Source organism: Dysidea avara, chromosome 3, assembly GCF_963678975.1.
Source record: "Dysidea avara chromosome 3, odDysAvar1.4, whole genome shotgun sequence".
NCBI lineage: Eukaryota > Metazoa > Porifera > Demospongiae > Dictyoceratida > Dysideidae > Dysidea > Dysidea avara.
This window is the reverse complement of record NC_089274.1, coordinates 15127154-15241432: the sequence shown is the minus strand read 5'-3', so window position 1 is coordinate 15241432 and position 114279 is coordinate 15127154. Positions and strand designations below refer to the sequence as shown.

Below are 114279 nucleotides of genomic sequence, written 5' to 3'. Positions count from 1 at the left end.
AGCCAAAGACACATAGCTATACACATAGCTATACACATAGCCATATAGCTATGTAGTCCATGCATATTGCAATAATGATGCCTTAAGATATACTATTAAACATACAGATTGTCGAGGAGGCACTACTAGCAGCTGCATCTTCAAGCATCCAGTTAGAATCAACTAGTGATACTGCAGACAGGTGAATCAGACACCCAATCAGGACTTAGTGATTCATCAGGCACCCAGCAAGAATCCACTGATTTGCAGTTGTGCAGCAGTAACAGAGGTTGAGATTGAGCCAAAATATACTAACTCATCAACACAGGTTATCCCCAAAATGATATCTATAGGTAAGTGCTACATGAGGCACTGATAGCTATAGCCATAGCTATTTAATTAGTTCAGGTATACTACATGTGCAAATACTGATTATGGTACTATACTCTACCTACACAGAGCAATGAGGTTAAAGGAGCTATCACATGGAAAAAGAAGGACTTTTGCATGAAACATTTAGGAGATAATGGTTTACAGGTGGATACACTGATCACAGATTAGGAGCAGGCACTTATAATTTCCAATCGATAAGCATAATAGGGTCTGGCTACGTGAGACTAATCACAGATCGTCATAAGCAAATAAACAAATGGCTCCTTGAAACATATCCATCTGTCACCGTTATGATGTGTGGCATGTAGCCAAAGGTAATTCACTGATGTATAGGATTAAAACATATCTGAACAAACATGCAGGTTCGTGTAAGAAGTTGGAGAAACTAGCTAAGCAGAATGGGTGTGAGCTATAGTAGGAGAGTGGTAGAAGAGCATCATTAACCACCTGTACTGGTGTGTCCCCAGATAGCAATGAAGATGTCATTAGGGCAAAGTGGTTATCATTAGATAATCATGTGCATATATGTGCATAGAAACCATGGAACCAGACATTTTCATAAATGTGATCATGGTAGATTAAGGCAGCGTGATAGAAAGAAGTGGTTTAAGAGACGTGAATTTAAAGCATTTTCCTTATAATTGCTTTGCTGTTTAATATTGTTGTAGATACCAAAGCAAGCGAGAAATTGGGTGCACTATTGACATACACTCATCTTTGTAATGACATGTGTGTGTCCCCAAACATCGTCTGTGGAATCCTTTCAAAATGTCATTATACATTTTGTACCCGAGTCTGTAGCATTTTCATATCTAGGAATGCAATGCTGGTAGGCATAAAATGTTCATCAAAGGGATTCTGTTATACCTAAAACTATGTGGTCATGGTGTCTGATTTAAGATATGTAGGATACACTGTGAGATACACAACATATAGTTGTCCAGTAACAGAATCCCTTTTATGAACCTGTTGAAGTATATGATGACTTGCACTGTTTTTACTTAACTAATTAAATGTCCTCACATACAGATTAAAACTAGCTGCACTTCATTTCAATGAAAATGCTAACAGACCTCAAGCTGTTACCAAGGAAGGTGATGAATGCTATGACATTGTATTCCCTAAAGGTGGGGTACATTGTAAGAAAAGTTTTGGATAAGCCAACATATGGTAAGGAATAGATGCATGTGTATGCAGTTACATATGCAAGCACATTTTGGCAGGTTACATTGAGGAGCTGATGGCAGAAACAGCAAGACGTTGTACAGTTGGAGAAAAATGGGACAGTTCCAATGCACCAGACTCCAGAGGCCCTTGCATCTACATACGAAAGGCCAGGCCATTCAAGAACACAAAAGTAGATTTAAATCATGATTTAAGTGTATTATATTATAGTTATTATATTATGTAATTAGATAACATTAAGAAGGTACAGTTGTAGGATACTTATGTGTTGATGAAGGAAACTTATTTCGTATCTTCGTTACAGCACAGGCAGGCAACACTACTCTCACTGATCTGCCAAGCCAACCCCAACACCATCTTGTCAGTTGTCAATGTGCTATAAATCGATATTGCCTGCAAGATAATTGTTATTACAAATACAAATTATTTTAACTTACTTATTGACTGATTTTTCTACAAAATCACCATACAGCTGATAATATTGAAAACAAGCAGCTTGCAGGACCCACACATTCAAGCAGATGGCTTCAAAGCCTTCATGTTGAGTGATACACAGTGAACCTGTCTCAGTCATTTTATCTGCTGTCTGATAAATTTCACAACAGCACACACACTCAACTGCAGTTGGAATAATTTCACAATTCTCACATTTGCACCTTGTATGAATGCATATAATACATGAATATTTAGCTGTAGCATAATAGAGTAGCTATCTAGATTTAACAATATCTATGCTGTGTAGCTAGTGGCTCCTGATTTACCAGTCTTTAATCAGTAGCCTTTCGCTGGAATCTTCTTCGCTATCTACCGAGTATGAATCTTCATCACTGTCGCTGGCTACTGGTTCGAATTGATATGGGTCAACTGTGTGCTCCATCTCTTCCTCCACATCGCTAGCTTGCTCACTGACTTCGGATGACTCGGTGATTGTATTGGTATCTGAGCTACTGATGCTTGCTGTATTGCTCAAATTGTCATTGAGGATTCTGAAGGCTATATCATTACAAAGCATGGCAGAAGATGTATGAAAACAGTCTTTAAAGTCTTACTACACACGAGACAACACTATGCAGGAAACCCTGTGATTTATTATACTCTTACACCTGTGACGTCATGAGTAACAGGACTGCAAAATGGAAGAAGCCATAAACGGGCTTGGAATCCTGTTTTTCTACTTGCTTTTTCACCAGTAAATTAGTATTATTTTCAAAAACAAATCTTACAAACAGTAAACACATTACATACACTATATATTGATGTATAAAAAAACGACATTAAAAATTTCATGCAATCCTCCCTTTAATTTAAATAAAGTGGCAAAGATTTCGAGTTGTGATTTGCAAAAGCACATGCTAAATCCATTTATGTACAATACACTGAACACATGCAGACATCATCTATGTAATATGATACAGAATTTACAGCAGAGAAATTTGGTCACGTTTTATGCTTTCATTGACACAAACTGCACAGAATACATCATAGCTTGTTAGCTGAATATTATTTGTAATACTAAATAGTTACTGGCGATGCTTTCAAGGTCATTAAATCAATGTTCAAGTTTCCGAATCTGCATTTGTCAAGATACTTAGTCAACTATTCAACACGTGATGTGCTGTCTATTATAATCGCCATATTCCAGCAGTAAAGAGTGGCAACACTGTAAAAAGAGTTCCACGATCTGTTGCAAATTAAATGAAGATATTTTTACACTAAGTTTTATCATAAACTAGTTATTGCATAAAAATATATTGAATCATAATAAGTAGGGATCAGTAAGAAATCATATGGCTTCATTTTTTTTGCACTTTAAAAAAAACACAGCTTTGCAACAAATTTTACCCAAAAATACCACCTGGAATGCGTTAGTACTGCTGTAATGATGCTGTGCCTTGGTTAAACGAAGCGAAAAGTCAGAATGATTCAATGTACAGTGAATTTTAAAAATTTCTAAATTCACCTGCATTTCGTCTGCCTGCCGTAAGACCCGGTAGCACTAGGTGTACGGCTCCAGAAATTTCAGACAACCAAGGTAATGACGGTGGATTCACGAATCTGTTGTTTCTATTACAGTTTGCCCACTGCACCATGCTATCCATCATTCAAGCCTTTCTTGTTCTTCATGAAGGATAATTGATAGCTGTGGTGCTTTATAGTTGTGGTGTGGGTCACTGCCTGAACATGTGATTTTAACAAAGTGTACCGTAAGATCAGGTTAGTAGTCAAGGAGTCATCTCTAGCATTTATTAATGCTGTATAGTCATTTTATAGTCTTACCAGCTTAGTTATTTGTAAGGTAATCATGTCTTTCAGGGGTGGATACAGTCTGGGGGGTTCCACTCTTAATGATAAACTCTCCAGTGATGTTTCATCTTACCATTTAGGCCTTTAGAAATGCAGTTGAAGCCTTTAACAGTTGTTGTGATAGCTTTAAAACCAAAGATGATAATTATTTTTAGAGGTGCTTATCGCGTACGAAAATGAGTGATATTTGTTCTATGCAGGAGTGTAATATAGCTAGCTAGCCAGCTAGCTGGACATAAAAAGTAGACAAACTAGCTATTTAAAAAATTTTAACGGAAGTAGGGATCAATATAAAAATACACACGCTACAGAAAGTAAGGAAACAAGAAATGTTATAGCTGAAATGAGAAACGATCCACGCAAAAAAAAAGTAAGGAAACAAGATTAGATGGCTACTTGCTAAAATGAGACACATTTTATTCCCTACTTTTGGCTAACATCTTGAAATGAGACTATCAAATTAGCCAAAAGTAGGGATTAAAATGTTTCTCATTTTAGCAAGTAGCCATCTAATCTTGCTTCGTTACTTTTTGTAGCATGTGTATTTTTATATTGATTCCTACTTCCTTTTAAATTTTTAAAATAGCTAGCATTGTTGTGATTCAGTCATTAAATTTCTGTATGACTGCACACATTTTGTTACATACATGCATACTATTAATGACACACTTACTAGCTTTCCTTTAAACTCAGTGGGTTCATACACTTGAACACATCTCAATAAATTCAAACAAGTATCAGCAGTGTAGACATAAGCAATGAGAATTAAAAACCAAATACCATCAACTGTTTTTCTTTTACTTAAATGAGGAAAATAGCGAGCCCTGCAATATTGATTTATATAACATAACATACAGTAAGGTATGCATTCTTACAAGAAAATATATGTTGAAACAGTCAGTATTATAAGCACTGGAGTTACAAAACCAATCACAGCAACTTCCACTGCATCCAAATTTGATGAAATACACAATGGGAGAAACAAACTAAATCCAAAAAATCTTGATAAATAGAAATGCTAGAAAGGAGTTACAAATAAAATTTATGTTTAAGATATTAATGATCATACCCATTGTAATTCTCCATTATTGGTTCCAGTGTTATAAACATAACCTACAAACTGAAATAAGGTTCAATATATACATGCACAGTATTACTAGCTACTGCAATTACACTTTCTGCATTTGGTTCGACACACTGAAAGTAATTATGCTATAGTATCTATTTTTGACATATTATTTATTGCTAGGATACAGTGAAGAGTTGATTATATGAGATCAAATGTTTCCTTGACATATTGTCTTACTTAACTGGCCTACACAGAAACAATGCTTGATCATAGTACTTTCAATTACACTAGTCCCTCGATCCTATAAAAGAAGACTATTCATTTACATTCTATTTAGTTACTTAATTAGAGCATATACACTTATTCTAATAGAATGCACACTCCTTCCTATCAAAACACTCTAATTGGACAATTCATTATCATAAAATGTTGAACCAAATTGTTTTAAAAATTGATAAGGACATCCTTTGCAAATAGCCGAAGTAGTCTTCTATAGACCTCCACGTATGAGCCGAAACTGTTTTGGTTGCTGTATCACCACTTAGTGTTGGGACAGGCTACCTGTTGACTATCAGCACAACTTTACAGCTTATAGTTCCTTCACTTTAATCACAGAAAACTGTGTGCACAAAACGCCAGCACGTTACAATTGCTAGTTCTTATGCAAACTGCTTTTACATGAAGGTTGAACAGTAGGAAGTAAACCATTGCAGCCCTGAAATTATAACTAGTTATGTGGTGTTGATTAATACACTTTGATTACAACATACGTACTTGGATGAAGAACAGAAATCCTTTCAGTGCATTTGTTAGACGGACATTCAAGTAAATAATTAACACCGAAACAGTCACAATTAAAAGACCTGGTGACAAGAAATATTACAAGCATCATTAACAACATCAGTACAGTGAAACCTGTTCTATTCTGGTCACATATGGACCTGCGGAGGTGGGTGATTTAGGCAGGTCACCTTGAACATAAATACCGAATTTGTCATTTTTACAATTGGCGGTCTATCTTTTCATAAACTGACTTGATTAGACAGATTTTACTGTATATCCATTTAACACATGTATGTTATTGCACACATCCAAGTATCTATACACTATATTAGAAACCTGAAGAATGATACAATAATCACAGATACATGCAATAACTGCTTTAGACTATGTCTCCTGTAGTGCTGAGCGATAGTAAAAATTTTACTATCATGATAGTTACTCATTAAATATCGCGATAGTGAATACTATCCCGATAGTTTATGAAACACTTTGCTCTTAACAAAGTCTCAGTTGTATAGCTATGATTTGTAGTCATATAGAAAGTTATTTTGCATGCATAGTACATTTGTTAATTAATTGCGTGGGTGGACAATGAATATGGACTTTTGGTAAAGCTTTTACAGGCCACTCCTTTGTAAGAAAGCTGGTAATACCAACTGTAAAACAGTATAGAAGAGTTGTTAATACCATTTTAATGCAGATCTGAGCTTATCATAACTATCACGATAGTGATATTCCTACTATCACGATAACGATAGTGATTTACTATCGCGATATATCGCACTATCGATACTATTGCTCAGCCCTAGTCTCCTGTGATTCTGGTTGCTCACTTAGTGCCAATGTAACTCACTGATCAGGGGCGTAGCCAGGATTTTTTGAAGGGGAGTTCTAACAGCAGTATTGAGTTACCAGAAGCAGGGGACTGGGGGCACAGCCCCCAGCCGCTGAGAGACTTTCAATATTTTAATGAATCAAAACTCTATATTTTATGCAAAAATAGTACATTAATTATAATGCACAGCTATATAAGTGCCTCTGGGATGAAGCTTGTACTATACCTAGTGGAAACAGACAGCATAACACATAGACACATATTGACATCTGTAAGTGATAGTTATCTCACTGGTATAGGAACCATGAATCCACTGATAAAATTGGAACAACTTAAAATGAAAACATCATGACTACAAAATATGCATAGCATGGATTCATTCTGCATGCCCAAGTGATAAGTACTGGCATTCTATATCCTTAAACACTGCACACCAAAGCTATAGCAGTATAAGGTCATGCTCAGTTTTGCATTTATTACATGTTAGAATGTATGAAAAACTCCACTAATGAAGTTCCTTAACATAATGGATATTTACATGCATAGAGTATATGCGACTGCTCTATTAGAGTATATACCTGACTGCTCTATTAGTGTATATTGACCTTTTTTACAAGCTTTCTAGAGGGCTCATGTTACCTCTGTAAATCCTTACCTGAGAGATGAATGCAAGCTTTATCAACGGTTGTGCTGTGCCATACACTATATTACTCACTCATTTTGTCCTGCCACACTAAATGGTGTGTTAGGGTCTTGCTGTAAACTCAGAAGTCTAAACTTTACAGGGGGGGTTCCTGAACCCCTGGGAACCCCCTCCCTACGCCCCTGCTGATGAGCTTCATAATGATTATTCTTATATAAACCAGCAATGATTTATACACTAGCAATGATTTCTAATGATTGATGTGACTACATTTAGTTAGGGAACACAAACATACGTGACAAGAAATTCACTATGGTATTTACTTTCCCTATAATCATGGGAGATGTTTATAAATAGCTAAATTTCAAAATATGCTATGCGTGACATAGTCTAAACATACTATGAAATGAACAATAATATAATTCTATATACTGTATGTATATTAGTATAGCGGCACAACCAAAAAATTGATCACTTTTTCATAAAGCCATGAAACTTTCCACATAAATAGTACTCCTCATGATATGTTATTTTAGATATAGTGCCATCGCTGAGTTGACCTTTGGTGACTTTTACGGCCATTTTTGTACAGAAAATTGATCATTTTTGTCTTTAACTCCCTGAGGCAGTAATTAACTTGTTAAAACATGGTACCAAACAAAAGATCGTGCTGATAGAAACAACTTGGTTTTTATTTGAAGTCAATAGGTGATTTCATTACAAGTTATGATCATTTTTACTAGCTGCAAAATTTGATAAATTTACCTACCTTCAAGGTGTGAATTACCTGTGGGCAGATTATTATGCATAAATTCATCAAATTTTACAACTAGTAAAAATGATCATAACTTTATAATGAAATCACCTATTGACTTCAAGTTGTTTCTATCAGCACGATCTTTTGTTTGGTACCATGTTTAAAAGTTAATTACTGCCTCAGGGAGTTAAAGACAAAAATGGCTGTAAAAGTCACCGAAGGTCAATTCAGTGATGGCACTATATCTAAAATTACATGTCATGAGGAGTACTATTTATGTGGAAAGTTTCATGGTTTTATGAAAAAGTGCACAATATATCGCCAATTTTGGGGGCTACACCGCTATACTATATGCACAATGACACTTACAAATGATGACAAAGACAACTATATCAGATATTCCACATGTTCTACACTCAATCAGGTTGAGTGCAGTGCCACGGGTAGTGTCCTTGGGACATTTTCCACACAAAAATCCTGTAATATACCACTTCAGTAAAGCTGAGAAAATATACAAGCATATCATGAGATATGGTAGTACTTATATTAATGCTAAAGTTTTCCAACAGAAAAGCAGTAGGATATTTATGATAAGGTAATGTGGTTGAGAAACATTTTCCAAATTAAATGTCTAAACCCAATTTAAATACACCATACAAGTCTGTTTGTTCTTCTTCTGGTTTTCCATGTGTACATATAAGCTGGTTACTTCCAGATGCATGCGCTTTCCAATAATATGTATGCAAACCAGTAACACTGCAGTCCTAATTTTTGAAATAGAAAGCAAGGCTTTACATGCTTTTGTTACACTACAGGTACTGCCCATACGTAGCAACAGCAGCAGCAACAGCAGCAGCAGCAGCAGTAGCAGCAGCAAGCAGCAAGCAGCAGCAACAGTAGTAGCTAGGCTTAATCCGTCGTAGTTTTACAACCAACTGTATCTTGACAAAGAAACAATTATACATCTCCTTGGTGCGTTCTCAACTTATGTACTGCTCCCAAATCTGGCGACCCAATCTTGTTCAAGATATCCAGCTTTTGGAAAGGGTTCAGCGGAGAGCCACAAAGTACATTCTTAATGATTATACTTCATCCTATAAAACTAGACTATTAAAGTTGTCGATGCTTCCCCTCATGTTTACTTACGAACTAAATGACTTGTTATTTTTTATTAAATCCATCAAGAATCCATCTTTACACTTTGACATCTCCAAGTGGGTCCATTTTAACAGCAACAGTTCTACAAGATCATCAACCCATTCCAAGCTAGTTCATAATTATACGAAATATAGCACCTCCCGCCACTTTTATTTTAACCGTTTACCACGTTTATGGAATGTACTGCCACCTTTAAATCTAGATCTATCTATAGCAACACTAAAGAGACAGTTAAACAACATCTTCTGGGCCATGTTCACTTCAAACTTTGATGACAATAATTACTGTACTTATCATGTTGTATGTCCTTGTCATAGGTGTAGTTCCACCCCAATTACCCCTTTGTTAATTAATTAGTTTACTTGTAATTTTTAGTTGCTCCCTTGTAATCTTAACTTATAATTGGGTGCTGATAGCTCTTATCAGCACACCAGCTGCTGTATTTTATAGTCTAGTTTAGTTTTATACCAACCCCCCAGTTTGTATCCATGTCTTTCAGCAGCAAAATCACAATAATAATAATAATAATAATAGTAGGTTTCTGTGTACTGAAATCTATACCCTGTTACAATTTACAGGAAAGCATTTGTATTGAATTGCATATTTACTTCACAGTATACAGTGGTAACAATGAAATATTTAAATACATCATATACTGATAGATGAGTGACTTTACCAGTTCTTCCTTGATTACATTGCTGATCAAGATCATCATCCATTACTAGACATCCTGATAACCTTCCCTCTTGTGTACAGTTTTGATAAGATGGTGGAATTCTTGCTGTTACAAAGTATCCATCAGAATCAAATCCTCCATATCTAGTTGACTGCATATATGGATAAAATACTGTAAATGTAATATCACATCAGAAACAGACAACCGAAACTTAAAACATCTTTATTGAGTATTTCTCAAAGTAGATGCAAAATTAGCTGTAAGAATATTTTTTGAGAGCAAGTGTTGATGTCACTAAGCTTGGAAAACCTCTGGCCATACAAACAGCCATTATGAGATGATACAAATAAATGATACTTGACTTTGTCATTGTGCTCATAGTCTTCAATCAAACATATTTCGTTTGCTTCTACTTTACATGCTACCCAGGCCATCACCCAAGATTAACTACTGACACAAAATGACTGACAGGAATTTGTCTACACAGAAAACACTGGTAAACATCAAGCAAATAATATTTCAAAGAAGGTAGCAATAAAGAAACGTTTGTCCATACAGATGTGCAGAGCTGTCAATGTCAACTACAGAAGCCAAAAATTGTCGGTCTTCTTGACAGCTACTGCTATACGTATGCATACCAGATGACCAGCAATTTCACTTAAATAATTAGTAAAACATTTTCATATAGCGGAAGTCAATAATAGTGACAAGTGTCAATTATCAACCAGTTCTAAGTGTATGTACTGTAGAGTATAATAGTAAGACTACCCAGTACAACGCATTATAGGGTTGTTATATAGCCTTTGAATCATTTCCCACAGTCATTGTGTTAAACACTACAATCTATGCTTGCTAAGATTTTATGAAATTATTGTTATTAACAGACTGGTATGGTTTTGTGACTCTAAGTGCTGCTGCACATTCCATAGAAATACCAATATTGCACTATGGAGTTCCAGATTTGCTAGAAACTGTTCACAATTAGTCATTGAGCAGAGTACACGTTGCTGATGTAGATATAGTTACTAATCGATGCTCAACAAGTTCCTCATTATGTATGTGATGTGTGTGTGTAGTGTGTGTGTGTGTGTGTGTGTATGTGAGTGTGTGTGTGTGTGTGTATGTGAGTGTGTGTGTGTGTGTGTGTGTGTGTGTGTGTGTGTGTGTGTGTGTGTGTGTGTGTGTGTGTGTGTGTGTGCGTGTGTGTGTGCATGTGCAGCATAGCCAAGTGGTTAGGGCATCCGCCTGGTAATCAAAAGGTTCCAGGTTCAGTTCCCAGCTGGGCAACTTTGGTGTTGTTGTTGTTTCCTTGAGCAAGAAACTTTACTCACATCTACCCAGCTATTAAAATGGGGACCTGGTGGCCTGGTGCCAACTGGGGAAGCAGCCCAGCCAGCTGTAACATCAATGGGTACCTGGTGTAAACTGGGAAGTAAATGCTCAACTGTCCATGTCTCATATAGCAGTTGAAGGTACAGGTGGGACTTTGGATGCCCACTGTGAGACATGGTACAGCCTTCTGCAGATTACTAGTCCTGCCTCAGGAGGGCATGCCTGCACTCACTCATGGCACCTGAGTAGCGCACAGGTGCCCCAGTGCTGGCCACTGGGCAGCGTGACCGCGTAGTGGCAGCTGAAGGCTGTGCTTTTACTTTTGTGTGTGTGTGCGTGTGAATAAAATTTGGCACCCAAAAAATTCCAATGGTTCATAAGTAAGCATGAAATACAATTCAAGGTGGAGGAGGCAAATTTTTATGGGTGGGGGGAACAGGGATGTAGCCCAGGTTTCTTATGATTCCAGGACCTAGCTACACAACACTACACTAGCTAATGGCATACTGTGCTAAGCACACTAGCATGTAAAGCTGTCAATTTTTGGGGATGCCCCCAGGAAATTTTGAAGATAAGACTCGAATCTGAGAATGGTTTTAGCAGTTATATTAGGGTGATCACTCTATTGGGATATCCTGATTTTGATGAATTATGAATATTGAACTACAGTTGACCTAGGGATCTGGGAACATGCTCCCTTACTCTTGGAACTAAACCCTCTGAAATTGAATCTGAAAATTATTTTAGCAGTTTATCAGAATGTAGTATGTACATGTTGAGCTGGATCCAGAAAAATAGCTAAAAATAACAAGTGGACTTTTTCTCAAGAAAAGTAACATCTCAGCCAACCAAATGATTAGTGGTGACATCAAAAGTGTCAACAACAGACACATGTGGTTTGGCTCCAATACAAGTTTGGAAAAAGTCGCAATGGATACCATACTTTAATAGGAAATGTATCTTGAAAATTTTGATTAGTCATAAATATTGTGTTGGGAATTTGAACAAAATGATTTTGAAATATTTTTAGCGGGTCAAGCAGTTCTATAAATGAGCCAAATTTCAAGATCATGTGTAATTCCGTCCATGAGTTATGAAATGTTTTTGAGGACCCAGCTCAACGCATACATACTATAGCTACTTGCTTGACTGTTGTATTAGAGTGGCTGCCCTATTACGGTATATTGATCCTGATGTGGAATTTAGTTAAGTAAGTAGCTAAGCATTTATACAGTTAGCTATTACACAACATAATATAATCACCATAATTATTGTTAGTGTTCAATGACAGCTAGAGGTAGTTTTCTATACAGTGGTGGATATAGGGGGGGACTCTTGATCCCCCTCGAAAAATCTTTAGTATACTAAGATCGAGATACTCTAATAGAGCAGTCACTCTAATAAAGCAGTCACAGTATTCAGAGCACTGTGTAGCGAGTTGTGTAAGGATGCTTATGCACCTTATTAATGATAAATGCATAGTTAGTGGCTGTGACCTTTTTTTTGGTCTCACCTTACCAAATTAGACAATGTAGTGCCATTTCATTTTGACTCCCCCTTCCCTTTCCAAAAGTCTGGATACACCCCTGGACCCATATACAGTATGCCAGGGGATAAAGCCCCCCTTGCCCCACTTTTCCACCACCCCTTAAAAGTTAGACATGAATTTTTGCCCAGCTATACCACTTTATGCTACACTGAGAGACTAATTTCATTACATGATAAATTTACGAACTGATATCTAATAATGACGAATAACAGATATACAGAGGAAAGGAATAGTAATAATACCCATTTACAAAAGCAACATGCAATACTACTCTTGAAGATGACAAGACCCATATTAATGTTGCACATGTGTACATTCAACTTGTCAGTGAGTTCATACTTACCATAATTTGCTTTTTGTTGTTGTAAAATTTATCTAATTAAAAACAGCTAAGCTGTAAAAAAAGGTGCGGCCCCAAAAAGACTATGGTGAAAAAAGATGTGAAATCCAAGGTGGCGGCCAAGAAATGGCTGTGATGGGACTTCTTCTAGCTGAACTCTATACAGAGTGATCTTTTCGTAGCTGAAACTCTCTACAGGGTGATTTGTTTGCAGCTGAACTCTCTACACGATGGATTCTTTGTAGCTGAACTCTCTACAGGGTGAATTGTTTGTAGCTGATCTCTCTACATGATAGTTTCTTTGTAGTTGAACTCTCTACAAGGTAACTTCTTCTAGCTGATCTTTCTACAGAGCAATTTGTTTGTAGCTGATTTCTCTACAGGATGATTTGTTTGCAGCTGAACTCTCTACATGGTGGTTTCTTTGTAGCTGAACTCTCTACAAGGTAACTTCTTCTAGCTGATCTTTCTACAGGGCGGTTTGTTTGTAGCTGAATTCTCTACAAGGTGATTTATTTGCAGCTGAACTCTCTATAGGGTGAATTCTTCTAGCTGAACTCTCTACAGGGTGATCTTTTCATAGCTGAACTCTCTCCAGGGTGATTTTTTTCAGCTGAACTCTCTACATGATGGTTTCTTTGTAGCTGAACTCTCTACAAGGTGACTTCTTCTAGCTGATCTCTCTACAGGGTGATTTGTTTCTAGGTGAACTCTCTACAGGGTGACTTGCCTGTAGCTGAATTGTCTATCAGATTAACTGGTTGTAGCTGAATTCCCTACAGAATAACTTGCAATGTAATATAATTCTTTGATGGAGTAAGTTATAAACGTAGCTGAATGCTCTATTAGGGTGACTGTTCTATTAGAGTATCTCGATCTCGCATTTGCAACACGTAGTTGGCTTTCGAATCATGACTCAGTGGTTTGTAATCCGATTCTTCTGTACTACTGCTAGGACTTTCTATGATGATTATTCCAGCTACACATCAATTTTCAGCTCATTGCTCTAAGCGTTTTGTCTGGTAGGCGTGAAAACTAATAGTTTTTTTTATTCATAAAAATCGATTGCGTAATTGTGACAAAGGTTGGGTTTTGTGTCATATCTCCATGGTCTCTATCTCGATTCTCTTCAAACCACAAAAAGGCACTCCTACGATGGTTACTCCATCTACATATCAATTTTCAACTCATTCCTCCAAGTGGTTTACCCTGTAGGCGTGACAGACCTTTGACCTTATTTTACGCACATAATCGGTCATAACTCCGTGAATGTTCATCGGATTCCTACCAAGGTTGGTACTGAGATCTGCCTTAATGAGCCCTTCAAGTGTGCCAAATTTCAGCCCCATTGGAGCACGCATTCATGTTTTATGGCGGATTTTGCGAAGTGTGCGAAATGAAGAAGTAGAAGAAAAAAACGAAGAAATTAAAATGAAATTTTGTTCGCTTGTATCTCGGAAATGGCTGGACCGATTTTCTTCAAATTTGGTATGTAGACTCCCATAACTGGCCAGCACGTCTGTAGCAAATTTGGTTCCAATCGGATAAGGGATCACAGAGCTACATAGGTGTGAAAATTGCGTTTTCTTACCTCCTGTTAATATGCCCACGGTGTGGTGCGCCGGCTTCTTGGGCCGCGTGTGTCTTGATTTATAATTTTCATATGCAAAACTCGAATGAAACTTTCTTGCATGAAAATTTTTACACAAGATCGAACTACTCTAATAGAGCAGTCATTCATGTAAATCATACAAAAACTAGACATATTAAAATTTTAAAATAAGAAATAGGGATTGCTAAAAAAGCCCCGAAACAAGAAGGGATCGCTGGGGTGGTAATGTAAACCACAAATCCCTATTTTGACTCTTTATACTCAAATGGAGCATTTATAGGTAGTCAAAATAGGGATTTGTGGTTTACATTACCACCCCAGCAATCCTTTCTTGTTTTGTGGCTTTTTTTAGCGATCCCTATTTCTTATTTTAAATTTTAAATTTTTAATATGTCTAGTTTGTGTACTTTTTTTCCAAATCCATTTATGGATTATAAGTTAATTGGCACATTATAATTTATAGTGTAGCCTAAGCTAACAGAGATTCCTAAGTTTAAAAGGTTAACTCATTAACTAGATATCTTAATGCAACATTTATTTGTAACCTATGATAAAGACTGTATTTTCATTCTGATTTGTACACGCACAAAATAATAAGGTAGGATATATTAATTCCTAGTCTACTCAGTGTTTCAGCCACCATCATCACACTTTGTGCCATTGCTGAAAACACACTGCTATACGAGCTAGCTACCTGTCAGAAGAATTACTGATTGTGCACCTATCATACAGGAGACAGTGTTGATGACAGCACAGGAGACTTGAAGAAGAACAAGATGTCTTAGGTGTTTATTCTAAAAGAAGGAAAAGAATGAAACTCTATGATACAAGTTATAAGAATGGTAACTGTTAGTGTTATAATTCCTGTAGAGTCCATTTAAAAAAAAAAGTGAAGAACGATGCATACATCAAGCATGTGCATTACAGGTGTAGAGTTGTCTAGCAGAATAGGTAGTGAAGAGATAGCTATACATTGTAGCTGTAGTGCTATTATTGTAGTGATGATACTTACAACACCTTTGTATAAATGTACGAGTTGCATGTATGAACATACAAGGCTGTATGCAGCAGCAACCGTGTGAGTTGGTGTTAATCAAGCTAAATAGGACGAGATGGCTAGGCTTGGCCGAAGTCTTCCTATGCCAGTGTCTGCATGTACAAATCACAATGTCACTATACTAGTGCCAGTGCAGGGCGTAGCCAGTCTTACACGATTACCAGGGATTTGGCAGTCATACCCATGCAAGACTACTTTAAACTGGCATATTGAGTTCCAATTGCCAGGACTTAGACTGGGCTCTAGCGCTGGAAAGCCTAGGTGTAGCCGGCTAGCAGCAGTGTGTCATAAAGTGGAACACCATAGGTATAGTCAGCAAATTTAAGTCTGGTTAGCATGTGTTCATAAATGCTTGCAACTGTTAATGTCACTAGCTGATCAGAGAATGTGCTAAAGTACACAGTAGCTATAGTATGTTCGCGTTGAGCTGAATCCTAAAAAACATTTAATAAATCATGGATGCAATTACACACGATCTTGAAATTTGGCTCATTTGCAGTACTGCTTGATCCGCTAAAAATATTTCAAAATCTTGTTGTTCAAATGTTTGACATAATGTTTACGGCCAATCAAAATTTTCACAATACATTTCCTATGAAGAAGCCATATAAATACAGTGTCCATTAGAGCCCTTTCCCGAACTTGTAATGGAGCCAAACCATACGTGTCTGTTGTTGACACCTTTGCTGTTAACAATAATCATCTGGTTGGCAGGAATGTTAACTTTGTTGAGAAAAAATCCACTTTTAATTTTTAGCTGTTTTTCAGGGTTCAGCTCAACGTGAACATACTATAGTTATAGTGACATAAGCACAGTAGCACACAATCCTCCCATATAAGACTGTCAGGCTTCACACCCTTAAGGTGTTTATGACATGGATACCATATGGGAGGGTTGTTGACGATATGTGGTTAGACCACAAAATATTTTTAAATGGTAGGGTTGTAATAAACACCCCACCCAAAATTTTTTTTTTTTTGTGAAAAGCAGCCATGATATTAGCGCTACCATTTATCTTCCACCTATAATGGACAAACAAAGCACTCACTGTGATGGCTAGGAAGAAGAATAAACGGATGCCTTGCATGCGCGCTTGAACGGCTTCTCGTAGCGAACACGGGAAGCTTACTAGAGACTCTATTAGGCCAATGAAACTTGATTAGCAGTTTCGCGTCATCGCCCGCATGCTTTTGATACACCCGCATGGAATTTCATTATTGGTATTTCAGATCGAAATACTCTAATAGAACGGTCACTTTTACTCTAATAGAGCAATCAGCTATACTCTAATGGAAAAATCACTTGTTATAGATTAGTAACGTACCTTAGCTATTTAATGCAAGAGTAATCAGTGTAGATCTCACTGTTTTTTGGCAGAAATCTTCATGTTTGGATGTGTGTTGTGCTTTTGGAAAAATAATGAATAATGAATAATAACCGCCCGCCCGCATCAAATTTTCAAAAATCTGAGCGAGAAACTGGTAATCAAGTTTCATTGGCCTTATGGCGATCTTGTAAGGTAAAGAGTGCTGCACAACTTCAATCTGCCATCTATTAACGTTATAAATATATACTATAGTCGAACAACACGCATCCCTGTGCACACAAGATCCCGTAATTTTGTTCTTCTACGGCTTCTTCCGTATACGGAACAACAGGCAATGGCGAAGAAGAACTTAGAAATTTATCGAGGTGGAGGCCGGTTAGCGATCTGTGGAGTACGGGTTAATTAATGGGTCATGGACACGCGGAAGGACTCAGTGAGTAAGGCTGTGTAGTTTTTATTGCAAAAAAATGGAAGCCTTGGGCTGTACACGAGTGAAACAAAATAATAATCAAGAAGAATATAAATAATAATATTATTATGAATAATAATATGAACAATTCGTATAAAATTCGCAATTTTTGAATGTTTTCAAATTTCGTCTAGACCATTTTTGTTGCTATATCACAATTTTTCTGAGTTCAGTGTTTGATAATAAGCCTTCTGAGGGTTGTTTTATGCGTGAGTCTGCTTTCTAAGGCTGGTTTTAGGTGACTGCTCTATTAGGATTTTCAAAAATTCCACTGCGATCCCTATTATGAACCCACTATCGTGGTTCATGATATTTTTTATATACGAAATTTTTAATGCGAAATTTTTTGCATGAAAATAAAGCAAATTATGGTATGCAGTTATTATAATGGAATTTACCTGTATATAAATATATGTGTGTTTAACGCTGTCTTGTCTTAGTATGACATCATTTTGCTCACTGTATGTGAATAGACACTGTCCAGTATCATTGTTGTACTCATAACCAACATGACAACACTGCACATTAACATTCACTGTAGCTGTATTAACCTGTGTAGTACAGAGAACATATAAGCATGTATACTATATATGTAGGTAGTTACCATTTGTCCTCTTGATGAGTCAATAAGGTTCAGTGTAAAACTGGAGAGAAATTTATTAGAGTTTCTAAAATTTACATCGCATCTTTGTAGCTGTCTATCACGTGTTACAATAAGTGTCCTTTGTAATGTAACATTTGTTCTGCTCACAGAAGCAAAACTAGAAAATTCTTCACCATTAGAATCCAGATCAACCTCTATGATAGAGGAAGGGCTGGCTGTGGGGTTGCTCTGATAAGAGTAGACTGCATTTTTAATGTTGTTGTTTTCATCCTTGGCAAATAAAAGCAAGTCGAAAATTTCTCCAGGAGAAGCTGTTATATTATTATTTTGCTAAACAACATGATGAAAATTACATAGTAAATTTTACCTTTTATGAGTAATTCATCATACACTACGATAGTAGTGTATAGTAGGGACCGCAAAGGAGTAATAGGCGTAGACCACAAAATAAAATCACCCAAAAACAGCCTCAATTTTCCCTGACGATGATGAGGCAGTATTGGTTAGGTAAAACTAAGCCCAAACAAGCTTTCAGATCGACCCATAACGCTTTCAACAAGTTGTTACGGAATTTAAAAAAAAAAATCATTTAACGGAATTTTCTACTGACTGACTGAGTAAGTATCTAAGTGACTGACTGACTGATGCCTTCAGACAAGCGTAACTCGATAACGGCTAAGGCTACGGGCTTGATTTTTTCACTGTTCGACGTCGCTTCAGCCTGAGAGGTGCCTTTTGGCATACCGCAGTACGTACAATGCATTCTTCATGGACTTACCAGTGTCCTCCTTTGTGTCCCATTCATCTTTACTGACAGCGAAAAGTGTCAATTTGGTGGTAGCATGTGATGGCTTCCCTTCGTAACGGAAATTGTCAATACTTTTCATAATGGCTGTTTTGATTGCGGAGGTGCTTTTCGAACAGTTATTGATTCGTACTGCTGTGTAACGGGTTGAACATAGCCGACAACGAAGAGTAATGGATATTCACTTTTCAGATGATAACTGATATAACTGGGGTATGCAGCACCATTTCTTCTTTCGGTATGTATGGATTGCAGAGGTGCTTTTTGAACAATTCTTGATCAAAAATGCTGTGTAACGGGTTGAACATAGTCATAGCTGACAATGAAGCATAATGGATACTTCACTTTTCAGACGATAATTTATATAGCTGGGATGTGCGGCATCATTTCAGATGCGGTATGCGTGGGTTCACCAGTCATAATAATTATTTACAAAAAAGTTAACAAACAAGTATGCAGAAAAATTTAGAATTTTCAACTAGAGTAGGGACCATAGCACATCGATAAAAAGTACTGAAACAAGCTGGAGTAGTGCACGATATTAAATCACAGTAAAACAATAAGTTATAGTTATATCCCGGTACGAGGGTGATATCATTGTTATTACACGAGTCCGAGGCGGAGCCGAGGACGAGTGTAATAACAATGATATCATCCGAGTATACGGGATATAACTGTTTTATACCCCAGTGCGCGGGAGTGCGCAGAAGTTTACGGATAGTAAATTAAGTTCCGGTTTGAGTTCCTGTCACTGTGCTCAAGATTTCGTCCGAATTGTGTGGAGATTCTACTTCGTAGCTACAAGAGAGACCTTACATACTGCCTACAAACTGTAGCGAAGGGCGGTGTTATGAAGCAGCGGTTCCAGGTACGATTCGCCTTCGTCAGAAATTGGTATGGTGGTGTCACGTGGTGTGCAAGAGAAAAATAAAGACCAACAAGTGGCTATCATAGTCCAAGATAGAACGATGAAGCTAGAGGAAGTTAGTTCTTCACCATACTGACCGTTGGGGGTGATTGCTGGAGCGAAAATCGTCATGGACTATTCTTGACATTTGTTAAACTAGCTATCACGGTATTGGTATTACTTGTAGTGTTATTGTGTAAAGGATTAACAGTTTTCTTGTAAGATTTAGGTAGTTTTAAGTGCTGTATTGGTGTGTTTTGTATCAATATTTCCTTATTTGGCTCTTTGTTCCATTGGTAAACAATGCCATTTGCGGTTATTATGATGTCACGAAAGAGACTGAGTGGCTCCGCAACAGGGTGATAAGTTAGTTATCATTGGGTGATAACTAATATATCGTACAGTAGCAGCGCCGCTCTGTCTAGCTGTATGGTAGTTATAACCCAGCGCGGCGCTTTGATACTCCCACGCACTGGGGTTTAAGAAGTGTTATATCCCTACTGTGCTCAAGATACCATTATGCAAATGCACAGTAGGGATATTACACTTCTTATTGTTTTACTGTGATTTAATATCATGCACTACTCCAGCTTGTTTCAGTACTTTTATCGATGCGCTATGGTCCCTACTATAGTTGAAAATTCCAAATTTTTCTGTGTACTTGTATAGAATGGCAGCATCATCATCATGCATCAAATTAAAGAAAATGCATGGCATAGTTTACTTCAAGGCAAGAAAAGGTGTATAAATGCCATATACAGTAGCATTGAAATGCAGTGTAAAACCTTTTGAATACGCTATAGCACTAGTTATCACTTTACACTAACATTAGTTATCTCAACTCATAGGGTATGTGGCAATTACCTCTGTCTGCGTGGTTGTTGTAGGATGCAAAATTGGATTCATTTTCATCATGTGAGCAATAATAAACTCCCACAGTTGATTTTTGGCCAGAATTAGAATAAGACATACAAAGGACTACGTGTATTAAATTTGCAAAGTACTTCTAGAAGGCCAAACGTGATGTTGCTACTGAAAATAGCACCTGGGGATATTTTACATAAAAATCTCTTTCTCTTTTCTGTTAACATCAAGGATATATCCTACCAAGTAATTTAATTTTCAATTAGCTAGTAGCTAATTTTACTTTAATGATACAAAAACTCTGTAAGTGAAAGTTTAATTCTTTGAGATATGGAAGCAATTTTGATTACCTTGTTAATACATAACATGCATGATCACTGCATGACATGCATATGAATCATTGGAACTTTTGAAAGTAATTTGAAGATGCTTAGACCAAGCAGTGTACTACTACAGATGCTAAACTGCATGCTCTATTAGAGTATTGCAAAGACTGTTCTATTGGGGTATATTGCGATGACTGCTCTGTTAGAGTATCTTGATCTTTTTCAAATTTGAGTAGCTGAGATACGGTCTGGATCAGCATTAGCATCATTGTGGCCATTTCCTTTAATTTCAAAAAATTTCACCCCAAAGAGCTGCACCCTTTTTCACAGCTTGGCTGTTTGTATCACTTCTTTTTGTAATTGCAGCCCCCCAAAGTCAGCCAGCTGGCTTTGGGGCTTCTATTTTTATCTTTATTACTATACAATTACTTAATTGTTTTTATACAATTGTTTTTTCTATCTTTTATACCACTTTGCTACTACACAGGAATCATTGAAGACTGCTATTTGTGTAAATTGGCTATGTATTTATTGTAAACTTCAAAATGATTATCATGCAGCTATTAGGGTGACTTGTTAAGCAGCTGAATCCTATACAGGGTGTTATGTAATAGCTAAACTATCTACAGCAAGATCTACAGATGGTGATTTTACAAGGCTGTACAATCTACTGGGTGATTTGTTTGTAGTTGAATTGATTCTCTACATGGTGACTTGATTGAAAAGAATTAGAAGAAGATTAAAAAGCAAAACGTGAAGAAAATATGTGACTGGATCTGCGAAAACCTGACACAGTAGCGCAAGCCTAAATTCCCAGTATTTTTTTTTTTTTTTAAATTTATTATTAGCACTTTACAGTGACCAGCACTGAAGGTCTGACAGCAACATGTGCTGCAGCCTTAGGATTACCTACCCTACAAGGACTTAGATCTAGTGACTTAACTTACTGACTGAATAAGGTGTAACAGAAAAGGGGCCAAAGTAAGGAAAAAAATCCCTCCAGCCCCAGGATTCGAACTGCAGGTCACCCAATGTCTAGTCGGGGCCACACTCAGTCTTCCTCCAGGAGGGGATGGATTTTCTTCCTTAAAGCATTGAAAACAATTGGTGAAATATTTGCATATTAATGAAAAAATTCCGTAATTTTTTTGAATGCCTCTTTCTTAGTGGAGGAAGCGACTAACAATAAAAACCTGGATACCATCTTATTCGCCTACTCAAGAGGAGTTAGAAAATCTTTGTTTCGTTGCAGTAGACCCAGGATAAGCAAGTAATGAATGTTTGTTTTTGTCATGTCGAAGCGATCGTACGTGATCGATTTTTCTTCACGGATATTGCCTTTGTATCCAGTGAAGAAAGGTGATAAAAGGACAAACTTACCCAGTAAATGATTTCCCTATCCATGGTGAACACGATGGTGAAAATGTCAGCCCAGTAAGTCCATCCTTTCATAAGTTACAACCATTTTAGTAAGTGCCAGTAATTTATTCTCCCAATACTTGCTGTACAAATCGATTTTTGTGTTGTTGCTACTTTGTAGGGCTGTAACTCCGAAAGTTATCGGCATATGAGGCTGAAACTTTACTAGAGAATACACTTGGCTAAGTAGATTATAAATATTTAATAAACAGGAATTCAAAAAATGCACTATTGTGTTGGGTTTTCGCAGATCCGGTCACATATGAAGGCACGCATCTCAGTGATGACTGGTGGACTGGATGTAAATATGGAATGGGAAGTTTCCGCACAGAAAAATTGTTAATTAGCCTTCTATAGGCACTATTGAGCCTAGGATGTGTGAAAAAAACATTTTCTTGGTTCCGTTGTAGTACTCTAAAAAAGCACACATTTTTCTGAGCACTTCTAATACAACACACATAGAATGTTCTAGAATCATTAAGTACGCTAGTACTTAATGGTAGGGATCGTCAAGGTTCACGATTTCCCGCCAAAAAATTACGCACCAAAAGCAGACTTGCAAAACCATCTCGGCGATTCAGCAGTATTGTATTACAAAAGTGAAGCACGATTTCGCCTTCAAAATGGCACGAAATGCATCCTATGAGTTTCCACGAATTTAAAAAAAAATTCTATCTGATTGAATTTTCTACTGACTGACTCCCTAACTGATGCCTTCAGCCAGGCCTAGCGGGAAGATGGCAACAGCTACAGTCCTACTTCTTGCATGAAAACGGCTCGCTTTGCCTATAGATTAAACCTTTCCTACACCGATAGAAATACAATCCTTGCGCTAGGGTCTTACCTTTCATCGTTCTTTAATGTCGCCATCGTCCTGGATTCACTACAGGTAGTGTTAATAATTCCACAAATGGCTTCAATGTACGGCGTCCGTTTCAATAAGAGTGCTCGCTAAATAGAGTAATCATAATCTTCGTGGTAAAATATTCGAATACACGTGGTTGAAAGTTCGAAGTTGATTTTGAGCAGGAAGAGCGAGCTGTTCACAACCGGGAAGCTTTGTACGTGTAAGTGAATATATTTAGCAACTTATATCTTTTGTTTCTGGCAAAGTTAACCGGCAAAATTAATATTGCTTGCGTTTGTAAACGCATTTCTTTGCTGTAAACAACGTATCTACCTCAAGTATTTGAGCGATATTAGAAATAATTCGTAGCAAAATAGCGTTAGCTAAGGGTATTGTGGTTATTATTGCTTTGTGTGTTTTCTCTGAGGCAGTATTGGGTGTGGCAATGCCTTCGAAGGAAGCGGCGCGGAAGAGTAGAAAGAAGGAGAATAACAGGGCGTACTATGAAGCTCATAGAGAGTCTATACTCTCAGAGAGAAAGGACAAGTACAGCAGTGAATGCCGATCACAGCGTCTGCTAATGAGTACTACAAAAATGTAACAGCGTCGCGTGAGAAATCAGCTGAAGCCACCAAAACATCATTTAACAAAGATTTGGCAAAGTCTCGCATTGAGTCAGCGGAAAGGCAAAGGGAATACTACCATCAAGACTTGGAAAAGTCTCGCACTGAAGTTGCAAAAAAGAAAAGGGAACACTACCATCAAGACTTGGAAAAGTCTCGTGTGGATTCTGCAGAGAGCACTAAAGAACATTACCGCAAGGATGTTGCCAAATCCTGTGCTGCTACTAGATCCTCAACCAGCAAGTACTACTTTTCTATTATTGAGAAAGTGTGCAAAGAATCTAAACACAGGTAAAGTTGTTTCACTTAATTCCTTAATTAATTTTATTTTCTCATCACTTTTATGTATTCTTTCTGTTGCTATAGGTACTTGCTTAAGCTGCCAACTGAATCTCAAATGCATTCATGTGTGGATAGCATGATCGAGGGTCTCTTGCAGCAGAAGGAAACATGCTCTGCAATTGTCAATAGATTTACAGAACTGTTTTACTCCATTGTAGATGAAATGTCACTTACCACCAGGAAAAAGACTGCTTGTAGAATAGTATCCAGAAAGCTCATGCATGAAGCACTGTCAACTAGGAAAACCAGTGTTGGGGTACTTTTAAGAAGTCTTAGGAAAATTTCAGGTATCCAACTAGTCAGTGAAGATGACTTGGAAATACAATTACACTCTTCAGCTTCTGAGCCATACTACTATGAGACTGCCTACAAGTTCTCAGGTCCTGAAGAGGTTACAATTGTTGACCATGATAACAGATGTCAGTGGTAAAAGTGTGGAACTGGCCGTACCAGTACTTGACCAGTGGTAAAAGTGTGGAACTGGCCATACCAGTACTTGGCCAGTGGTAAAAGTGTGGAACTGGCCGTGCTGGTACTTGGCCAGTGGTAAAAGTGTGGAACTGGCCGTGCTGGTACTTGGCCAGTGGTAAAAGTGTGGAACTAGTCTGTGTTGGTACATATACTTGGCTAGTAATAAAAGTGAAATTGACAGTAACCATTCAATTGCTGCATGCTTCACTGAAGTGTGATGTGGCTACTAAATGGACAGTTAGTGTACACTTTAATGTGTGTGTGTGGGTAAAGCGGGAGTATGGTGGAAGTACACTAACTGGCCATTTATGCATTGCCACATGCATTTGTTTGCTTTCTTACTTTGCATGTTGTAAGCTGTTCTGTAGTGATAACAGTTCCTTACTGATAAGATGAGTAAGGCGATGTTTAGTCTCGGCAGCAACCAAGGAACAGGATAATGCAGCTGTACAGACTTATACCAGACGACTCCATGAACAAAAGTTAGTACTGATGCCTCCTACGGCATGTGATAACATTTCATTTTGTAATTGACATCAAGAAACTGATTAAGAGAGGAATAGTCTGTAAGTAAATAAAGTAAGTCAGTGATACATGAAATGCCAGCACTCTGTTTCTAACATTGTGTTATAGAAAAACCAAGTGGAGCCAAGCAGTGGATGTAGGGTTGAAGAGCAATGAGACAGAACTGCACGGAGTTGAAGAGGCAGGGGCAAGCAAGGAACACGAGATAGGAAGAAGATGGGGACAAAAATGCACGTGGACGAGAACGAATTAACAATAGACCAGACCAATAAGGAGATCACAACACAGCAGAATATGAACACTATGCATACACAAACACAGCATTGTATGTGTCCAATTGTCATTAATGGCATCTTTAAATCACTAGGCTTCGAGATTCCAAATCTTTGCATGGCGTAGCTACTCCTTGGCCGAAAGTTGTTGATGCTGCTCTTGGTTCCATTCCCTTGGCGCAATCTGGTGCTGGAGGGTAGTATGCAGTCTAAACCCAGGGAAAAAATTTCCTTAACAAGTAGCCTACTAAGCCATCAGTGTAGCCGGATGGAAAAGTGCTCAACCCAGATTTAGCTAGCACCCTCTTGCTTGGACGCTTATTTCATAGTCCCTTATATTAGCGTCTGCCCTATCTGTGCATTTTGACATTAAAATTTTGACACACAACCGACTCACGTGCACATGGGTGCGGTACACGGGCGGGCAGCCAGTCTAGCCTCATGCGCAGCCAGGCCCGCGCTAATAGCGTTTGGCGCATGAGACTAGACTGGTCTTCTGTCACGTGCATACCGTATTTTTGCGCGAAGTTTCAACACGTGTGAAGAGAAAGTTGTGCAGCAGACATGTCGGGTACGTTTTGTACAAAATTTTACATTTATCCCTTTACAGCCTTCCTTATTTTCTAGCAAGTAACTACAGCCTTGATAGCGCCAATGGCAAAGAAGGGGAGGATGAAGGGGAAGGTACGCGAATAGCTCAGAAATTTTGCCAGTATCTTAACTAACGATTATTGTTTTCAGAGGCACTTAAAGAGAAGCACGGTCAGGATCACGAGAACACCAAAAGTTTGTGTTAATGCATGCATGTGCATGCAGGCTAGGCGTATATTGTGCCTTTTACAACACCATGGCTGCATTCTGTAGTTGACATCGAGAAGCTCATCGCTGAGAGGAACGCCTTAACAAGGCAGATTGACAAGCTAAGTAAGGAAAATTTCGATGCATGGATATGATGCATGCATGTGATTGATTTAATGATCTCACAGAAAGGCAGAGCCGGGATGATAGAGGAAGAGGAGATGGAAGAGGCAAGCCTGAGAGACTAGGACAGAGCCAGGTTAATGGGAAAAGGGATGGAGGAAGAGGAGGCAGGGGACGAAGACAGGGCAGAGGAAGGGGACGTGGACAACAAACACTGCAACAGGAACAGCAACCAGCAGCAGATCACAATGGACAGCAATACACAGGACCATTTGTTGTCAATAATTATTATCAGCACTGCTAATAGTATTATTTTGTAAGGGACGGAGACTCATCAATCTGTACTATCACACCTTAAGTTCAGCTTGATCGAATCAAGTTAACACCTCTACTGGTTACAGAAAATTGTTGATAGGCGTTGAATATGGTCTAGCCTCTGCATGCATGGTGCTTCTTGGCTTGGCCACAGTGTTTACACCCATATTTCACTTATTGCTGTTCTGAATTGCTGCTGATACCTAATTTCATACTGCTATACCAGAATTTTACTTATTCATGCACTTTCTCATACACTACAATCAAAGTCATGTACAATTATCATGAACATCAAAAAAATATTATCATAATAACTGTATGATACTGCATAGCCTAAATATTTTGAGGAGGGAATATTTTTGATCTCAATTGTAATGTAGCTATAGGGCAATAAATATTTCAAGGATAAAGTTTTCATTGATAACCCTCCAAAACCTCAAAATCAGCAAAAATTGAAATTTCCCCCTTGAAATATTTAGGCTATGTGGTATGAAAGCAATGACTATAACATAGCTAGCAAACCATGGACATTGAAGAAATAGTAACTTTAGTGTCCTGTGTAATAGAAACTGCATGCACATAAAAGATAAGATTCATGCAATGTTTGTAAAAAGTACACAAACAAGTGGAACAAAAAATTAGGAATTTTCAATATGAGTAGGGATCAGAGTAATAAAAAGTACTGAAACAAGAGAGATTATCTACCACCTGAAGTCATGCTAGTACACACGTAATCCCTACTTCAGTGCCATTATATCTTAAATCTTGGCAACTGAAGTAGCGATTACGTGTGTACTAGCATGACTTCAGGTGGTAGATAATCTCTCTTGTTTCAGTACTTTTTATTACTTTGATCCCTACTCATATTGAAAATTCCTAATTTTTTGTTCCACTTGTTTTCACTGACAGTTCCACGAGATTATAAAAATTTTATCATTCTAGTAGTTAAAACTTTATAATTTGTAAGGTAGAAATTAAACGAGGGAGCAATTAACAGAGGTAAAGGGTTTGAGCATATAGGTGTGGAGGTCTCCTGGAAATTTTTTCTGGTGTTTTGTGCACAATTTTTACTTCTCGATGACTGTTCTATTAGAGTATCTCAATAGAACTTGCTTCATATGTTTGGTTTTTGCTTTACATCTCCTTAATTAATACTCTCAGTACTTTCAAACCACAAAAGTCTAGTGCTATGATAGTTACTTTATGTACAGACCCTGTAGGAGTGACAACAAATCACTGTTGCAATTTTCAAAATCATGCACGACTCCCTTGTTCTTAGTACAAAAACTGTACTGTCATTATGCTCATATACTGCCCTACAAATTTGAAGTAAATTTACTAAAGCATGTGTGACTTATTGCTTAAAATGTTTCTAAAGTGTAAGAAGAGAAAGAATTAAGAAGATTAAGCATAAAAATGAGATGAACTTTGAAGGTGCATATCTCAGTGATGGCCAAGCGGATTCGACTCAAATTTGAAATAGGAGATTCCCTACCCAGAGGAAGTTTCCACAGCAAAACTGGTTAATTACATTCAGACACTATTGAGCTATGGATGTGTGGAAATGGCAATTTCTTGGTTCCTGCAAAATACACACTTGTCTGTCACTCATCCGCCCTAGCCGCACGACACACTATTGTGTGTCCTGATATTCAGTATAGACTAATTGACATGACCATCCACAAAACTAATCAACTGTATTAAAAGTGTGACACCATCACTATACAAAATTATTAGCCATCTACCCAGTTAAAAACTCTAGCATGTGAGACGAATAAAACACATTACTGACCACAATGATTCAACTTACCACAACTAGCTCATGTGGCTCTGTTTCAAAGTGTGATCTGTCTGAAGAATTTTGCACATCATGGCTACACAAAACGTAATCAAAAAAATGTGTTATAGTACTCAATACTTAAGATATACAAGATAATGTCAAATGTTTGTAAGTTGAATATGTAACTTCAGTATACAGCAAACAACAGCAATGTAATGGTAATTAAGGTCTGTGGAGTTCTACTGACAAGCTACTCACTGTATAGTATTTTATACTTTCCATACTCTATTCTTTAACATAACTCAAAACCATGTGCTTCTGTTCTTTATACTCATGATATAAAATCCATGTAGCACACCTTAGCTGTTGAAGGCTTATTTGACATGATCAAGGCAGTATATACATACTCATCACAGTCTCATCTTATCTCTTCTTGTGCAAAAGGTAATAAAGTTAACGGAATCACCACTGTTTCATAATAGGGTAGTTAACAATGCCTTCGTAGTGGATAGTGCATAAAGATATGTTTAATTAATTTGTAGACAATCAGAAAACCAAGGGAAATGGCTACTTTACGTACTCAAAATTGTACTACAGAGTTGTGTTATCTGACTGGATCTAAATCACACGTGCAGTGGTTTTGAGATAAACAGTTCAAGGCATTATAAATTACCAAGAATAGTAAAAAAGCATATAAAAATGTACAGAAAAGATGCATCAATTTATTACCTTTAAGAGCATCCCCAGTACTTGTAGCTGGTTGTCATTTTCCTACCAAATAAAGTGATTTATGTTGTAGGACCACGAGTGCTTTCAAAAGGGTGGAAGAGTGGGCATCAGGTAGGCTTCAAAATGGATGGGGGCTACAACTGAAGTACTGACATGAGTTACAATGCTGTATTGGCTCCTTAGTGGCGGACATGCCATAGCATCAATACAAAAATGTTTGACCAACAGTAACAGGCCATGCATGCACCAGTGCTCATCAAACCAGGGCCACAAAAATGGAGCCAGGCCATGCATGTAAGGGCCACAAAAATTGCCATTCTAGCTTGCCACACCACCCAAAATACAGCTCTTAAAACCAACCTCAGGTATAATGACCAATAGTATGGAAGAGTAGCTACCCACTGGTGGTGTTACTTTGATTTTGCTTGATATGTGATTTGGATTGCACATATGCATTGTGTTTGCCTATAAAGGATAATAACTTAAAAGGTGTATAACAGCAGTATCATTTGAGGGTAAATCTGACCACTGCATGGCTACTTCACTCCTATAGCTGACACAAGTCACGCAACACACTACAGCTACATCTGGTCCAGTATGCTTTTTCTTTCATCAAAGTCATTACAACACACAATAAAATTATTTTAAGGCCATGTAGCTAGTATTATATACAAGTTGATATCTGGAATTTTGATTAGTTGATGGCTGTTTATGTCTACCAGACAATGCTGTAACTATTATACTAATGGCACTTAAGTCTTCTTAAATTTTATTGCACTTTTTGGAATGTAAAAGGCTAAATATATACAAGAGAATAACAAGGATAGATTTTAGTCATCACAGAAATAAGAAACACTGGAACCATACAATAGCACCCCCTTTGTTGTACCTTATTAGTTTGATAATAAAAAGTTTCTTACTTTCCCAGTTAGCATTCACACACTGTACATTCCACAGCACATTAAGTTATGGACTTCCTTTCGATAGTTGGCTTCACTCCTTACTAGGCAAACGTTCTATAAACATTCATGACAGATTTAGGCATGCAAATCATGAACCTCTTACTATGGCTGCTAAGGTCAAAGTAAATATGGGTTGAGTCAAGGGCCATACTTACCTTTCAAAACAAATTAGAATAAATTCCTTTTATTATTTATATTGTGTACACTAAAGAAAAGCAATCTCCCAATCCAACAAAATTTATGGTCTAATGATTATATCATTTGTATATGCATCACTTACAAGTTAAAAATGAAGGGGTTTGAAAATACTGATTCACTGAAAATATTCCTATTATTATTCATTAATGCTTCCTGACTGAGAACACATCTTACTACATTATCAGCAAAGAAAGCATCCCCCTGTCCATCTCTGTGTGACACCATGTTATCAGAAAATGTGAAGTTTGCCTAACGTGTGAAATGACAAAAAAATGGATTGAATTATAAGTTAGACTATTATATATAAAAGTTCTTACCATCCAGTGTTTAGGATCATACTCATTTTCACCACCAATGTTGTATTGGATGAAACAGAAGTTACTCAATATTACTGTAACATCACTACCCCTAACATTTTCCACACCAATAGCTCCTCCCAACTGTGAAGCACTGTTGTTGATGAAAGTCAAGTGTGCATCTGGCATAACATGAAGCTGAACAAATATAAAACAAGCAATTTATGAGTAGCACCATAGTCATGTTATTGTTACTGACCAAAGTAACTTCTCCTATTCTCATTGCACCACCAATAGTTGCTCCATAATTTTCTTGAAACAGCATGGTACCATTTATGGTAATTCTAGCATGATTCATATTTATTCCTCCTCCAGTATTAGATCGAAATATATTTGTACCACTGAAAACTACTGGAAAACGAATTCCAACAACAGTACCTGTCACTGCAAATGTCGGGGATGCATTTTGTATCCACCTCACATTATTATCATTGTATTCAAATGTGCTATAACAATTACTAACATTCAGTTATACATTACGAAAGATCCTTACCAGTTTACTATATTGATAGGTAAACTAGCTGTGTCCACACGAGCATATGATGCTACTCCAATTGCTGATCCAGTAAGAAATGCTCTGTTACCCACAAATGTACAGCTACAAAAAGAGTAAACATTCCAATACAAGGCTTTTCCATTAAAATAATAGTACAGAACTTAACATACTTATCAATAGTGGCTTGGTTAGAATCCACTCCGTCTTGAACATCAGACAGTGAGTCACGAACAATAAGGCCAACAGCTCCACATGCAAATACAGCAATATTACTAGAAAAGTGTGAGTCTTTCACAAGCAACTTGTTACGCATTGATGTACCATATACACCCATAGCAATGGCACCTCCAAATCCACCTGATAATGGCAGGTCAGTAATGGTAGTGCCATTCAATGATTTAGTAATAAAATCTGTCATAGAAAAGTTTGTATTGATGTCATTAACAAAATCATCAACATCTGTTCCATTAACAGTCTCATTACGTGATCTGAGTGGACCCCCAAGTGCTTTATTTCCAATAAATTCACACCCTGATATGTCCAGTGTGTTATTGGTTGAATTGACAGGTAACATTACTATAGCTCCTCCTTGATGTATTGCTGTGTTGTTGTGAAATCGACAGTTAGAGACACTCACATTCGAGTTTTTAACATTATTCATTCTCAGATAAATTGCTCCCCCATTTCCAAATGGAATAAACCCATAAGGTCTTGAATCACTAGATGGATCATAATCTGTAGTCTTGTAGGCAATGTTGCTACTAAAAGTACAGTTGGTAATTGCAATCTTGACATTACACTGGTCTTCAACAAATACGCCCAGTCCCACACCTCTGGTAAATGTATATGAAAACCTGTCTATAATCAAATCAGATGTATTATCAGGTTGTAAGCCAATGTTCAGATAGAAGCAACAATTTACAATTGTAAAATTACTACCAGATAAAATTTGAATTCCATTATCAGTATTATGATGGAAAGAACAATCAGATATGTGCACATTGTTTGTGCGAAAGAAAAATAATCCAGATGTAACAATGCCACATCTGCTAAAACTCATCCCTGAAAGTGTAATGTTAGTGGAATGCTCAAAACCAATTCCATTAAATATAGTATCTGTGACTTCTCGACACATTATGTTAACAACTCCATCATCTGTGTATCTTTTGATAAGTACATTTTCAAAGTTAACAAAATTCATAATGCTAGTGTTAGCCTTAATAGCATTGTAGTCTCCAGGATATGCCAATATAGTGAAAGAGCTGTTGGACTTGTTTAAAGCAACTTCAATGACTTGTTCAGCAAATGATTTCTCTCCAGGTCTAACAATGCACTCTAAATCCGTGATACATTCTGGAGCAGATGAAACACCCAGAAGAGTGGATATGACAAAAATTAAACTTCTTGAGAGCATTTTATTGCACCTGAAAAATATGCATAGCTAGCTACTTCAAATTCCGAAAAATCTAATGAAACTAGTATAGGCCCAAATGACTAGACTGCTGTCTTTTCTTCTTGGGTGGAGGTTGGTAAGAATATAATATTGCTTTCAGCAGTCCGGCCACATGTAACTGTAACAAGTTTTACAGATCTCTAACCTCATTCCTGTCTCCAAACAAGGGACAGCTGCAGCAACAATTAGATGGTTTTTACTAATATTACACAACTACATAGTGGATGTGGCAACCTTACTGTCATAAACCAATAGAGGTTATGCGCATATTATTATTATTTGAATGAAAAATGATCAATATAATGAGATTAGCGGCGTGCCCAAGAATTTTTGACGGTGAACGACTATCATGAATCCCATACAAAAGTATGGGTAGCAAATGCAGCTCGGGCTATAACTCGCTACATGAACTACGGATGGGGATCCTCCTTCCAGGTACTTTGTTATGCACGTAAAGGAATCTATCGTTCTGGAGAAACTCTCATAACTGGTGTACTTTTAGTGATCCGCACTTTCTATGCATACCAACAATACATTTGTTCACCGTCGTGGCATAAGAAAACATCATGTTTTTATTAAAATGTTTTCGGTCATAAAGTTGTGCATAATTTTACTCTCTATACACTTGTCTGAGCCATGTTTTTACTCATGTCTGATAAGAATCTGGACTAAAACAATCATGTGATACTTAGAATACTTCAGTTTTTATGAAATAATGGTTTTTAGGCTACATGTGTTTGGCATAGCCATTCTCCCACGTACACTGAGACACATACAAATACACAAGTACAAAACTGAAAAACATACAAGACATGACAAATACAAAGCAACACAATTACATAATACACACAATTAAATAATACACATAATTAAATAATACACAAATAACTACTATTATTTGTCATATAGTGAGTCTTCGTTAAAGTAACAAATTCTCCATGCTTGCATGCGGGGCACTTCAAATGGTAACAACTTATCTATCTATTAACTACGTCATATGGCTTCATTGTGGAATGCATAATATGAAATTGTGAAGTCAGAGAAGACATCATTGTATCTGATGTAAAACAGAACCTACCCGCACAAATAACGATGACAAAGAACACGTACAGTATAAACTATAATCGAGCCGGTAACTCCCTCAGGCATGGTGTTTACCGGATCTATGTGTTTACGATAGGAAGGCATTGGAAATTAAGTTAACTGTGACGACCACCTGAATGTAGGTACATGTGTGCGTAAACTCACCGCTTTCTAGATGATCTCCCTTAAAATGATCTCCTGGTATAGCTAACCACATTCATTTGCACGTGATTCGTAAAGCCACTCGATCAAGATTCACGAAGGGACTTTTAATACAAGGGATTTACGAAATATCTTGCATGGCACCAGCCAGTCTGGCACCACAAGCCATTTTTGTGAAAAGATAACCGAGGTAGTATATTAGCTAGCAGCAAACTATACAAGCACTCTTACTGGTCTGAGTCATCATAAATGATTAATCGTCATCATTAGAAACACAGTAGAGCATAATGATAATGAGAAGACCTCCAATGGTAGCTATACTGTAAACGTATGGCATCCTTGTGGTTCTTGAGTTTTTTTCTTGCTGTGTAGTTATTGTTATTATTATCTACTTTACCAGTTAGGCACTGGAGGGTGTACACAGAAGGCAGAGCCTGTTCGAGGTGTTTACCCATAGCCTAGGAGCCTAAGCGAAAATCTTTGAGCTAAATATCCTAAAGTGAAACGGGGCAAATACCTAGAAGGGCTGAAAAAAAAAGGCAACCCCATCGTGACTTGATCCGCAGGCCACCCAGATTCCGGCCAAGCGCCACGCTCGGAGCCAACCTTGGGGAGGCCACCTAAGTAGGGAAATGTTGTTGATATTATCTACTTTACCAGTGTAATGTGTATATAGCTAGTTATTTGTATAGCTATCCCATAGCCCATGCAACATTGAAGGCTGGACCCATTATATGCAAGCCAATCCAGTGAAGTCAGTGTCCGAGCTAGTTGTGTGTGTGTGTTGTGTGAGTGTGTGTCTCCCTAAATAAACAAATTGGCTAGCTGTAATAGATACCACATAGGTTTTACATGTAGGGATGGGAGGGAGTGTGTCAAAATAATACATGCATCAGCTGGTCCCAAAATGTTACACGGGCTTCACTTTTTAAAAAAAGCCCATCCAGTCTTCTTATGCATGGTATACTTCATGCTCCTTATAAAGCTGGTGATTGATCTAAAAGCCAATGTTCTCAATCTATTAATCTTCCCCTTAAAAGCATATGCAAATAGCTATAGTTCCTCCCAGATAGCTATCACCAAAGAAAACTGATGGTTGCCTGATTTTGTCATATGACGATAAACATCACTATAATTAAAAGTCATGCAGTTTGTCTTAAGGAAATGCTATCAACTAGGTAAGGAGTAACTCAGGGGAGTGTCCTTGGTCCAATATTTTAATTTAATCAAAGAGTTAACCTTCTGCCCTTTCTAATAATATTGTCATAATGTCTAATATATAAAGCTCAAAATCAAAGTAAAGATCAATTATCATACAGAACTGAATATGTTATATGTGAATAGATCTAGCTATAAAATTACATGTACGTTAATACTTACTACATATTTCTGATCCAGACAACTCATGATATTCATCTATAGACTTTGTAATTGTCTATATAGCAAATATGCTTTTAGCTGTATAGCAAAAACTTTAATGACTCATGAATAGATCAACCACTATTGTCAATACACATGACCACACCCAAGACCTATAAATTCAAAATGTCAAAAATGACTATGTATAATTATTTATAAATGTCAACATCATAATTTTAATTTGGCCATGGTCCAACTCATTCACAAACTTTGATGACAGTAACAATCCTTATAAGTTGTGTCTTTATCAACTACCACATCCTTTTGGTGCTCATAACATGCATATGTCACTAGATATTGATAGATTATTATGTAGCCATATTTGATTTCACAATAGGCCTAAGTCAAATATGCTCAAAATTTTGTCCAAAATGCTTTCAGGAATTTCCTAAATTTTTCACCCATTATGCTCTTTCAGTGTTCCTATCATGCTTGCATTATGCTCCTAAGCTAACAACATTTGTTACAATTATCTTGGAACATTTTAATCAGTGAATGCTCTATTAGAGTATTTCACTATAAAATGACTGTTGAGTGTTCTATTGTACAATGCATTTGAGTGCTCTATTACAGTTTGCAGTTTCCACTGATTGCTCCATTAGGGAGTATCGATCTATTTTCAAGGAATTAAGCTCCATAGTTTGAAATATCCACTTAATATTCCAGCATTATAATGCTGGCATAGTACTCCAGCCTATTATGCTGACATATTTGATGCAGGCCTATTACAGAGCTTTCAACACAGATAGCACTTTTGTTTATAATGAAAGGAAGCATCCTTTTTGTAACAGCTGGATCAGCACTGTGAACTTTGATTTTAGTTAATAACTTCCCAAGGGTAAACCATTTCTCCACTTTAAAAAAAGAGGATTCCAACAGAACAGTCAAGTATGAAAGTTGCAAAACTATTGAAAAAAAATCATCTTTTAACACAGACTACAATTTGACACATTAATTAGGATACATTCTCTATAGGACTTTAACCAAACACAACTGCATGCATAGTGCAGGATCTTGCTCATAGCAACAACATAGCTACTGAGCTATATAGCTAGACTGCTATAGAGAACTAAATTTGAGGGAGATCTGCCTCTGATTTTTGATGTCCCCACATACACCAGTTGTATTTAATCACCTAGATCTGTGCTTGCATTCAGAAAAAAACAAAATAACAAAATTTGACGTGTATATATTGAGCATTATATAAATTTGGCTATAGGATGCACCTTCAGACATCATGCAGTGTCTTGCATCTACTACTTAGGTGTGCAGCTCTATGCCATGGCCACTTGCAATTGCTGGATTGTAATATATATGCACTGTCTACATATTGACAAAGATTTAGACCATTATAACTATGAGGGTATTACCTATAGATGCTGAAAAAAATTTTATGTGAGCATGATGATTTCCTTCAGGGTGTTGCAAAAATGTCAAAACCTCGTGTGAGCTTTTGTCTCTTTGCTCAGTTATTACGTTAATTATATAAGTACAATTAGCTATATATGGGTGGGAATATCAAAGAGTTGACTCAGATCAGTTTGGAAGAAGTTGTACAATTGCAACTGATAACATTTACAATGATCTTCTGTTTTCTTGAGATAATGATTGAATTAAGGGTAGACTTGAGTCTATGTTGTGCAGCATAACTGATATCTAGCATAATAAGTATGCTAAATGTACCAAGCATAATGCTGGCCCAATGGACAAATTAATAATATAATATATATTAACTTCAAAAGTTACAGTGCAGAGACCAATTATTATGCTCGTAATAAAATTCAGTATTAATGCTTTAAACAGATCATCCATTATGATAATGCCACCAGTATGTAGCAAACTATACATAAGTTGTTAGCTGGTTATTATATTAGAGTATTATTTATATTGTACTTTGTCATTCCACTAGGGACCCGTCGATTTCGCCGGCAAAATTTTTGGCATAATGGGTGGGTAAAAGCAATGAGCAAAATGCTGGAATAATAGGTGCAATTTTTTTGAAGTGGACATAAAAATTGCACAAAAGATCGAGATACTCTAATAGAACAGTCAGACGCGCTAAAAAATCGACAATGCACAGCTAATTGTTACAGTAACAACAAGTGACAATCGAGATGCTCTAATAAAACAGTCACACATGTTAAGCAATATTAGCTAGCTTCTTGCTTTACATGTTAGAAGTAATTGCTGATCGAGATACTCTAATAGAACAGTCACTTTAAGGCGAAACTGTAGCTTTGCAATTGGAAATATTCAATTAACAAAGATCAGTGTTGAGCAAAATTTATAATTCTTGAGCAAAATATGGAGCATAATAGGTGAAAAATAAAAGAATTGCTGGAAAGAAAAATAGGTGGGAAAAAAAGCAAAATAGACTGGTCCCTACATTCCACCTGATAGCTTTATGAGAGTGGTATATCTCCTTAAGCTTAGTGTGACTGAACATTCTATTATGGCTGATCTATCAGAGTATTTTTAATGGAATTATACAAATGCAGTGTTATAATTATATATTTTGCTTTTCAATTACCTAAACTATTCAACACACCTGGTGACCATGCATTACTGTAGGAATTACAGTACATGTACGATGTGATGATTTGCAAATTGATTCTTGGTAAATAAGTTGGCATATATATGACACTGTGAAAAAAGAGGGATATAAGATGGTATTTCCAGTGGTTTATTGAATACAAAAAAGCTTGATATAACCTGTATTATACTAACAATCTCATGTAAGGCTTTAGTTAATGCGTTAAACATACTGAAACCATATATGTGATGGTATAGTGTGGGTATTATATTCGATATAAGCTATTTCAGGTATTGTGGTAAATAAACTGAAACCATATATGTAATAGTATAGTATGCATTATACTAAACTATAACATGAGTATAATACAGGATTTATATTAAGGCTTATTTGTATTCAATAAGCCACTGGAAATACCATATTATATCCCACCTTTTTCACAGTGTGAATCATCAAAAGTAATGTTGACTGACAGAGAAATTGAATAGTAAAGTATGTGCAACTAAACACTTCATGTAACAATTGACAATTGTAGTAAATTAAAAAGCTGTAGCATAATTGGAAAATGCTATAAAGAACTAGCATTTGATGTTTTAGACTTCGTGGCCAAAATACACAATGGGTAAACTTTAAACTAATTATGGAATAGCTAGTGTGTAATTGCAAGGTAGATATATTGGGTGTAACTAATCGCTAAACTGGACTACTAGATATACTGCTATTATGAACACATCTGTCAAGCTAATAACATTACTAATGCTCTACGTTTGTGTGTAAGCTGTTGTACATTAATTGTTACTACAGATATTCCAAACCTATTAAAATATTGACCTAAATACAATGATATGTGTAACATTATTCATGCATGTAGTATATTCACTGTACATGGCTAGTTAGCTACATTACCTTCTATTTGTTGGCTAGACTGTATTATTCACTATTAGTGTCAAATCATCCCGACATACATGATTCACATGAAGCTACGTACAAGGCATGTACATGCATATATATATATATGTTGGACCATCCACACTATTCGTTGAAGCATTACATAATTTATTGTCTGTGCATACGTATTTAAATGCCCTATCAGTTATTTAACAGTGTCAAATTGAGCATAAAAATGAAAAGAAAAACAAACAAGTAATGATCTGTGCTACACACAATTTATTAATCATTAACAGTAACATAGTCATCTAATTCATCACGGTATTCTGCATAATAATTTGCAACTGGTATTGACAGTGACAATTCTTCTAGGTTAGCATCTGTTGTTGAGGTGAGTGTAGTTTTCAAATGTTGAAATGCATGTCTTGGCTTTAATACAACTTTCTTGAACATTCTAGTTGTTTTATGGTCAGTTTCTTTTTCTTTGACATTCCTTATGTATTTTTTCCTGCACACAAAATACAATTTTATATTTTATTGCATACCTTGATGATAAACTTACTGGAGAAAGCTAAGTATCTTAATCACTGAGAAAATTAAAAAGTAGATGAATGGAAGAACAAGAAGAATAACAGCAAAATCTTCATTTTTAAATTGTTTATTGTCAATGGAAATAATAATAAGATCCAACAGTATCAATGCTTCAATCACTCCCACCCACTTATGAGTATATGGCTGCACTCTTGAAGTAATCACTAGCATCAACACAGCCATGAATATCAAGGCAAACTATAGAAAAAGAATCATGCATGTACATTAGCACAAAGTGTGTGTCTGGTAGGACCACCGAATATGTTGGCATAATAATGAGCATAATAGGTACCTGAAATCATTGAGCATAATTCTAGCATAATAGGCAGAAGTTGCAGAACACTTGTGCAATACCATAAATTCTTATCAAAATACATTATCACAGAAAAAGATCTATATACTCTAATAGAAAAGTCAGCAACTCTAATAGAACAATCAGATAGCTGGCTGTTCTATTAAAGTATATCAATCTTTTCTGTGACATGCATTTTGACAAGCAAGGATTACAGTCTGTGCTTCAGCCACTTACTATTTTTCCTATGAAGTGCAATTTTATTAGAAAAAAAACATGGGAACTGAGGAATAAATAATGAGCATAATTAGGCAAAATTTTTGAGCAGTACAGCATATCATAATAGGTAAAATAATGAGCATAATTGGTGGGTCCCTAGTGGTTAAAAAGTGACATAGATGGATTCTGGGGGTACAATGAACGAGGAAGGTGCACTTGGTCGCCTGTAGACCAGCTACTAAGAACAGCCAGTTACTTTTTAACAAGATCATATATGCAATTACTAATTATCAAAGTCATCTATACTTAATTACAGCTATATAGGTAGCTGGATACCTGTGTACAATCACTGTAGAAAGCTTCCAGCAATATATATACTATAAAAAATGATAATCTTCTGACCAAGTCATACCCACTCCACCAGGGGCATTTATTGTCAACTCCAGAACTTATTACATCTTTTAGAGGACCAGCTTTCTGCCAAATGATACGGTACACCAATAATGATGGCTACAGTTTGATTATACTCACGTTGATTAAGTTGAAATTTATTGCAAGCACAAACGAAGTAAACGGTATCAGTATCAGTATTGATACAAGTATTGCTATTACTCCATATAGAAGATGTTGTCCAGTAAAACATTTCAGTGTTCCATCATAGTAGTACACCTATATGGTTAAATTATAACACGGGTGACACTTATCACAGAAACTACAATAAACAGGCCTTTTAGTCCAAGAACTGCTGCATGGTGCAGAACAGTGGGCAGGCTAATGGTGTGCAGCTGAGATATAACCAGATCAATACTGGATAAACCAGCTGCAATCTTCAAGCACAACCAAGCTCAATTTATTCAACATTACACATGAATTGGTCCAGTTGGACCCAGGTAAAGCATATGAGATTTACCGCCTGATTAAAATGTGACCTGGATGACCTGACCCCATTTCAGCCTACAATTTAAAAAAAATTATATATATAGTGGAATTTTTTAGCAACTGACTGACTAATACCTTTAGACAAGCATAACTCAAGGGCTACTAGCTATTTTCACTGTTAGATGTTGCTTCAGCCTGGCAAGTGCCTTATGGCATACCGAAGTATGTACAATGTATGCATCAGACTTCCTTTGTCCTCTATTGTGTCCTATTTCCCTTTGGTAACAGCTCTAGGTATTAATTTGTGGTAGTATGTGATGGCTTCCTATGGAATTGTCTGTATTTTGGGTAAGTGACTGGCCATGGATTGATAGCAGAGGCACTTCTCATACTTTGTAATGCTGTGTAATGGGTTGAACATACATAGCTAAAAGTATTAATGGCCATTTTACATTAACACAGGTTCAGATGAAAACAATAAGTCTGGCACCATTCTTTCTTTTGATGCAGTATGTGTGGGTTTACCAATCATAATTATGTTACAAAAAAGTAAACAAACAAGCGTAAGGAAATATTAAGAACCTAAAGCTCGACTAGAGATCATAGAAATGAAAGTAGTTGAACAAGGGAAGTCACCTACACCTGTAGATATGCTAGTGGACATTTAATACCTAATTCAGTTATAGGTATAGACTGAAGTAGGGATTAAATATACACTTTCAGGTGTAGGTGACCTCCTTTGTTTCACTGCTTTCTATTTCTGTGATCCCTGGTCAAACTTAAAACTCCTAATTTTTCCTTGCCCTTGTTCATTAATTATTTTGTAAATTCACTTTTAAACAGCCTGGCTGCTTTAGTGCAGATCTACATTTACTGGTAATTGGTACAAATTTAATGGATAGTTATCTAGCTTGAAAACAATGAAATTAGCTATTAACATCATTGCAGCCATTTGTTGTGGAAAATATGAAGAACTAAAATAAGACGAATTTTGAAGGCGTATACCTCAATGATGCTGGGCAGATTCGACTCAAATTAGGAATGGGAGTGCCCTACCCTGAGGATGCTTCTACAGCAGAAATGGTTATTTATACCGTTTAAGCACTATGGAGCTATGAATACATGAAAACTTCTTTTTAAATTTTATTCCCGGGGTTACCAGCACCCCTTGCCACCACCCCTAACACTAAAGGTGTTAAAAGTGTTAGACAAATACTAAGATCAAATTTCAATCAATGAGCTGGAGCCACCTGACTCTCAGCTAGTGTAAGGTCAAGTGCTCCTAGTGAAAGTGGACGGCCCTGGCTCCTCTCAAACACAAAATAGCAGAGCATAACCATGACACCACAGAACTATACGACAACTCCTTCTGAAGAGAGACAAGGAAAACATGTCTTCTGTAAAATACAGCAGCAGCATGACATCTACCACCCCTTAATGTTAAAAATACAAGTGGGGCCATCTCAATTTCCCTAATATATTGTCTATACTTTTGTAGTTTCTCATGCTCAAAACATCAATAAAGTGAGGATAGCTACTTGGGTACCACAATATGAAGGTGCATTTGGATTAAACACTTTGACATCAAAAAATGCCTTCTGATGTTTATCTCCCCTGAATCCTAAAGCATAAACGTCTACACGAGCTCCATCCTCATAATTAGCTGTTGCATATTGAAGGGTCTCACTTGTAAGAGGCTGCAATGGATACATGAAAATGGTGTTTTCTGGTTCCGTAAAACAAGTATGTCGCCCACCCACACTGGCTGTACTTGGCCGCATGACAGGCTATTTTCATAATGCTTGTAGTACTCTAATAGAACACACATTTTTTTCTGAGTACCTCAATACAATGCATATAGAATGTTCTAGAATTTTCCTGATAGGTCTACGAGTTATCATTCTAGTATATCTAAACATTTTTACAAAAAGGTAGAAATTGAGTGAAATGAGCAACTAACAGCAGTGGCAGAGTGGTAAGGGCTTGGGTATATAGGTGTGGAGGTCCCTGATTTGAACCCTGGAGAATTTTTTCTGACAATTTTTGCACACTTTTTTCTACTTCTCAGTGACTGTTCTATTAGAGTATCTCAATCACACTTTTTTCACATGTTTAGTTTGCTTGATATCTCCTTAGCTAATACTCTCAGTACTTTCAAACCACAAAATGTTTGTACTATGTTAGACCCTTTTTGTGGTGGATTTTGGAGGTGTCTAAGTTACTTAGACCCTTACTTAGACCCTTTTCATGTTTATTATGCGCACCTGCACTGGTAGCATTGGCAATGCATCGCCACCTGATAATTAATTTTAAACCTGTAAGTGTTGTTATGGGTGGAGTAATGGCTTGTTTCTACTAATGAATGCTACATTTCTCTGTTGTCAACAGTGATAAGGTACAACTACATAAGGGATCTAAATAACTGAGACTTCAGACCACAGGGGTCTAAGTAATTTAGTACTTGATGGCCCTGTAGTAGCACCTTTGCTTCACTCAGGTGCCACAACACAGGGCCATCGGGTTACTAAATTACTTAGACCCCTGTGGTCTGAAGTCTAACTTTTACATAGTAGCTTCATGTACAGACCAATTTTCAAGTTGTTCCATCAAGCGGATTACCCTGAACAAATCGCTTTAGAAATTTTCAAAATTGCGCATATTCTGTTTTTCATAGTTTGATCTGTATGAAAATCGAGCTGTAAATGTGCTGCATTATGCTTGTACTGCCCTCCAAATTTGAAGTCAATTGATAAAGTATGCACAAGTTATTGCAATTTTTCTAAAGTGTGTGAAAAAAATTTACATAAGAAGATTAAGAAGAAAATACGACGAAAATACGAAAAACTTTGAAAGGTAAGTTCCCGCCAGATAAAACCGTGGTTTGGCCAAATGCATGCCATTTATTTAATATTGGACAATCAGTGAATCACTACTGCTATGGCCGTGAAGGTACATATCTCAGTGATGGCTGGGCAGATTCAGCTCAAATTTGGAATAGGAGGTGTCCTACACAGAGGGAATTTCTGCAGCAAAGCTGGATAATTTCCGTTCAGGCACTATTGAGCTACAAGTGCATGAAAACAGCGTTTTCTTGGTTCCTGTAAAATACACACTTGTCTGTCGTACATCAAAACAAGCTGTACTTGGCCACATGACACACTATCGTGTGTCCTGATTAAAGCATTAATATATAAGATAGCAAGTCCATTGATGCATGTACGTATTGACAATACTGCATTGAAATATTTCTATATGGGAGATAATAAAGAGCACATTTTAATTTGCTACCAGGTTGTAAAACATACATACATGTATATAGCAAATAGTTATACAACTACTGTAGTACTGGCACTCATCCCTGTAACCAGTTAGACAAAGCAAATTGCATATCATATCAGCTGACTTAAACAAGAAACTATATTGCATTGCATGTGAAAAGAGCACTGTGCATCAATAAGTCATTAGTTATGAAAGAGTGAGCAGTTGATTTGGAAGATAACTTACTAGAGTTCCTTTAAACTCAGTGGGTTCATACACTTGTGCACACCTCAATATATTCAAACAAGTATCCGCAGTGTAGACATAAGCAATGAGAATTAAAAACCAAATGCCATCAACTGTTTTCCTTTTGCTTAAGTGAGGAAAATAGGGAGCCCTGTAACGATGCTTTACAAAGTAACTATAATACAGTGGTTCACTTACAGAGTGACATATGTAGCTACAGTTGCTATGATAAGTATTGGTGATACAAATCCAATTGTAGCAACTTCTAATGCATCCAAATTTGATGAAATACACAATGGGAGAAACAAACTAAATCCAAAAACCCTTGATAAGTAAAAGTGCTAAAAAGAGACATGACACTACATTAAGTCATGTAATGTAGCCATCATACATACCCACTGTAGCTCCCCATTCCTAGTTCCAATGTTATAAACGTAGCCTACAACCTGAATAAAACAATGCAAAACCACATACAACTCACCACACAGTTAACATAAAATTACACACTTAACTGTTTAGCAACAACTGCAACAATTCCACTTTAAAATATGCTTTACGGCTATCACTTATGAGCATGCATGGTGGTGTCACTAGTGTGAAGGTTATTAGATAGGTATATGCGCGGCATCTTAGGTGTTTATATACTAACATATCGCTAGTTAGTTAGTTAGTGAAATAATGAAACATATATAAAGAACCTTGCATGGGAAGATTATAGCAAATACTGTTCTAGCCATACAGAACACAACAGTTCTTGGGCAGTATAGAACACTTTGATAGACCCACAGTTCTATATCCGGTAGGTATAGAGCTACACATGACACACTAACATGTGTCAGGCCTATTTGCAGGCTAATAGCCTGCTTGAGTGAACAATCACCAGTGCAACCAATCAACCAAGCCAGTCTAGGCGCCCACGCTGCACTGGCTGACCAGTCAACCCAACCAATAAAACTAGAACCACTGGAGTCAATTTATAGACATGCTTTGAAGATTTCAATGATGGTTATTTTACTACATTTTATTGATATAAACGTACAGTAGGAATATCACGGAAATATGTTTATTAAGTACCATAATCAAAAACGTTTAGTCATTAAGAAGACAGACTAGACTAATCCAAGTCCAGAATAAGAATAATGCATATGCTATACATCAAATATTATAGCACTCAAAGAGTAGTCTTGAGATGAAATATAACATTTGGCTTTACCTCATGCTGTTTTCGTGCTATATTTGATGTATTGCACTTCCAGCAGTGCTTTAACTTTTACCTTTAACTCTTATGTATATATCACTGTCACACTGAAGATCAAAGGAGCCACCTGGGCTACATTTGCAGTGTAGCTCAGTTGGCGACTTGCCCGGGCTATATCTGAATGTAGCCTAGGCTACAACTGGGCAGTAATTATATAAACATTAAGGCCAAAATTGGCTGTGGGGATTGATTAATACTCAAGTGGTCAGCATGCACGACTTGGAGGTGACCATGAAAACCACTCAGATGAAAAGCATTTTGTTATCCTTGCTAACCTATGAGTTGATAACATTGGGCTAAGGTGAGAACTAGTGCTACATGTAGCAAGCATTTGCATGTTTTTGAATACAGACCACACACGCATTACTGATAACATGAAATTACCACTCTACACAAGATAATCACTCTACAAACAAGCGTATCCATCTATAGGCCTTTAGTAAACACTCTGTTATTATGCTTCAACAGCACTGATTAACTCGCATAATTGAAATTCTGTGTGATATATCTCTAGGATTTGTCCATTCATCATAGCCAAACATAGCCGGCTGCTGACCCATAACAAAACCTTTCAGGCATGTATATTATATAGTACATTCAGTAGTTGCATTTGTATTGGTTTGAGTGATTGATCACCTGGCATGGACTATTATTAGCCTGTTATAGATCAGAAGTGCTATACATTAGCTGTAACATGGGACATTTGGACTTTTGCCTGATATGTATGCCTTCAGCCCTCAAGCCTGTAGAGCCCTTGGGCTGTTGGGCATACACATATCAGGAAAATCCTCATGCCTGTGTTACAACTAATACATACAAAAATCATTAGTTCTTTTTCATCCATGCTTTTGCAATTCAGTACATAATACATACTTGAATATAGAAAAGAAATCCTTTCAGTGCATTTGGTAGACGAACATTGCATAGAATAATCAGTAATGAAGTTACCACAATCAAAATACCTATAGCAAAAATGTTAATTATGGAATATTTGGACATCACAACACATGAGTGGTTTATGATCAATACATACGTATGTTGTTACACATAGCTACTGTGTGGAAGTATTATCGACATCAATGACATAGATTACAGAATAGAATGTACTTACAAACAATGACAAAAACTATCACATCCCATGCTCCACATGATCTGCATTCAATTAAGTTGAGAGCAGTTCCATGGTTATCACTTTTTGGACACTTCCCACATAAAAATCCTAGAAAATTAATGACCACCAAAGCACAAGGTAAAATACACCAAAATAAGTACAATTATAGCTCAGAGTATGGTTTTTTGGCATGTGGTTCACACAGAACAACACTGTAAAGTTGAGACTTTATGACTATTAAGTACATATGTACTATGAAAGGGATTACATTTTTAGGCAAGGCGAATTTGACTACTTGTTTCTCTTCATTACTTATTTCACACAAATAGGGGGAATTTATGTACCAAGTTTGCTAAAAGCTCATACACATTTGCTGAGTTCTAGATGTTCATTTGCATAAAAGATGGCTTCTTTGTCATGGCTACAAGGTAAACTATCTATGGGAATAACCTGAAAATTGGTCTGTAATTAAGCTAACCATTGCAAAAAAATAAATTGGAGCAGAACTACAAGGCAAACAGAACAAATCACAGGGTTAAAATACTTTAATAGAACAGTCATCAGACACAACAGTATGCACCAGAAAATATTGAAAACAAATCACCCAAGATTCACATTAAAGTCCTCTATACCTAAACATCCAATCCCTGGGCCACTGAGCCACTGCCACCATGCAGTTACTACTTACTTTCCATAATCTCTTGCCTATAATATGAATGCAATTTCTACTTAAAGCTTTTAGTAGTGAAATTTTTGAATTAATTTTAACAGATCTACCAATGAAAGGTTAGACAATATTCTACGTTTGCTGTAGTAGAAGTCCTAAAAAAATGTGCACTATATTTTAATCCAAGCTGTGAAAAAAGGGTGTGGCCTCCAAAAAGGCCAGGGTGGAAAAGATGTGAAATCAAAGGTGGCAGCCAAGAAATGACTGTGATGGTAGGTTAATGGCAAAATTTTAATAACGACAATTCGGGTGAATTTGTGAGAAGGGATCGTAGGAAAATTTTATTAACGACAATTCAGGTGAATTTATGTTGCCTTCTCACTAAATTCACTTGAATTCTCGTTATTAAAATTTTTTCCATTAACTTACCATCACAGTCATTTCTTGGCTGCTGCCTTTGATTTCACATCCTTTTTCACCCTGGATTTTTTGGGGTCACACCCTGTTTTCACAGTTTGGCTGTTTTTTGTTTTGTTGTATAGATATCACTTCTTTTTGTATTTATATGTTCCAAAGCTGGCGTGTGGCTAGCTTTGGAGTTTCTTTTACTTGTCTTCTTTTTCTTTACTGCAGAAAAGAGGAAGACATCAAGAGCTGAATTCTCTGGATACTTTTTATAATGATGCTTTTTTTTTTTGCAAAAAATTAAAATTATCACAAGCTCTCTACAGGGTGACTTGTTTGTAACTGAACTCTCTACAGAGTGATTTATTTGTAGCTGAACTCTCTACAGGGTGAATTGTTCGTAGTTGAACTCTCTGCATGGTTTGTAGCTGAATGTTCTAACAGAGTAACTTATTACTACGTATCAGAATGTTCTATTAGGGTGACTGCACTATTAGAGTATCTCAATTGCGCACTTGATACACCTAATTGACTTTCGCAATGTAACTCAGTGATTTTTAATCTGAACCCTGATTCCTTGTAGTAAACTACTGAAAGATCGTTCTAAAATAATTAATCTACCTCTCTACCTATTTTTCTGCTGATTCCATTAGCTAGTTTGCCTGGTAGGTGTGGCAACTAATACTTTTTATAAACACAAGTTGATTGTGCACATTTTACACATGGTTGACATTTTGTTATATGTCCATGACTGTTAGTGCGATTTCTTTCAAACTACAAAAGGTTTGTACTACAATAATTACTCCATGTACAGACCGATTGTCAAGTTATTCTGTCAAGCAGTTTACCCTGGAGGCGTGACAACAAATTGTCTTTGGACTTTTTAAAAAAGAGACATGATTGTGTAGAATAGCTATAAGTGGGTGTGTTGACAACTAACATGGTCACTCAAAAGTGATGGTTGAGTAACCCACTTTCAAAAGCAATCATCAGATGATGGTATTTATTGAGTGATAATTGTCTTCTAAACCACTTTATGTATTCACCAAAAAACCGCAACTCGCTTTAACTTTGCAAACCTGAGATCAACCTGGGTTGAACCCTACTGCTTTGTAGGGTTGAATTCACTTATGATATTTTATGACTTTGAGGTTCAACGGTTAAGAAGCTCATATTATGAACATGTTGAATGTGAACATGACCATATGAAAAGGGTGTATGTATAGTAGTACTAGCTATTAAAAAAATTAAAATTTTAAAAGGAAGTAGGGATTGATTATACATGCTACAAAAAGTAAGGAAACAAGCTCAAAAATGTTACAGCTGAAATGAGAAATGATCCAGCATTATTATAAAGTAAGGAAACAAGTTTGTTTAGACAACTACTTGCTAAAATGAGATATATTTTAATGCCTACTTTTGGCTAACATCTTGAAATGAGACCATCAAATTAGCCAAAAGTAGGGATTAAAGTGAGTCTCATTTTAGCAAGTAGTCGTCCAATCTTGTTTCCTTACTTTTTAATGCTGGATTGTTTCTCATTTCAGCTGTAACATTTTTGAGCTTGTTTCCTTACTTTTTGTAGCATGTATAATTAATCCCTACTTCCTTTTAAAATTTATATTTTAATAGCTAGTTTGTTTACTTTTTATGTTTAGCTAGCTAGCTATATTATACTCTTTGCTTTCCACATAGTATAAATATCACTTGAAGCAACTATCTTTTACCTTTGTACGCAATAAGTACCTCTAAAATAATTATTGTTTTGTCTTTTAAAGCTATTACAACAGGCTTCAGCTGCATTTCTAATGGCAGTCTGGATCCTGAGGTGGATCTGCCCCTCAAAGGCATTATTAGCTAGCTACCTCGCAAAAAAAGCTAAACTAGTATGACTATAAAACGACTACCCAGAGTTAATAAATGCTATAGACAACTCCTTGGGTACTACACCCGTTCATCCTCATCTTACACACACGTACTCACGCTTTGTTAAAATCACGTGTTTGGGTTGTGGCACCTGCCGCAACTATTAATTATCCTTCAAGAAAAACAAAGAAGCTAATGAATGATGAAAGCAAACAGCATGGTTCAGTGGACGGAACAACAGATTCGTGAATCCGCCATCATTACTTTGGCTGTCTGAAATTTCTGGAGCAGTACACCTAGTGCACTGGGTCTTACAGCAGGCAGGCAGGCAGGCAGGCAGGCAGGCAGGCAGGCAGGCAGGCAGGCAGGCAGGCAGGCAGGCAGGCAGGCAGGCAGGCAGGCAGGCAGGCAGGCAGGCAGGCAGGCAGGCAGGCAGGCAGGCAGGCAGGCAGGCAGGCAGGCAGGCAGGCAGGCAGGCAGGCAGGCAGGCAGGCAGGCAGGCAGGCAGGCAGGCAGGCAGGCAGGCAGGCAGGCAGGCAGGCAGGCAGGCAGGCAGGCAGGCAGGCAGGCAGGCAGGCAGGCAGGCAGGCAGGCAGGCAGGCAGGCAGGCAGGCAGGCAGGCAGGCAAGCAGATGAAATTGGCTGGCAGGCAGGCAGGCAGGCAAACAGACGAAATCCAGGTGAATTTCAAAATTTTAAAATTCACTGTACATCGAAACATTCGACTTTTGCTTGGTACAGCATCATTACAGCAGTACTAATGTATTCCAGGTAGTTTTTTCGGCTAAAACTTATTGTAAGGCTGTTTTGTAAAGTGTGATAAATTATGAAGCCATATGATTTCTTATCAATCCCTACCTATTAAGTACTACTGTACTTAATGATAAGCATTTCAAAGAATTTGAAATGTATGCATATACGCTGTAAAATTGCCAGTAAAAAATAGCTACCTTGCATGAAGAAGGGTGGATATTTGTTGGAACTGCAAAAGGCACATACCAGCCTTGAATTGTAAAATTGTTGCATAAAATGAAGGGTATGTAATGCACTATAATATAGCCTTTCTCAGGATAGCAGACGAAAAAACAACATTATTTTTAGCATTTAAATAAATATTGGCAATCTATCAGAATATCTTATTTCTAGACTAAATTTGAATCAGATGCACTAAAACACTTTCATGATGAAATTTTATGCCACAGAAATATTTTGATGATTGAATTAATGGCAGCACTTTGAGACAACATTCATTTTGGGGATGTACAGCTATTGCATTTACCAGTTCTTCGTTGGTTACACTGCTGATCAAGATCATCATCCTCTACTAAACACCCTGGCAATCTTCCTTCTTGTGTACAGTTCTGATAAGATGGTGGCATTCTTGCAGTTATAAAATATCCATCAGAATCAAATCCTCCATATCTATCAGACTGTGTACATGTATTAGCATAATATGTAATGCATATCTGAAAACTCATAAATGCAACCAAATGGAAACTCACTAGACAAGTATAAGTAAAAATTTGAATTTTAAGCTTGATTAGAGATCATAGAAATAGAAGTAGTGAAACAAGGGAGGTCGCCTACACCTGAAGATATACTAGTGGACATTAAATCCCTACTTCAGTCTATACCCACGACTGAATTAGGGATTAAATGTCCACTAGTATATCTTTAGGTGTAGGCAACCTCCCTTGTTTCACTACTTCTATTCCTATGATCTCTAATCAAACTGAATATTCTTATACTTGTTTGCTTACTTTTTGTAATATAATTATGACTGGTGAATAGTGCTGTGAACTTGCAGAGTTTACTAAAACCGGTTATTGGAAGGTGAATAATTGAATATTGACCAGTTATTGTCTGATTGTAAATTAGCAGACATTATGGCACTAAACATGCCTGTTGGAAGCCTTAGGGTGGTACCAAAGTGACCATCAACACAATAACAGCTATACAAGTACATATTTACACATGCTTTGAAGTTATGTTACGATGTTAAGGCTTCTTAGCCAATAATTGGCTTGACCTAGACAATACTGGTTCGCAACACTACCGGTGAACCCAAGCATATCGCATTAGAATGGAAAGAATGGCACCCAGACTTGTTTTCACCTGAATGTGGCAGTGCGCCCCAAATATCACTTACTGAAATAGCAAAGTGGCCATTGTGCTTTGTTTTCAGCCATGTTCAGCTCGTTACAGTGTTACAAATGAAGAAACACTTGGAGAAGGACCTCTGCAATCAAACAGTCATAATGGAAAACTCCAATGATTCTGTAGGAAAGCCATCATGAGGCACTACTGCAAATTGACACCTTGCACTGTCAGCAAAGATAAATGGGACACACAGGAGGACACACAGGAGGACACAAATAAGTCCATGAAGTATGCATTGTAGATACTGTGGTATGACCAGTTGGGCTGAAGCTGTAATATTTATTAGAATACACGCATGCGCATATATAACACGTGACATATATTATTGTATTCGAAGTCTTTTGTGTAGCAACTATCACATGGTGTCAGAAGTGGGATAACCTCACTCCTCCAGATCCGTTAGACTTAGACAGTAGCAATGTTTCTGATGCGTGGAGAAAGTGGAGACAACGTTTCGAACTCTTTTCACTGGCAAGCGGCCTCAGCTCAAAAGGCGAAGGAATCCAAGCAGCGACACTATTACACGTAGTCGGGCCGGACGCAGTAGAAGTCTACAACACATTCTCATGGGAAGATGCAGATGACAAAAGTAAAGTAGCAAAAATCCTGGAGAAGTTCGAAGCATATTGTGTGCCACGGAAAAATATCACGTGGGAAAGACACGTGTTCAATACTCACAACCAATGTAACGGCGAAACCATTGACCAGTATGTCACAGACCTAAAGACCAAAGCTCAAACATGTGAGTTCAAAGACCTGAAGGACAGCTTAATAAGAGACAGAATAGTGTGTGACATACACTGTGAAAAAACACGCAGTAGGCTCCTCAGAGAACCCGATCTAACACTACAGAAGGCTATTGCCATATGCAGGGCAATCGAAATAACATCGTCCCAAATGAAGTCATTTACCAATGATCAAGCCAACGACCTACCAGCCATCCATGGAATACGCTCACAGAACAAACAAGTTCAGAAGCTGTACTGTGACCGATGTGGCAATTGGCACACCAAGCAACAAGTCTGTCCTGCACTTGGAGCCGAATGTCGAAAATTTGGCCGTAGAAACCACTTTGCCAAAGTGTGTCGCACAAGAGCAACCCAATCGCAACCACTATTCCACTACAGTATCCAAAAAGAGGCACCAGACAATGATGACTTGTTCATTGGGACACTTGGACAAACTCACAAAGTAAAGGACTGGTCAGTCACTATCCTAATGAACCACCAGAGGACCACCTTCAAGATTGACACTGGCGCTCAATGCAATGTGATACCTCAGTGGTAATACCACCAAGTGTGCAAAGATCCACTAGCAAGCAAATTGTTACACATTGCAAATTGCAGTTCTCCAGACATGGAGTCCCAGACAAATTGATAACAGACAATGGTCCACAATTTTCTAGTACAATTTTCAAACAGCTCTCACGAGAATATGGATTCGAGCACCAAACAGCAAGTCCACATTACCCACAGTCCAATGGCATGGCAGAGAAAGCAGTCCAAACAGCAAAAAACCTAATTAAGAAAGTCATTCTAGACAATCAGGACCCATACTTAGCTCTACTTGAATATCGAAATACCCCCATCTCAGACACATTAGGATCACCTGCACAAAGGCTCATGGACCGAAGGACAAAGACCCTGCTTCCAACCACAACCAAACTATTGCAACCAAAACTCATCAACCCACAGACGGTACATAAGGAACTCAGACAAAGGAAAACACGGCAAAAATATTACTACAACCGCCACACGGCAACTCTATGACCACTAGCGGTGGGAGACAGAGTGATGATGAAAGCAAAAGGGAAATGGGAACCAGCAACAGTTATTGCCATCAGCCAAGATGGGCCTCGCTCATACATAGTTAATATTCCAGTAGGACAAAGTTACTGACGAAACCGACGGCATCTAAAACCAACACCTAGTAGCCTGAATGCAAAACGGCACTACCAAGCTGATCACAGCTGCGATCACTGGCTAGAGGATGCCAGTATTAGTGATGAAGCTGACACCGCTGAGACTGAAATGCCAGCAGGACAAAACAGTACACCTTCACCCCCTTTACAACGCTGCAGATCACAGAGAACAATTTGGAAGCCAGCAAGGTACACCGACACAAACTATAGAACTCTGACACGCACACACGTTTTAAATGCACATATTTATTGTAACTGTATGATTGCATACTCAAACAACAAAGGAGATGTAACATATATTAGAATACACGCATGCGCATATGTAACACGTGACATATATTATTGTATTTGAAGCCTTTCGTGTAGCAACTATCACAGAAGCAACATTGAAAATGAAAAAAAATCAAGCTCATAGTCTTGCTATGAGCATTCATGTACACTACATAATTATGTAGACTATTTTGTAAACACACTTCAAAATACAACAAAGGTGGTTGGGACCTCAGGCTCATTACAATGGTAATAGCTGGTGTACTCCCCCCCCCCAAAAAAAGCAAGCAGCTGGTATAAGCGTGTTCAAAAGCGGTTACTGTGATTCTCCAAGTGCACAAGTATACATACATAACCAATAATGTGACAACTATGCAGCTAAGCAAATTGGTAAACGATAGTCCTAGTATATCGATATCCCTATAAAGCAGGTGATTTACATTCATGCATTAAATTCTAGTGCATGGTGTTCAACAATACAAGGGGTTAGCATCATCTAACCATAACAGGGTGAGGCCGTTTGGAATGGAAATACCAACACTTACATTACGTTCACCATACAACACTTAACCTAAGCATTTTCATGCTTAGGGAACCACTTAACACCAAACAGTGAAGCATACAATAAATAGAATACTTAAAAACAACACTGTGGTGAATTTTTTAACTGAGATGATAAACTAGTTTCAATATAGTCACATATACATACATACACATACACTGGTCAACTAAAATACATATCGTACCCGAATATAAATGTGTGCTTGGCTAGCATCTGGTCTCAGAATATCATTACTACGTTGATCATACATGAACATACATTTACCAGTATCATTGTTGTACTCATAACCAACATGACAACACTGCACATTTACAGTCACTGTAGCCTTATTAACCTGTAAGTACATAATAAGCATTATAGGTGTAGTATATGACACAATAAAATACATACTATTCCTCCCCTTGATGAGTCAATAAGGTTAAGTGTAAAACTGGAGACAAAACTGTTAGAATTTCTATAGTTTACATCACATTTCTGCAGCTGCTTTTCATGAGTCACAAACAAGCTCCTTTGTAGCTTTAAATTCGTTCTGCTGACAGAGGCAAAACTTATCAAATTTTCATCAGTAGAATCCAAATGTACTTCTATAACTGATGATGGATTTTCCAAAGGATTTTTTTGGTAGGAATATATTGCATCTTTAGTGTTCCTATTTTCATCCTCAGCATACAGATACAAATTAAAAATTTCTCCAGGAGAAGCTGTTATATTGTCACTTTTCTAAAAATTAACAACCATGCACATGTTTAATAGATCTGATGAGAGCTAGCATATGTATACTATACCATGCAAAAACAGCTAAACTGTATAGAAGGGCGCAGCCTTCAAAAAGTCCGGGTGAAAAAAGTTGTGAAATCAAAAGGTGGTGGTCATGAAATGGCTGCAATGATGTAGATAATACAAAATGACAATGATGTAAGACAAAGTAGTGCTCTACCAATACAGAAAAATACCAAAGGATCTATGTTAATATTGATAATTGCTCACGTAATTTTGTGCTTGCTTGTTCATGGCTATAATAGTTGTATTATAGTGTCAGTATTTATTATAATAGTAAATTCAAGTTAGGTATGCATGATTGTACTATTTGTCTATCAGTGACTGTTCTATTAGAGTATCCCAATTTTTCATACAAAACGTGATAAGTTGCAGTTGATCGACTTTTTAACAAAGCAAATCCTGCACGGCACCTTATATGTTAGAATACGATTTCCAGCCTGTTGTCACAAGTTTTTACTAGCATAGCAATTATTATGATGATTATGATTCCGACGATTGGCACAAGTAGGCCTTAGTGGTTGTGTACTACCCTACCAAAATCGGTATTGATTGGATGGAATACTAGAGAAGTTACAATGGTATTGTATTGCAGAGTTTTTATTTAATTACTTTTGTAATGCTCTAATAGAACTTTTTGCGGATTTCTAATAGATCACACATAGAATGTTCTAGATTTTCCATTGGTAGTAATGGTAGATCTGTGAAAGAGTAGATTTTAGCTAGAGTTTTCATTTATAAAGTAAAATACAGTGAGGGGCTCAGTGGTTAAGGATTTGGGTGTTCAGTATGGAGGTTCCTGGTTCGAACAGTGGTAAATTTTTTCAGCATTTTTCATGCACTTTTTATCCCGTGGTGACTGTTCTATTAGAGTATTTCGACCCCGTAATTTACAGTTGTTTGGTTTTTTCCTAGTAACTCTCTGCTGTCAATGCGATTTCTTTTAAAGTACAAAAGGTTTGAGCTATGATGGTTAACCTATACACATACTGATTCTTAAGTTATTCCCATACGCAGTTTACCCTGTAGGCGTGACAACAAGTTGGCCTGTTTTAATGCGTCCATAGCTCTATGACTATTTATCAGAGTTGCAATTTTGCACCAAACTTGGTACATGGTTGTGCCGCAATACGTTCATAAAATGTACTAAAGCTTAAGAAAATTGAACTATGCACTGCATTTTATAATGTAAAGTGTGTGAAAAGAATAATCTAAGCCTCTGAGTCCTCTAAATGGAAAAAAAAAAGAATTAAAGTTAAATTTTGAAGGCTCATATTTCATGATTGTGTTAGGTAATCTTGCTCATTTGTTGATATGTGCATGGGGTGCTGAAGATGGAGGGCGTTTGCGGTATACCGTAAGTTCTCTAAAAATTTGGCCCCTTTATTTATTCGGCACCCGTATTCTAGCAGTGAAATAATTTCCTCTAATAAAAACTGCGGCACGTTTGCTATTTTGTGATGGATGCTGATAGTGATGAGAATGTCAGAGTTGTCTAGCCTTAATATCGACGATACCAATTATACTGTGACGAGTGGTCGATCAACTAAAATTAGTGGTGATTACTATCTAATTATAGGCCGAAATTTGGCGAGACGAAAATTATTGATTTAAAAATATGCCGAATTTTTAGAGGACTTATGGTAAAAATGATTTAAATTTGAGAAGGGAGCACAGAGCTGTATATGCATGAAAATTGTGTTTTGTTTCTTCCTGTAAATATACTCACAGTGTGGTGCACTGGCTTTCTTGGCCGCACAACACACTACCATGCGTCTTGATACTGGTCTCTTTATATTTAGTAGTTATCTCAGTTTACTACCGATATCTACTATCAAACAACTATGCATTTTCAATAATGTAAATGTGATAAAACCCACACCCTACATAGTACATATTTGGAATGCAGCAGAACAGAATGAATTTGAGGTTGAATGTGCAACTTAACTGTAGTGAATTTGACCATGCAGCCACATTCTCACTATACCATACACTCTAACAAATGTACAGGATAATCTACTTAAGCCACAACAGATCCATGACAATTTTGTTAGTTTGTAGTCAAAGCACTTCTGCACCAGGTGCTTGTTTATTTCCAGAATTTAAGCAAACACTTTAAAAACTGGCAGTTATGACCTGAAAAATTAGTATGTATCTGCATGGCACACAAAAATTATAACTATGTTATAACTAGGTAATCACCAACACAACAGAGCCTCTTGATTAATGATGCACAATCAATGAAGACCAGCTAATCATAATGTACGTGTGTATTTAATTTTTTCTTGGGGCTGGTCCCCCTGGACGCATCAGTAATTACTAGCTGTCCAGTACAATAAAAAAGAAAAGAAAAAAGACTGTATCATCAACTTACTATTATCAATAGAGATGGAGCTGTTTCAAATTGGCGTCCATTCAAAAATGTACCATTGCTATCCCCACTGTAATATGCACATAATATAATAAGATTTTCACATGGAAGGACTAAAGTACCAAAGAGCGTTCTATTTTCCCTACAAAACAAAGGTTCAGTATGAAAAATACATTGCAGTTACGTGGAAGATATAGTATGGTTGTGAAATAATGCAAATTAGCTCACTGACAATGCTGTTGATCATGTGTGTGACATTTTAAGTACTATAACTAGTTTAACTAATCCTAGCTGTTGGACACTTACCGATGGGTAAACACTAAAGTGATTGGGTACACTCAACGAACACTCTGAAGCATGGATGACAAGCAAAAAGTATAAAGTATTGTTCACTTAGTTGTATGAATACAAAGAATTTGTGGCAAGATCTTGAGAATATTATTACACACTCAACTTTGCCTTGTGTTGTATTAGTATGACCACTAATGTTTTATAGTCCATACAACTTCATTATAACAATTATGTGTATAGGCAATGGAAACAGGGAGGCGGCACAGGGAGCATGGCTTCCCACTTATTGGACAATGTTTGCAAGAAAAATTAAGATACTCTAATAGAGCACTCAACTACTCTAATAGAACAGTTACTTTACCTTTCTATAAAAGCTGTAAGTCCATAGCTTACTTAATTTATTTGCAAAAAATATATATGATTCCAATTAAAATGCTCTGTCAGAGCCTCTAAAATGTAAATTTTTTTCTGGGGCCAGACTTCCACGAATTATTATCCATATCTGTTGTATATTTGCTTCAAGCTCCACCGTATAAATTTCATTATCAAAGCTGCCCCCCCCCCCTCCTTGGCCTGCTCCACCACCTTTGATGTGCATCTAAAGTAACACATATGTATGCAGTAAACATTGGATTTATCTAATCCAGCATACATCAAGGACTGCTGAAACATTCATATAATAGATTAATAATCTCATTCTACCACTGTTAAATGCAGTCATAATAGTACAGTAATAAAGTATTTACTTACAGATTAAATAAGGAAGGAAGGGAAAATATTGTTGTACTGAAAATACTTCTATTACTGTTCAATGATTCACTCTGACCAGCAACACATCTCACAACATTATTAGCGAAGAAAGTGTGTCCCTGACCATCTTTGTATGACAATATGTTATCAGTAAACGTAAAGTTTACCTGTGTGGAACAGTGAGTATAATAGTGCTATACTTATAAGACTGTTTCAATGATAGCTCTTACTTTCCATTCACTAGGGTTGTACTCATTTTCACCACCAATATTGTACTGGATGAAACAGAAGTTATTTAAAATCAAAGTAGCATCATCACCCCTGATGTTTTCTGCACCAATGGCTCCCCCCAACTGTAAAGCGCTGTTGTTGATGAAGGTTAAGTGTGTATGGGGCATAAGATGAAGCTAAACAAAACACCATAAAATTACTTCATATATCAGGGTGATATAACACACCAAGGCAACTTCTCCTAATCTCATCGCACCACCAATAGCACCTTTATTATTATCATAAAATAACATCTTGCCATCAATGGTAACTCTAGCATGATTCATGTTTATTCCCCCTCCATAGTTAGATCGAAATATATTTGTGCCACAAAAAGCCACTAGAAAACGAATTCCAACAACAATACCTGTAATCAATGATGTTGGGAAAGTGTTTCCTAACCACGTTACATTATTCTTATTGTACTCAAATGTGCTAGAATAAAACAACATTAATAAATTATTTACACAACATTTATACACACACTCTTACCAATTTACTATACTGATAGGAAAACTAGCTATGTCCACACGAGCATACGATGCTACTCCAATTGCAGATCCAGCAACAAATACTGTGTTACCAACAAATGTGCAACTGCAAAATAGTTGTTAGCAAATATGTATTATAGTACAGTATGAGTAACATGAAAATGTGAACTGACTTCACAAAACCATCCTTTGGGGGACAATTAACGCATGTATGCTTTTGCAGATAATGATATTTTTATAAAGCAACAATTTATCAGTTTTGCAGTGTTGTGAGTGAATTTTTACTAAAAATGGAATTTCCTACAGATGACCATTTAGATTATTACATGTACGTACAAGAACCTGACTCAATTTCCTACTAGTTTTTCAAGAAGTGTAACTATATCACAAGTGCTCACACTGGGGTTGGGGTGGTAGGATGGGAACCAGCTAGGATTCAACTACTTGTCTGATGCTTGATAGACTCTAATAGAGCAGTCATGTTAATCAAGTGTGTAAATAAACTTCGTGCACTGTAAAGATAGTTTTCACAAAAAAATGTTACAACAATTTTTTTTGCACAAAAATAAAGCAAAATTATGGTTAATCAGTCACCATTAACATATAGCGCAGAATGGATTATACATGTGGTCTAAAATTGAGGGCTAATTGATATATATATATATATAACCTGGATGGACGCATTTACGTTTACAAGTTTTAGTCAGTTCATTACTTGTTTAATATTTCATGATATACATACTTATTGATGGTGGCTTGATTGGAATCTGCCCCTCCTTGTGTGCCAGTTAATGAGTCAGGGACAATAATGCCTATAGCTCCACTTGATAAAATGGCAACATTGTTAGAAAAATTTGAGTCTTTTACAGATAGCATGTTTTTATCAGATGTACCATAAATAGTCATAGCAATGGCACCTCCATAACCTCCTGATGAGTGCAGATCATCACCATTTAATAACTTGATAATAAAATCTGTCATAGAAAAGTCTGTATTGATGCTTTCAACAAAACCATCTAGATCTGTTCCTTTAATAGTCTCATTACGTTTCCTCAAAGGACCACCAAGTGCTTTATTACCAAAAAATTCACACCCAGCTATGTCAACAGTATTATTAACTGAATTAACAGGTAGTAACACTATAGCGCCTCCTTGATGTATTGCTGTGTTGTTGTAAAACCGACAGTTGGTAATACTAACATATGAGTCATTAACTCTATTCATCTTTAAATAAATTGCTCCTCCATTTCCAAAAGGGGTAAAAGTATAAGGCCTTGAGTCATTTGATGGGTCGTAATCTGTAGTCTTATATGCAATGTTACTTGTAAAGGTACAATTTGTAATTATGACTTTAAGGTTAGCTTGATGGCCAGCAAATATTCCTAAACCTACACCTCTATTAGAACCAGTTCCATTTGTAATCACATTAGATGGATCATCAGGCTGTAAACCAACATTAAAGTAGAAGAGGCAGTTTATAATTGTAATATTGTCACTAAACAATAGTTGAACTCCATTATCGTTATTGTGATGGAAGGAACAATCAGAAATATGTATACCAGTAGTGTTGAAGAAGAATAAACCTGATGTTATCGTTCCACATCTACTAAAGCTCAGGCCTGAAATTGTGATATCAGCAGAATGATCAAAACCAATCCCATTGAATGCTGTATTTGTAATCTCTCGGCACTTTACATCAACAGCTGCACCATCTCTTTGCCTTTTAATAATTACATTTTTAAAATTAACAAAATTCATGTTGCTAGTGTTAGCCTTAGTGGCATAGTAGTCTCCTGGGTGCACCAATATAGTAAAAGAACTAAATGACTTGTTTAAGGCAACTTCAATGACCTGTTCAGCAAATGACTTTTCTCCAGGTCTAACGAAGCACTCTGAATCTGTGATACACTCCAGTGCAAATGAGACACTTAGTATAGTACATATGACACTTGGTATAAACATGTTCATCATACAATTGCAATACCTGTAGAATTCACAAAGTGTGAACACCTACACATAAATATTAAACTATTGTATAGGACAAACTAAAACAAATATAGAATAAATATGATATCCAAGAAAAACACCAAGTAACTACCCAATTTTAGCAAAGCTTGATAACACAATCAGATTACAGTGGCATCTTGGCACAGAGAAACTGATTCAAGATCATAAGATCATAAGCACACCAGCTGAGCAAAGTGAAAAAAAATTAAGCTTACATACGTATAATAAGTTGGAAAGAAAAATTGATGGAACTAAAGACACAGCGAGTAAGTGGAAGAATCATAACACCATGGCAACTAAGAATTACAGTGATACATTCAATTATCCATTATTTTGTGTGAAAATCAATGTTTACATCTTAGATATAGTAAATTACCATTCTATGCATACTTACACTATTGCACTTCTGGTAACCAACTATATTCATTTTATACTTGCATGTGAAAGGTCATGGGATGTCTAGTTATTCATAATCAGCAAGCCATATTAGCTCACACTGAAGATGTGATTCACTGTCATACACACTAACTATTAGCCTTCATAACAAAGAACTTGTGGGTATGAAAAAGCCATACTTATGACCGTGGGCAGTTCAACTGTATATAGACTGTTAATTGCAGGCACGCATCTAAAGTGTAGGAAAAAGACAGTTCCACACAACTAATTATATTCATGGACAGCTATGTACATTGATGAAATACAAACACAGACTTCTATACACATATATATATACACCATATAGCTGTTTATTTTGTTACTTCATAGTTCAAGTAGAATATGTCATAGTATGGATGCAAAGAAATAGTGGTGAACAAAACAAAGGTAACAATGCTGCTACAAATGTACGATGACATTAGCAGTAATTTCTTGGCAACACCCCATACACCTTTAAAGCTGGGCTGTTTAGATGGTATTCATGGCTTGCATTGCATGTATTAGTTCTATTGCCAAGATATTCAATTCTCCTCTTTAGCCAGAATTGAAGAATGTCTATTACAGCGGCTTTTTGCTACATCTCCTTAGTCTGATAAAAAGGATTGTACCTTGCTAACTGGTAGGGTGTACCATACAACATACATACCTTGTTGCTGTAAGCAGTAAGTGTTCCAACGAATCATACTCGTGTTTTGACTGCATGCAATACACCAGTTTTCAAAAAACATACATAAAAATTAGTTATAAAAATGCTTAAGAGTACTGCAAAACAAAAAAAAGAAAGAAAATTGAAAATATGATGAAATCAAGGTAAACATTGGAGTCATTCACTGAGCTCAAACTTTTGAAAGCAAACTTTCACTACAATAATAGTACATCTCCATCTGGGAATGTATGGTTATAGGTGTGTACAACTAAACTATGCAATATTCAAGTCTTATAAAACACACACACACACACTTAATTATCTGTCATGCAGTAGCACTGGCTTCATGACACATTACTGTGCAATGGCCTACAGTATTTTACATAGCATGTCCATGCATAACAAAGGAGAAAGCTGAACCAGTTTCTCTGCTGCAGTATATACAACTGGCATAGGTAGATATGAACACTGGAAAGTTAAAAACAACAACATGGATTTATAGATTATCTATAACTGATCATGCTGCTATAGCTGCTGCTTCTTTCTGTAGCTACTTATGTTGCAGCGCACAGTTGCTGTGACTATTACTCTTCTTCCTGTAGCTGCATGTTGGTTGCAATAATCAGAGCTGGTAACAGAGATAGGAGATAAAAGAAGAAAAAGTCATCAGAAAACAAAAATTAATAGACAGAGAAATGCATAGACCAATTTTGATTACCAATGTAGTCCAACCAAACTATATTTTGTTTGACTCTTCTAAACTAATTTGATCTTGACCATTTTCCTGTGATATACCAATATCTGTATCTTTAATACTACTTCACAAGTTTCAGTGGTCGTTACTACAATGAAGTTCATGGGCTTGCTAAGAATTCAATAATGAAAGCAGAAATATATATTTAATCCAAAATGCTCAAGATTTCACGTACGATTAGTATCAACATGTTTTGCATTCAATTTGTAACTCTGAATGCTCTATTAGAATGCATGACCACCCTAGTAGATTATGATTATCACAGACAAGACCCACAAGAAGGCTAACTTAATACCAAGTCTTGTGTAGCCAGACTGTTTTCTCCATACAGCCCTTATCGATTAGAAAATATAAGTGCCTTTTCTAATTGATAATCACCATGCAAAGAAAAGAGTTTGGCTACACGAGACTAGAAAAAAGAGCATCTATATGTGTTGAACATTTTGATCATCAGCTTTTACATGGGGTTTGATTTTTGAATTATAATTTCTTGATAATTTCCATTCTGTTACAGAATGTTTGCATCACTTCAATGGCGGATCCAGGATGGGGCATTTGGGGCAAATCCTCCCCCCTCCACTGACCTTGTGGAGGAGCCAGCCATAGTTCTAGTAAAATACTAAGGCCAAGATCGGTTTATGAAAGTCATGAAAATATGCATATTTTAATAGTATTTATTACAAATTCATCTGAACCAAAGCAAACCAAAGTCAAACTAGCTGTGAAAATGTCAACCAGTACCTTCGTGCGTACTAAGCGCCTCTAAAAATAATCATCGTGTTGCTGTTATTTAAGACATTCAGAGCCTTTTAAACAGCTTTTAAGACTTCACAACCATCTGCAAAGGCCGAAATGGTAAAAATCAACAGTGAGACACTACTAAGAGGTCAGATTATTTGCTGCTTCAAAAATGCAGCACTAACAAGAGAACCTGCTATCCCCAACCACCTACAAAATTAGCTTGTTTGTGCCCCTCCCCTTGCCAGCTCCTGGATCCGCCCCTGCACTTGATAGTCTAATCTCTTAATGTTTGTATCACTTGATAGTCTAATCTAATAAAATTCAGCTAAGCAGTTTGTCTGATAGGTGTAACAACAAACTGTATAATATAAAATTTCACAAATATTTGTTATTCTCCAGTTCTTTATCCAATTTGTATGAATATATTATAACACACATGCTTATTATAACTTTCTAAATTTGAAATAAAGCAAGTAAGAGTTATTCACATGTCATGAAAGCAAGAAAACTATAACTGAACAAGTTTTGAAGGTGCATATTCTGGAGATGGCTAGACAAATTTGGCTGTGCTAGAAAATTTCTACTGCAAGAAGGTCTATTTATATGCTAGTCTGTAACCAACAGTTTGTAAATGTAGGCGACCTACTTATTTCTAATTTTTCCTTGCATTTGTTTGTTTACTTTTTTGAATTACGTATTATTATGTGAATCTGCACACATCACATCAAAAGAAAGAATTGTGCCGGACTTATTGTTTTTGACTGAACATCATCAATTACTGAAAAGCTGAGGTATCCACTACACTTCGTCTTCAGCTATATATCAGTCAGTCAGTAGAAAATTCCACTGAATAATTTTTCTAAAACGTAGTATCATTGTATCGACCTATTGGAAGGCACTTAGCTATGGGCTTGGTTATGCCTGAGGCTGGTTTCTGGTAAATATATATTTTTGAGAGAAAATGCAAACTTGCATGTACAGCACAATCTCTAATATAAGGTTTGGTAGCCATGATGGGGGAAAAGGAACATTTGGAGCAGCATAAAGGTATCAACTCAACGTTGAAACCGGGTCACTACTGCTGACCCGGATGACCCACTGACCCGGATGTGACCCAGATTAATTAAAGCCGAGACGTGTTTCGGCTAGTCTCGAGCGAGCGAACGAGTCTACATTTTCAGCGTTCGATTCGTGTTGAGTAAATATTGCAACTTCAGCCTAGCTGTAGGTTGAAGACCAAAAAAAAAAAAAAAAAGGTCTTCACCTACTGACAATAGCTACCCCTCACCATAGATACCCTCAATTTCGTGCTACATACTACACTTACTAACAAATGAGCGTGGCTGAGCGTATGTTGGTAATGCGATAAGTGGGCGTGGCTCACGAAAGAGCTACGCGATAGCGTTTATAAGTTTCCACGTCGTCAAACGAACAATTTCGTTTCTCACGTGATCCAATCCGGGTCAGACCCGGATAAATTGTAAACCGGGTCAGACCCAGATGACCTGGAGAAAATGTGACCCGGATGACCCGACCCGGTTTCAACGCTGAAAGGTATACAAGGGATATGACAACACCTGTTATTGTGCAGCCCTGCAAGCCTACATATACCTTTGAGAAAAGCCATATAGATAATCAGTACTGAATCTACTGATAGATTTTATTTTATCCTCACACTATTCAACAATTATTATAGCTGTTCTTCCGTAGTCCTTACAACAGAATCAAACAAAAACATTAACATACACATACAATTCAACGTCAAGGACAAATAATCGAAATTTGATATCTTTAAAAAATTCTGTGATACACAGATATTACACGATAATCGAGTCTTGAAATCTTCACCAGAATCTTGAAATTTTGGGTGATTTTCAAATCTCGACTTGTAGGCAATTTTGCTTGGTTTCGGACCCCTTGAATTAAACATTGAATTACAAACCATGATTCAGGAGATGGTCCATTACCAAGTTTGGATGGACATAAGGTTATGATAAAAAAGAAAAAAAAAGAATGTATTACAGACATATGGGAATGCAAATTTAAAGCAACATAGTGCAGCAGTGAAAATACTGCTGTTAGGTAGCATCAAAAGTTATCAACAATCTATTACTATATGATTTAGTATCAGAAAACCAGGAAAATATTGGTGTTATCATCTGGCAATTTCAGTATTTTATAATATTGCATTTACTAATGCAAATTTGATACTAAATCATATAGTAATAGATGGTTGATGTTACCTAACAGCAGCAGTATTTTCACTGCTGCACTACGTTGCCTGAAATCTGTTTGCATTCCCATGTCTGTAATACATTCTCTTTTTATCATAACCTTATGTCCATCCAAAGTTGTTAATGCATGAATAGCATTGATGGAAAAAAAAGTGTGATTCTGAACTGGACTAGAAAGTAAGTGTTTCACCACACTGACGCACTATAACGAAACATAGTATATAATCTATGCACGAAAGAACTTCACTGCAGTGTGTGAAGGACAGTAATGCATGTGCAGAACAACAAGGTCTGGCTGTAGTTATTATATGAATGTTCAGTGAAGTCCAAGATAGGAGGATCCAGTGAGATGCTATGAGGCTGATCAATTCAAGGATCAACTTGATTACGTGGCCGAAGATGATCGCTACCCGAAGATCATTGCCGCGGTGTTTTTGCTGTTTGGCACATCACTAAGTGTGTGTTGCATGACTCACCCACAATAATGTTATATACAGAGAGCTTTAAAACCTCGCACAATTAACCTGGTACAGTACATCGCCTGGCACCGTGCTGTCCTTAGGCAATACCGGAATGCACGTGACGAATGCGGTAAATAATATATCCGTATACCATCCGGACCATCACCCGACACACGCAGCAAAGTCCAGGGTTCTGATACGTAGCTATTAAAGTACTGCATGCAGAATGGTAATCAAATAAGTTATCAAGAAGGCGACGAGATGCCTGTTTGAGCAAGCTGCTTGTATTGCTGTCTCCTGCTCAAACAGGATTTTTAATTCTAGAGCCTCCCCGGAGTGGGATTCATTTGCTTTTTAATGGGATCTATGGTTTGCCTAAACTGAACTTTTCTGCATGCTATAATTATTTTTGTATCGTAATTTAAAAGTGTAAGTCTTGCCAGGGCTTCTGTACTGTCCGCCCAGTACATGGTACCCCTGAGTCTATACTGAGTCCCTTGTACTTAAGTTATATTTTGTCTTAACAAATCAAGGCGTCTCTCTCTCTCTCTGTGTAGCTACTGTACTTTATAAAGTATAAAGTTTGTGCAAATATTCACACCTATTATATACACACTAAGTATGTCTACCAGTCATTGGCAGTAACAAACTCTTCCAATTCATCACGATATTCTACATACATACTGCTAGATGTAGTTGACTTCATTTTCAATTTAAATGGTGTAGTGGTTGACATGCTGTTGACTTGACTAGCTGAGTTCATATACTTCAAAGCATTCTTTGGTTTCAGAAGGACTGTCTTGAGGCTATTCATTGTAGCATTATCATTGTTCTTCACTACCAAGCTAAGCCTTCTCCTATGGTGTACAACTACAAAATAAAGTTTACTCACTCTTTTTTAACATGTACCTGCATAGCTGAACTACTGTGACCAGTAAGTGCAACAGGAAGTATGCAAAGGGAAGAATAAGGAGGAAAGCAGCAAGGTTATTATTAGGTTGACTGGTATCCAAGAAGTACGCAGAGATGACAACAAGATCCAGCAGTATTAACACTTCAATAAAATTCACCCATTTGTTAGTGTAAGGACGTACTCTTGCAGTTATCACCAGTATCAGTAGTGAGGTAACCATTAGAGCAAACTAAACAAGAAATACCATAAATGTGAAGCTATAGTATAATGTACATTAACACTTGACAATCAACACACAATGTGCAGAAAGGTAATGTTTAGTTACCTTCTTTTGTGCTCAGGTGTCACAATTACAGCTGCTGATGTATAGGTATATGCATGGTTTTACTAAATACATAATAGAAGTTGGGCAGCAACTATAGACTACTACAAACTGATGATCTCTTACAATACAGATGAAAGAGCAGTTTGATGAATTTGGTGAATGAGCAGTACTGCAGCAAATGATAATCCCCCTAAGCTATTTCTCCCAATACAAGTTGAAATCTATAGGTAGATCTGTCTTTCGAGCATATTACATTTTCTCATTAAACACTGTTGCAGCTATCCAACCAAAGTATTATACTGTACATATGTTGGTATGGTAAATTAACAAGCTTTTGCTCTATAGAGCTATATATAAAATTACAAACCTTGTCAGAATGACAGGGCAAATACTTCTATATGGGTATATACACTGTAATAAGATTCATCCTTTATTCACCTGTGTGTAATCACTGAGGAACATCTCAAACAAAAGAACCACAATAAAAAACAATAGTCTTCTAAGTAGATCATAGCCACTCCACCATCGACACTTATCATCAATTCCAGAGTTTATCACATCTAGGATTGGACCGCGCTTCTACAATAAATGTAAAATTCACAATCTTTGTAGGTACGTAAGCAATGAATGTATCACTCACTCGCACATTGATTAAATTAAGAGTCATTGCAAGCACATACAATGGAAACAGTATCAAAAATACTATTATGATTATTGCAATCATTCCATATGGAAGATGCCCTCCAGTAAAACAATGTAGTGTTCCATCATAGTAGTACACCTGTTAGTGTCAAGACCCAGTATAACAATTGCCAACAAATACTATAGACTGACTTGTTTCCCTTTAAACTTTGTAGGCTCATAGAGTTGCACACATCTTAATAAGTCCAAACAGGTAACAGCAGTGTAGACATAAACGATAAGAACTAAAAACCAAATACCATCTGCTGTTCTCTGTTTGCTCAGATATTGCTTACGTCTTGCACTACATTAACAGTGATATTTCTGTATATAATCATTAATGTGTTTCACTTACAAATATATATATGTAGCAACTGTCAGTGCTACCAGTATCGGTGCTAAAAATCTGATTGTAGCAACTTCTATTGCATCCAGACTTGATGAAACACACAGTGGGAGAAAGAAGGCAATCTCAAAAAACCTTGACAGGTAGATATCCTTAAAACAAAGGGATTGAAAATTAGACTCATTATGACAACTACAAACATATACCATACCCATCTTCGTTCACCACTCCCAGCTCCAACATTGTAAACGTATCCCAATACCTAAAATTTGCAAAAAAGAATCATAAATAAGTCACTCTCTAGGGTTCCTATGGATACAAATAGATGATCAGTTGGCTGTAGGATTGAGGCTTCCCAGGCTTATAGTCATGGATTTTTTCTTCTTTCTGCAACTTTTCAAACATACTTAATATAACATCATTAACCAGGCTGTAGGACCAGGCTGTAGGACCATGTGTCCTATAGACCTTCAGCATTTGTGTTATAAAGCCTTAATAAATAAGATAAATAAATATTGTAGCAGCTAAAGAATAAAATAAGTTCATAGAATCTCTTGTGCATCCACATGCATGCATGCATACATGTGAATATTTCCTATATCAAAACACATACATTTATGGATACATTAAATACTCTGCTATTCACCTGTACATAAAAGAGAAACCCTTTCTGTGCATTTGGTAGACAGACATTATAATAAATGATAAAGAATGAGACTACCACAATTATCATACCTAATGAGTAGACAAAATTTAAACTTCACAGTTATTATGCAAAACTCACAAGAGATAACAAATAAAGTTATGTCCAATGGTCCACATGACTTGCACTCAATAAGGTTGAGAGCGACACCATGATCTTTGGGGCATTTTCCACACAAAAAACCTATGAAAACGAATTTAAAAATGTACAAACTGTAGCTACATGCATTTAGTTATACAATGGTGCTGCATATAGTCAATAGTACTAACAATGCTGAGATGTTCAGTGATTAGGAATTACAGAGATGCATAATTGTCTGAGAGGATCAAAGTGCCAAACTGTGTTATCTCCATGTAGTAGCAGAGTTCTCATGAAAAGTTGAAAGTATGCTATCTAATATAAGACAGGAAAACAAAACGGCTACAAAATTTTATTTATGGTAAATAGCTTGTTTGATTACGCATGCAACATTTTAAATTCCAAAACTTAGCTAACTATTTTTACTATGACTATAACCTGATTCTATGAACACATATTAATAGTCTGATGGCTGAAAACCAATTGACAGTAGTTTGAGTGCTTGAGACAAAAGCTACGAAGATGACGATCAGAAAGTACAATATGAGAGTTAAATACAGTTTAACCGGCCAATCTTGGGCCTGGTTTAGTTACGTGTCATGGAGATTGAAGACAGAAAGGGGCAACAGGTTAATTGGCATCACATACATGGCTAAATTCATGCATGCATGGTATAGTAACTGTACACAAGGCGGAGGTGAGAACTAGTTTTTGAACTTTCTTTGTAAGCAAGACAGCAAAGTAGTGAAATAGTAGAGTGATGCAACGGCAGGACAGGAGGAGGATTTATCAGGTGGATAGTCAGGGTGGATAGTCAGTCTACCACAGCAGATAACCAGGAACTGAGGACAGAGAACCACCAGCAAAGATGCTGCATAGGGATGAATTGGAGTCTTTGGTTGAGAGAAACCTATAGAAGGGCAGAAAGCAAGAACTCCCTATCACAACCATTACAAGAGGTAGGTAGAAACTCCTGCTTCAAAGGATTCTCCACGCAACCATATGGCTCAGGGATGACGAACACGTTTGTGCTCAGTTGTTGAAAGAGCAATCCATAAAGGTGGGGCTGTGAAAAGGTATGAATGGCACATGTTGGTGGTACTGGAAACCACAATAGCATCGGTCAAAATGGGTGTCATGTGAGAAGCCAGGGTTTGAGTCAGAGGACACTCAATTAAACGCCAAACTAAAGTGCCAGCATCCAAGGGACTTCCAGCTGAACTTGAAAGCAGGAAAGATAGACTCAGGCGACCGTTTCAACCATAGTCTTGACTGCCTTCAGGTCATATATGCTATACTTTCAGCTATGTTCAACCTGTTTCACAGTATTACAAATTAATGAAGAACAGTAGTAGAAGTGCCTCTGCAATCAATCCAGTCACCATGGAAAATATGGATGATTTCATTTACAAATTTAGGGAAGCCATTAAACTACTGTGAATTGAGACCTTGGGCTATCAGCAAAAAGAAACGGGACACAAAGGAGGACAAAGGTAAGTCCATCGGTATGTCAAAGGGCACCTGTTGGGCTGAAGTGACATTGAACAGTAAAAGATCAAGCCCATAGCCTTAGCTGTTATCAAGTTACACTTGTCTGAAGGCATCAGGCAGGCAGACAGTTAATTCACTGAATGGTGGTATTGTGAAGCTGGTTTTTGGGTGACATTTTTGGCCAGATAAAACCAAATCTCATAATATACAGCACTACCATACTGTACACATGGTAATCACTTTGATTAATAAAGTATACTTAGCAAAGAACTTAAGTATAAGTACAAGTACATTGAGAATAAGTACTCATGTACTTTGGCCCATGCCCGGGCTTTTTAAACATTGTGTACTTGTTCTAGCTTATTATTATTCAACACACACAATCCTTAGCTCGTGTGTTCAGCAGTAGTATGAACAAGGGCTAACTCAAGTTTGATAAACTTAACCAGGGGTAGTGTGAATGTGGTGTTAGAGAGGGGTATCTGATCTGGGTGAGTGCTGCATAACTAGTTGAAACTGGTACTGCATAGAAAAGGCCAATGCAGTACCATTCTCCGAATGGTGAAGTCTTCAAGTGTATGACTAAGTTGATCTCATCATCTTTCAATTTGCAGTATAATATTATATGATCCTGGCTAGATTAAATAAAGCAATGTACGAAGCCATATAACAACCTTTAAAGGGACCTTATACAATCAGATGCCTGTCAACCACAGGGACAATGCAATATGATTGAATGGAGTAGTAACACCCTTGAAGTGGAACTAACATTAGCAACTCGGCTGGTTTACATACTTTCTTAAAAACTATTGCAAGTGTTTACTTCTGTACCGCTGTACCATAGGTTTGGGTTGTTAAGTGCATGCCGCATGTGTCTATTAAGTGCATATTATTTGTTAAGCATATACACATTTCGTGTGATCAACCATGGTTGATAATAAATACTTTAAGTTTAGGGAAGAAAATCCATCCCTCCTGGAGGAAGACTGAGTGTGGCCCAGACTAGACATTGGGTGACCTGCAGTTTGAATCCTGGGGTTGGAGGGATTTTTTTCCTTACTTTGGCCCCCTTTCTGTTACACCTTATTCAGTCAGTAAGTCAAGTCACTAAGTCAAGTCACTAGGTCTAAGTCCTTGTAGGTTAGGTAATCCCAAGGCTGCAGCACATGTTGCTGTTAGACCTTCAGTGCTGGTCACTGTAAAGCACTAATAATAATAATAATAATAATAATAAGTGTACATGGCCTAATGCGTGGGCTCAACATACGACGCATCTACATAATTTTTTTATTATGAGAAGAAAAGCTGAAAGTACTGGAAAATTAATGTCTCCTCAAATGCTTACATCTCCCTAGAGGTCTCCCTTCACTACGTATACAGCAAATCAGTCTTCTGAATTGTGATATTCCTGGAATTCACCCAGAAATGGAGTCAAATATCCTTATACACTGGCATGGTGATCAGGAACTACTCTATTACAGCATAGTGATTTCCGTGTTAAACACACCACAAATTATTTATTAGGTGTATGCACCTAACACCCAGATAGTTTGATTTTTACAAAAGTTTTCTCTGAAAATTATAAGTGCATGCGATTAAATACCTGAATCTACGGTATGATAAATTCAAATTTGTGGGAGTCAGGATCAACAAATTTTGACCACATGGCAACATGTATCTTTCAACAAACCATGATCACTGTTAACAATACAAAAGCCATTCACAAAAAATAATACAGTAAAGCACATCATGTGTGATATTCATTACCAGTTCTTCCTTGACTGCACTGATGATCAAGATCATCATCCTTGACTAGACATCCTGATAAATTTCCTTCCTGTGCACAGTCTTGATAAGATGGAGGAATTCTTGCCGTTACAAAGTATCCATCAGAGTCAAATCCTCCATATCTATTATGCTATAGTAAAATTGCAAGCATGTAAATAACAATACTCCACAATAAGTGCTAACTTGCTAATTTTTTCACAAAATACATATACAAACGAACAAAAGACAATTTATTGCTCACCAACAGGTTAACAAGAGTATTAAAATACACAACCAATATAGTGGGTTTTTAAGTTCATATGTTGTCTCTCGTGAGCCACCTTGCCATTACAGTGCAATGGTTTTAAAACAGCATCACAACATATTTCATTGGACTCGTAACTTACTCAGGGTACTTCACCAACATTGTTGATAGTTTGATTCATTGTTTGTTTGCTGTTCAATCGGTCATCAGTTTTAGTGTGCCAAAAGAAACCTCAAAACATTCACAGTAAAGCTGTCAACTTTTATACCACTGTATTCGTCACCATCATACACATCTATTTGTTTATGTTCTAAGTAATTGAGCTATTCATTTGTTAACTATCTTGTAGTGATTACCACCATTCCTGCAGCTTGGTGCACTGTGCCCGAGGAAACTTGCTTTACCATGCCTTACAGCCTTGCAGGTAAATTAATTGCCTCACTACGGTAGTCCTGAGATCAAACACTTCAAATACAAACTAAGTATGCTTCAGTTGATCATTAATATTCCCATCTTCAATATTAACAATCAAACCAACAGAACTAACTGCTTGACCTCAAGGAAAAGACACTTCTACAGCACACTCTTGTCAACTATCCTTCAACAAGCTTGGAATCCCTCAGCCTACAGCCTCTGGTGATACAAGAATTAACAGTAAGGGTGCTAGAGAGGAAGACTGCCATGTATGGGTCAATTATGACGTTCAGTTTTAGCACTGATGGTGCCAATGAACAATCCCTGAGGTGGGATATCAGAACTGTGGTAGACCCCACTCAACCAGGAGCAGGCCTACACATGGAAAACCCTGCCCTCAATTATCCTCCCTATTAGGACTGTTCTCTCTTGAACATGAACTACACAACTACCCTGATAAAGACTATGTTAGATGACTCATTGTAAACTGTAGAACACCATGGTAAATCCAGCCCACAGCATGGATAGTGTAAAGTGATTGATGTAGCTATTCTTTTGGGGTACTCATGATGTTGAGTGTTGACAACAACAGGCAAGTGGGTATGCTGGCTGTTGACAAATAGCCCTCCACTCTAGTTGCAGAGGCTATCTATAGCGGACTCCAGCATACCATACCCTATGTAGTGTGATGCAGACTTTGATAGTAGACAAGTTGATATTTGGCATAACCCATGCACAGGCACTTAGCAGGCAAGCCATTCAGCCATGCAACACACATATAGTATCATGTGATAGCTTCACACAGTTGTCAACCTATACAAACAAAAAAGCGAAATGCTGACTAAAACAGTATATACTTTATACTGTTTGAACTATCACTAAGCAGTATCCACCACAGTATCCAAACAGTCAGATTGGTGTCCACATCTCAAACTCTTCTAAACTGGCTTGTATGGTTCATCTCTATCGTATCACCTGAGTTTTCACAACACAATGTTAATTCAAATGCGCATTATATTAATGGATGGTTCACTACCAATCCTCTGCACATGTCATGATGATGTGGTTTATAATCACATGATCTCACTTCTATTTATTACCTTACATTTTAGCAATAACAACCAAGTTTTACTGATAAGGAAAACCTAATTATGAGTTACTCACTGAGCTACTCATGTGCTACCTACTCCTGTATAATTGTGAATGTTATAACTTACTTTTCATCAGCAGATTAACCCCAGATAGTAGGGCCTGGAAGTTGATAGTAGGGCACAGGCCTGGGTCTGGCTACCCCACTAGCAGAAGTACTGAAATACTAATAATTAGAGATGATGGAGAGAATTGTGTTGACCACAAAATGAGTGGAATTTACTGATTGGTAAGTTTTCTAGCGGACTGTACAATGTCATGATATTCAGATTGCAGGAGACAGTTGTGAAGGCTTCAGTTGGCCATGCAAATCTAAATTATGGAGTGGGTTGACATTGGAGGCTAGCTTCCAGAATCTCTTTACATGGAAATGACAGTGAGAGTCAGCTATACTATTGCAAACACCAGGAACATGAATTACGTACACATTGATGTTACAACTGATGGCAACAAGAGGACTAGTATGAGTTGGGCAAGTAAATTGTCCCAAATATCAATGATATCACAAACAAAATAGGACTTTCTGGAAGGACCAGGAGGAACTCCATGTGTGGACTGCCAGTACTATTGCAAATAATTATTTCCAAGTGATGTTCATTTTGCTTTTAGAAAGTGACTAAGAAGATACCTACTGTTCTAGTATCCCGTAGTCCAGAAACATCAGTGTAGAGGTGCAGGGCTGGTGAAAGGGTCCACCTGTTGTTCAAGACAAGATTCTTGCCTGGATGGTCATAGGCGTAGCCAAGGGTGGGAATGGGCAGGCATTTGCCCAACCATCACAAGTAGCTTAAGGTTCACGTGAGGATTCACAGCAGCACACAAAACAATCCTACTTTAATAGTGTAAACGTGTACCTCATTTGTTGAACCATGACTTCGAACAAGGGATCGAGAGATAGAGGGTGTATCACGTGATCCAACAGGAGGAAAATCCCTTGGGAAGTCCCTAGAATTGCACTTCATGCAATTCTAGGTGTGGTTCAAATTCAAAATTTAAAATGGAGTTGAAGCGTAGTGCTGTATCTCTATGTCACAGTGAGTGATAAGCATCAGTGTGGATGGTGCTGGAAACAAAAGATTTGCATTTCAGTGGACTTGTCAAGCATATTTTTTTGATAAGGAAGTGCTGTATAGCCTATTATACTGCTGATAAAAGGAAATGGGAAAATGTACCTGTTAGGCTGATGTGGTGGTGTGAGACATGGCATTGCTTATTCTGCATAAAAAGATCCATCCAGTTGGGAACTTTTTGCAGCAAAATAACAACTTTCCAATCAGGAAAAGCAGAACACACTTTGTGTACTAATCATCCACTGTAATAAGCCATGCTTCCTGTCATCACAAATACTGCATGGTCTCCATTGCAATACTATTCAGATGAATCCCAAGGACAGTTTAGGACCCTCCACTTTTGAGAGTTAGATTTGGGTGCAATTAATGCTGGCTACATACTGATGACATAGCTCATTACGTGTGAAGTTCTATGCTTATTCAGGCTTCTGTACACAGTTTTACTTGGGTGTGCACACATAAGTCTGCTATCTCAGATAATTGTTGGTAGTGGCTAAGTGGTAACAGCACAGTCCTGGTATTCACAGACAAACCAGGATGTAGATACTACATACCAGTATTGTATAAAAAATGGTGGTGGGAATACATGCGTCTATGCAACCATGCTGGGGAAGCAAGTGTGAGACTGGCTTATCTTTGTACTGATTTGTGGTAAACGAGGAGCTCAGCACTTGCATACCAGGGTGGATCAGAATGCAAGCTAATCAAGATGTATGGTAGTGTGTCATGTGAGAAAGACCATTACTCTATATAAAGTATGCATATATACTAGGAATTTTAAGTTTGGTTAGAGATTATAGAAAAAAAAGAGGGAGGTAGCCTACACCTGCAGACATACTAGTAAAAATTTAATTCCTAATTCAATCTATACCCATGACTGCATTATAGATTAAATGTTCACTAATGTATCTGCAGGTGTAGGTGACCTCCCTTGTTTACCAACCTTATTTTATGATCTCTAATCGAACTTAAAATTCCAAATTTTTTCTTATACTTGTTTGTTTACCTTTTGTAATATTATTATGACTGGTTAACCCATGCATACCGCATCAAAAAAAAGGGTGGCACCAGATATAATTTTCGTCTGAATGTGCACCCCAGTTATCAATCACTAACTCGAAAGTAGAGTGTCCATTACGCTTCTCTTTCATTCGCTATGTTCAGCCTGTTATATAGCACTACAAGCAAAGAACAGTATGAGAAGCGCTTCTTCAGTTGCCATGAATAATACGGGCGATTTACAAGTCTTAACTATCAATTACTGCCTCACAAGTAAAGCGGTCAATACGGTTCGCTTTCACCTATTTTCAGCTTGTTACACAGTGTTACAAATGAAGAACAGTATTAGAAGCGCCTCTGCAATCAATCCAGTCACCACAGAAAATACGGATGATTCCTGTTTACAAACATAGGGAAGCCATACAGCTACCATGAATTGACCCCTTGGACTGTCAGCAAAAAGAAATGGGGCACAAGGAGGACAAAGGTAAGTCCATGATGTGCGCATTGTACGTACTGCGGTATGCCAAAAAGCACATCTTCAGATGAAGCAATGTCGAACAGTGAAAAATCAAGCCCGTAGCCTTAGCCGTTATTGAGTTATGCTTGCCTGAAGGCATCACGGCAGGCAGGCAGGCAGGCAGGCAGGCAGGCAGGCAGGCAGGCAGGCAGGCAGGCAGGCAGGCAGGCAGGCAGGCAGGCAGGCAGGCAGGCAGGCAGGCAGGCAGGCAGGCAGGCAGGCAGGCAGGCAGGCAGGCAGGCAGGCAGGCAGGCAGGCAGGCAGGCAGGCAGGCAGGCAGGCAGGCAGGCAGGCAGGCAGGCAGGCAGGCAGGCAGGCAGGCAGGCAGGCAGGCAGGCAGTAGAAAATTCCATTGAATAATTTTTTAAATTTCATAACAATCTAATAGAGTCAATTAGGATCGTACTGAAGGCGCTTTGGGGCTTGGTTATACCTAACCAACACCAGGATGATATTCTGAAGTTAGTTTTTGGGTTTTTGGGTGATATTTTTGGCCAGAAAAACCCAAATCTTCATGATTCCTAATATACAGTACTACCGTACTGTATGATACAGTAAGTGACATATAAAGCAAAAAGCCATCTGTCTGACCACCTGCATTCCTTTGACATTCAAAGATTTTTTTTTCTAGGTATTTATTGAAGTGGCTTGCATCAAGCAAAATGCTGGGAATAAAATTGCAGCTGTCTTTGGCTCCTTCAGTGTAGGGGTATAGAACAAAGCTAACTAGATTTTTTCCAAACCGCAAGTCATACAACACTTTTTTCATTTAGTTGACCAATGCCTTTAACCTATGTTACTGTTCAAGCAAGTGACTGGTAATCATGATACACCTGGTTTGATTCCCACTAAAGGTGAATTATATTTTCTCCTACATTATTTTATGCAATCTTTGTCTCTCTTACGTACTCTTTTTGTGTGACACTTTATCAATGTAACCCATTTTTCTCCTTACCATATTTCCTGTGTCACTAAAACAATTCATACACATGGAGCATACATCATGTACCTAGTAACGTAATAGACCTTACCTGAATATAGATGTATTTATTAATGTTATCTTGTCGCAAAATAGCAACATCATTTTTATCTTGATAAATAAACATACACTTTCCATTTGTACTGTTATATTCATAGCCAATATGACAACACTCTACATTTACAGTGATGGAAGTTGTATGGACCTATATACAGAATATGTACCACCGCAAAATAATACCAAAGCTTGACAATTAAACATTCATGCATACCTGAGTTCCATAAGAAGAATCAATAAGAGTTAAAGTTAAGCTGGATGTGAAAAGGGCAGACTTTTCTTCAGGTTTAAAGTTAGTTGTGCAATTGGTAATTAAGTAGTGATTATTGTGCACCACATAGAGTGTCTCTTGCAAGTTACAACCTCTTCTATGTACAGTGGCAAAACTTGTAAGATGTCTTTCATTGGTATCCAAATCCACCTCTATAGCAGATAATGGACCTTGTGTAGGCTTCCCTCGGTAGAGGTATATAGCATCTTGGGTGTTGTTGATATCATCAATAGCAATCAGATGTAAAGTAAAAATTTCTCCAGGAGAAGCAGTGATACTAGAATCATTTTTCTGAAATTCCTAAACACATACATATACTTAGGTGACCTACTAGTAGGTGGCATAGTACATAAATATTGTAATTGTGAGAAAAGCATCAAACTTGGCACTAGGGATGGGTGATATCTTCAAAAACAAAATAATATTGATACTTTTTTGGCACATAATCTCGATAAATACTGAATTCTCCAAAAATAATAGCTGCAAAGGTCAAATCTGTGATGGCATCACGTATGTCAAAAACAAATGTCATTAGCAGTACAACTGATGTGGAAAGTTTCATGCTTTTCTCACAAATAGCACAACTTTCCCACTATGCCACTCTACTATATGTAAGTACAAGGACAAATTAAGTTTGATTAGGGATCACACGCAGAATTGGAACAAGGGAAGTTGCTTACACCTGAAGATAAACTAGAGAACATTTAATCACTACTTCACTCTATACCTATGACTGAATCAGGGATTGAATGTCCACAAGTATATCTACAGGTGTACGCAACCTCCTTGTTTCACTACTATCAAACCCTAATCATACAGTATAAGTACTGTACATTAGGGATCCTGAAGGTTTGGGATTTCCTGGCCAAAAATGCCACCCTAAAGCCAGCCTCACAATACCTCCATGGTGCCTTGGCAGTATTGGTTAGGTATATATAACCAAGCCTAAAATTGCCTTCAGTACGACATGAAACGCTTCCAATAGGTTGCTATAATTTTTCAGTGGAATTTTCTACTGAAAGACTGCCTGCCTGACTGATGCCTTCAGACAAGCATAACTCAATAACGGCTAAGGCTATGGGCTTGATGTGTTCACTGTTTGACATCACTTCAACCTGACATGTACAGGTGCTTTTGACATACTGTCAGTACATACAATGCATGCTTCATGGACTTACAGTACTTCTGTCCTTCTTTGTGTTTCCATTTTCTTTGCTTACAGCACAAAATGTTGATTCACGGTAGGCCTGTGTGATGGCTTCTTTCCCTATACATTTGTAACAGGAATCGTCTGGGTTTTCCATAGTAGCTGGATTGATTGCAGAGGTTCTTCTTGTCATATTCTTCATTTGTAATAACACAAAGCGCAATGGCTACATCACTATTTAAGTAATCCCTAATTTAGTCATGGGTATGTATAGATTGAAGTAGGGATTAAATGTCCACTACATACTAGTGTAAAAATAATTTTCAAAAATTAAAATGTGGGAATAGAGATCGCTGAAAAAAGCAAAAAAAACAAGGGTCAAACAAGCCAGCATGTTAAACACAGAGAGATCTCTATTTGGACTCAATGGATACGGTATAGCTAGAAACTAAGGAAAATGAGTAGTTTTGTATAAATAGGGGCAGATAAGTACTGAAAATAATCAGAAAGCACTGAGAATGCTTCTGTATAAATGTTTATTTGAGTCCAAATAGAGATCTCTGTGTGTTTAACATGCTGGCTTGTTTGACCCTTGTTTCTTTACTTTTTTCAGCGATCTCTATTCCCATGTTTTAATTTTTGAAAATTATTTTTACACTAGTTTGTTTACTTTTAATAAATCTATTTATGGATAGCTAACATGATAATAAGAGGTGCTGGTGGTGCTTGATATTACACAGTACTAAACATGTATATCAAGTTAGTCATCATGTACAGTAGCTATTAAGTAGTCAGCTAATATTATCAGAGTTAGCAAACATGTTTCCATACTATTGAATGTACTGTGTACTATACAGCTTTGACATATATCACAATTAAGTCAAGTATACAGTGCATGGTACACAACAACATTGTTGCTCTGGTAGGAACTAAATATACTGTGGTTAAATATAATGATATAAGGTTTCCAAATGAACTTGTTAACATAAATAGATTGGATACTTATTAACACAATTAACACGTTGGTTACCCTTGCAGAAACTAAGTCAGAAGATCAAGGGCAAAGTGAACCTGCAAGAAGCAAAATTACTTGAGAATGGGTGTTATCATTGTAATATACATTTAAAAATATGTCATGGACATGAAGAAAGACATAGGAAGGAAATTATGTAGTTTATATTCCAAAAAGTACTCACATTTTACTCTAGCCCTGTGAGAAAAAAAAAATTATACAATCAAGTACTAAATATAATACGAAATGCGGTTAAAATTACGTCATTAACAATGAATGAATAAATAAATAAATAATGTTTGAGAAAACCACAAGGCCTAAGGCTTCACACTCACCGGGAATAGAATCCATGTTGCATGAAGAGACAATTGTATAATGGACGGGTGTTTTTGTGGAGGTGATAGAACGTACAATTCTATTTAACACCAATCAAAACAGTTAGCACATGATGCCCACTAGACAAGCAAACTACTGTTCATTTGTGTTTGAAAGTGGGCGACAGCGACTATTTCGATTGGAAGACAAGTGGTTGCTACGCCTGCTTAATGAACAACATAATTGGAAGTTGCTACTAATCACTGGAGGTTAGTTTGTGTTGGTTAAAACACTTTCTTTGATAGTCTTGTTACTTTAGTCTCGCACAACTAGGCTACCTTCGCTCGTGTATGGGATAGGAGAAAGCCTCACCTGGCAGGCCATTGCGTGAAGAAGGTGCAGTTTCCAGCTGGTAAGTTTGTGTGATGATGCATAGCTCTCCACCTGAAGCCTTTTAGTACCAGGAGTGCCCAGACTGATCACTGATATGGGCCCTGAGCAAACTACATAATATTCACTGCCAAATTGCATCCCACGTGCTGAACGCTGATGGAGAGAACAAACACAACATACACAAAATGTGCCCCTAGGCTGATAATTGCTGTGTGCATGGTTGTGCTTGCTATTAACTGCTGTTATTATATGTAGCTACAGTCTGCCGCCATCAGCAATGCACCACATACTTGTGCACAATGACATATCCATGAAATTCTGGTATTGCATTTCAGCCACATTTGTTCTCCAAAAATTTTTTTGGTCTTGCAGCATATCCACAGCATCATGTGATCATTTTAGTACAAATGACCCTGCTCATGTTAAATATATACATAACTCAGATATCAGTTGTAGGTGACAGACAGTTGAAATACTCTGATTTTATCCCAACCTTACTGTGGTCTGTTGTTGGAAACTCCAGCCATATCTTAATCCAGCACTGTAATCCATCCTCATTTAAACATATCATGTAACACAAATTGTGTACAATTGCATAAAATTTATGCAATAAGTATTCATTGGATGTTTAAGCTTTACTGTTGTAGGCATCAGATTGAATACCATGATTCTCACAATTTAAAGTGCAATATTAATCTCACATCCTCACATCTCCATGGTCGGATAGTCACTGATTGTAATTGCATACTAATATATCCCTTTTGTTTATGTTCCAGTCAATTCCTCTAGAATTGTATTACTGTGCATCTCTTCTACCTGCACACACTGTGTTGGCCATGCACTGTTTGTACATGCCCTATTACTAGGTTGTCCCATTGGTGATTACAGGGCTGTCAAGTTGAGCAATCCAGAATGAGTGAGATTCTTGCAAGCCATGAAGCCCCATCATGCAACCATCAAAATTTATAACCAACAGCCTAGGATTCCATGTCTTTATATCAGTATGGTTTTCCTGTGCTGGTTATAGCAAAATTGTTAACCAATACATTTACACTGTACTGTGGCTAGGTATTCTATGACTATCTACAGCTACGTGTGGGTATATTACAGAATAATATATTATGGGTGTGGTATCTGAACTAGTGAACTAGCTAATCCTAGATAAACTGTACTTTCTGGCTGGTCTCATGTGCACTAGCATTAGTAGCATAATCCCAATCACTGAGAATTTCATACAATCCTTGTACAATTATATCAGACATCAGTAAACTTTTCAATGCAGATTCATTTGTCTGCAATTGTTTCACCATCCCATGCTGCCGGATCACGTGCAACTAATCTCGACTTCAGGCAACTATCAAAAAACTGCTGGTATAAAATAATGACATTTTGAGGCCACCCAAAACTATGAAGTCTCCTGTCTGATAACTTTTGGCTCTGTTCCTGCTCATTACTTCGCGCTACATGGCGGTAACATCCACATTTGAATCAACTGATCACATGACACCAGTACCTCTTACTCTAAATAATGCACACCTAGAAGGTTTCATTGCTAGCATTAAGAAGCACCCACTGCTGAGGAGACCTATGAATTATGTGAGATTGATGACTGTGTGCGTGTGAGTGTGAGAAAAAGGTTCAATGCATGTGACTTGACAGGCCTGTGATTGTATTTGGTTATATTTTCCCTGGGCCTAGCAGGTTATACAACCAAATACTAAAGATAATACGAAATGCGGTTAAAATTATGTCATAAACAAATAAATAAAATAATAATTAATGTTCTCGAAAACTATGAGGTCTAGAGACATGAACTAACCGGGGATAGATTTGCCTGTGAACGAAGGCACAACCATATAATTGTTGCGCCTGTTCGTGCTGATAACCTGACTATATGTGTAATTCTATATAACGTCCAGTACCACACTTTTGCTTAATTACAGATTGCGTGAAGGAGAAGATTAGCAAATGTCCGTGGAATGACTGCAGGAGAGCCAGAGGCCACTTTACTCGTAAACAAGAAGATTACAAGTAAGTTTTTATGTTTGTAACATCTCAAGTCTCCATGCCAGCTGCCAGTGGATTCATTCACATAAAATATGTAATTAAAACTGAACAATACAAGACAACATTAAAACACATGCCACGCTCTTTACAATACAGTTACATATAAAATGCAAGTAAACAATCTTATCTTGTGCAGCTGGCATGGCAAACGTCCTTTGTGTTGGTGTCAGGATATTCAATACGTGCTTAATCTTTTTTGCCTTCACCTGGTTTAACTACTAGGCTCTGGCTGGCTTGGCTGTCTTCCTTTATCTGGTTCATCTGGCTTGCATACTCCTACAGTATTGTGTAGTTATCTCCTCAAGTTGTGTATGCATAATTATAGTGTGTCACCCGTTACTGTCCCATTGCTACACCACTGATGAACCTTATTTAGCTCTAGTTGATGTTGATACTGTGCTGTATATTGGCTAATAATTTTTATCTGGTGATGTTGCCTATAATGTATTGCTGCATACAATACTGCAATAATGTATTGTATGTTTTGCATACATATAGCTACTGTGCACACATCACAGTGCCATTACCACACCAATAATGTACTGGCACTTAGCTACTGGTGGCCTTTAGTTACGATGCCACTATTATGTTGTATCTGTCACTACTGTGACATATTGCTTTACAACCTAATAGCCTCACCAGGGGGCTGTCACATTGGTGTATGTACTTGGTTGTATATGACGCGGTCCTAGTAATAATAAGAATAATAAGAAGATGGCTTAAAATGGCAGATTTCAGTTCTTTAAAAAAGTACTTTTATCAAGTCCTTTTGACTCTATCTTTGATACTGGACCTAAAATTCTTCCAAATTAACTTCTAAGGCTTCTTTTGAGGTTGGAAAATGTTTATAAGATGGTGTTTAGTTGAGTGTTCTATTAAGATTTTGGAAAAAAACATAGACAATCTCTATTATGAACCACTACTGTGGGTCATGATATATATATACGCACAAAAACAGTCAAGCTGTGAAAAAAGGTGCAGCCTTAAAAAGCCTGGGTGAAAAAAGTTGTGAAATCAAAGGTGGCGGCCAACAAATGGCTGCAATGATGTTAATATTAATAAATTTTAACAATGCAACAGCCATTATCAAGACACACGATAGTGTGTCGTGCAGCCCAAGAAGCCGGTGCGCCACACCGTGAGTATATTAACAGGAAGAAAGAAAACGCAATTTTCACACCTATGTAGCTCTGTGATCCCTTATCCGATTGGAACCACATTTGCTACAGAAGTGCTGGCCAGTTATGGGAGTCTAAATACCAAATTTGAAGAAAATCGGTCCAGCCATTTCCGAGATACAAGCGAACAAAATTTCGTTTTAATTTCTTTGTTTTTTTCTTCTTCATTTCGCACACTTCGCAAAATTCGCCATAAAACACGAATTCGTGCTCCAATCGGGCTGAAATTTGGCACACTTGAAGGGCTCATTAAGGCGGATCTCAGTACCAACTTTGGTAGGAATCCGATGGACATTCACGGAGTTATGATCGATTATTTGCGTAAAATAAGGTCGAAGGTCTGTCACGCCCACAGGGTAAACCCCTTGAAGGAATGAGTTGAAAATTGCTATGTAGATGGAGTAACCATCATAGGAGTGCCTTTTTGTGGTTTGAAAAGAATCGAGATAAAGACCATGGAGATATGACACAAAATCCAACTTGTGTCACAATTACGCAATCGATATTTATGAATAAAAAAGCTATTAGTTTTTACGCCTACCAGGCAAACCGCTTAGAGCAATGAGCTGAAAATCGGTGTGTAGCTGGAATAATCATCATAGAAGGTCCTTACAGTAGTACAGAAGAATCGAATTACAAACCACTAAGTCATGATTCGAAAGCCAACTACGTGTTGCAAATGCGAGATCGAGATACTCTAATAGAACAGTCACCCTAATAGAGCATTCGGCTACCTTTATAACTTACTTCATTAAAGAATTATATTACATTGCAAGTTATTCTGTACGGAATTCAGCTACAACCAGTTAATCTGATAGACAATTCAGCTACAGGCAAGTCACCCTGTAGAGAGTTCACCTAGAAACAAATCACTCTGTAGAGAGATCAGCTAGAAGTCACCTTGTAGAGAGTTCAGTTACAAAGAAACTATGCACCATGTAGAGAGTTCAGCTGCAAACAAATCACCCTGTAGAGAAATCAGCTAGAAGAAGTCACCTTGTAGAGAGTTCAGCTACAAAGAAACCATCATGTAGAGAGTTCGGCTGAAAAAAATCACCCTGGAGAGAGTTCAGCTACGAAAAGGTCACCCTGTAGAGAGTTCAGCTAGAAGAATTCACCCTATAGAGAGTTCAGCTGCAAATAAATCACGCTGTAGAGAATTCAGCTACAAACAAACCACCCTGTAGAAAGATCAGCTAGAAGAAGTTACCTTGTAGAGAGTTCAGCTACAAAGAAACTATCATGTAGAGAGATCAGCTACAAACAATTCACATTGTAGAGAGTTCAGCAAGTAGAAGTCACCTTGTAGAGAGTTCAGCTACAAAGAATCCATCATGTAGAGAGTTTAGCTGCAAACAAATCACCCTGGAGAGAGTTTCAGGTATGAAAAGATCACTCTGTAGAGAGTTCAGCTAGAAGAAGTTACCTTGTAGAGAGTTCAGCTACAAACAATTCACCCTGTACAGAGATCAGTTTGAAGAAGTTCTTTGTAGAGAGTTCAGCTACAAACAAATCACCCTGTAGAAAGATCAGCTAGAAGAAGTCACCTTGTAGAGAGTTCAGTTACAAAGAAACCACCATGTAGAGAGTTCAGCTACAAACAAATCACCTGTAGAGAGTTCAGCTACAAACAAATCACCCTGTATAGAGAGATCAGCTAGAAGAAGTTACCTTGTAGAGAGTTCAGCTACAAACAATTCACCCTGTACAGAGATCAGATAGAAGAAATTACCTTGTGGAAGTTCAGCTACAAAGAAACCATCATGTAGAGAGTTCAGCTGCAAACAAATCACCTGTAGAGAGTTCAGCTACAAACAAATCACCTTGTACAGAGATCAGCTAAAAAGTTACCTTGTATAGAGCTCAGCTACAAACAACTCACCCTGTACAGACATCAGCTAAAGAAGTTACCTTGTAGAGAGTTCAGCTGCAAAGAAACCATCATGTAGAGAGTTCAACCATAAACAAATCACCTTGTAGAAAGATCAGCTAGTAGAAGTCACCTTGTAGAGAGTTCAGTTGCAAAGAAACCACCATGTAGAGAGTTCAGCTACAAACAAGTGACCCTGTAGAGACATCAGCTAGAAGAAGTTACCTTGTAGAGAGTTCAGCTGCGCGAAGAAACCATCATGTAGAGAGTTCAGCTACAAACAAATCACCCTGTAGAAATATCAGCTAGAAGAATTCACTTTGTAGAGTGTTCAGTTATAAAGAAACCACCGTGTAGAGTGTTCTGTATAATCTCCCTTGTTACACCAGTTTTTATTTCTTTGATCCTTATTTGAACTTAAATTCTAGCTTTCTTTCTGCTTTCCTTGTACTTGTTTGTTTACTTATTTTATAATATAATTATGACTGGTGAACCATGCGGTGCATGCTGCATTAAAATAAAGAATGATACCAGACTTAACATTTTTGTCTGAATGGTCACTCTGACTATCAATTGCTGGAAAAGTGAAGTGACCATTACGTTTTGTTTTCAGCTATGTTCAGCCTGTTACATAGCATTACAAATGAAGAACAGCATGAGAAGTGCCTCTGTAATCAATCCAGGGACTACTGTAACAGATGATTACATTTACAAACATAGGGAAACCATCATATGCAACTATAAATCAATGCCTTGCAATGTCAACAGAGAAATGGGACACAAAGGAGAACAAAGGTAAGTCCATGATGGGTGCATTATATGTACTATTGTATGCCAAAAGCACCTGTTGATTTCCAACAGTGAAAAAATCAAGCTCATAGTCTTCACTGTTATTGAGGTATGCTTGTCCAAAGACATCAGGGCAGGAAGGAAATTAGCTAGTCAGTATAAAATTCCACTGATCAGTCAGTATAAAATTCCATTGAATAAATCAGCAACCTATACTGGAAGCATTTTGGATCATAATGAAGGAAATTTTGTGCTTGGTGTATATATATATAATCCAAAACAGTAGGGACCCGCCGATTATGCTGGCATAATTTTGAGCATAATAGGTACCTTAAAGCATTGAGCATAATGCCAGCATAATAGGTTAATATTTGTACGATAGTATAAATTCTTGCTGCAAAAATGACAAATGCAAATAAGATCGATATACTCTAATAGAGCAGTCAGTAACTCTAATAGAACAATCATCAAACTGACTGTTTTATTAGAGTATATCGATCTTTTCTCTTACATGCAGCAAGAATTTATTATTTATGCTCCAGCCACTCATTTTTTTTCTATACAGTGTTAAACTAGTAGCAAAGCATATGAACTAATTGAGCATAATCGAGCATAATAGGTAAATATTGAGCATTGATTTAAGCATAATAGGTGAATTTTTGAGCAGTGCAGCATAGCATAATAGGTAAAATCATGAGCATAATCGGCGGGTCCCTACAAAACAGCCAAGCTGTAAAAAAAAGAGTGCGGCCCTCAAAAAGGCTATGGTGAAAAAAAAGTGAAATCCAAGGTGGCGGCCAAGAAATGGCTGTGATGGTAGGTTAATGGTATGTAAAAATTTTAATAATGACGATTCAGGTGAATTTGGTGCCACTTGGTCTTGGCACCAAATTCACCTGAATTGTTGTTATTAAATTTTTTACCATTAACCTACCATCACAGCCATTTCTTGGCCACCACCTTGGATTTCACAACTTTTTTCACCATAGCCTTTTTGAGGGCCGCACTCTTTTTTTACAGCTTGGCTGTTTTGGATTAGATTTCACTTCTTTTTGTATTTGTATACCCCAAAGCCGGCCTATGGCCGGCTTTGGGACTTTTTATTATTTTTCTTTACCACAGGAAGAGAAAGGAAAAAAGATGAAACAGATTTTAAATACTCTAACTAATTCTGATTTTATTAGTAAATGTACAAATTATATATATATATATATATATATATAATACATATATTTATTACATGTCAATTATTCTCTACAGGGTGATTTGTTTGTAACTGAACTCTCTACAGGGTGATCTTGTTTGCAGCTGAACTCTCTACAAGGTGATTTGTTTTTAGTTGATCTCTCTACAGGGTGACTTGTTTCTAGCTTATCTCTCTACAAGGTGACTTGTTTCTAGCTGATCTCTCTACAGGGTAACTTGTTTACACAGTAGCTAAATTCTCTACAGGGTGATTTGTTTGCAGCTAAACTCTGTACATGGTGGTTTCTTTGTAGCTGAACTCTCTACAAGGTAACTTCTTCTAGCTGATCTCTCTACAGGGTGACTTGTTTGTAGCTGAACTATCTGCAGGGTGATTTGTTTGTAGTTGAACTCTCTACAAGGTGATCCTACTAGCTGATCTCTCTACAGGATGACTTGTTTCTAGCTGAACTCTTTACAGGGTGATCTGTTCGTAGCTGAATTTTCTACAGGGTGATTTGTTTGCAGCTGAACTCTCTACATGATGGTTTCTTTGTAGCTGAACTCTCTACAAGATAACTTATTCTAGCTGATCTCTCTACAGGGTGACTGGTTTCTAGCTGATCTCTGGATGACTTGTTTCTAGCTGATCTCTCTACAGGGTGACTTGTTTCTAGCTGAACTATCTAGAGTTACAAGTATTTGCTTGTAATTGAACTTTCTACAGGGTGATTTGTTTGTAGCTGAACTCTATAAAAGATGATTTGTTTCTACCTGATCTCTCTATAGGGTAACTCTTAAGAAACTCACATTTGGAAGGGTTAAATATCATGTTCCACTTTTTAGCCCATTGTTCTAGGGTGTGCAAGTCACCTTGTAACTGGTGACAATCATCTGGTGTTGTGATTGTTGAGTACAGGAGTACATCGTCAGCATAAAGTTGTATTCTGCTTTTAATGTCCTCTGGTAGGTCATTTATAAAACACAGGAACAGTAGAGGAGCTAGGACAGAGCCTGAGGTGATGTTGGTTGTAGAGCTGTAATGTCCTTCTACGGTAATGCATTGAGTTCTTTGAGTTAGAAAGTTTTCTAGCCAGGACAGAAGATTATCACGTATGCCATAATGATCAAGTTTGTGCAGTAAACAGGAATGGTCAAAAGCCTTGGCAAAGTCTAAGAAAATTACATCAGTTTGCAGGTTATTGTCTAGGTTTCTTGCCAAGTCGTCAATGGTGAGGAGTAATTGAGTTTCGCAGGATCTCCCCTGTCTAAAACCGTGTTGATTATCACATAGTATTTGATGAGAGTTAAGGTGAGAGAAAATATGTGTATAAATGATGTGTTCAAGTAGTTTACAGCAGACGTTGGTTAGTGATATAGGTCGGTAATTACTAGGAGTACTACAGTTGCCTTTTTTATGACAGGGACGATGTTTGCTGTTTTCCAATCTGTTGGCACTTGACATTGCTGCAAAGAGGCTTGAAAAATCATTGTGAGCACAGGGTAAAGCTCAGGGCTGAGCTGTTTCAGCAGTTGTGTAGATATATTGTCTGGACCAGTGGCTTTGTGAGAGTCTAAGTTATCTAATAACCTCTTTACTCCATGCATATCAATATTGATTGGAGCAATAACTGAAATAGTAGACTCTTCCAAGGTTGGTGGCGTTGTAGATTTTTTTGTCACTGAAAACAGATGAAAAATAATTGTTGAGGATTTCTGCTTTTTGATGTGGGCCTGTATGCACTGACCCATTTTGAGATAGTGGTGGAATACCGCTGTTATCCTTTCTTTGACTTTTAATATAAGACTAAAGTTTTTTTGTGATGTGTCCATTCTCAACTAAGGATAACATGTAATTGGCGTAAGCTGTACAACATGTGCTCGGGACCTCTTTCTTTAATTTGTAATAAGCTTGCCAGTGATTGGGGGATTGTGATAACTTTGCCAAGTTGTACAAATGCTGTTATTTTTTTTTGCGGGATAGTTGTTGGATGTGTTGAGATAATATCCAAGGTTTCTTCTTGCTATTTAAATTTATGGATTTGGATGGAACGTAATTAAGACATTCTGAGCATACGTCTTTGAATTGTTCCCATAGCACATCAATGTTGGTAGATAAAGAATTATTTTCCAAGAAAGCATTGCAGAGATTTAAGCGGTGTTTTTCATGCCCTGAATATCTGTTTTAGACCATAAATGGATGTTGCGTTGTGTTGGTTGTAAAGTGGCTATGATTGATGATTGAACAATGATGGCTTCGTGATCACTGATTCCAGCAATAGTATCACAATGGCTCACTAGAGAGGGTCTATTTGTTAGAAATATGTCCAAGATGTCTCTCTTCTTGTTGGACATTGTACTACTTGTGTGAAGCCATGGTTTAATGCAAATTCAGTAAACTTTTCACAAAGATCGATAGGATAAGCATTATTGACAACACAGAGGCTTTCCCACTCTACATTTGGTACGCTTATATCACCAGCAATCCAGATTGGAGTGTCTGGGTTAGTCAGGCAGATGTTTTGCAGTGCTTGACAAAGGTTTTCCATATATTCTGAGTTTCTGTTTGGTGGTCTGTGGTTTTTTTATTCATAAGGCTACCTAGGTCCAGTCATGGATTTTTCTCCTTTCTGCAACTTTTCAAACACACCTTAAGTACAGCTAATGTCTTAGTATCTAATGTCTTTGAGTAGGCTGTAGGACCAGGTGTCCTACAGACCTTCAGCACTTGTGCTGTAAAGCATTAATAAATAAACTAGTGTCCACTTGGTTCTGCTTGGGGTACTTAGAGATAATGAGTCACTCTCTAGAATTCCTATGGATATAATTACATGAAAATATCAAGGAGAAAACATCCTGACTGCCTGGTAGACTCCTGTAAGCGTTCGAGCGTAAATCGGATGGCTGCAGGTTTGAGGCTACCTAGGTCCAGCCATGGATTTTTTTTCTCCTTTCTGCAACTTTTCAAACACACCTTAAGTAGCTAATGTCTTAGTATCTAATGTCTTTGAGCAGGCTGTAGGACCAGGTGTCCTACAGACCTTCAGCACTTGTGCTGTAAAGCATTAATAAATAAAAATAAATAAAAATCGATTGCATAATAATTATTGTGACACAAGTTGGGTTTTGTGTCATATCTCCATGGTCTTTATCTCGATTCCTTTCAAACCACAAAAGGCACTCCTATGATGGTTACTCCATCTATATAGCAATTTTCAACTCATTCCTCCATGGGGTTACCCTGTGGGCGTGACAGACCTTCAACCTTATTTTACACAAATAATCGGTTATAACTCCATGAATGTTCATCAGATTCCTACCAAAGTTGGTTCTGAGATCCGTCTTAATGAGCCCATTAAGTGTGCCAAATTTCAGCCTGATTGGAGTACACATTCATGTTTTATGGCGGATTTTGCGAAGTGAAGAAGCAGAAGAAAAAAACAAAGAAATTAAATGAAATTTTGTTCGCTTGTATCTCGGAAATGGCTGGAGCAATTTTCTTCAAATTTGGTATGTAGACTCCCCTAACTGGCCGGCACTTCTCTAGCAAATTTGGTTCCAATCGGATTATGGATCACAGAGCTACATAGGTGTGAAAATTGAGTTTATTTCTTCCTGTTAATATACTCACGGTGAGGCGCGCCGGCTTCTTGGGCCGGTGTCTTGATATATATACATAACCAATACTGAAAAGGCACCGTATTGTGATGCAGGTTTCTGATCAACATTTTTGAGATAAAGTGCTAACTTTCTTGGTTCCTAATATACCATGTTACCGTACCACATAATACGACAAACTCTAAATGTACTCTACAATCAATCCACATGGCATGTAATAATGAAAAGACAAGGGAAACTATGCATGCTCACATGATCTAATTACTATGTGAATACAATGTGTAGATTCATAATGCACTTACTACTATCAGTTCATGTGGGGCTGTTTCAATATACCGTTCTTTACTACTGTTTCTACAGGAAAAGAAAAAAAATGTACTGAAGTAACTTTAGCAGCCACAGACTTCATAAAATGCTCTGGCCTCAATAAATATGCTCCAAAAACTAAGGTTAGCTATCTAGCTGCAGTCATAAGCATTAAAGGCATTACAACTAAACTAGTTTGTTAGGAGATAAATTATTGCAGGTTGAAATACTAGGAGACTCATAGTATAGGGATGGGTTAGGGTTCAGCTGTACATTTGCTGAAATGGAGGACAATTATTGTTTTACCATTACCTATAAGTATGAATACAGTTTGAACTTAAAGTATACAAAACTGAAAATATATTACTTACTTAAAATCAAACAGATTAAAAATGTAGACAAGAGAAGCACCCTCTGAAGTCAACTGTGGTGTAACACATCTGGTGATATCGAAAGCATAGAGAACTTGACCATGTCCATTCATGCTTGTAACCGTGTTATTTTTAAGGGTAAAATTTACCTAGAAAAATTTTTAAAAGTATATGTGACTGGCTGGGTCTGGGAAAACCAGTCTTATTGCCCATGACAGCAGATTTGATTTTTCATCAAGAACACAAGCTACATAAATACACTATCAAATTTCATAACCAGAATCAGCTAGACTTAATTGAGTTGTCTGCTTTCGCTGCTTTTCCCAAGCACAGTGGCAATCTGTGCAAGCAGCCTGGGGCCCCAATGGAGCTCTGGCTGGCCTGGGGATGGCTGTGTGTGGCTGTACTGTAACAGCTCCGTGGTGTTGAATAAAGACCTGTGTTGTAAATTCCCTTTCATTTCAGCCAGTTTTGAGACCTGAATGGCTCATAATTCGGCCCAATTCATCCGTACACCTTCCTTTTTAATTTTTAAACAGTTCCTTTCCCGCTTCTGGCCCCTGCTTCTAACCTTTTTTGGAGTTCTCTTGGTAGAGTCAACATTAGTGCTGTGAGCCTGCAGAGTTTACTAAAACCGGTTATTGGAAGGTGAATAATTGGATATTGACCGGTTACTGTCTGATTGTAAATCATCAGACATTATGGCACTAAACATGCCTATTGGAAGCCTTAGGGTGGCACCAAAGTGACCACCAACATCCTGCATTTTCTTTAAATAGGCAATAAGACTGGTTTTCCCAGACTGGTACTATTTATTAAAATTCTCACATTCCAGTTGAAAGGATCATATTCATGTTCACCACCGATGTTGTAGTTAATAAAACAGAAATGGTTTAATGTTTTAGTAGAATCATCCATTTCCCCGATGCGGTCTACAGCAACAGCTCCTCCAAAATCAAAAGCACTGTTGTTGACAAAAGTTAAAGTGGCATTTGGCAAGACATGGAGCTATCAATATCATGCGTTAAAAAAATCAAGCAAACATTTTTAACAATGGCTAACCAAGGATAGCTCTCCTATTCTCAGTGCACCACCAAAGGAAGTTCCTATGTTATTGGAAAATTCAGTTTTGCCACTGATGGTAACTGAAGCATGATTCACATTTATTCCTCCACCCATATTTGATAGAAAGTCATTGCTGCCACTAAATTTTATTGGAAAACGAAACCCAAATACAGTACCTTGAAACCTAAATGCTTGCAATATTGGTGTACGTGTCAGGGTAAAATCATTAGTATTGTACACAAATGTACTAAAAGAAAAAAGAGAGGTACATTTAGTAAGACACGTACAACACAAAAGCAACCTCACCAGTTTATTATGTGTACAGGCAAGCTACCACGATCTACACGAGCATATGATGAGACTGCAATTGCTGATCCAGTACGAAATGCAAAATTGAACCTGAATACACAACTAAAAGGCACAAAATATTTCTAGTGTATCTTGCAGTCAAATACAGCAATCAAGACATACAGTTATGTGTCATGTGGCCAAGTAAGTCGGTGTGCCACACCTTGGGTATATGTATTGATAGGAAGAAAAAGGTGGGCTTTTTACAAATGCATAGCTCCCTGGTCTCTTCTCAAATACACACAATTTTTTGTATTACAGCTGCTTGCCACCTTCAGAACCTCACATTCCACATTTCAGCAAAATCATTTTATGCATTTGAGAAATACAAGCCCTGAAAGTTTCTATTCGTTTTTCTGGGGCTTAATTTTACTTCTTTTTACACACTATACAAAAACCAGTTTAAAACACAAATGCGCAACTTGATTGCCGTGAAATTTGGCATACATTAAGGAAATATTGAAATGAGTTCACATACCAAGGCTAGTGTGGATCTGCTAAACATTCACCAAGTTATGGATAATTATTTGCATAAATAATTTCTTCACATATGCAGGGTAAACCACATAAGGGAATGGCAGAAAAAATGGTCTGTGTATAGGTTACTATCATAGCTCAAATCTTTGGTAGTTTAAAAGAAATCACAGTGAGAGCTACAGAGTTACGAGGAAATAACAACATTCACATAAAATTGTGGGGATCAAAATACTGAAACAGAACAGTCACAGAGTAGTGCACTAAAAACATTGACAAAAAGTTGTCCAAAGCTCAAACAAGTGAATTTCATACCACTCCCAAACCCTTACCTACAGAACTGGCATTGTCAGCTGCTCAGCTCACTTCTTATAAAAGAACACAATAATAAAGTTCATAATTTTGTAGATCTACCAGTATAGAGAGAATATAAATTGTTCTATGTGTGTTGAATTAGAAATTCTCAAAAATGTGTACCTTCTCAAAAATGTGTACTTTATTAGGTATTTAAATAACACAAGGGACAAATAAAATCTACAATGTGATACTATTGTAACTTCAGTCTTCCAGAATCATCAGAATCATCATAATCATCATTGTGCTTGTGGATGAGAAGAAACATTCAAGTTCCAAAACCAGTTTATGACTGGTTTTGGGGTATTTAAATCCAAAAAGAAGTGAACTCCATGCACAAACAGCTAAACTGTAAAAAACACAGCGTAGCCTTCAACAGCCTGGGTGTAACAGTTAAAGTGGCAGCCAAAAATGGCTGCAATTAATTTTAATAATGGCCAGGGATGCACTATTAAAATTGATTGTCATTAACATCATTGCAGCTATTTCTTGGCCACCACCTTTGACTTCACAACTTTTTTCACTCAAGACTTTTGAAGACCTCACCCTGTTTTTACAGCTTAGCTGTTTCTGTATGAACAGCAATATAATTAATACAGGTGCATATAAAAAAAACAAAACAGAAGTACTGCATATACCATACTTCTCTATGATTGGTTGATTTGAATCAACTCCATCCTCTACATTTGACAGTAGATCACGAACAAGAAAGCCAATACCCCCACCACTAAATACAGCAGAGTTGTTTGAAAACAGTGAATCCTTTACACGAAGTGTGTTGCGCTCCACTGTACCATGCAGACCCACAGCAATTGCACCTCCAAAACCACCAGTTAATAAAAAGCTGAGAAATGAAATGTCATCATTAAAATTGATAATATAATCTATCATAGACAACTTTGTATTAACCAAATCAACAAACCAATCCACATCTGTGCCATTAATAGCCTCATTATGTGATCTTAGTAGACCGCCAAGTGCTTTATTTCCCACAAATTCACATCGTGATATGTCCAGTGTGTTATTGGTTGAATTGACAGGTAACATTATTATGGCTCCTCCTTGATGTATTGCTGTGTTGTTGTGAAACTTACTGTCAGAAATTCTTAGGTGCACACTGTTCACTTGATGCAGATAAATATAAATGGCCCCTCCACCTCCAAAAGGAATAACACCATAAGGTCTCGTATCACTTGAAGAATTATAGTCACTACTTTTATAAGCAATGTTGTTTGTGAAATTACATCCTTTGATTGCTACTGAAGTGCTATTGTGTTCTTTAAAAGTTAGTACAAGGCCAGCACCATGGCTAACATTAACTAGTTGTACAAGTAAATTAGACGTATCGTCAGGCTGCAATCCAACATTATAGTAGAACTTACACTCAGTAATTGTTATGTTATTTCCGTTTATAAACTCTAGTCCACTATCAATATTGTGATGGAAAGAACAATATGATACCAGTATGTTGGTGCTGTCAATAAAAAATAAACCGGAAGTTATAGTTCCACATCTGCTAAAACTTATACCTGAAACTACAATATTAGAAGAATTCACAAAGCAGACTCCATTATACACAGTATCAGTAAGTTCAGGACACTGGATATGAACATCATCTGCATCAGTTAGATAACTCTTAAATACGACATTTTCAAAATTAACAAAGCACATGCGGCTACCATTGGTGGCAACATAATCTCCAGAAAGTACTATAACTGTAAAGAATCCGTTGGAATGATGTTTTGCAATTTCAATAACTTGTTCAGCAAATGATCCATTTTCAGGAGTAACATAACAGTGAGACTGGTTGGTACAATGCACTGCACTCACAACATTAATCACAACAGTTATGAAGAAGGTAGCATACCAGTTTCTTATTGACATTTTGTTCATATAACTGTAGGCTAAGTATACACAAAGTTAAGCAGCATAATATATTTTTAGGGATTGATGTGCTAAATAGTAAAACAAGAGACATGACTGTACAGCTATATGTGGGAAGTATCCCTGCTTTGGCTAGTAGTGATAATTTGATTAGCATCAAAATAGGCATAGAGCTTTATGATTATCACCATGTCTCCTGCATGTTTTATTACTTTTCAACACTAGAGTCCCTACTATGCATGATTTTCAAATACATTAATTTGTTAACTTTTTATAGCTAGTATATATACCATTGGCTGCTCTATTAGAATACCTAAAGATTGTGTTAGAATGGTTGCTTTATTGATGTAGTTGTTTCGATTTCACTGATTGCAATATCTGAATCTCATGTTAAGCACGTACTTGTGTTTTTTTTGTAGTAAAATTGTTGGTTATAAGTGGTAAGTAAATTGCACAACAGTTGTTCCTTTCGCTGGTAATTATCACGCGAAAAAACAGCCAATCAGATACTCCATAATAATTTGAAAAAATCTGGCTGCCATATCATTGGTTACTTTTCATGTGAGCCCCATTCAGAATTTTTGTACGACTGGCCAGGGTGACAACCGACATTCAAAACACTGTATAACAGCTTCAAATAATTTTGCGGTGTCTATAAGGAAAAGCATAGACATGAAAAATGAATACCTCAGTATGGCTTCCTTGTATGAATAGCGATGACAACAGGAGATGAGAAACAGTATAAAGTATTGAGGCCAGATATGTATCAGCAATGCCACATGTGAGTTTGTTTTTGTGCCACAAAATAGTGGCTGTGAACTACACATTTTAGCCTCTAGCTTTCCAGCTGTGGTTGACTGGCAGGCTAACAAGCAGGCTGAAATTCCTACTTTGTGGTTTAAAAATGATAGTAAACGCAGTTTTGGCATCAGACACATAATTTAAAAAAAAATATTTCTATTGCATAAAATATATAAAGGCAGCATCTTTAAGATAACATTTTGTTTGAGTACCCTACTACATACATGTGACTGGATTAATAAGCAAAACAAGGCCTCCTTTACACACAAATCAAAATTCCATTTTAGCATTTATGAATCCTGTACTAATACACCATTGACTTCTGGTTCTAATCTATTCACATATGTAATTAGGAGAGTTATTGCCATTCTGATAGTTTAAGCCATAAGAGTGCTACTGGTTCAGAACTGGAACATTTGTTTTCATCTGGACCAGTGACATCAAAGCTATTAGCACCCCATTATTGGGCCTGGTGGCATAATCCTATGATACATTCTCTTAGTTTCATACTATCTCCCACCATTCTACCATCTTTAACAAGCCAACCTTGTAAAGAGATGAATTGCTCTATAGCATGCAACTCTGTGTATATGGGATGGAAACCATAATAAGTTGAACAAATAAGTATGTTATGGAAGGGCGTTGCATGTGCAGGCTGGTAACATGGACATGAAGTAGTGCATATAGTCGATAATTACTGTTACAGTGCTCATGATGAAAATTTACTATCCAATTTATGGAATGTGGCTGTGAAAATTTGAGCATTCAATTAACACAGTCTCCATTTTAAATCTATATGGTAGCCTAGATAAGGCTCATCTTGGTAGGAGTATGTAACTACATGCTGTAGAAATCATATATACTTGTAAATTTCAATACTTTTGTAACCAGATCTACAAGAACTCTACATGTGCATGTCTTTTTTTTATTTCTACTGTATTTTATAACATTTCCTTGATCTAGATATGTAGCGAATGGAATGCTTCATCTTTAGAAGCCATGAGCTTAGAAGCTACAATGCTAACATGCAAAGTGGCAACAAAAGACACATTATCAAATTTGTATAATACAGAAAATAAACTATGGGTGCTTAATGAAAATTTACTTATGAATATAGTCCAGTGCAGAGATGTAATTAACTTGCACCACACTGCCGGTGACCACATTTCCGGTGACCACATTCTCCAAATCCATTGCCAGGTAAGTTATATAGTATGAAGATACCTCATACACACATTCACATTACCTCTATAACCCTACAGCACTTACATAATGGTGTGACAGCACGAACTATGCAATCAATATATAAAAGCTGGGTCCATGCCAACACTACCCTGCCAGGTACGTATCATATATGCATGCTAGGATACATTGTGAATGCGTTCTAGGATAGTCAGTTTATGTAGCAATAGCAATTACCTTTCAAATACAAACAAATACTTAGCTACACTTGATAATATTCTACACAACATCACAAAGTCAGAGTCCATCGCTACAACCAGTAGTGCCATGCTCTGGTATAGAATCTAACTCTTGCTGTTGGCATGGCTACACTTTGTGCTCATTTCAGTTGTAGCTAGTCCATGTAACACACAAGTACTAAATGGTTAGACTAGCAGACCGTTACGACTGCCAACCTAGCTCGAGCGGCCTAGCTACATCTATACATTATACATCTGCTATCATGAAGATAACCAAACCAAAAACCAGCTTCACAACTCCATCCTGGCACCTTGGCAGTATTGGTTAGGTATAACCAAGCCCAAAAGTGCCTTCAGTACGATCCTAAAGGCTTCCAATAAATTGTTACAAAATTAAAATACATATATTCAATGGAAGTTTCTACTGCCTGCCTACCTGACTGCCTGCCTGCCTTCAGGCAAGCATAACTCGATAACAGCTAAGGCTATGGACTTGATTTTTTCACTGTTCAACGTTGCTTCATCCAGAGACATGCCTTTTGGCATACCACAGTACATACAATGCACACATCATGGACTTACCTTTTCCTCCTTTGCGTCCCATTTCTTTTTGCTGACAGCCTAAGGTGTCAATTCGTGTTAGCACGATGCATGGCTTCCCTACATACGTTATGTAAATGGAAATCGTCCGTATTTTCCGTGGTGACTGGATTGATTGCAGAGACGATTCTAACACTGTTCTTCATTTGTAACACAGTGTAACGGGCTGAACATAGCTAATTCTGGCACCATCCTGCAGTATGTGTGGGCCGGTTCACCAGTCTTAATAATGTTACAAAAAGTAAACAAACAATTTTAAGGAAAAATTAGGAATTTTAAGTTCGATTAGGGATCATAGAAAAAAAAAGTAGGGGTCACCTACACCTGCATGCAGATATACTAGTGAACATTTAATCCCTAATTCAATCTTGGTCTTGCGGTATAGACTGAATTAGGGATTAAATCTTCACTAGTATATCTGCATGTAGGTGTAGGCAACCTCCCTTGTTTCCCTACTTTTTTTTCTATGATCCCTAACTGAACTTAACATTTCTAATTTTTAAACTTGTAAAAGATATTCTTTTACTGTTACAGCTACTTCTAAAGCCTTCCATTGAATTTCTGAAGGCCTATACGGTAAGACTGAACAGTGAAACATTGCTGGGGACTGGGGAGTGATTGAGTATTACTACTAGGCAGTTAAAAAGTATCATGCTCCAGGAAACCCCCTTTTAAAAGTCTGGATCCACCCCTGACAATACAAAACCAATTTAACAAAGTAGGAATGTTCCTGCATGTTGGAGTACCACTATAATATGTAGTAAGCATTTTGGATATGTTCAGGGCCGGATCTAGCACTTGAATGGTGGTCAGACCATCTGAGTAGACTATAAACAGCTGTTGCTGAAGGCAACACAGCTGCATAGCAGCTAAATCTAGGGGGTCTGGGGGCATGCCACCCAGGACAATTTTTGAAAATTAGTGCTTTCAAATGGCATCTGGAGCACTTATAGCATCAAATTTTAATGTTTAAAACTACTAGTGAATATTGTGATAATGTGAAAACAGTCAAATACAAGATCATATTCGATATACTACCTTGGTCGGTCAAAATGACTTTTCAGAAAAGCAAAATTAGTTGGTTGGTGTGGCTTCAAGGGAATATCTGACAAATCAAAATGCAAGTCCACTGATGAAGACAAATTCTGAACTGACACAAGGTTCGCCATAGATTGCACAAGTGCATTTTGTTAATCACACATGCATGCATTATTAATAGTAAATGCACTTTTTTTAAATAGCTGTCCAAAACTGGTATGACCAAAACCATACCAGCCATACTGCTAGATCCAGCCTTGTTGTTACAAACATGTACACTGTGATATGTACTATTGATTAGTGCATATACGTTTGCTCTAAGTAGTGTACAATCATATGTGACAAAAACCCATATACATACTTATCTGCAAACATCTGGTTAGAATTAACTCCATTGCCCACATTTGAAATGTGACGGGTAAGGAAACCAACAGCTCCAGCATAAACTGCTACATTGTCTAAAAAGTTTGAGTTTTTTACAAAAACTTTGTTATATTCTACTCTGCCATGCAAACTCACTGCAATGGCACCTCCAAAACCACCAGAATGAATTCAAATTTCTCAAGTATGAATCAAAATTTGAAGTGTCGATAAAATTCACTAAAGAAAAGTTTGCATTAATGCAGTTAACAAAACTGGCTAATCTGTTATGTTAACAGTTTTAGAGTACGATCTCAGGGCTTCACCAAGTGCTTTATTACCAATAAATTCACATTGAGATATTTTAAGAGAATTTCTGGCTGAATCAAACAGTAACATTACTATACCTCCTCCTTGGTGTATTGTTGTGTTGTTATAAAATTTACCATTGGAGACATGTACGTGGACATTACTTGTTTTATACAAGTATAGACAAATAGCTCCTCCATTTCCAAATGGAATGTTACTGTATGGTCTGAAGTCATTTAAAGGAGTATACTCTGAGTTTTTATAAGCAATGTTATTTGTGAAGTTACATCCTATTAGTGTTACAAATTTGGTATGTGCCTGGTCAAAAATCAATGAAAGACCAGCACCACGACTAACGCGTAATGGACTTGGTAGTAAATAAGATGGGTCATCTGGCTGCATGCCAACATTGAAATAAAATCTACAATTAACAACTGTAATGCTGTTACCATTTACAATCTCTAGTCCACTGTCAACATTATGATGGAATGAACAATCAGAGATGTGTATATTAGCGGTGTTGTTGAAATAAAGCCCTGAGCTTATAGTTCCACACCTACTGAAGCTTAATCCTGAAATTTTTATCTTCAATGAGTGGTTGAAGCCAACACCATTAAAGGTCATATTGGGCAACTTCAGGACACTGTATTTCAGCATCACCAGTATAATATTCAGTCTCATATTTTCTAAATGTTACAATCTGAAAGTTTATGAATAACAGATTACTGCCATTAGTGGAAACATAATCTCCAGGAAGCACTAATACTGTAAATGACCTGTTATGATGGTGTTCAGCAATTTCAATGACTTGTTCAGCAAATGAACCGTTTTCAGGTGAAACATAACAGTAAGACTGGTTGGTACAATTTACTGCACTTGCAACATCCACTACAATGCTTATGATGAAGGTAGTACACCAGGTCCGTAACAACATCTTGGCACTGTATACAATGTTATCACAGCAAGACCTTTAAATATTGGTACACAAAGATACCTCAATTTTTCCTTAAAACAATACCATCATATATATACTGAAGAACAGTGGAACAATCAGAAGAGCACCCTATGTATGTTGGAGGAATGCAATCCAAGGTTAGGTAGAGTACCTATAGGCTCCAATATGATCCTTACATTATTTTGATAGCAGAAATGTGTACAACATACTGTATGAATTGTCGTATCTGCACAGAGGTTGTTGGATATATTATTAAAACCGGATGAAGAGACCAGCTGATAAAAGATTGTTTTTAATTGTTGAATTTTGTCAGTGCCATACTATATATATACTGCTCATTGTTAGATGTAGATCAAAGCTGTAAAGTGCTAGTACTTCATTGTGCATAGCATGATAGCAGATTACAAAACAAAGATACCTGTGGTACTTGTAATTAAACATGTCCAGCATGTAGCTTATATTCAATAATCAGCCCTCAATAAGCATATGTAATCAAGCCAAAGCTCATTTAGCCATAAGTGGATTCATAAAAAGTACACAAACTAGTATAAAAGTACTTTTAAAATAGAGATCACTGAAAAAATAAAAGAAACAAAAACAGTATGTTAAACTGGTCAAACCCATTAAAGCCTAAAACTTGGAACTGTCACTTAATGGGTATAAGTTCTAAATGTCATGTAGGAATGGATAAACACTGCAATTGCTCTGGTACAAATGTACTCTTTTAAGCATTTCTAGTTACCCAATGATTATATGTATCATCATCAGACAGGGTAAGTACCATATCTATTGACTCAGAGTCTGAATAGAGATCTGTGTGTGACAATTCCAAGTCTTAGGTTTTAATGGGTTTGATGTGTTCCATCATATGGCTTAACATGCTGGCTTGTTTAACTCTTGTTTCTTTCAGCAATCTCTATATTTGGGGCATTACTATTTAGTGAACTGGACTACTGGGGACTGGACTACTGGACTTTGCACATTCTATGGTTGGATTATGGAGTCCTGTTAGTAGTAAGTACCTTAGGGCACCTGCAGCCCACTTCTAAACATTGAAGACATGAACAGTGAACTGGGTGCTTCTGCCTGGCTGACAGCATTGCCTTTAGCAGAGCAGGGATTCCATCTGATGAAGCAAGAATTTTGGGATGCCTTGCATCTTAGATACGGCTGGAAGCTCCTGAACATACCCAGTCACTGTGTTTGTGGGGTCTCATTTTCTGCGGATCATGCTATGATTTGCAGACATGGAGGCCTTACATTTGTTTGCCACAATGCTTTGCGAAACATCACTGCAGAGTGGCTTTCCAAGACATGTCATGGTGTGGCCCTTGAGCCACCTTTACAGCCACTTACTGGGGAGATCATTGCACCTAAGACTGCCAACCGTCAGGATGAGGCTAGGGCAGACATACATGCTAGGGGATTCTGGGGGCAGCGGCAAAGTGCCTTTTTTGACGTAAGGATGTTTCATCCTAATGCACCGAGCTACTGCAACACCAGTGTCCCCTCTTTGTATCGACGTCATGAGGCACAGAAGAAACATGAGTATGGTGACCGTGTCACAGAGGTTGAGCAGGCCTCCTTCACTCCCCTTGTGTTTGCGACCACTGGAGGTATGGGAAGGGAGGCAATAGTTTTCTACCGTTGTTTGGCTGACCATCTATCTCGCCGCGGCTCTACTAGTTACAGTCAGACTCTGGCTTTTATCCGATGCACATTGTCTTTTTCTCTACTTCGGTCAGCTACAATGTGCATACGTGGAAGTAGGTCCATCTCGCATCGCTCCTCTGATGCCTCTCCTGAGATGGGCCGCATTGATGAGCACAGGGACTTTTAAACTTTCAGCAATCTGGTCCTTTTTATTCAGTTGTCCAGCACGTGCTTTCTTTGTGCTGGGGGTGGTAGGCAAGGGCAGTCCATCCAGCCCGGGAAAAAAAAAGAAAGAAAAAAAAAAAAAAAAAGACAACAAGGAAGACGAGCAGTGTGGAATATGCAAAAGCTGTATTTCAGTACCGTTCATTATGCCAGCATTACTACACACCAGGGTAAGGAATAAGTGCTGTACAATGGCATAATGAACAGTAGCAAAATAATTAGGAGACAGTTTTCGCATATTCCACTGTTAATCTTCAGCATTTAGAAGTGGGCTGCAGGTGCCCTAAAGTGCGTACTAACAAGACTCCATAAATTCAACCATAGAATGTGCAAAAGCCATTATGTGTCAGTCCAGTAGTCCAGTCCAGTGTTCCAGTCCAGTAGTCCAGTCCACTGAATAGTCACGCCCCTATTTTTGTATTCAATTAACTTTTACACTCTCATCCATATAACAAAATCATTCGGCTTGAATTTTTTTTTACCATGTTCCACCAATATGTTTTTGAAATTGCAATGAAAATTGAATAGGATATTGGAATGCATAAGAAGATACATTAGCTTGAACAGATTTGAATTGTTCATACAAAAACAGTCAAGCAGGGGTGTAGCCCTCAAAAGTCTGGGTGAAAAAAGTTCTGAAAAAAAGTGGTAAGCAATCAGTATTGCTATAATGATAATGATGCACATCTGACCTAGTGGGACAGCTATAACACAGCTATAACACAGCTACAGCTCTAATGCTTTGGAAAAAGGACCATGGAGCTTGAAAATTGCTTGTCTTTTCTTTCTGTCAATATTTGCATGATGTAGTGTACCAGCTTTCTTGGCCTCACAAGACTTTATTGTGTGCCTCTATACATATCCAAGCTTTGATTTATGTGAATATAATCTGGGAGCCTTGCTGGTATGCAACAGAACATATACCATGTATAAGAGACAAGACATTACAATGATCAACTGATAAGTTAAATGATGACTTTGCGATCCTTGTAGATATTGACATATAGTGACCGTGATATGGCTAAACTATATTTCTCTTTTCATCACTTCCCATAATACTCAAACCAGTAATTTCTCTAAACCTACCTCTTATCACTTGTGTCAAATATTTTGATACCATGTAGGAATGCAACTATTTTTGAAGTAATGCAGTGGACAATTCTTCAACAAATAGGTTCGACAACATCATTACATTTTTATTTACAGTTTATTGTGTATAAAGTAGGCTTTCATCTCAACTCTGTATTCACGGTACATTAAAATCAAAATCAGGACTCTAGCAATAACCAATTTTTGAGTTCATGCAAAGCTACCTAAACAAGAAAGGTTCAGTTATAGGTGTTGCAAGTAGCTTAATGTATAATCATTGTACCAGACTTTTCTGTGGAGACTACTGCAATGGCAAGATCCAGACAGCATGTTACCACATGTTTCTGCAACCAATGAGCATATAAGGTAAGTTTTAATTACAGAGTGTAAAGAAGCTATAGCTAAACAGTTTTACAGTTGTGATCATGCTCACTATTCAGGTTCACAAAAGCAAAGATTTCATGTGTAATTATTCTAAATATCCACTACAATATTACAGCTATATCGTGCTAGAGAATTAGTATGAATGCAAAGGAAAGCCTTCTTTGGCATATACCTTTATGCAGCTAGTCATTTGCATAACAATCAGCTTGACATTCAGGTCAGCATATTACCTGGATCAGCAACCCTGTCCCAGTTTCAAGCCTGGAACTGATAGCCACCATCAGCAAACTTTTCCAATGCTTACTGCATGCACAATTAACTGATATGTCATAGTCTCATACAGCCAAGCTGTTTTAGTGTGTGTCTTAGTATGTGTCTGTGTATGCCTATGTGCGTGCGTGCGTGAGTGTGCATGTGTGTGTTGAGTGTTAATGTTTGATTGTGTTGCTTTTGTTGGTCCACTCTTCAGAGTGGCTAATGTGGCTATATGACAGCCACCTTGTCCATGACCATGTGGCATAAACAAAGTCAGGGCAGGGGCCCTCTCAAGTAAAGTTGCAATCCAACCTGAGTTTACTTTGCACAAGACGGCATGTATAGATAGAAGTATGAAGCTAACGCAGGCAGGCAGGCAGGCAGGCAGGCAGGCAGGCAGGCAGGCAGGCAGGCAGGCAGGCAGGCAGGCAGGCAGGCAGGCAGGCAGGCAGGCAGGCAGGCAGGCAGGCAGGCAGGCAGGCAGGCAGGCAGGCAGGCAGGCAGGCAGGCAGGCAGGCAGGCAGGCAGGCAGGCAGGCAGGCAGGCAGGCAGGCAGGCAGGCAGGCAGGCAGGCAAGCAAACAGGTAGGACCTTTCTTCACTAAGTTTGCACGGAGTTAGAAGACAACACCTCATTGATAATCGGTCACTTATGCTAGTTATAACACGAAAGTAGTGATCTAGAGGTCAAGAGTTTAGCATAGATTTTAGTATAAGACAAACATCAAACCTGATTTATCAGCTGACAACTTTGACTGAGGATAAAGATTAGGCCATCATTATTATATTGCTTGTTTCCTGTCACCCAATGGAACAAAAACTGATGTGGGTAGTAGGTGATTATTGATTATTAAATATACACTTGACTCTAGTTATTTCAGTCTCTGACTGCTCTATTAGAGTATCTCAATCTTGAAAGCTGCATACCCATGCACCCTGTGGAACAAGAGTGGAGGGACTTCCATCCGTCTACTATGTTTATAATGCATAGCTAATGCATTTACCTTAAGGTAGAAGAGTACCTTGAAATCCATATCTTTAAAAACAAACTGTTACTTATTTATCTTGTATATCAATTCATTGCAAACTAAAACGCTAGTATTAGACAGGTACTGAGGCTGAGTTTAAGTTTGCACTGCAAGCGATGTTCGTGATCACGTGATCTACCTCGTGCATGTGAGAACAGATTAGATAGCTGGCCAAACGTAACGTGCTTGTGAAGTATTAGGTGAGGATAACGTAGTATTGTGTTATTTTAACTCGTGCTTGGTTTAGCAGCTCTGCTTTGCAGTGGGTTGTTTTTGCTGCGCAAATATATTAGAAACCTGTTATTGTCGAAAAACAGGGTGGCACCAAAATGCATACCCTGTACAAAGGTGCTTCCCAAGATACAAAACAATGTAAACAAACACCATGTTCATGTATTCAATCACATCTAAATGCATTGTACAGTGGATCCTCACTAATCCAAATGCTCGCTATTAGGCCACTCCAATTGGTAATTATGTTTCTGGTCCACCGCCCGCATCCTTTATTAGAGAAAGTGAAATTTCAGAAATACATGGGTAAAATGCCCGTATCAGCTTTTTGAAAAACCTGGATTTCAGAAACAAATATTGGGCCGCAACAAGTATACTAAATCTAACTATCTAAATGCCATAATTTGTATTTTATCAGTGAAAACCTGCAAGAAATGGGCAGAGTGCATAGTACGGATCGGTATACTCTAATAGAACAGTCAGTAAATCACAAAAATACTCTAATCGAGCAGTCACTTCATTCTGAATTCCACCCGCCTGCATCTAAAACAGATTTTCAAAGGACCAGAAACATAATTACCAATTGGAGTGGCCTTAGTAAGGATCCACTGTATCTGTACTAGCTACAATTACCTGTATTTTGTGTTATGTACAGACAACAATCTGATAGCCCAAGTATAAGATCAAGCCAGGATTTCAAGTTGGAATTACCAGCACTGGAGCTACTTACTGATACCATACAAACAGCATGTACATGTTGGATTGTCGCATACTACTCCATGTACATATTACATTATTATTGACACAATAATACATGAATATCAAAAATGTACAACTGAAATACTACAAGTGAATGTATACTGGTAATATCAGTCTCATCAAAAGTGTACAAAGACTACATTCCTTTGAGCAGAAACTAAAAATGTTTACAAAGGAAAAAAGGTTACATTCCTTGGAAAGGAAATCAAAAAGCATACATGTTGACATAGCTAAAAACATTACACTCATTGGAAATATAATCAAAAGCATACATAAAAGATCAAAGATTGCAATCCTTGCAAAGAAAAACAATTCAAGCAAATAGCAAGGTCAAGTTCACGGTTCAGTTTGATAAAAAGGAAAGTCAAGTTACAGTCTAGTGAGGTTTCGGGGATTCAGTGGACAGCTCCTGTTGTGGGTTCCTCTTTCTGACCCACATGTACAGATTATCTCTGTTTCAGAGGCAGTACTCTCATCATCAAAACGAACTTGACGGTTCTTATTCAATGGACAATCACTATGGCTAGTTATTCTGTGGGTGGCCGATCCACACTTACACTTCCCCTGCTTTCTTGAACATAGTTCATTGTTAGCCACATCACAGTTGTCACTCAAGTCATCGTCATAACCGTCATCCTCATCATCTGAGCCATATGTGTGCTGAATCCTCTGTCTGTGAATCCACTGCTTCCTTTCTTCTTGCTCTTGAACACGAGCTGTCTTCCAGTTAACACGGTTCTCTTTAGCCTCTTCTGTTTGTTTTCTTTCAAGATTGTTAGCACGGATTTCATTCCCTCTCTGTAATGCTGCTGCCATTCCATCAAGTAAAGGCAACCTTAATTGGCGAAACAATTCCAGCAGCCAATGATAAGACGTCCCATATTTCTTGTTAAGCCAGGTCATGTTGGCTTACATTAAGCCCATGTTGGTGCTTAGCATGTAGTGAATACTGTGGAGGTATTTGTCCTTTACCGATACCTTATGAGGACATTGTGACTAGCCTCTGGGTAATTTGAATGGCCTCGCCCCAATTCGGTATGAATAATTTGTGGGGCCTGTGATGCACGATTAGAACATTCAACCTCATAAGCAAGCGCATGGAATGGACATGTTAGAGGGTTATTTGAGTGGTAATCCTCACCTTCACACTCTATTGTGTCACCTTTGCAATTACCACAGGAGCAAGCCTTCATACTGTGAAAATCACAATGGCCCCCCTTCCCAAGTATGAATATCATGAGCGTGATACTTTCCTAAAGCAAGAATACGAGCTACAAAAAAATTGTGGATCAGTTTCTGCTTGTAATAAACAGTAAAAAAAGTTGGTTTGAGCACCACACAGAAAAGATTTTGAGAGGCAGCCACAGTTCTTTTTGTGCCGCTTTGGACAGTGACATTTTACTGTTGTAACTTCAGGAAATTTTTCTTTAAGTGCATCTTGCATTGTTTCAGAGAAACATTTTTGCTTAGCTGTTTCTCCAAGATGTTTAGTGTGAGCGCGTGCAACGTGACCACCACAAAGCATTACCTTTGATTTTTGTGCATCGGTATAATGCATCCTAAAGGCTTTTGCAGAAGATGAGTCTCCATCTTGCCACTGCACTTCTATCATCATGCCTTCTTCTTTAGCATGGCCAAAAGCGATATCAGCTGCATGCCCTTCTGCACCTTTCGCAGTGCCACGATACAGTTGATCCTGATCCACACCTTTTCCTCTCATACACAAATGCACAAAATAAAGCAATGAATTTTTGACATAGTTTCTTATTGTGAATGTACAGTTTTGGCTGTACTTACCCCTTGTCAACCATGCTCCATCTGAAGTAGTGATCGCCCGCTGCCAACTGCCAACTGCCAATGGATCAAGTGATTTCATGTCACCTTTAACCATTTCACACATCTCATTAATCATAGTGTTCACAATGGGATGTAGAAGTTTAATTGTTTCATAAAAGCTTTTAGTACTAACCGCTGACATGCCCAGGCCTTGCTTCAGAACCTTATTGTATTGTGAATGCATCAAGCCACTGGCTATAAATGCAACTTGCATAGCCAAACTGCAAGCCATGCGGTTGGAAAACGCAACATTAACAGAACTTGTTAAATTAATCATTCTTTCAGCACAACCACTACATTTAAATTTTACCATTGCACACCCACCAAGTCCTAAAAATTTAACAATTATAGGGATGAGTTTTCCAATACATTCTGGCGTGTAACACACTGTAGTGGCATTTATTTGGTCAATAAATTCTTGGAGTTGTGTAGCTTGGCATAAGAACATACTATTATCAAGTTCAACTGGACTTGCATGAGCCTTTTTCAAAGGGGTGGGACAATATTCTGAACTACTATCAACAGTGTCAGTTTCACTTGTTGACAGTATACTGTCACTTTCAGTGCTTGTCATGTAATATAGTTCAGTGACACTCACAATTCTTTGTGGCACTCCACCGTTGTTGGCATTCATCAAAATCTGTCCTTCTGAACTTGTTCCACCATCCATCACTATGTTTTGTGGTTCTGGGGATATTACCATCATTTCCATCCTCCATCACTACCCTCTGTGTTTCTGAACTTATTCTAGTAGTGTTACAGGTCAAATTAGCATCATTTCCATCCTCCATCTGTGTTTCTGAGCTTGTCCCAGGGATATTAGCATCATTTCCATCCTACATCACTACCCTCTGTGTTTCTGAACTTATTCTAGAAGTGCTATAAGTCAAATTAACACCATTTTCATCCTCCATCACCACACTCTGTGTTTCTAACCTTGTTCTAGGGGTATTATCGTCTAAATTAGTATCATTTTCACCATCAGTGTCTGGATCCTCAGGACTCACATCACTCACCACGTGGCTGCGCAAGCACATCGACCAGCGACTGTGAGCCAAGTCTCTAAAACGTTGTGATTTTTTGCTAAAATATGTTTTGCGACTGTTCGACACTTCACCTCTGTTCATTGCTACTCAGAACGGTCGACAAACAACTCGAAAAACAGAGCGAATCATCACATCGGTGAGTATCACGTGATGGGAAACTCAATCGCACCATCTCCCGAAATTTTGTGTAAACAGGAAATGATAACAAACCAATGAGATTTCAGCACTAATGTTTACATGACAAATAGCAATGTAGCACATAATTTAAGTATTGCGATAATGTTTACAATGTTTAACACGGTGGGATCAAGGTTACTGTGTTTGTCCATGCACCGCTCACAAACAAAGACAAAAATTATTAATATTTAAGTGTAGTCTAGTTAAGCTTGCTTCAATATAGACAGCAAAAAAGACTGAAGCAGTTTGATGAAAGGAAAGATACATAAAAAAGAGCTATAATGGTGCAATTTTCAAACTATATCTGTGTCTATAGAGCAAAAACTGAGCCATGCCCACTTTTTCCAACCTCAATAATGCAATTTTCCTAGAACTTAATAATATGATCACATGAAAGGCTAAAAATTTTTATGCTGTTTTCAGGGTATGCTTCTACCTTAAAGCTGAGTCTCTTTGTGCCTCTTCCATCATGAAATAGTGCATTCACGTGATCTATAATCAAATAATTAAAATTTGGTGCGGCTACCTAAAAATTGATGTGGGTGGTGACAGGAAACAAGGAATTTAATAATGATGGCCTTAGGGTATAGGATATATTGGAGTGCCACCCTTTGAGTTGGGTGCCTACTATATAGCTAGCTACATAGCTATATTAGGCCACTCCAAATAAATTCTCTGTTTCCCGTCCTAGGCTCAGGAATATTTGCATGCGGGCGGGCGGTCCATTTCCATTATAAAATTGGCAGCCTTTTTCAGCCATTATTTGCCTGGCACAACTGTAAAAAGCTGCATAAAAGCATGCTTAAGCTTGTACCTTCCTTTTAAGTTTCAAACGCGGCACTGCTGACACGTGATCTAAACACTGTTATAAGATGGCTTTACTGAACCTGTACAGAATGCAAGAATATCCGGAAAATAATGGAAGAATACGGAATAATGGAATATTTGAGTTGATCGACAGTAATCAGACGCGGGCGGTGGACGGGAAACAGAGAATTTATTTGGAGTGGCCTTATGAGGATTATACAAGATTAAGACTGTACACTTTTCTGGTTAAAAGAAACTGCTTACTTAGCACGACCACACTAGTGTTGGCTAACCTATACTAGATATATGTGACCCAGTCTGAGAAAACCGGTCTTATCGCCCTTGTCAGCAGATTCGATTTTTCAATGGCTCAAAACTTGGCCTAATTCATCCCTTAGCCTTCCTTTTCAATTTTTGAACACCATCTTGCCCGCCTTCCAAGGCCCCCGCCTCCCACCCAATTTGCAGCTCGCCTGATACAGTCAATTAACCTCGGTTTAAAAACTATCTAAAATGGCGGGAAACTTAGTTGTTGGCTACTTGCACAGTGGATGCACTGGAGGTAAGGAATTGGTGTAAAACATGTGAAAATTTGGTACACATAGCTTCAACCATTGGCGAGCTACAACACAATAAATACTTAAAACTGGCGTTTCTCGATACTTTTAGCTAAATAGGCGATAAGCCCGGTTTTTTTATTTAATTTAATTTAATTTAATAATGCTTTACAGCACAAGTGCTGAAGGTCTGTAGGACACCTGGTCCTACAGCCCGCTCAAAGACTTTAGCTACTTAAGATGTGTTTGAAAAGTTGGAGAAAGGAGAAAAAATCCATGACTGGACCTAGGTAGCCTCGAACCTGCAGCCATCCGATTTACGCTCGAACGCTTACAGGAGTCTACCGAACGCTTACAGGAGTCTACCGAACGCTTACAGGAGCCATCCGATTTAAGAGAGTAACTCATTATCTAGAGAGTAACTCATTATCTCTAAGTACCCCAAGTAGAACCAAATGGACACTAGTTTATTTATTTCCCAGACTGGGTCACATATCATCACAAGAACTCAGTAGGGACCTTTGAAAGGCTAGGCTTGTTAATTTTAGAGACAAGCTTAATTATAAGGCTATGCTAAAAGTACAGAAGTATTGAACAGCGAGGGTGGGCAACAGCTGCTATATTTCTAGCCGCTAGATAAACAGTTACTAAAAAGATACACTCGAGTATAAATTGAAACATGGTGCTGTAATGTGTTAGTTACTACGAAACCAAACACGCCAGTTAAACTACTGTTTAGACTTCGATCGCTTTGGTTGGACGCGACTGAGCAAACTTCATGCAACAAAATACTCCCATATCACATAGGACAAACGTTACACTTGTATTTCTTATAGCTATGTCATCATACCATAAAGAGCTTTACAAATTTCATCAACTGGAGTCGTCCATCGGCTACAGGAAAACCAATGCCGGCGAGGGAGTGCAAACAATCTGATCACATGATCGTCAGAATATATATTTGACCTTTAATTTGTAGGGTTTCCACTCAAAATAGTAAGATGGTTCTTTTTGTTGTTTAGAGATTTTCACACAGACTGTCCTTTCAGATTAGTTATTAGCTAATTAGTGATAGAAAATAACGTTTACGATACAGCATTTCAAAATAAATAAAAGAAAAAGAAAATGTACGCTTAAACTGTGGGCAGACTAACCTCTGCTCTATCCTGTGTCGATGGGATCGTTGCCAGCATTGCCACGTCGAACGTCGATAGCAACCTTCTGAATTAAAGATTAGGTGGTAGAGACTGCTCCATACCTTTCAGATAAAGCTAATGTACTAGCTACTGGATTGTTTGTAGCATTTTATATCAGCATAATAATGTTAACACATGTAAAAGTGGAGTCATGTGATCAAAATCCCATAATAGTTACATTGGTCTTGTGGAATAGGAAGATACCTTCTATTGTTGTTTCTGGTGATTTTCACACAGACTGACCTTTAAGATAAAACAAACAAGTGCTACTTTATTATAACTCTACCTATTGCTTGCAACATCAGTGTACATAGCTTGACATGCGTAAATATCCAAAGAGTGACAATCCCTAGTTAGCTTATATTGGATGTGCTCATGCATACTATAGCACTACTAGATGTAGAAATATTAAGAAATACAATAATTGTGTCTTAAAATACATACAAT

General features: G+C 37.5%; 3 protein-coding genes across 9 annotated transcripts in view; all 3 read right to left on the bottom strand.

Annotated features, from left to right (window-relative positions):
- The window catches only part of LOC136249562 (uncharacterized), a 45344-nt gene extending 11278 nt beyond the window's left edge, over positions 1 to 34066 (bottom strand). For 2 of the 7 annotated variants that reach the window (XR_010698261.1, XM_066041609.1), the window contains exons 1-15: positions 33933 to 34066; positions 31402 to 32655; positions 31229 to 31333; positions 30935 to 31181; positions 30697 to 30873; positions 30462 to 30628; positions 28521 to 28584; positions 18074 to 18403; positions 17868 to 18020; positions 9783 to 9933; positions 8318 to 8425; positions 5705 to 5793; positions 4931 to 4981; positions 4737 to 4879; positions 4535 to 4685 (exon numbers count right to left, since the gene is read on the bottom strand). Coding sequence is in view for 4 of the 7 variants with exons in the window: in XM_066041609.1 (XP_065897681.1) it covers positions 4535 to 4685; positions 4737 to 4879; positions 4931 to 4981; positions 5705 to 5793; positions 8318 to 8425; positions 9783 to 9933; positions 17868 to 18020; positions 18074 to 18403; positions 28521 to 28584; positions 30462 to 30628; positions 30697 to 30873; positions 30935 to 31181; positions 31229 to 31333; positions 31402 to 32645 (3180 nt within the window). In the remaining 3 variants the exon portion in view is untranslated. Of the gene's footprint in view, positions 1 to 3834; positions 3986 to 4534; positions 4686 to 4736; positions 4880 to 4930; positions 4982 to 5704; positions 5794 to 8317; positions 8426 to 9782; positions 9934 to 17867; positions 18021 to 18073; positions 18404 to 28520; positions 28585 to 30461; positions 30629 to 30696; positions 30874 to 30934; positions 31182 to 31228; positions 31334 to 31401; positions 32656 to 33932 lie in introns of all 7 variants that reach the window. The other 5 variants (XR_010698264.1, XR_010698262.1, XM_066041606.1 and 2 more) reach the window with 5 other exon arrangements.
- Positions 34067 to 38970: 4904 nt separating this feature from the next.
- On the bottom strand, positions 38971 to 66814 carry LOC136249560 (uncharacterized). The gene is made up of 19 exons (XM_066041603.1): positions 66718 to 66814; positions 60167 to 61408; positions 59426 to 59530; positions 59122 to 59368; positions 58894 to 59070; positions 58664 to 58830; positions 57626 to 57692; positions 54865 to 55194; positions 54659 to 54808; positions 50841 to 50991; positions 46624 to 46731; positions 46386 to 46474; positions 44650 to 44700; positions 44453 to 44595; positions 44255 to 44405; positions 40403 to 40540; positions 40208 to 40348; positions 39332 to 39558; positions 38971 to 39277 (listed from the first exon to the last, which is right to left on the bottom strand). The coding sequence occupies exons 2-19, from the start codon at positions 61393 to 61395 to the stop codon at positions 39052 to 39054; spliced, it is 3897 nt and encodes a 1298-aa protein (XP_065897675.1). The 5' UTR covers positions 61396 to 61408; positions 66718 to 66814; the 3' UTR covers positions 38971 to 39051.
- Positions 66815 to 67210: 396 nt separating this feature from the next.
- LOC136249555 (uncharacterized) lies at positions 67211 to 113570 on the bottom strand. Its single transcript, XM_066041602.1, has 19 exons — positions 113487 to 113570; positions 95866 to 97126; positions 94353 to 94457; positions 94044 to 94293; positions 93810 to 93989; positions 92982 to 93130; positions 92607 to 92658; positions 78674 to 79030; positions 78455 to 78607; positions 73007 to 73157; positions 69752 to 69853; positions 69614 to 69702; positions 69179 to 69229; positions 68977 to 69119; positions 68775 to 68925; positions 68581 to 68721; positions 68379 to 68519; positions 67612 to 67844; positions 67211 to 67559 (listed from the first exon to the last, which is right to left on the bottom strand). Exons 2-19 carry the CDS (start codon positions 97113 to 97115, stop codon positions 67328 to 67330), a joined length of 3930 nt encoding a protein of 1309 aa, XP_065897674.1. The 5' UTR covers positions 97116 to 97126; positions 113487 to 113570; the 3' UTR covers positions 67211 to 67327.
- Positions 113571 to 114279: the final 709 nt, after the last annotated feature.

What these genes read in the sequence shown, in the direction of transcription:
- LOC136249560 (XM_066041603.1), bottom strand. Translation starts at nt 61,395, where the DNA reads ATGATGAACATGTTTATACCAAGTGTCATATGTACTATACTAAGTGTC. An exon ending in CTTCCTTCCTTATTTAATCT is followed by an intron (nt 57,693 to 58,663) that starts GTAAGTAAATAC and finishes TGCATATTACAG; the next exon opens with TGGGGATAGCAATGGTACAT. An exon ending in TCTACAGTGATTGTACACAG is followed by an intron (nt 39,559 to 40,207) that starts GTATCCAGCTAC and finishes CTTTTTCTATAG; the next exon opens with TTTGCCTTGATATTCATGGC.
- LOC136249555 (XM_066041602.1), bottom strand. Translation starts at nt 97,115, where the DNA reads ATGAACAAAATGTCAATAAGAAACTGGTATGCTACCTTCTTCATAACT. An exon ending in ATGATCCTTTCAACTGGAAT is followed by an intron (nt 93,131 to 93,809) that starts GTGAGAATTTTA and finishes AAATTTTTCTAG; the next exon opens with GTAAATTTTACCCTTAAAAA. An exon ending in GTTGCTACATATATATATTT is followed by an intron (nt 68,926 to 68,976) that starts GTAAGTGAAACA and finishes CTGTTAATGTAG; the next exon opens with TGCAAGACGTAAGCAATATC.